This window comes from Narcine bancroftii, chromosome 6 (genome assembly GCF_036971445.1).
Source record: "Narcine bancroftii isolate sNarBan1 chromosome 6, sNarBan1.hap1, whole genome shotgun sequence".
NCBI classification, from domain to species: domain Eukaryota; kingdom Metazoa; phylum Chordata; class Chondrichthyes; order Torpediniformes; family Narcinidae; genus Narcine; species Narcine bancroftii.
This window is the reverse complement of record NC_091474.1, coordinates 193,972,766-194,116,944: the sequence shown is the minus strand read 5'-3', so window position 1 is coordinate 194,116,944 and position 144,179 is coordinate 193,972,766. Positions and strand designations below refer to the sequence as shown.

The following is a 144,179-nucleotide window of genomic DNA, read 5'->3' as shown; positions in this document are numbered from 1 at the left end:
TGCTACAGCTCAACTCATGTGTGGTGCACACCATACCTGCAACTCCTACAGCGACGTCCATGGTAGCGATCTGGCCTAGAGCAATGTCCAGGCTTGAGCCACATGAGAGAGATGTACTATGCAGCAAAATTTTATATTGTTCATTATTTTATTCTGTTCTGTGCTGGGGATCCAGCCGATGACAGAGAAATTTAAATGAGCCAACAGTAAAGTGTGCACTAATGGATGGCTGGAATCCAATCTTGATTGGCAGGTGATGCGACCTCTGAATAAGTTTCAGACAGAGGTCATGTGACTCTCTGCAATGTGTTCCTCCACAATCCACATAAAACACCTCCCTAAAGGTCCAAGAGAATACTTTGTCAGGTCGTGGGGATTTATCCACCCTCGTGCATGAAGACTGCAAGCACTTCCTCCCCTTTAATTTGTATTGCTTCCATTACTTCATTGCTCATTTTCCTTACTTCCCACAACCATTTGCCCATTTCCTGAATGAATACTGATTTTTAAAAAGAAATTAAGATCTTCCCACCTCTTTTGGCTCCATAAAAATCCAACCACTGATCTTCAAGGGGACAAATTTTGACCCTTACTATTCTTTTGGTCTTAATGTACATATAAGAACCCATAGGATTTTCCTTGACATGATCTGTCAAAGCAACCTCATGTCTTCTTTCAGCCTTCCTGATTTCTTGAGGTTTTTCCTTACATTTTTTATACGCCTCAAGTACTTCATTTGATCCATGTTGCCTATACCTGCTATACACCTCTCTCCTACGGAACCAGATCCCCATTATCCCTCAAAAAGTAAGGTTCCCTATGCCTGATAACCTTGCCTTTAATCCTCACAGGAACATACAAACCCTGTACTCTCAAAATCTTTCCTTTAAAGGTTCTCCTCGTCCCTCCCACATCCTTGCCTGAAAACAACATCCAAATCTATGCATTCTAGATCCTTTCTCATTTCTTCAAAATTGGCCTTTCTCCAATTTAGAATCTCAAACCAAGGCCTAGACCTATCCTTATCCATAATTAACTTGAAACTAATTGCATTATGAGCACTGGACCCAAAGTGTACCCCTACACATTTATGCCACCTGTCCTGACTCATTCTTTAATTGGAGACCCAGTGTTGCACTCTCTTGTTAGTACCTCTATATATTGATTTAGAAAACTTCCCTGAACACACATTTGACAAACTCCAAGGCATCCAGCCCTTTTACAGCATGGAAGCTCCAGTCAATATGTGGAAATTTAAAATATCCTATTATCACAACCTCATGTTTCCTGCAGCTGTCTGCCATTTCCCTACAGATTTGCTCCTCCAATTCTCATTGATTACTGGGCAGTCTATAATACAACCCCATGAATTTGGTCATACCTTTCCTGTTCCTCAGCTCCATCCAAAAAGCCTCAGCAGAGGAGCCCTCTGGTTTGTCCTTCCTGATGAGCAATGCCACTCTCCCTCCCTCCTCCCCCCCCCCCCCGCATCACCTTTAAAGCAATGGAAGCCTGAAACATTGAGTTGCCAGTCCTACTCCTCCTGCAACCAAGTTTCACTAATGGCCATAATGTCATAATTCCACATACCAATCTATGCTATAAGCTCATCTGTTTTTCCAACAATGCTCCTTGCATGGATGCTCCTCTGGTTCCCATCCCCCATCAAATCTAGTTTAAACCCACCAGAGCAGCACTAGCAAATCTTCCTGCAAGGATATTAGTTCCCCTCCAGTTCAGTTGCAAACCATCCATTCTGAACAGGTCCTTCTTCCCTGGAAGGGATCCCAATGATTCATAAACTTGAAGTCCTCCCTCCTGCACCTTATCTTTAACTGCAATGTTAAGCTGCATTATCCTCCTATTTCATACCTCACTTCCACATGGCACAGGTAGCAATCCCAAGTTCACAACTCTAGAGGTCCTGTCCTTCACTCTAGCACCTAACTACCTGAACAGTATTTGCAAGACCTCCTCACCCTTCCTACCCATATCATTGGTCCCTACATGGACCACAACATCTGGCTGCTCCCCCTCCCTCCTGAGAACACCATGAACTCAATCAGAGATATATCAGACCCGAGCACCAGGGAGGCAACATACCATCTGGGATTCTCAATCTCTTCCACAGAATCCCTTATCTGTCCCCCTAACTATGGAATCACCTGTCACTACAGTTTACCTCTTCTCCTCCCTAGCCACAGGACCAGACTCTGTGCCAGAGACCCAATTCCTGTGGCTTGTCCCTGGTAGGTCATCCCTCCAACTGTACCCAAAATGGTATACTTCTTATTGAGGGGTGACCTGCACTGCCTTCCTGTTCCATTTTCCTCTCCTGTCATCCATCTACTCTCCTCTTTCTAGAGGTAACAGTATTCCTATAAACTCCTGTATCACCCTCTCTGCCTCCAGAAATGATAGCAACTCCAATTCCTTAACTCAGCTTGTCAGGAGCTGCAGCTGGATACAATTCTCTCAGATGAAGTCATCAGGGATCCTGCTATCTTCTCTGATAACCCACATTCTGTGAGAGGAATATTCCCCTGCCTTGGCTGCTGTTTAGTCCCCTGTTCATGACTAAAGGGAAAAAAAAACTATACCTAAAACCTGCCCTTACCTTTTGTTCCTCAAATTGGGTGGCCCTTTCTTACATAAACTTCTACACTATTGCCTTGAGCCAAAGCCTTACCACTCTGACAATGGCCACTCCACCTCACAGTCCCTCACTTTTATAGTGATGTTGGGTCACCTGACCTCAATTGCCCAATCAACTGCTCCTCTGTCTTCAACTATTAAACTCTATTGCCCAATTGTCTTAGTTATATTCCACCTGCCTATCCTTTGCCTTCTTTTCCACTTGATCTAAATTATATTATTATCTTAGACAGCATTTTGTGTCCACTATATCACCAATTTTGCTGCATTCATACATTTCCTAAACATGCTAAATACATTATCATCTAAATTCTTAACAACAATATGGATCCAGTACCAATATTTTGGAGTGTATGTGAGTGGCAAGAGAATTCAACAGTCAATAAGTCATAACTTTTAAATATTGTTCTTTGAAACCATCCCTCCTCTTTTGATCAGTTTTCTGGGATATGGAAGTAGGTCTCAGATCATACATAATCTATAATTGAATGATTGAATGAGTTTGAAAGGCTGAATAGTCTCTTCCTATTCCTTGCATTGTCCAAAATAAAATGTTGGAAATCTGCAAAGTGACAAACTGAGTCTCAATGTGGACAAGACAAAGGAGATGATCATGTTCTTCAGGAGGACCAGGAATTACCACCCTCTACTGCACATCATCTCTCCAGTGGAGAGAAATGAGACCACCAAGTTCCTTGGAGTTCATTTAACTAGTAACCTCACTCGTCACGAAGGCACAACAGCGACTGCATTTCCTGAGAAGACTGAAGCAAGCAAGGTTATCGGCCATCATCAAGAGTAGTGTGGTTGCTGCAGAGAAATGGATCGGAGGTCAATCCAAAGGATCATGAGAGTGGCAAAAGGGATTATTGGAGTCTTCCCCACTCACCGCAACCCAAACCTAGTGAATGAGGTTGTCTAGAGAGGGTGCACAAAATTATTGCGACCCTTCCCACCCTGTGCAGAGCATCTTTCAGCTACTCCCATTGGGAAAGAGGTACATGAGTCTCAGAGCCAGCACCACCAGGCTGAGGAACAGTTTCTTTCCATGGATAGGGAGAAGGCTGAATGACCAAAGGAACTGCTCGCACTAACCATTGGAGACTCTCAGATTCATGAAACAATATTTATATATATTTTGCATCCATGAATACGCGTACGCATTATGTATGTTATGACTGGTTGTGCGTCTGCATGCCTTGCACCGAGAACCGGATCACACTGTTTCGTCGGGTTGTATCTGTGCGATGTGATGATCATAAACTTGACGAGGTCCACGTTGCAGAGAGTGGGACCGTGACTGGGAGTTCGGAGGGGGAGGAAGTTCGTCCGACCTCCCCCTGCATCTCCCGGGAGGCGGCGCTACCGCCCGCTGTTGACGGCGTTTGTCTCTGCCGAGGTCTCTGCTTGCTCGCTCTCGGCGAGTCGCGCCGTGCGCGAGCCGGCTGCGGGAGGAGGAGGAAGGATGGGCTCGCGGGTGGTGCGCGCGCTGCGCAACTTTAACCTGGAGAAAAGGGCGCACGTGGAGATCGGCCGGGAGAAACCGAGCCACGCTCCGCGCCACCCAGGCACCGACCCGCTGCTGGATCAGCAGTGGCGCAGTGAGTACGCCGGCGAGCGGGGGTGCGAACGAGGGGCTCCGTTCCACAAGACCCCGCGGACTCGCCTCCATCCCACCTGAGTGCAACCTGTCTGCTTTATTTCTTGAATGCAAATTGTGGTCATTGTGCACTCGAACGGGCAAACCCAAGCGAGTTGCAAGAGGTTAAGGTGACTTGGAGGTTATCTGGTTGCTGTGACTCTATTCAGGTTCCACATCCATTCAGACAGAAAGAAAAGCTTCCGGTGTTTTTCTGGCCTGTTCGCTTTCCAATCTCTGGCTGCAGTAGTCAATTCTGGGTGTTGCAGAAAACTCCTCTGTCTAGTTAAGATCATAATAGAAATGGAAGTTTCTGAGGATAAAGCAAGAATGGGACTTAAACCCCAGTTGCCATCAATGCACCTTCTAATATGTTTCAATATCAACCACCTCGTTGGTCAAATCATTTATTGTTTGACTACCCATCTTCATCCTTTTGTTATATCTTGTGTAAATTCTCCAGTAATTTTTAGTTTCTTCAATTATAATAAGTGTACTTTTAGCTAACACTATGTATCCTTTCCCACTGATTACATCCCCAACCTTTTGGGCTGAACTTCTAGACAGGACAACCTTGTAATAGTGAAATTCATTTCAAATTCTTTATGTAGCCCATAAGATTATGGTTCTGGGCCTACAATGCCATTATTGAAAAGTTTATTTGGTCTTTACTCTAATCCTTGAACTATTCAGGTGGTGCCCATGGCTTGCTCTACAAATTTGGAGCAAGAATCGACTGCATTTGTTTAATATTTTGACTGTGGGGTCCCAGTGTTGGCATTTCAAAAGCAGCCCTGCTGATCAATTACGATACCATCCGCAGAGAAACAAAGGGGTGGTAGTTTTCTAATTTCAAATTAATGAAACGCATCCCCAATTGAATAATTTTGTAACTAATTGAGTCATAAACATTAAACTTTTACTTTCATTCCACAGACCACCCACAAATGAATGAAGCTCACAAAAAGAATGAAGAACTTTTGTCTTTTCTGAAAGATATTTATGTTGATTCGAAAGGTTCTCCTTCAAAGGTAAATGTAAAAACATGCACAGCAGTGAACATACAACATTGGGCCGTGATTCTTTGGATTTTTGGCACCTAATAGCCTGAATAAGCTTGAGATTGTCTGATCGCGGAAGCTAAGCAGGTTCAGGACTGGTCAGTACTTGGAGGGGAGACTGCCCAGGAACACCAGGTGCTGGACAGAGTGCTGACACTCTGTCTACGGTAGACAAAAGTTAAGGAATTTCATCTATGTGACATTCTAAATGTATTACGTGACAATAATAGAACTTTACCTTGTTGATAATTCTAAAAAAAGTTCATTTTTGACAAGTTCATCTAAACTTGATAAACAGCTAATTCAAAAAGTGCCATATATTTTTAGTTAAAAGTTAGTCCTTTTTAGTTGAGGAACCAGGTTGAGGAACTCAACATGGTTATCTAACTGCACGAAAACCAACAAGGTCGGGTCAGATACAGCAATGAGCTCTCTGAACCCTTCTCCATTAACAATGGCGTGAAGCAAAGCTGCGTTCTCGCACCAACCCTCTTTTCAATCTTCTTCAGCATGATGCCGAAACAAGCCATGAAAGACCTCAACAATGAAGACGCTGTTTACATCCGGTACCGCACGGATGGCAGTCTCTTCAATCTGAGGCGCCTGCAAGCTCACACCAAGACACAAGAGCAACTTGTCCGTGAACTACTCTTTGCAGACGATGCCGCTTTAGTTGCCCATTCAGAGCCACCTCTTCAGCGCTTGATGTCCTGTTTTGCGGAAACTGCCAAAATGTTTGGCCTGGAAGTCAGCCTGAAGAAAACTGAGGTCCTCCATCAGCCAGCTCCCCACCATAACTACCAGCCCCCCCACATCTCCATCGGGCACACAAAACTCAAAACGGTCAACCAGTTTACCTATCTCGGCTGCACCATTTCATCGGATGCAAGGATCGACAACGAGATAGACAACAGACTCGCCAAGGCAAATAGCACCTTTGGAAGACTACACAAAAGAGTGGAAAAACAACCAACTGAAAAACCACAAAGATTAGCGTATACAGAGCCATTTTCATACCCACACTCCTGTTCGGCTCCAAATCATGGGTCCTCTACCGGCATCACCTACAGCTCCTAGAACGCTTCCACCAGCGTTGTCTCCACTCCATCCTCAACATTCATTGGAGCGACTTCATCTCCAACATCGAAGTACTCAAGATGGCAGAGGCCGACAGCATCGAATCCACGCTGCTGAAGATCAAACTGCGCTGGGTAGGTCACGTCTCCAGAATGGAGGACCATCGCCTTCCCAAGATCGTGTTATATGGCAAGCTCTCCACTGGCCACCAAGACAGAGGTGCACCAAAGAAGAGCTACAAGGACTGCCTAAAGAAAGCTCTTGGTGCCTGCCACATTGACCATCGCCAGTGGGCTGATATAGCCTCAAACCGTGCATCTTGGCGCCTCACAGTTCGGCGGGCAGCAACCTCCTTTGAAGAAGACCACAGAGCCCATCTCTCTGTCAAAAGACAAAGGAGGAAAAACCCAACACCCAACCCCAACCAACCAATTTTCCATTGCAACCGCTGCAACCGTGTCTGTCTGTCCCGCATCGGACTTGTCAGCCACAAACGAGCCTGCAGCTGACGTGGACATTACCCCTCCATAAATCTTCGTCCGCGAAGCCAAGCCAAAGAAAAAAGAAAGAAAAGTCCTTTTTAGTGGATAGGACGTGAGTAATGCTGTGCCTCAGTTGATCACAATATTACTTGTGAAGTACATTTCTGTGTCCCATTCTAATAACACGAGTCCACAAATCTAACCTGGTATTCCAGTCCAGAACTCGGCAAGTGCTGAGCAGTGGAATTATCCCTATTGTTTTGGCAAATATTATCCATCACTCACTGTCACTAAATACAGATCATTATTTATTGCAATCTGTGAACTTTGCTATTTGAAATTTTGCTACAATTTGTCTGTATTCCCATGGCAATTACATGTTAAGTATACTGCATTGGCCAAAAGACGTTTGTCATGTCCTGACAGGGATATTAAAATGTATGAATAAGTTGATTCTAGATCCCTCCTTCAATCTTGAGATCAAAAAATATTGAGTTGGTATGATCTGAAACTCACTGATTTTAAAAAAAGGATCAAACTGAACTGGGTAAGCATGTGAATGAAAGAGAGATATGATAATATATCAATGTAAATGATATGTGTGATAATTCTATGAAATAGTGTGGCTTTGGCAGTGCCTTTAGACCAGCCCAAGTGACAGGATGTCTCACCACAGAAACAGTGGTGAACCATCTAGGTTTATCTGAAAATCAAGTTGCTCTCGTCATAATTTTCCAAGTATTTATCCATTAGGGGAGATGAGTCAGCATATAGGAGAGACATTTAAAAATTGGCTGAAAGGTGCACCAACAATAACCTTGCACTCAATATCACCAAAACTATGGAGCTGATTGTTGACTTCAAGAAGGAAAATCCAGATGCATACAATCCATTGATCATTAGGGGTCAGAATTGGAGAGGATGAGCAAATTTAAGTTCTTGGGAGTCTCCATCTCAGGATTTTTCCTGGACCCAACACATTCATGGCATCATAATGAAAGTACGTCAGCGGTTCTACTTCCTCCGGAGTTTGCGAAGGTTTGTGATGACGTTGGAATCCCTGGCAGATGTCTACAGATGTGTGGTGGAAAGTGTGCTGACCGGCTACATCACGGTCTGGTATGGGGACACCAATACCCTCTAGTGTAAAGGCCTGCAAAAGGTAATGGGCACAGCCCAGGCAAAACCCTCCCTGCCATCGAGAACATCTACAGGGAAACCTGCCATCAGAGAGCAGCAGCAATCATCAAGGATCCACACCACACTGAACACTGCTCTTGCTTCTATCACCACAAGACTTGTACCACCAGAGTCAGGAATAGCTGCTACCCCCTCCACCATCAGACTTCTCAACAATAAATGCAATCAGGGACTCATTTAAGAACTCTGGCACTTTATTGTTTTATTTTCCTCTCTTGATTGCAGTCAGTTGTTTAAATTTCTTTTGAAAACCACTGTTTTAATTGTACCTAATTGACTCATGTGCACAGTTTCATAACTCCAAAGGAAATGGACTAATGACAATTTTTCTCAAGCAAATATTTCAGTAACTATTGGCTCTAGAGCAGTGATTCTCAACCTTCCCTTCCCACTCATATACCATCTTAAGCAATCCCTTACGAATCACAGAGCACCGATGTCATTGGGATTACTTAAAATGGTATGTGAGTGGGAAGAAAAAGGTTGAGAATCACTGAGGTACAGCAAATTGATGAAACTAATAATAGATTGCAAAGGAGAAGGAGGGCTAAAATAGCCAGGTAAATGGTAGATGAAATTTAATTTGGGTAAGTATACATTGACAGAAAAGAAGAGGAGAGATGGCATAGTCTTAACCTATCGAAGCAGAGGAAACTAGGTATATATCTGCATACATCTGAGTTTTAAATCACAAAAATCTGTAGTCACTGTCGTTGAAATAAAAACAAAATGCTGGAGAAGCTCAGCAGGTCAAACAGTGTCCTTTACATAGCAAAGATTTTTTTTTTAAAGTCAGTTACATAGTTTTATCTTTGCTACATAAAGGACACTGACCTGCCGAATTTCTCCAGCATTTTGTAATTTACTTCCGATTTCTACAACAACTCTGAAAGCTCTTCAAGGGATGCCTAGCCTGAAGAAGTTCTTCTTTGCTCTCCGAAAGGAGTTGTGTGGGATTCTCTCTCTGCTCCCCATCTGTAACCCCTGCTGCTCCCACGTATACCTTAACAAAGGGCTCAAGCCCAAAATGTCAGTTATGTATTTTTTTTCTTTGATACATAAAGGACACTGACTTGCTGAGCTTCTCCAGCATTTTGTGTTTTTAATACATCTGAGTTGGTTGGTTAAGGGTATAGAATAAATGAAGTACAGAAGCAGAGCCAAAACACTGATTAGGCCATGGCTATTCTGGTCACTATTCTTCAAGGTGGTCTTAGAAAGAGTGTGGAAAAGATTTGATGGAACAGTTCCAGGGATGAGCGATTTAACCTACAGGTTGAAGAAGTCAAGGTACTTTCACCCTGGGATGAAGAAGGGTGATAGGAGATATTACAGGAATATAAAACACATGAAGGGTTTGGATGACGTAAATAAGGGGAGGTATTTTGAAGTATTGAGAGGTTGTTACCAGGGGATGCAAAGAATGTTATGATCTTCATCTCTTCTGGGGATCATGGAAGTGAAATGATTTAGAACTTATTGTTGGGAATCGGATAGGCACTTTGATGAAAAATAATTTTCAGGTATGAGCAGGATAAAAAAAGACTGTGTAGCGGGCGTTACAACTGGCTGGTTTGCCCAACATAAAGCCAGTATAGACTGAATAATCTAACAATTCGATTACATGAATTGTTCTTGACAGAAGTATTGTTATTGAAAGTACGGTTGTCTCAGGGTTGCACAGACATTTTACTTGTGTAATTATTTTGCCTTTTCAGAACCTTCCAATTGATGAACCTTCTAAACAATTGCAAGAGCACAGACTTGCCAAATCCACTTTGAGTCATGACCCTTTTGGCATTGCACACATTCCAAAAGGGAAACTGAGCATCGTGGAAGCTCTTACAGTACTCAACAACCACAAGCTCCAGCCTGAGATATGGACTGCTGATAAAATAGCGGAAGATTACAATCTAGAACTTAAAGATGTTAAAGGATTGCTAGAATTTTTCAAACCATTTGAAATAAAACTTCTACCTTCAAAGCCAGATAAAAATGAAGTGATAAGTGCAAGATAACAATAAAGCTAATTTCAATCAATGTACTGTATTTAATTCTATAAAATAGACAAATTTTTAATTTTATTTAAGAATGACATGTTCAAGTAAAGGGAATGTTATGACCTTTGCTGTTACTTGTGAGTAAACTGGTGCAGTACTGCTAACCTGTGTATCGGGCATGAACTACAGTTTGGTGTTTCCCACTGTGGTGGATGTATCAGAACAATCTCTAATGTTATGCTTGTAAAAAATACAACCATTCAGGGTTTGGGTATTACACTTTACATTTTCTTGTACATAATTATAAATTATCAGCTTCATTACATTTTCTAATATGACCACTGCAATTTTTGGATTCAATAAACATCTCTGTAATGTGTTCCAATCCTATGTTCACTGAATCTTTGATCAAAAAATTGGATATTTCAAAATAAGACTGATGGAAAGTGTACCCTGTTTGACACTAGTAGTGTAATGTAACCTGTTTATTTCCTAAACAACTATCAAATGTCTTTACAACCTGGGCTGCACTAATATATTTCATGTTTATCCTATAATATCGGAGATCCAAAAGGATAATAGAAAATCGTAAATGGTGAGTTTCTTAATTTTATTCCCCATTGAAAGATAATTTGAATTTTTCTAGCAGTGAATTTTCAAAGTTTTTCTCTGGATTGTTCATCAATAATAATGCAGAGCTATTTTCTGGATTGAAACCCTTGTCTGAGTGAGATGTTCATGAGTTTTAAGCTCTGCTTTATAGATGTAAATAGATCTTTACTTCAGTGCAATATTGAGGGAGTGCTGCATTGTTGAAGGTACCATTTTATGGATGCATTTTACAGACATGCATTATTTAACCCTTCAGAACACAGACCAAAGCAATAATTAAATAACTAGAGATGTTGTCCTCAGTCCTGATTAAGTTTCTCATCCAAAGCCATATAGTCACTGTATTTGCAATTTATGGTGGTTGTGCATTTATTTCCATTTTAATAAATGTATCAGAAGTAACATGCTTTGCCACATCTTATGATTCTGCAGATGCTTTGGAGGACCTTTTCTGTTATGTTTAGTTGGATTGTGTCATGTACAGTAGGAATCAAAAATTTTGGACTAATGTATAATTTCTCTGCACAAGTTTACAAATGATTGGTTCTGCATTTCAATGGATGTTCTGTCAGGAGACAGAAAACATTAAAGAAACCAGTAGAGGGAGCGGTTGTACAGTACTGCACATGCCATATGCGTTGTATAGGATGACTCATGTCAAGTTTATTGTCATCTGATTATACAAGTACAAACCATGAAACAGCATTCTCTGGTCCTCTATGCAAAACATGAAGACACACAACCAGGCATAACACTGACAATGCATATGCAGGTCAAGTATTTTAGCTATACAAATAAATAAATAATTTTGGACAAATGAGAGCCTTGGATAGGATGATCCCATAATTTTCACGTAAAATTTTGGATTTGAGCAATTCCCTTTAAATAAAATGACCCCCCCCCCAAAAAAAAAACTGACATTTACTGCTGACCAGTGGATGCTGTAAAAAGCAAATCACAATGTTTTAATGATAATTTCAAAGTTTGAATTTTATTAGGATATTTTAAAATAAATCACCGTCAGCTCCTGTAACAGGCCATTTAAAGGCTGTATAGAGCCGACAGCATTCGAACTGGATGGATAGACCCCACAGAGGAGCGCTGATTGCTCGCAAATAACTAACAGTACATGTGCGGGATTGTATCGGAGCCAGCGAGAAGATAGCGATGGTGTTGCGACTTCATCGTCAAGGTAGGAATTTTAGTCTCTTTGTATAGATGAACCACTTTACAGCTGAAAATTTTAAGTTTTGTATCAATGGGATATTTGGCACACATTGCAATGTGTACTGTGGAATGATGAAGTTTAATTTTGTGTCCTATTCAGGCATTATCAAAAGTCACCACTTTCTGGCACGATTTTGGATTTAAAGTTCACAGAAAACCACATGGTAAAATCAAAGTGACAAGGTTGATCATGACTGTGGTTAAACTCTGTCATGGGACATCTTTATTTGACAAGCAAATTAAACAAAGTTCTAAAGTGCACTTTGAGTTTAAATTCTGTGCTTCCCATTGATAGTTATGTTTATGATAGATTATGTTGATATTTAATGCAAATTGAAGGAAAATGCTGCTTTGGAGCTGTTTCGTCATCAGTTACACATTCCAGTTTTTATCAAATTAAAAACTTTAAAAAAAAATTATAAAGATAGTTTTCACCTGGTCCTATGTTGAAGATAGCCACTAAAACAAAAGTAAAATAATTCAGGTACTGGAGATTAGAAGTTAAACAGAAGATATCAGTAGATCAGGCAGCATCTATGCTGAGTTAATATTTCAGTTTATTAGTTTCCCCTAACTACTAGAAAAAAAGTTGTAACATGATGTAAGGTAGTAGAAGTCCCGTCAAGATCATTTTACCATTTAATCTCTCCTTGTTATGTAATATTAACCAAAGCATTCACTTCATCATTTTTTTGCAAGTTTATCAAAAGCTTCAATTTAGTCAAATATCAACTGCCTTTTATAGATTTTTAAAAGCTAACTCAAATCTCTTAAAGTGCTTGCCAATTGATTGAAAAGCAACCCCCATACTGGCCTGCAGTTTTGAAAAATGTTCTTGACCAAATTCAAATTATGTTTCAATGGGGAATAAAATTATGAAACTCACCATTTATGATTTACTATTATCCTTTTGGATCTCCATATTATAGGATGGCAATCTCTTCAATCTGAGGCGCCTGCAAGCTCACACCAAGACACAAGAGCAATTTCCCGTGAACTACTCTTTGCAGACGATGCCGCTTTAGTTGCCCATTCACAGCCAGTTCTCCAGCGCATGACGTCCTATTTTGCGGAAACTGCCAAAATGTTTGTCCTGGAAGTCAGCCTGAAGAAAACTGAGGTCCTCCATCAGCCAGCTCCCCACCATGACTACCAGCCCCCCCACTTCTCCATCGGGCACACAGAACTCAAAACAGTCAACCAGTTTACCTACCTCGGCTGCACCATTTCATCGGATGCAAGGATCGACAAAGAGATAGACAACAGACTCGCCAAGGCAAATAGCACCTTTGGAAGACTACACAAAAGAGTCTGGAAAAACAATCACCTGAAGAAAAACACAAAGATCAGCATGTACAGAGCCGTTGTCATACCCACGCTCCTGTTCGGCTCTGAATCATGGGTCCTCTACCGGCATCACCTACGGCTTCTAGAAAACTTCCATCAGCGCTGTCTCTGCTCCATCCTCAACATTCATTGGAATGCTTCATCACCAACATCGAAGTGCTCGAGCTGGCAGAATCCGCAAGCATCGAATCCATGCTGCTGAAGACCCAACTGCACTGGGTGGGTCACGTCTCCAGAATGGAGGACCATCGCCTTCCCAAGATAGTGTTATTTGGCGAGCTCTCCACTGGCCACCGAGGAAGAGGTGCACCAAAGAAGAGGTACAAGGACTGTTTAAAGAAATCTCTTGGTGCCTGCCACATTGACCACTGCCAGTGCTTCCAACCGTGCATCTTGGTGCCTCACAGTTTGGCGGGCAGCAACCTCCTTTGAAGAAGACCGCAGAGCCCACCTCACTGACAAAAGACAAAGGAGGAAAAACCCAACACCCAACCCCAACCAACCAATTTTCCTTTGCAACCACTGCAAACGTCCCTGCCTGTCCCGCATCGGACTTGTCAGTCACCAACGAGCCTGCAGCAGACATGGACATACCCCTCCATAAATCTTCGTCCGCGAAGCCAAGCCAAAGAAAGAAAAAAGAAATTATAGGATAAACATGAAATATATTAGTGCAGCCCAGGTTTTAAAGACATTTGATAGTTGTATAGGAAATAAACAGGTTATATTCGCCATATTGTAATCTGCCACCTCCCCAATATCTCAGGCAAGTTGGAAAATGATAGCAAACTCTTCTGCTCTTTTCATCCCCACATGTCTCAATAAGCCACAATGCATGCTATCCAGACCCGGCAGGTTTCACTCAAAGCATAGCTGACCTTTCAACTATTTTCTGCACATCAATTACTTCCACTTTAACTAATCATGCAGATTTTTTTGTTGCCGACATCCACTTGGTAAAAAACCAATACAAAAAAACAAGTACTTGAGCCTTTTCCAGATCATACCATATATATATATTATACATTTATTATTTAAACTACGGATAGTTAACATTTTTTTAAATTTTTTTTATTTTTTACACCATAAACCACACTGACCAAGATACATACATTTTCCTTTTCAAATATATACAGTGTAATTTTCTCCCCCCCCTCCTCCCATCCCACCCTCCCTACCTCCCCCGCATTCATTTAAAGTACAAAATCTAAGACACATTAAACCAGTCAAACAATGTTGTCATTCAATAAAAATAAACAAGAAATTCCACTGAATCAATTCTTTTCATTTCCTTCTCCTTTCGTTAACTTAGGTGGTAGATGTCCCCGGTAGGTTTTCTCTATTGTGTTTCATGTATGGCTCCCATATTTGTTCAAATATTTCAATGTTATTTCTTAAATTATATGTTATTTTTTCTAATGGAATACATTTATTCATTTCTACATACCATTGTTGTATTCTCAAATTATCTTCCAATTTCCAGGTTGACATAATACATTTTTTTGCTACGGCTAGAGCTATCTTAACAAATCTTTTTTGTGCACCATCCAAATCAAGTCCAAATTCTTTATTTTTTATGTTACTTAGGAGGAAGATCTCTGGGTTTTTTTGGTATATTGTTTTCTGTAATTTTATTTAATATCTGGTTTAGATCTTCCCAAAATTTTTCTACTTTCTCACATGTTCAGATTGCATGAATTGTTGTTCCCATTTCTTTTTTACAACGAAAACATCTGTCAGATACTGTTGGGTCCCATTTATTTAACTTTTGAGGTGTAATGTATAGCCTGTGTATCCAGTTATATTGTATCATACGTAACCTCGTATTTATTGTATTTCTCATCGTTCCAGAGCATAACTTCTCCCATGTTTCCTTCTTTATCTTTATATTTAAATCTTGTTCCCATTTTTGTTTAGTTTTACCATTTGTTTCCTCATTCTCCTTTTCTTGCAGTTTAATATACATATTTGTTATAAATCTTTTGATTATCATTGTATCTGTAATCACATATTCAAAGTTACTTCCTTCTGGTAACCTCAGACTACTTCCTAATTTGTCCATCAAGTAGGATCTCAATTGGTAATATGCCAACACTGTATCTTGAGTTATATTATATTTATCCTTAATTTGTTCAAAGAATAATAATCTATTTCCTGAAAAACAATTTTCTATTCTTTTGATCCCTTTTTTCTCCCATTCTCTAAAGGAAAGGTTATCTATTGTAAAAGGGAGTAACTGATTTTGCGTCATTATTAGTTTTGGTAATTGGTAATTTGTTTTATTCCTTTCTACATGAATCTTCTTCCAAATATTGAGCAGATGATGTAATACTGGAGAACTCCTACTTTTTACCAATTTTTCATCCCATTTATATAATTGTTCAGGTACGTTTTCCCCTATTTTATCTAGTTCTAATCTAGTCCAAACTGGCTTTTCCCTTGTTTGATAAAAATCTGATAGGTATCTTAATTGTGCGGCTCTATAATAATTTTTAAAGTTTGGCAATTGTAAGCCTCCTTATTTATACCATTCTGTTAATTTATCTAGTGCTATCCTTGGTTTCCCCTCTTTCCATAAAAATTTCCTTATTATTTTCTTTAACTCCTTGAAGAATTTCTCTGTCAAGTGTATTGGCAATGCCTGAAATAGGTATAGTATCCTTGGGAAAATGTTCATTTTAATACAGTTTATCCTTCCTATTAGTGTTAGTGGTAAATCTTTCCAATGCTCTAAATCGCCCTGTAATTTTTTCATTAGTGGATAATAATTGAGTTTGTATAGATGGCCGAGATTTTTATTTATTTGTATACCTAGGTATCTTATTGCTTGCATTTGCCATCTCAATGGTGATTCCTTCTTAAATTTTGAGAAATCCGCATTATTCATTGGCATTGCTTCACTTTTATTTACTTTAATCTTGTAACCCGACACTTCTACATATTCCTTCAATTTCTTATGTAATTCTTTTATTGATATTTCTGGTTCTGTTAAGTATACTATAACATCGTCTGCAAATAGACTTATTTTATATTCCTTATCTTTTATTTTTATCCCTTTTATATTATTTTCTGTTCTTATCAATTCTGCTAGTGGTTCTATAACTAACGCGAACAATAAGGGTGATAGTGGGCATCCCTGCCTTGTTGATCTGCTTAAATTAAATTGCTTTGATATATATCCATTTACGGTCACTTTCGCCAATATAATGCTTTAATCCAATTAATATACTTCTCTGGTAAACTTAATTTTTGCAATACTTTGAATAAATAATTCCATTCTACTCTGTCAAAGGCCTTCTCTGCGTCTAAAGCAACTGCTACTGTTGGCGCTTTACTCCCTTCTACTGCATGAATTAAGTTAATAAATTTACAAATATTGCCTGTTGTCTGTCTTTTTTTAATAAATCCAGTTTGGTCTAGATTTACCATTTTAGGTACATAATCTGCTAATTTGTTTGCAAATAGTTTAGCTATTATCTTATAATCTGTGTTAAGTAATGATATTGGTCTATAAGACGCTGGTGTGAGTGGATCTTTCCCTTGCTTTGGTATTACTGTAATTATTGCTGTTTTACATGAATCTGGTAAGCTTTGTGTTTTGTCAATCTGGTTGATTACTTCCAGGAGGGGAGGAATTAATAAATCTTTAAATGTTTTATAGAATTCTATTGGGAATCCGTCCTCTCCTGGTGTTTTATTATTTGGTAGTTTTTTTATTATCTCTTGTATTTCTACTATTTCAAATGGTTCTGTTAATTTATTTTGTTCCTCTGTTTGTAATTTTGGGAGTTCAATTTTAGTTAAAAATTCATCTATTTTGCCTTCTTTCCCTTCGTTTTCAGTTTGGTATAATTGTTCATAGAATTTTCTAAAGTTTTCATTAATCTCCGTTGGATTATATGTGATTCGTTTGTCTTTTTACCTTGATGCCAATACCATTTTCTTAGCTTGTTCTGTCTTAAGCTGCCATGTTAGAATTTTATGCGTTTTTTTCCCCTAGTTCATAATATTTCTGTTTTGTCTTCATTATGTTCTTCTCCACCTTATATGTTTGTAGTGTTTCATATTTTATTTTTTTATCTGCCAATTCTCTTCTTTTAGTTGTATCTTCCTTCATTGCTAATTCTTTTTCGAAATTTACTATTTCCCTTTCCAACTGCTCTGTTTCCTGATTGTAGTCCTTCTTCATCTTGGTTACATAACTTATTATTTGCCCTCTAATGAACGCTTTCATTGCATCCCATAGTATAAACTTATCTTTCACTGATTCTGTATTGATTTCAAAGTACATTTTAATTTGTCTTTCAATGAATTCTCTAAAATTCTGCCTTTTAAGTAGCATGGAGTTTAATCTCCATCTATACATTCTTGGAGGGATGTCCTCTAACTCTATTGTCAATATCAAGGGTGAATGGTCCGATAATATTCTAGCTTTATATTCTGTTTTTCTTACTCTATCTTGCATACGAGCTGATAACAGAAATAGGTCTATTCTTGAGTATGTCTACCCGAATAATATGAATATTCCTTTTCCTTTGGGTGTTGTTTCCTCCATATATCCAAAAGTTGCATTTCTTGCATCGATTTAATTATAAATTTGGTTACTTTGTTCTTTCTGTTAATTTTTTTCCCAGTTTTGTCCATATTTGAATCCAAATTAAGATTGAAATCCCCTCCTATTAATATGTTCCCTTGCGTATCTGCTATCTTCAAAAAAATATCTTGCATAAACTTTTGATCTTCTTCGTTAGGTGAATATACATTGAGTAGATTCCAAAACTCCGAATATATCTTACATTTTATCATTGCATATCTCCCTGCTGGATCTATTATTTCCTCTTCTATTTTAATTGGTATATTTTTACTGATTAATATAGCTACTCCTCTTGCTTTTGAATTATACGATGCTGCTGTTACATGTCCTACCCAATCTCTCTTTAATTTCTTGTGCTCCAATTCAGTTAAATGTGTTTCTTGCACAAATGCTATATCATTTTTTTCTTTTTTCAGTAAATTTAGCAGTTTCTTCCTTTTGATTTGGTTATGTATTCCGTTAATATTTAAAGTCATATAGTTGAACGTAGCCATTTCATACTTAGTTTATCTTCCCTTTCCGTTTCTCCATCATCACCTTTCCTTCTTATCCATTTCTGTTTTCTTGTTTTGAACACTTTATAAGACAACATTTCTAAAACATCAAACATTTTTCTTATTTTCCCACTTAAAACTTCCTTAACCCCATTCTCCCCTCCCCCTCCTAAGTTGCCCTTTATCCCTTGCCGGGCAATCACATCTCCCCTCTCCATTTGGATTTGCGTATTCACTCGCAAGCATCAACTGATTTTGCAGTGACCGTAACTCCTCCCCACCCAGCCCCCCCCCCCCCCGGAAAAGATTTCAACTTTCATATATAACAAAAGTCACTCTTTTAATTCCCTCCTTATTCCCTCTATTCCCTTTCATTCCCTTATTAATTCTTATCTATACTCTATATATTTTCCTCTAAATACGGATACATTCATGTATACACACATATACATACACATCTATTTCTTTGGCTTGGCTTCGCGGACGAAGATTTATGGAGGGGGTAAAAGTCCACGTCAGCTGCAGGCTCGTTTCTGGCTGACAAGTCCGATGCGGGACAGGCAGACACGGTTGCAGCGGCTGCAGGGGAAAATTGGTTGGTTGGGGTTGGGTGTTGGGTTTTTCCTCCTTTGCCTTTTGTCAGTGAGGTGGGCTCTGCGGTCTTCTTCAAAGGAGGTTGCTGCCCGCCAAACTGAGGCGCCAAGATGCACGGTTTGAGGCGATATCAGCCCACTGGCGGTGGTCAATGTGGCAGGCACCAAGAGATTTCTTTAGGCAGTCCTTGTACCTTTTCTTTGGTGCACCTCTGTCACGGTGGCCAGTGGAGAGCTCGCCATATAACACGATCTTGGGAAGGCGATGGTCCTCCATTCTGGAGACGTGACCCACCCAGCGCAGCTGGATCTTCAGCAGCGTGGACTCGATGCTGTCGACCTCTGCCATCTCGAGTACTTCGACGTTAGGGATGAAAGCGCTCCAATGGATGTTGAGGATGAAGCGGAGACAACGCTGGTGGAAGCGTTCTAGGAGCCGTAGGTGATGCCGGTAGAGGACCCATGATTCGGAGCCAAACAGGATTGTGGGTATGACAACGGCTCTGTATACGCTTATCTTTGTGAGGTTTTTCAGTTGGTTGTTTTTCCAGACTCTTTTGTGTAGTCTTCCAAAGGCGCTATTTGCCTTGGCGAGTCTGTTGTATATCTCGTTGTCGATCCTTGCATCTGATGAAATGATGCAGCCGAGATAGGTAAACTGGTTGACCGTTTTGAGTTTTGTGTGCCCGATGGAGATGTGGGGGGGCTGGTAGTCATGGTGGGGAGCTGGCTGATGAAGGACCTCAGTTTTCTTCATGCTGACTTCCAGGCCAAACATTTTGGCAGTTTCCGCAAAGCAGGACGTCAAGCGCTGAAGAGCTGGCTCTGAATGGGCAACTAAAGCGGCATCACTTCTGCATTAACAATGGCGTGAAGCAAGGCTGTGTTCTCGCACCAACCCTCTTTTCAATCTTCTTCAGCATGATCCTGAACCAAGCCATGAAAGACCCCAACAATGAAGACGCTGTTGACATCCGGTACCGCACGGATGGCAGTCTCTTCAATCTGAGGCGCCTGCAAGCTCACACCAAGACACAAGAGAAACTTGTCCGTGAACTACTCTTTGCATACACATCTATATATACCCATATACACACATACATATAGTTCATGGTCATTTTTACTCTCATTACATGTCTTCATCTCTCTGCTTGTTTTGTAGTTGTTCTGCAAATTTTCATGCTTCCTCTGGATCCGAGAATAGTCTGTTTTGTTGCCCTGGAATAACTATTTTAAGAACCGCTGGGTACTTTAACATAAATTTATATCCTTTTTTCCTTAAGATCGTTTTTGCTGTATTGAACTCCTTCCTCTTCTTCAGGAGTTCAAAACTTGTGTCTGGATAGAAAAATATTTTTTGACCTTTGTCTTCTCTTTTTTCTTCATTGCTTTCTCCAATATATTTTCTCTTGTTGTATATCTTAAAAATTTTACTAGAATGGATCTTGGTTTTTGCTGCGGTTGTGGTTTCGGGGCTAATGTTCTATGTGCCCTTTCTATTTCCATTTCTTCCTGTAATTCTGGTCTTCCTAGGACCCTGGGGATCCAATCTTTTATAAATTCTCTCATATTCTTGCCTTCTTCATCTTCCTTAAGGCCCACTATCTTTATATTATTTCTTCTATTATAGTTTTCCATTATATCTATCTTCTGAGCTAACAGCTCATGTGCCTCTAACTTTTTTATTAGATTCTTCTAATTTCTCTTTTAAGTCCTCTTCTTCCATTTCTACGATTATTTCTCATTCTTCCACATTTTCCACTCTTTTTCCTATCTCTGATATGACCATTTCTATTTTATTCATTTTTTCTTCTGCATTCTTAATTCTTTCTTATCTCATTAAATTCTTGTAATTGCCATTCTTTCACTGATTCCATATATTCTTTAAAAAAAGATATATCCATGGTCGCCTTTCTCTTCTTCCATTTCTTTCTCCTCTTCTTCTTCCTCTGGGTTGACCATCTGTTGTTTCCTTGTTTTTTTTTACCCTCTTCTTGTTGTTATTTTCTGTGCTCTGCACCTGCTGCTGTGTTGCAGGTGTCTCTCTCAGCTGAGGAGATCGACTCCGCAGCTGTTCCCCCCTCCCGTCAGTGTGTTTTTTTTTCTTGCGCGGTTGCGCACTTTTACTCGGCTCTGCGAGCCATTTTTGTAGTCCCGAGCCCGGGACTTCCACTGACCTGAGGGAGCGGGCTTCTCTCTCCGCTGTGGGCCTCCTCGGACAGGTAAGGCCTTCACCTTCTTCTTCCGACGTTCTTTCATCTCTTCTTCCCGTTGTTTTCGACTTTTCTCTCTTTGCTGCCATTTTCTTCTCACCTTTATTTTTACTTTGTTTTAATTTTTACTCTTGTACCTTTATGTTTTATGCGGTTTTTTTTTCAACTTTTCCGGAGAGGGCTGGAATTCCCTGACCGGCCACTACTCCATCACGTGACTCCCCCAATAGTTAACATTTAATGGAATTAAAAATTATCTATCATTCAAATTTAAGTTTGGGATGGATAAATATTTGTTAACCAGATGTATAAGGAATATGGAGAGGTGCCTGCATAGCATTGTCATAAATCAAGCATTCTCTTTCAGTTATAAGGGGATGACATAAATAACAGGATTCTTAATTGTTCTTGTGTTTCTGCATTATGAGAATAGGTTGCAGGACTGAGGGAAATGAGATTGACGTGATTGTTCTGTTGGAAGCCAGTGTAGAGTGAATTGCCTCATGTTTTAATAAATAATATCTTCAATTCTTTCTTTATTATTCTCAACTGATCCCTATTATCAGCTCTCTTGCTCTGAACAACTATCTGAAAGTGCACCAGATTGTTCATGATTTTAGTGTCGTATCTAATTTTGAGTGAAGTTTCAAACATTCATGTATTGATCAAGACTTCTGATTGCTTGAAGGAAAATTATGCAAACTCTCTTTCCACAGAGAATTTTAGCTCTAAATAATATAAAGGCTATTTGAAATACAATATCTCTTAGTTAGGCAAACTACAATTAAAGCTACTGTATGGGATGACAAGGCCGTTTCCTTCTACTTCAGCAACACCACCCATTGATGCACCATTTCATCACTGCTGCTTGTGGGACTTCACTTCAAATCCTTAATTACCTCAGGGATTGAATTTTCTATCAATTCCACAATGCACAAAAGACCTTGTGCAGAATAAAGTCTGTGCCCAGTCTCACCGATGTAGGAGACTTCAATGTGAGCATCAGATGACCCTGCAGATTCACAAGTGAAATGTTGCCAAATTCATCATGAGGGAGGTGGTGTGAGCTCAAGTGGACCATCTCCTGCAGTCACGAGGATAGGTGCCAAGGGGACAGCTCCAGGGGAAAAAAATTAGCCACTCCATTCTCTCATAACTGAGGCATTCCATCCCAGGTTGGTGAGTCTTCTCTGCAGCTTCTCCAACACTATCACTTCTTTCCTGTCATAGTACTCTAACTCAGGTCTGACCAATGTTTTATACATTTGGAGCTTAATACCCTACTCTTGTGTACAATGTCCTGACTAATGAAGGTCAATAATCCCAGATGCCTTCTTAACTAGATTATCTATATATGCCACCATATTCAAGGATCTTTGAACTTGCATGCCATGGTACCTCTGTTCCTCAGTGCTCCCTGTGACCTCACATGGTGTATGACCTGGCTTCATTAGTATTTCCAAGATGATGCACCTCACATTAGGTTTAAACTCCATCTGCCATTTCACCAACACTTCAATATTACGCTGGAGCCATAGACTACCCGCCACATTGGCCACAACTTCACCAATCTTTGTTTCACCTGTGGATTTAATGATCATGCTTCCTGCGTCCAAGACTTTCGTGTGCATTACAAGCAACAAGGGTCCCAGCATCAATCCTTGTGGAACACTACTAATAGGGATCCAATAACTGAAACTGCCCTCACCTATCATCTTTTCTCCTATTGCCAAGCCAAATTTGTATCCATTTTGCCATCTTATCCTGGATCCTATGGGCCTGAAGTATTATCTACCTCTGAAAAGACATCAGCATAACTGGATGTTACTTCTGGAAATTCTGACCCATCAACACTGGAAATAACTTAATCAGCAGTCTAGGAAGGTGCTCACAAGGTAACGAGTGATAAACAATAAAACCCGATGTGCTGGTGATGCCCAAATAGTCCATTTTAATTAAAAAAATGGAATTTAGAGCAGAGGAAACTTGAGTTTTTTTTTAGTTTAGTCATACAGCATGTTAACAGGCCATTTTGGGCAATGGGTCCATGTAAACCAATTTGCACCCAATTAACTTACACTACTGGCACGTTTTGAATGGTGGGAGGAAACCCAAGCCCCTGGGGAAAACCCAGGCAGACAAGGGGAGAAAACACAGACAGTACAAGATTTGAACCCCAGTCCCAATCACTAGTCCTGTAAAGGTGTTGCACTAATCACTATGGCAACTGTGTAACAAAAATTCTTCACGTTACATAAAAGAAATAATACAGGACAATGAAAAGGCTACAGAACTTGTGCTTCAAAGAACATGGGTGGCTTCCCTCTGCTTCAGAGTTATGGAGTCAAGACAATTCAGAAACAGGCCCTTGAGCCCACTCTGTCCATGCTGATTTTCAGATTTAATGTCAGAGTACATTCATGACATCATCGAGACTTTTTCTTGCAGGTGCATAAGAATTGGTAGTGCAAAAAAAAACTACACAGTGTAAATGTAAATAACAAAGAACTAAACAGATGACCAATATAAATAAATTGCAATACAGAGAATTAAAAAACTCTATGAATAAGCAATCTTTAATGTACATTGAATTTGATTGAGGAGTCTAATGGTGAAGGGGTATCAGCTGATCCTGGTGGTGCGAGTCTTGTGGCACCTATACCTCTTCTGATGGCAGCAGCGAGAACAGAGTGAGTGCTGGGTGGTGTGGGTCTTTGATGATTGTTGCTGCTGTCTGATGGCAGTGTTACCTGTAGATGTACTCAATGTGTTGGAGGGAGGGGGGGTGGGGGGAGGGTTTTGCCTGTGATGTCCTGGTCTGTATCCACCACCTTTTAAGAGGGCTTGATGCTCAGGGGTATTGGTGTCCCCATACCAGTCTGTGATTCAGCCAGTCTTTCCACCACACAATAATAGAAATTCGCAAGGGTTTCTGGTATCATACCAAACCTCTGCAAACTCGTGCTATTATTCTGTATGGAAACTTGGTGTAAAATCTGAAGGAAAGTCCTGAAATGCAACTTTTTTTTTGGTTTGGCTGAATAGTACCTCAATGCACAGTTTATCACATGGATGCAAACACACTTCTGCTCTTTGGTCCTGTTTCTTTCTTCAGGACAATCTTGTTGGTCCGCTCAGCATTACCATGAACAAAAAAAAAGAGAATGTTGACAACAATTCTCAAGAGAGAAACAGAGTTCGAGGTCAACGTTCTTTCATTGGAATGTTATAAGACATAGAAGCAGAAATAGTCCATTCAGCCCATCTCGTCTGCCCTGCTCTGCATTCATGAGCTGATCCATTCTCCCACTCACCCCCGGCCTCTGCCCCAAAAACCTGATTCCGAGCTCATCAAGAATCTATTAATCCCTTGAATATTCCATTTTATCTTATTAGTCAGGCGATCATTTGCATTCCAATTCCCGGCACTATCCAGTTTGTGCCCCGGACTGAGATACCAATCAGAGACGCGTGTGTAAAAAAAAATGGGATAGGACGAACTCAGTGAACACGTGGAACAAAGCGCCTGTCCATCACTCAGGCTCGCGGCGGCGGGAAGGAAGGAGGACAAATCAGCATATTCCGCTCCGGAGAACGACGGTTGAATGACCGCCGCGGAGGACGACGGGGAGACGGGCACGTCGACAGATCACGTGGCATGACGCCCACGACCTTCCTTCGAGCGCCGAGGAGCTGCGGTTGCTTGGCACGTGATGGCAGCGTCCGGACGCGGGCACCGTGGAGCAAACCCGAGGAAATTGGACCAGATCGACAGTGAGAAGCCGGTGCTGCCTGTGGGGTTAGTGAAAGGGAGCATGAGGTAACTCCACCTCCTCCCCAGCTTTGCGGCAGTGCCCTGAATGCAGAAGCGCACCAGGAAGAGCTCCGCACATTAACGCCGAGCAAAGCAATCGCTGGCGAGGTGAGTGAGAGCTGTTCACATCTCAGGGAGCCGGTGTTTTTCACCAGTCCGTGAGCATTCGGTCTGCTCCTTCCAGACTGTTCTGGTTTCGCCTCACATATGCGATGAATGAAGCGTTTCCCAATAAACGGAATGTTTTAACTTTCTGCAATAAAGTCTATATATATGTATATATTGCATTCTGCAGTAAAGATTATATAAAAGTATATATAAATACTGCATTCTGCAGTAAAGTATGGATATGTATACATTTTACTGCAGAATTCCCCATCCCCCAATTGGACTTAGCCCTGTTTGAAACCCCTTTGGATTCTCAGGTTTACCTTTGCAAATGTTCGAAATGAGATCCTGTGACCTTTAGTTAATACTTGGGTTCTGTTTCACTTTCTTCATCTCATAGTTTGTTGCAGGTATTTTACTTGTCTAAAATAAGGTAATCAAAGTATGCCAACTTTATACGATTTGCCGTGTTAATATCTTTTCTTATTTGGATTGAGTAAATCAAAACGTGTTTTCAAAAACCTGCAGCTGATGTGAACGTTTGAGGCATTTGTGGAGATCAAGGTTTTTTTTTAATTTAATTTTCATATTTCAATTTCATTTGAATGCAATTAAGAGTCTCTAATCGAAAAAAATCTTTTTTGAATATATTCATAAAACGGATGTCTGAAGTATTTTTCTTGTATTGATAAAATTGGAATGATTGATTCCAAACCACCAAGTTTCAATGGACAGAGGGATATGAATAAATGTTCACTGGTTTGGAGGAGGATGTCCAAGCTCAAAATAGCCAGAGGTGAGAGCACTGGCAGTAAATGGGAAAAGAGAGCCAAAAAGTTGAGACTGTTATGGATGAGAATTCAGGACCATGGGGACGAGGGAGAATCAGAGAGTGTCTTAGATGTCCAAGTACACAGCGTGATTGTGATTGCTGTTGCAGGATTTGAAGTTCGACTGAATATATATCCATGATGGTGATGTAATCATGTCCGACAAGTCCAAGGGGTGTGGATGCATGGTAGAGTTTCTGTTGGTGTTTGAAGGATTGATTCGATTTGTAATTCTAACGTTTACAGTTGTCATAAAATCAGTCTTGGAATTATACCGACTGAACATTGAAAGGCCTGGGAAAAGTGGAGGTGGAGAAGAACAGAGAGGAGGAAATAGTTCTTCAGCCAGAGAGTGGTGAATCTGTGGAATTTATTGCCATCAATGGCTGTGTAGTCCAACCCATTTGATATATTTCAAGAAGAGCTTGATAGGTTCTTGATTTATCAGGATGCCAATGCTTATGGGGAGAAGGCAATGGAATTAGGTTTTTGTGGGGGGGGGGGGGGGAACATCAGGTATGATCTGAATAGTGGAGCAGACTCAATGGGCCGAACAGCCTAATTCTGTTCCACCATCTTGTGGTAAGAGAGAAATAGATATTTTGTAAACGTTGACTGATGGGTTGGCAAAACTACAGAAATTGATGTTTTTGATTTATTTAATCCATAGTATATTTGATGAAAATAGGAAGATGTTAATATGGATTTTGGAGAGAAATAGAAGGTAAGTACTTTGGAGGAAGAGGAGTGAATGGGGAGATTTTTATATGTAGAAAAGGTTGTGAAATAAAAAGGTTAAAATTAACTTTGGGTGTGACAGTCAAGTTGCTGTTTGAAGATTTTTGGTTAGAAATATGGTTGACAATGGAAATGGACGAATAGTTGCAGTGAAATGACTTGCTGTTCAGGAAGCAGTTAAGGTTTTGTAAGGCACTGTTGAGTCTCACGGAGTATTTGAGCAGTTTCGGGCTCCTTTCGGAAAGGATGTGCTGACATTAGGGAGGATTCAAAGGAGGTGCACGAGGATGATACTGGGAATGAAAGGGTTATCATGTGAGGAACGTTTAACAGCTCTTGGCCTGTACTCATTGGCATTTAGGAGAATGAAGGGAGATCTCATTGAAACATTTGGAAGGTTGAAAATGTAGAAAGATGTAGAAAGGTTGTTTCCCATGGTGAGAGGGGACACAATTTCAGGATTGGATGGCGTCCACTTGGAATAGAGATGCAGAGAAATTTCTTTACCCAAAGGGCAGAGAATCTGTGGAATATGTTATCACAGGATGTTGAGGAGGCCAAATTGTTGGGTGTATTTAAGGGAGAGATTGATAGATTCTTGATTAGCCAAGGCATGCTCGCACAAGAAGTGTTGTGCCTTGTATATTCTCTACTCAAATCAAAATGGATCTTCCCAGCCCCACAGTACAATGCTGTTGTGTGTTCCCACAACACTCTCCCCTCCCCGACCAAAATAAATGTTCCGCTTAAATGCAAGCAGTAAGTATACAAAACTACGTTAAGACTAAAGAATACAAATCTATAACTAATTGTGGTAAATACTACCCCACGCAACAACATAGATGTATTAAAGTGAAATGTTAAGTCATTTTACATCTTTCCTTTTTGGATCTTCTTGGAGATGAAGAATCCAGAGGGGGACTTTTCAGGAGAAGGTAATATCTCCTCATCAGCTGACTCTTGTGGCTGTGAGCTCAGCAGTTGGTCTGCATTGATCTCCTGAGCAGCCTATGACGAGGGTGCCTCCGCAGTTGGTAACAGAGTTATCTCAGGAGTGTTACCGTTGGAATGTGCCCACAATGAGGTGTCTTGGAGATCGTTTGTCTTTGGAAGAGTCACTGGATCATTCACCACTCTTAACTGGTCGATATGTCACTTCCATACTTTTTCTCCCACCACCACAAAATGTGAACATGGACAATTTTTTTTAAGAAGTAGATCTCTTATCCATGTTTCTTTATTTTCCTGGTAATCCCTTACCAGTATTTTCCCCCCAATTTCCAATAATCTATTTGACTTACTCAGATGTTGACCGTTGGATACGAAGGCCGATGCCTCGATGCACTGCGTGAGTCGAGTTCTTATATTGCACCCAAACAGCAGTTTGCTGGTGTTTGTTTTGTGGAGTGCAGCATGTTTCTATGTGACACAGAATATCTGAAATTTAGTGATTCCATGATATTTTCAGTGACTTCACCTTCATGGTTTTTTTAAAATGTCTGCACAAAGCATTCAGCTTCTCCATTTGACCTTAGGTGGTAGGGTGCTGGCAAGATGTGTCGTACATTGCTATTAAGCATCTGACACAAATTGAGGTCCATTATCAGAGACTAATTGGCAATCCACATCCTGCAAAAATATTCCGTAATCTCTCAATTGTCTGTTCCATTGTTGCAGTTTTCATACATGATATCACTGGCCATTTGGATGTGGATCGACAACAATAAGAAAATTTTAACCCATGAATGAACCAGCGAAAGCATTATGAATCTGATTCCATGGTTATGATGGCCATTTCAATGTGTTTGCTTCGGCTTGGGGTGCTTTAGGTTGCATTTTTTGGCAAATGTTACATCTCACCATCTGTTCTTCAATATTGATGTCAATTGATGGCCACCAGACATGCTAGGACTTTTATTCGAACCATCGCTGAAAGATTGGTGTGGAGCTCGGATAACGTAGCTGCTTGTCATTTCTTAGGAATGATTGTCCTTGTCCCCCACAATAAACGATCAATATCTTATTGTGTCACGTATAATAAGTCTTAAGTTTGGGAGAAATAGTGTTGACCTCAGGCCACTATTTAAGGTGAAGTATAGATACGAAGTGTCTATAGATACTTAAGTATGGATACGAAGCTACAAGTGTCACAGTGTGGCTTCTTTCCATACATCTTTGCTGTAATCGGTAAATGATTAAGTTGTTCCTGATTAATAGCTGTGGCTTCTGCTGCCAAGTTCATCATTCTTTCCCTCTGTTCAGAGATGAGCATGATAATGCATTAGCATGGCCATGTTGTAAGTCATATTTGTATGCCACAAGCTCCATTGCCCATCTCTGAATTTTTGGGGCCTAAAAATTAAGTTCAGTAGTTTGTTGTCTGTTACTAAGGTGAACTTCCTACCACATAGATATTGGTGAGATCACTTGAGACGAAAAATTATGGCAAGTCCCCTTTTTCCAGTTGTGCATAATTACATTCACAAGCCGTCAAAAAATGGGAAGCATATCCCACAGGTTGTTCTCCCTTTTGTGTGATTTGTGATAATACAACACCCTAACCTACTGGCAAAGCATCAACAATTAGGGTCACTTCTTTATCTGGATTGTACTGGATGAGAACATTATCGCTTGAGGTCAGCAGTTCCTTCAAACAATTGAAAGCTTTATTTGACTCTGCATTCCAGCACTATTTCTGATTTTTTTTTTAAACAATTTGTTAAGAGGGTTGTACAGCGTTGACATGTTGGGAGAACAACCTGTGGGATATGCTTCCCATATTTTGACGGCTTGTGAACGTAATTATGCACAATTAGAAAAAGGGGACTTGCCATAATTTTTCGATAATGGTTAACCAAACCCAAGAAGGATTGTAATTCAGCTTGACTTGATGGGCAGGATGCCCTGTAACTGGCTTTGGTGCTAGCCATATCCATTCGGACTCTTTCCCTGTTAATTGTAAATCTTAACTGCATTACTGAGGGTACCTAACTATGCATTGTCTTGGCATAGATGGACTTTCGCTTGTCGCAGTTGGGCTATGATCTTTTCCAGGTTTATTGGATGCTCTGTGTCGGTAATGATGATGTCATTGAGGTAGCAACCATCATTTGTTCCCTGCAAAAATTTGTCCAAACCAGCTGAAATATCGCTGATATTGATGATATTCCATATGGCATTCTAGTGTAAGTGAACAATCCCAAGTGAGTATTGATTGCCACATACTTTTTTGATTTGGAAACCAATTTGACTTGCAGGTACGCTTGCGATAAATCCAATTTCGTGAACTTTTTTCTACAACTCAGAGCTTGAAATAATTCCTCTGCTCTGGGAATGGGATGTTTGAGTACTTTCAGAGCTTGATTAATGGTGACATGATAGTCACCAGAAATTCAAATTTCATTGTTGGGTTTTCTGACTGGCACAATAGGAGCTGTCCAATCGCTGTACTGAAGTTTTTCAATTATTCCTTTATTTTCCAAGCTGTTAAATTCTGACTCCATTTTTCTTAATGGCAAAAGTTTCTGTTTTTGGCTTGTAGAACTTGGGTTTAGCATCAGGTTTCAATTGCAATTTGGCCTGGAGTCCTTGGATTTTTTTCCTTTTTTTTAAACTTTATTTAAGATTTTTAAACAGCTTACAATCAAACATAACAAAGAAATCAATTTATATATATATATATATATATATATATATAAACCAACCTAATTCCTTCCCAAAATGGTTGTACTTTAACACAAGACCAAACAGCATGTAAAAAAGTTGCAGGACATAATCCACATCTAAAACAAGAGTCCGAATTACTAAACCCATATTTTTTTAGTTTCTCTGGAGTCAAATATAACTGATGTAAAAAATTATAATTAACCATTCCATATCTTATATTTGTCAATTTAGTTACACTTTCATGACACATAACTTCCCAATTCTCTTGAGGGATAATATAAGTTAAATCACTTTCCCATTTATTCCTAGATTTCTCCCATTCCAGTTTATCCATACTTTCTTGTAGCAAAATTAATACATATCCGAATTGTAGCCTTTCCTTGGTATAGAGGAAATCAAAGATTCAAATTTTGTCAACTTAGGTAAGTTCATCTCTTTACCATAATTATCTTTTATCAAATCTCTGAGTTGATAGTGCACAAATAAAGAATTTACAGAAATATCAAATTTCTCCCTCAATTGATTAAAAGAAAGAAACTGTCCTTCTTCAAAACAGTCCTGAACTATCTTTATAATCTGAGAATTCCATCTCTTTAAATGATTATTGAACATTGAAAAAAAAGCTGATTTTTGATATAACGGGATTTGAATTGATAATTTACCCTTTGATCCTAAAACCTTATTTTTTTTAACCCATATCTTTAACAAGTGTTTTAATACCGGCATATTACATTCCCGCAATAAGTTCATATTCCACTTAAATATAAACTGGTGTACATCAACTTCAGAAATACAAGCCATTTCCACCTTCGCCCAACTCGGTGGTTGGTCAATATCCATCAATCTACTGACAAATTTCAACTGAGCAGCTTCATAATAATTTTGAAAATGAGGTAATTGAAGTCCAGCTAATGCATATTTCCATGTAAGTTTATGCAAAGCTACTCGTGCTAATTTTCCCTTCCATAAAAATTCCCGTACCGCCCTGTTCAAATCCTGAGAAAAGCCCTTTGAAAGTAAACATGGTATCGACTGAAATAGATATTGGATTCGAGGAAAAATATTCATTTTAATACAATTTACTCAACCAATTAACGTTAATGTAAAATCTTTCCATTTAATCAAATCCATTTTAATCCTTTTTAATAAAGGAACATAAGTTAATTTATATAAAGACTGATAATCTGCATTTACTATTATGCCTAGATATTTAATTCTATCTGACCATTTTAATTTTCTCATATATTTATGCATTCTGAATAATCTCCTTCCCCAACTGGCAATATTTCACTCTTATCACAGTTTACCTTGTATCCAGATAACTCACCAAATTTCAACTGAAAATCCATCATCCCCTGGCGACTTTCCATTTTGGCATCTCTTGTATAGCTTCTTTAATCTCAAAATCTTTAAATGGAGCTTCCAATTCCTTAACCTCCTCTTCCCCTAAAACAAGTAATTTTAATTTAGATAAATAAGATTCAATAGAACCAACGTCCTGCTTTCCTTCAGAAGTATAATTTTTGATAAAATGAATAAAACTGGTCGTTAATTTCCAGAGGTTTATAGGTAACTGTTGAATTCTTTTTATCAGCATTAATAGTTTGCGATGTCTGTTCCATTTTTAATTGCCATGCTAATACCTTATGAGCTCTCTCACCCAGTTCATAATAACGTTGCTTTGATCAGTGACTTAAACGCACATACTGGTAAGTTTGTAATGTATTATAATGTAATGTATTTCAACTTTGTTAAAGCAGCTTTTTTTTTTATCTTCTGTAACATCTTTCTGAAATTCCTTTTCCAACTCAGTAATTTGTTTCTTCAATGTTATACTTTCTGCCACATATTGTTTTTTTACTTTCGTAGTGTAACTAATAATTTGCCCACGCAAATATGCTTTCACAGTACAAAATTACTACTTACTGAATTAATATTCTCAGCCAAGAACAAAGTAATCTGCTCCTTAACAAAAGTAATAAACTCTGGTTTCCTCACTAATATTGTGTTAAACCTCCATCTATAAGACAATTGTACCACTTCTGGACTTCTTCTTCCTTCTTTGGCTTGGCTTCGTAGACGAAGATTTATGGAGGGGGTAAATGTCCACGTCAACTGCAGGCTCGTTTTTGGCTGACAAGTCTGATGCGGGACAGGCAGACACGGTTGCAGCGGTTGCAGGGGTAAATTGGTTGGTTGGGGTTGGGTGTTGGGTTTTTCCTCCTTTGCCTTTTGTCAGTGAGGTGGGCTTACACAGGAGAAAAATAACATAGAGTGATCCGATATTACCCAACTTTTATATTCAGCATTTATATTTAGTACTCTGCCTTGCAAATGTGCTGATACCAAAAAAAATCTATTCTAGAAAATGAATCATGTCTAGATGAATGAAAAGAAAAATCTTTCTCTGTAGGATTTACTATCCTCCAAATATCAACCAAATTCAAATCTTTAATCAAGAGCTCCTATTTGTATTGCCATCCTTGATTTCCTTATACTTTTCGGAGATCTATCCAATAAAGGATCCAAAACACAGTTAAAGTCTCCCCCAATCAAAATATTTTAATTGGCCTGATTTATTAGTTAAAAAAATCCTCCGATATGAACCGTTCATAGTCTACAATAGGTTCGTAAATATTTAACAAAGTCCATGATTCAGAAAAGATTTTACAATTCACCATCAGAACCCTCCCAGCATTTCCTTCAAATGATTCCAATTCAAACGGTAATTTCTTATGAATTAAAATTGCTACACCTCTTGCTTTAGAATTAGAAGAATTAATTAACACATGACGAACCCACTCTCTTCAATTTCAAATGTTCTTTTTTAGTCAAATGTTTCTTGCAAAAAAAAAGCTATATCAACTTTCATTTTTTATGTAGGCCAATACTCGTTTACGCTTAATTGGGTTATTCAAACCCTGGACATTAAAAGTTGCAAAGTTCAAATTAGACATTTATTCAATTTAATAATATACTTCACACTACTATAAAATATTGCTCCCCTTTCTAATTCCCTTAATATTCTAAACCTTCCCCTATATAAAAATTCTAAAAAGTCAAAGAAATAGAAAAAAAAATATCCCCCCCCCCCCCCCAACAAACTACTAAAAAGTAGTAACCCTAAAAATCTGGGTGTGGTAAAACCCACTAATGGCAGATGACTATTAAAGGTCTCAGTATCATCCACACCCCCCCCCCCCCCCCCGCATCATCACCCTGTACAAAAACAAAGGCGAGAAATCAGACTGCTCAAACTACAGGGGAATCACGTTGCTCTCCATTGCAGGCAAAATCTTCGCTAGGATTCTACTAAATAGAATAATACCTAGTGTCGCCGAGAATATTCTCCCAGAATCACAGTGCGGCTTTCGCGCAAACAGAGGAACCACTGACATGGTCTTTGCCCTCAGACAGCTCCAAGAAAAGTGCAGAGAAAAAAACAAAGGACTCTACATCACCTTTGTTGACCTCACCAAAGCCTTCGACACTGTGAGCAGGAAAGGGCTTTGGCAAATACTAGAGCGCATCGGATGTCCCCCAAAGTTCCTCAACATGATTATCCAACTGCACGAAAACCAACAAGGTCGGGTCAGATACAGCAATGAGCTCTCTGAACCCTTCTCCATTAACAATGGCGTGAAGCAAGGCTGTGTTCTCGCACCAACCCTCTTTTCAATCTTCTTCAGCATGATGCTGAACCAAGCCATGAAAGACCCCAACAATGAAGACGCTGTTTACATCCGGTACCGCACGGATGGCAGTCTCTTCAATCTGAGGCGCCTGCAAGCTCACACCAAGACACAAGAGAAACTTGTCCGTGAACTACTCTTTGCAGATGATGCCGCTTTAGTTGCCCATTCAGAGCCAGCTCTTCAGCGCTTGACGTCCTGCTTTGCGGAAACTGCCAAAATGTTTGGCCTGGAAGTCAGCCTGAAGAAAACTGAGGTCCTCCATCAGCCAGCTCCCCACCATGATTACCAGCCCCCCCACATCTCCATCGGGCACACAAAACTCAAAACGGTCAACCAGTTTACCTATCTCGGCTGCACCATTTCATCAGATGCAAGGATCGACAATGAGATAGACAACAGACTCGCCAAGGCAAATAGCGCCTTTGGAAGACTACACAAAAGAGTCTGGAAAAACAACCAACTGAAAAACCTCACAAAGATAAGCGTATACAGAGCTGTTGTCATACCCACACTCCTGTTCGGCTCCGAATCATGGGTCCTCTACCGGCATCACCTACGGCTCCTAGAACGCTTCCACCAGCGTTGTCTCCGCTCCATCCTCAACATTCATTGGAGCGCTTACATCCCTAACGTCGAAGTACTCGAGATGGCAGAGGTCGACAGCATCGAGTCCACGCTGCTGAAGATCCAGCTGCGCTGAATGGGTCACGTCTCCAGAATGGAGGACCATCGCCTTCCCAAGATCGTGTTATATGGCGAGCTCTCCACTGACAACGTGACAGAGGTGCACCAAAGACGAGGTACAAGGACAGTTTAAAGAAATCTCTTGGTGCCTGCCACATTGACCACCGCCAGTGGGCTGATAACGCCTCAAACCGTGCATCTTGGCGCCTCACAGTTTGGCGGGCAGCAACCTCCTTTGAAGAAGACCGCAGAGCCCACCTCACTGACAAAAGGCAAAGGAGGAAAAACCCAACACCCAACCCCAACCAACCAATTTTCCCTTGCAACCGCTGCAATCGTGTCTGCCTGTCCCGCATCGGACTTGTCAGCCACAAACGAGCCTGCAGCTGACGTGGACTTTTTACCCCCTCCATAAATCTTCGTCCGCGAAGCCAAGCCAAAGAGAGATCATCCACACCCCCCCCCCCCCCCCGCATCAGACTTTCACAAAGTACTTAATCAAATATATTAAACCCAATGATTGTTCCAGGTCCTCAATATCAAGAAGACTTTGTGTCAGTTCAACTTTTTTTCCATGTTTCTCATTCTTCCCATTGCCATTCACCCTCCTTTTAGGCGACGATGATGGCGACCTTCCACTTCCTCGCAAATCTGGCAATGAATTAGCAAAAATTAATGCATCGTGATCATTTTCAAAAAATTGAGATTGAAAGTTCCCATAAAAAAGCTTTCAATACAACCGGGTAATGAAAAGTGAATTTATAACCCTTTCGCCACAACACTTTTTTAGCTGAATTAAATTCTCGGCGCCTTCTAATAATTTCTTGACTCAGATCAGCATAGAAAAAAACTGTTATTTTGAACCATCATTGAAATCTGATTATGCCGCGCTTTCTGCACTGCAATTCATAATATCATTTCTCTGTCCTGATATTTGAAACAACGAATCAAAACTGCTTGTGATGGTTGACCTGGAAATGTTTTTTTCCTCAATGCTCTATGTGCCAGGTCTAGCTCCAAACAATCTGGAAAAAAATTAATTGCCCAGTACCTCAGGAATCCATTTCTTAAAAAACTTTACCAGATCTGAACCTTCCATATCTTCTGGAAGACCTATTTTTACATTATTTCTTCGACCTTGATTCTCTAATGAGTCAATCTTCTTCAATAATTCCTTCTTCTGATTCCCTCAATCCACAAAAGAATCCTCCACTTTTTCCATTTTTTCTCTATTACAATCCACTTGGTTCTTACATTCAAAAAAGGCTTCTTCAATTTTTAAAAAAATTATCCCTTACAGCGTCCACTGTTTTTATACTTCTACTAACATCACTTTAACTACAATCATATCTTTCTTCATAGAAGTCATCTCTTCACACATACTGTTCATTTTAGTTTTCATTTTCATAAACGCTTGATTTATCTGTGTAGACATCTGCAATGACATATTTTCCATTTGATGAGCAAGCCCTTCCAATATTGTAAACACACAATCCAGTTCCCTCACTTCCCCTTGAGGCCTATCTTCTCTGGTCCCAGCCCCCATTTCATTGTTGGGTTTTCTGACTGGCACAATAGGAGCTGTCCAATCGCTGTACTGAAGTTTTTCAGTGATTCCTTTATTTTCCAATCTGTTAAATTCTGACTCCATTTTTCTTAATCGCAAAAGTTACTGTTTTTGGCTTGTAGAACTTGGGTATAGCATCAGGTTTCAATTGCAATTTGGCCTGGAGTCCTTGGATTTTTTCCCAGGTCCCTTCCAAAAACTGTTTGATACTTCTGAAACACTTGCTCCAGCTTTGATTTTGGCTCACCTCCAGTGTGTACATTGTTCCCTGCCCCAATTTTCTTCCAATTTAGTTGGATGTGTGACAACCACTCTCTTCCAAACAAGCTGGGTCCCTTTGTGTCTCATGATGTAGAGGAGAAATCCTTTTGGTGTCTGTTCCTTGTATTTGATGTTTACTTTACATATGCCTAGCACTTTGACTTTCTCCCCATTACCATATTCAACATCATGTCGGACTGTTTCGTTTTAAGATTGGATAATATTTTTGCTTTTCAATATTTCGGCATTAAGGGCACAGCTGCCCCGTGCAGCTCCACCTGGACAGGTTCGTTGTTGATTTTAACGTGAACCAAAATTTCCCATTTCAAATAATTTCATTACGAATATATAGTACTTCCAGTTCCTGGTCCACTAGGGTCACTGCTAGGGTTTTCATAATTCTCCACAGCCTTTTTCACTTTGGACCATTGTTTTTTTGTATTTCAGTTTCTGACTTTTCTTCCTTAGGTAATCCTCTTTCTCTCTACTATCTCTTTTCCTTGGGCATTTGGATTTGATGTATTCCTCCTCATCACATAGATGACGGTTGACCCTTTTGAAATAAGTTATCAGTACTGTGGCTACTCCTCCTGCAGCGGAACATTTCCGGCAGTTTATTTTTCACACTACGTGCTGCTCCCCTTGTATAAAATCCATGTTTTGGTTGGCTATTTCAAAATTCAATGCTGTATCATATGCAGATTTCATGTCTAAATCTTTTCTGCTAAGCAATTGTTGTTGGAAATTGTGACCAATCTGTTTCTTAAAGCCTCATTGAAGACATCGCCAAAATGACATGTTTCTGATTGTCTATGCAATTCAGCCAAATATTGGCTCACAATTTTGTTTTTTGCTATAAAATTTGTAACTTACTGTGATCACTACAGGTTTTTGAGATAGGTGTCCTCTGACCATTTTTCATCAGACCAAGTGCACGGTTTTGCTGTTGCCAAGAGAGATTTAATCAGGCTGTATGTCCTGCTTCCCATCTCACTTTATCCATAATAAAAAGTTCTTCTTTGTCATGTGTGTTTGGATCATTTATTTTTAAAAACATGAATTACACTGGGATGCTGCTCAACTGAATGAGGAAACGCCATGTGTATTCTGGCAACTTCATAATATGGTTGTTGATTTGTGAACTTGGACAACAGACAAATACTGTTTCTTGCAAGGTGTGAATAGCTGCCTTTGGTGACTGGGTCATTCCTTGTGGAAGGGTTTGGCCTCCATTTGCTACCTGACATTTGTGTTTAAAACACTGAATATTCAATTTCACAGCATGTTTTGTCTCTGAGGTATGAGCTGGTGATAGGAAAGCAAATGAACAAATAGGTGGCATGGTTGGCGTAGTTGTTAGCGGAATGCCTTTATAGCACCAGCGATCAGATTTGGATCTTGTGCTGTCTGTAAGGAGTTTGTATGTTCTCCCCTTTTCTGCTTGGGTTTCCTCTTGGGGCTTCAGTTTCCTCGCACCCTTCAAAAAATGTACTGGAGTATAGTTAATGAGATGTAATTTGGGCAGCACGGACTTGTAGGACTGATTTGGTCTGCTACAGTGCTATATGTCTAATTTAAAAAAATTTTTTAAAACTCAGAAATGAAAAGAGAAACACAAAAAAAAAGCAGATGCAGAAATCTTGTAGATAATGTCCCAAAAGGTTGACTGATTATTTCTATGCCTGGATGCTGCTTAAGCCATTGAGTTCTTCCCTAGAACCATCGAACATTATAGCATAGAAATAGGCCCCTTCAGCCCTACTAGTCTGTGCCAAACCATTTTTCTGCCAAGTCTTACTGTCCTTCACCCAGTCCATAGCCCTCCATACCTCTCCCATTCTTGTCCCTGCCAAATTATTCTTAAATGTTAAAATTGAGCCTGCATTCACCACTTCAGCTGGCAGCTTGTTCCACATTCCAACCACTCTCTGTGAGAAGTTGTTCTCCTTCACGTTCCTCCTAAACTTTTCCCTTTTCACCCTTAACCACATCATCTGGTTGGTATCTCATCTGCCCTCAGTGGAAAGAGTCTCCCTATATTTACTCTGTCTATCCCCTCATAATTTTAATGACTGCTATCAAATATGTCCTAATTCTTCTACTCTTCAGGGAATAAAGTCCAAACCTGTTTAATCTTTCCTTGTACGGTAACTCAGTTCCTGAAGTCCGGGCAACATCCTGGTAAATATTCTCTGCACTTGTTCAATTTTATTGAAACCTTTGCTGTTTTTGGGTGACCAAAACTGCACATAATACTCCAAATTTGACTTCACTAATGTCTTGTAATTTCACCATAACATTCCAACTCCTGTACTCAATACTTTGATTTACGAAGGCCAATATGCTAAAAGCTCTCTTTACAACCCTCTCCACCTGTGATGCCACTTTCAGGGAATTCCCAGATCCTTCTGTTCTACTGCACTCCTCAGTGCCCTACCATTTACTGTGTATGTCCTTTCTTGGTTTGTCCTTTCAAACTGCAACTCGTCACCCATCTGCTACTTTTCAGCCCATTCTTCACTGTCCACAACACCTCCAATCTTGGTGTCATTTGTAAACTTGCTGATGGAATAGAAGAAAGAAAAGCAAAAGAGAGTCCCTTCAGAAACACTGAGTATCCATGGATTCACCTCCAGACCTATCCTTCTCCAGCATCTTAAAAAATGAAAGTTAGGGCTGAAAGTGAGCATATTTTAAATATGGGTGCCGATCTGTTACTCTCTGTGATAGAGCAAAATGTCAATGTTGGAACAGAAAATTTGAGTATGCTGTTTAGCAATTCTATCATGTCTGATCCTTGATCTCAGCACCATGTTCCTGCTCTCTATTGAAGTCTCTTGATTCCTTCTATTTAACTTTTAAAAAAAATTATATATCTTTTCTTTGGCTTGGCTTCGCGGACGAAGATTTATGGAGGGGGTAAAAAGTCCACGTCAGCTGCAGGCTCGTTTGTGGCTGACCAGTCCGATGCGGGACAGGCAGACACGATTGCAGCGGTTGCAAGGGAAAATTGGTTGGTTGGGGTTGGGTGTTGGGTTTTTCCTCCTTTGCCTTTTGTCAGTGAGGTGGGCTCTGCGGTCTTCTTCAAAGGAGGCTGCTGCCCGCCAAACTGTGAGGCGCCAAGATGCACGGTTTGAGGCGTTATCAGCCCACTGGCGGTGGTCAATGTGGCAGGCACCAAGAGATTTCTTTAGGCAGTCCTTGTACCTTTTCTTTGGTGCACCTCTGTCACGGTGGCCAGTGGAGAGCTCGCCATATAATACGATCTTGGGAAGGCGATGGTCCTCCATTCTGGAGACGTGACCCATCCAGCGCAGCTGGATCTTCAGCAGCGTGGACTCGATGCTGTCGACCTCTGCCATCTCGAGTACCTCGACGTTAGGGGTGTGAGCGCTCCAATGGATGTTGAGGATGGAGCGGAGACAACGCTGGTGGAAGCGTTCTAGGAGCCGTAGGTGGTGCCGGTAGAGGATATATAAAATATATAAAATATTTAGCAATTCTAAGATGCTTCTGCATTGCTTTTCATGGTTTAGTTTGATTTACATTTTAAAAAGTTGTAAATGCTGAAAACAGCAGGTCAGGAAGAATCTGGAAAGAGAAATTGAGCTAATGTTTCAGGTCTGTAGCCCTTCATTGGTTTTTATGGTGATGAGCGTCAGACTTGAAATATTTTTATCATTCACGGATGCTGGCTGACATGTCAATTGTGTCCAGCATTAAAAAAAAATTACATTTTCTTCTTTGAATACTGCTTTCTTAGTACTGTTTTCAATTGTGCATTAGGATGAAAATGTCACTTTGTGCTGGGGGCAATGGAGTTTGATGGTTCTAGTAAACCATTTTTTTAAAAATTGGCCAAGCATGCATTTGAAGTATTGAACTGTGTACACTTCAGCTTAAATTATTTGCTGATCTGTCACTGAAAGGAAATAGATCGTCAATGGTTCTTTGAAACAAGTTTGTAAAGCAAAAGATCCAAACGAAAGTAAAATATAGTTAAACAAATAAGTGGTAGGAAAGTGGGAAATGCTCAGGGATGTAATAAAAACACATTAAAAAAAAAAGTCAACACTAAATAGCAAAAACGTGTTTAATTGTGACTCAGTGAATGTTGCTTTTGGAATTTCTCTAGTTATGGAGTCAGCTTCAGTATACATTATTCACACGAATCTGTGATCAAGGTTTTTCAAACTCTGTAAGAATTTAGAATGTTTCATTGGATTACTTTTCATTTAATTAAACTTGACGATATAAGCCCGATTTGGTTCAACGTGCCCTCTCTCCAAATGACAAATCTACCATCCCCGTAATCAATCTGGTCTTCAGGTGTGCAGTTGAGATGTTATCCGATACTGCTGTATTTATACCTATCAGCAATTTATTGGTTATCACATGAGTGAACTGCTGCAACCCCCCACCCCACCTTCTCCATCTGGATCCTTGACTTCAACATCAGAAGATCACAGTCCTAACGAGAAGGTAACAACAGCCCCTTTTACACTTGTGTCCCACTAAATCAGCCTTTCAGTGTTCCAGGATAGGAATGGCATTTTTGTTGTTCACAGTCGACCATTCTTATCTAGGACACTGCACTCATTCACACTTGCAAGGAGCAAGTGTGGTCAGGACTGTTCTACCTTCTACTGGTAACGTATGATGCATCGAGCAATGGTGAACCTGCCCTAAATCCTAATTAATATATTATGATCTTGTATTTGAACAAAATTAATCATGCATAATTATTACATAATTAAGCTTTATGAACAGCACAGTATGAGCCTGTCAACCCCTGTTGTTGTTGTTGTGCCAACCTATATAAACTTTTATAAGGGACCATGGGAAAGTGCTAGCAACAAATAGCAATAGTGGTCACTATTTAAACAAAGTTAGTAACACTATCTTGCACACTTTATACAGCGTGGGAAAGTTGATAGTACTATCACGTACAATTTATACAGTGTGGAAAAGTTGATAACTATAATACCGTGGGGGAAAAAGTGATGGTGGACCTGCCCTCCCAATGCGCTGTGCGGTAGAGAAAGGGCTGCATGCACGGAGCATGGCATTCTGGGAAGTTGGGTCCACCATTGCTTTTTAACCACTGTTTTTATAAATTGTGCACTATAGTGCTACCAACTTACCCAAGCTGTTTAAAAATTGTCTGCTATTGCTATTTATTTCCTTTCTCTCTCTTCCCCCCTTCCCCACTGCGACTTTCCCACAGCAAAATTTATACCTTCATTTTAATCTTCCTTCAAGTTCCTGCACTCAAGCAAAAACTAGGGTCATTTCTATCCCAGAATGCAATTGCCCATTCTACACTTGACAGATTGTAATGCCAGCATCTGCAGGTGCTGGGGATTGTACTGGGGTGAAGGCAGTTCATCCCCAGCATGAGATGATGTCATCTCACACTGGCATTGAGAAGATTTTCGTTTCACACTAGACCCTTTTTAGCCCAATTGGCTGTTAATTCCTGGGGCCACTTGCAAGTATGAAAGGGGCTGAAGTTTCCTCCTCACTGACAATCCACACAGAAGCATCTCTAGGATGTGTGCTTAGCCCACTGCTCTACTTGCTCTACACTTGCTAGCCCCATTCACACTTGCAAATGGTCTCAGGAATTAACGGCTAATCGGCCTAAGAAAGATCTAGTATGAGAGGAAAATCTTCTCAAGCTGACGTGCGATGATGTCATCTAATTCCAGATATAGACTGCCTTGACCCCTTGTCCAATTCTCAGCGTCTGCAGACTCCAGCGTTGCAATCATACAAATGCAGAATGGGCAATTGCATTCTGGAATAGAAATGACCCAAGTTTTTGCGTGAGTGCAGGAACATGAAGGAAGAAAATATTAAAACAAAGGTATTAACTTTTCAGTGGGAATGTCGCAGCGGGGTAGGGAGAGAGAGAAAAAAAAATAAATAGCAGTAGTGCACAATTTATAAAGACCATGGAATAAAGCAATGGTGGACCTGACTTCCCAGAATACTGTCCGGCAGAGAAACCCCTCCATGAGTTCTCTGTCCATTCAACCATGCATTCTGGGAGAGCAGGTCTGCTATCGTTTTTCCCACAGTATTTATAAATTGTGCGTTTATATCACCTCCCAACTTTCTCAAGCTGTTTAAAAATTGTCCGCTGTTGCTATTTATTGCTCGCACTTTCCCACGGTCCCTTATAAAGGTTTATATAGGTCGGCACAACAACAGGAACTGAAGGGCTCATATTGTGCTGTATGTAGAGCTTAATTACATTATAATTGGGCATGATTAATTTTGTTAAATATAAGATTATAATACATTGGTCAGGATTTAGGGCAGGTCCACCATCACTCAATGCGTCATGATGTCACCAGTAGAAGGTAGAACAGTCCTAAACCCAGGGATGGCTCCTTGCAAGTGTGAAGCCATTCAGTGTCCCAGTTGGGAGTAGTCAAGTGTGAACATCAAAAATGGGATTCCCATCCTGGAACACTGAATGGCCGATTTAGTGGGAAAGTAAGTGTAAAAGGGGCTACAGCTTTGTGGCAAGACACAATTCAAATGCCATCTACAAATTTGCTGGTGATACTTCAGTTGTCATCAAATTCACAGATGGTAATAAGGAAGTATACAGGAGGGAGACAGAGCAGCTGGTAGAGTGGTGCCAGAACAACAACCTTACTCTTAACATTAGCAGAACCAAGAAGCTGATTGTGGACTTCAGGAAGGGGAAATCAGGAAGACACAAACCAGTCCTCCAGTGTCCACAGTGTAAATGGTTTGAAAACTTCAAGTCCCTGGATGTCAACATCTCTGATGGCCCTGGAGCCTCCATGTCTATGCAATTGTGAAGACAGCTCGTCAGCGGCTATACTTCTTGAGGAGTTTGAGGAGATTTGGTATGTCACCAAAGATTCTTGCAAATTTTGTGCATTGTGGTGAGCATTCTGACTGGTTGCATCTGAGGTATCTAGAGGTGCCAATGCACAGGACAGGAAAAGGCTACAGAGATGTGAACTCGGCTAGTGCCATCACGGGCATTAGTATCCACTCCATCAAGGACATCTACAAGATGTCTTCAGATAGCAGCCTCTCTCGTCAGGGACCCTCACCAGCCAGGCCATGCCCTCTTCAGACTTCTACCATCAGGAAGGAGATGCAGGAGCCTGAAACTGAATACACAGTGGCACAAGGGCAGCTTCTTGCCCTCTGCGATCAGATTTCTGAATAGACAATGAACCACAGAGTTACCTCACTTTTTCTTATTTTTGCACTAATTATTTATTTTTAAATGTAATTTTTTAGAAATATTTGCACTGCAAAACAACAAATTTTGTGACTTGTTCATGACTATAAATTCTGATTCTGAGAATTTTGATGGTGGAGCTCTCAGGAAGGAGACAAGCCAGATCATCAATTCCTAACCTTCTGACTCAATGTGGCTATAAGTACTTCAGCTTTGTCTTTCTGATGTGCATTCTGAGCCCCACCATACTTAAGGATTGAAGTATTCTTGGATTTGCTTCCACCATTAAAGACAAGATGATGACACAGGACTGCAGAACTTTCATCCAGGGCATTAGCTGTAAGATTGCTAAACAACAGGAGAAACCAACATCGAGCATGAATGTAGTCCTTAGTTTCAGGTTCACGCTTTGTTTTTTTTTTGGATGTGATTTTGCTCCCAGTATGCCGTTTTGTATTCATTTAATCAGGATGGATCCCTGCTTTGATAATGGCAGAGTGAATAATTAGCAGATCCACAAGTTGTATTACGATTTTTTAGGTTTCTGCTATTGCTATTGAGTTGACAAAACTACTTTTGAATCACAATTGTTGAGACATCCGAAGTGATTGAATTGTTTATCACATATATGTACTGAAATACACTTTTGTGTGTAATTCAGGCAAGACCACTCATTTTTTGGGTAGTTCAACTAGAACTACAGTATGTAGTGCAACTAGAAATCAAATATTGTAAGGTACAATATTACAAAAACGAAGAGGAGAGTATCGAGAAAGGTACAGTTAAAACAGTGCAGGGCATTATCTTTTGCAAGTACAAGATTAATTTCTTCTTTGTCTTTGGCTTGGCTTCGCGGACGACAATGTGGCAGGCACCAAGAGATTTCTTTAGGCAGTCCTTGTACCTTTTCTTTGGTGCACCTCTGTCACGGTGGCCAGTGGAGAGCTCGCCATATAACACGATCTTGGGAAGGCGATGGTCCTCCATTCTGGCGTATACAGAGCCGTTGTCATACCCACACTCCTGTTCGGCTCCGAATCATGGGTCCTCTACCGGCACCACCTGCGGCTCCTAGAACGCTTCCACCAGCGTTGTCTCCGCTCCATCCTCAACATCCATTGGAGCGCTTACATCCCTAACGTCGAAGTACTCGAGATGGCAGAGGTCGACAAGATTAATTTAAGAGTTTGATAAATGAGGAAACAAATGGTCCTTGAATTTAGAGTCTACATTTTCAAATGCCTATTTTCTGCCATAGAACATTACAGCACAGAAACAGGCTCATTCAGCCCTTCTAGTCTGTGCCGAACAATTTTTTTTTGCCTAGTCCCACTGACCTACACCCACTCCATTGCCCTCCATAGCCCTCCCATCCATGTACCTGTCCAAATTCTTCTTAAATGTTAATGAGCTAACAGCTCATTCCACACTCCCATCACTCTTTGGAAAGAGGTTCCCCTAAACTTTTCCCCTTTCACTCTTAACCTATGTCCTCTGATTTGCATCTCACTTACCCTCAATGGGAAAAGCCCATCTACATTTACTCTGTCTATCCCCCACATAGTTTAGAAGGAGTCAATGGAATGGAGGTTGGTTTGTGTGATGGCATGAGTGGAATTCATATCTCTGTGGTTTCTTATCTTGTGAAAAGTAATTCCTACACCAAGTTGTGATGCATCTGGACAGGATACTTTCCACAGTGCATCTATAAAAGTTGCTAAGATACTTTGGAGCATGACAATTTCCTCCAGGATTTTGTGAATGTTTACTGGACATAACAATTTGGTTAGATCAGTACAGATTGGTGATATTTACTCCTAAGAACTTGAAGTTCTTTACCATGCCCACCTCGGTAGATTTCCTACACACAGTGATGTGTGCTCCCCTTCATTTCCTGAAGTCAGTAACCAAATCCTTTCTTTTGTTGACATTGAGGTTGTGGTTGTTTTCTTGGCACCATGTCACCTCACTCAATCTTATATTTGTACTCCATTTCATTGCGTTCTGAGATCCAGACATTGATAGTGGTATCATTTAAAAATTTAGAGCAGTATTTGACCACCTTCATGAGTGTACAGGGTATATATGAGGGATAGAGGGCATCCTTGGTATGAAGACCGAATTTTGTCTCTGCAAGGGGTGTTGTGTGTTTGTCAATTCTACCAATACCAACATGGACAGCTGGCGTTAATTCAGGGTTGCTGGTGAAGCTGCGGTCAAGTAATTTTTTCTTACAGTACCTGCTGCATACTCAGTTTGTCAGATATGATTGCCAGGACTCACCAGCTCAGAATGTCTTGGTGCTATCAAGCCACTCCTTGTTGATGTCGCAATTTCCTAATCTGCTGCCCGCTCCTTGCAGTGCAACTTTCAAATGTGACTAGACATGAAGGATTGCTGATTGGTTAGCTTAGGGATGGCAGTGAATGGTAATTATGTGAAGGTTTGCCTGTTCGAAACCTGGAAACAAATGATGCACTCTGTCATAAGTCATCTCAAGAATAGCAGTGCATGGAATGCTCTCTTTGGTGTTTATGCTTCATTTTTCAATTTTATTTGAGGAGATTGATGAAGGAAAGGCTGTGGATGTTTCCACATGGACTTCAGTACAGCCTTTGACAAGATTCCATCGGAAGGTTCATTCATTCAGTGGCTTCATTGGCTCAACAGGAGAAGACCGAGTGTGGTAGTGGATGATTTCCTCTCAGACTAGAGACCTAAGAATAGTAGTGTGCTGGAGCCATTGTTTATCATCAATATTAATGATCGAGATGAACATGTGGTAAATTGGATCAGCTAGTTTGCAGATGATGCAAAGATAGGAGGCATTGTGGGCAGCAAGGAAGGGTTTCAAAGCTTGGAGAGGGATCTGGACCAGCTAAAAAAATGGCAGATGGAATTTAATGCAGGCAAATGTGAGGTGTTGCACTTTGGAAGGACAAACTAAGGTTGCATATTCACTGTAAATGGTAGGGCACTGAGGAGTGTGGTAGAACAGAGGGATCCAGAAACACAGATACATAATTCCTTGAAAATGGCATCACAGATAGATGGGGTTGTAAAGAGAGCTTTTGGCATATTGGCCTTCATAAATCAAAATATTGAGTCTAGGAGTTGGGATGTTATGGTAAAGTTATATAAGACATTGGTAAGGCCAAATTTGGAATATTGTGTGTACTTTTGGTAATCTCACTAGAGAAAAGATATCAATAACATAGAGTCCAGAGAAGATTTATTAAGATATTGCTGGGACCTCAGGAACTGAATTACAGGGAAAGTTAAACAAGTTAGGACTGATCCCTGGAGCGTATAAGAATGAGATTTGATAGAGGTATACAAAATTCTGAGGGGTATAGATAGAGTAAATGCAGGCAAGGTCTTCCTACTGAGAGTAGGTGAGATACAAAAGACATGGGTTAAAGGTGAAAGGTGAAAAGTTTAGGGGGAGCATGAAGGGGAGCTTCTTCACACAAAGAATATTGGGAGTGTGGAATGAGCTGCCAGCTGAGGCGGTGAATGTTGCAATTGAACACTCAAGATGCAAACCTATTTCAATGGGAAACTGGTTATGCCCTCTCTAGATTGAGAGGTTATAGCATGCACTCTCTGCAATCCTTTTGCCACTGTTCAAAAAGTGGGTTATCCCAGCATTCTTGTTCAAAGCTCACTTTTCAGTCATCACAATGAAAAATAATTAACCCATCTCTGAGGACATGTGAACGGAAAGCTGTTTCAGGATCATTCTTAATGAAATTAAATGTGCTATATAAATAAAAACTGTTTAGTGTATTTTTTGGCCATGCAGATACATTGTAAAGCAGACTACATTTCTATGTACAAATAAATTCTTAAGAAACCCTCTGTGAATATATCAAAGATAAATATTCTTATTTTCAAATATAAAGGAATCATGGAGAGAGAATGGAACTGTATTCATTTCTGTTCTTGTGCAGTGATTAATTGAGCTTGCTTCACGGTTCTTTGAAATAAGTGAACATGTATATTGGATTTCATTGTTACTGTCAGTTTTATGAACATTGTAAATCATCACAAAATGGTGAGATTGTTCATTGGTTAAATTGGGTCAAACAGGAATTTCAAAGTGAATTTCAGCTGTGAAAATGTCAATAAAACAAATCTTGGATGCAGTTCTCTTTGAATTTTTCTTTAGGAAGCCAGTTTCTGTCTCCTATATATGGAACCAGCTGCTCTTTGTGGATTTGTGCCATGTGCCTAGAGGGCCAGATACCTACAATCAAAACTTTAGGCATGTTATAAGTGCCTGGATGATTGGATAGCAGGTAGGTATTCTACTTTTAATTCCAGATGTTACTGTCGGCAAGGAAAATATTTCCATTGCTTTGTCGATATTAAAAATGAGACTCTGATGTTAAGATTGAACCCCTGACATTTATTCAAGAAAAAACAATGAAAAAAAATAAGAAAAGCATTAAACTGGGAAAAAAATTAATGCATAGAACAACACTGGAACAGGCCCTTTAGATGGTGTGTCTGTGCCAAACACAATGTCCAATTCAAACTACAACTCTGCTGGCTTGGACCTGGCAATTATCCCCCCATCCCATTTTTCTTGTGTGTATCTCGAAGTCCCTTAAATGTATAGTTGTATCTGCTTCCACTTCAACTCCAATTCCTGACAGCTCATTCCAGGCATCTTATCACTCTACATGTAAAATGCATCCCAAATTTCCCATTAAACTTCCTCTCTCTTAGCTTATTGCTCTTGTTGCTTTTGTCGTGGGGAAAAGATTCTGAATGCCTCTCGACTTTTGTCTACCTCTATCAGGTCTTCCCTAAGCCTTCTATGCTTCAGAGTAAATAAGTCAGGCTTGTCTAATCTCTCCCCATTAAATTGGACAGCATCACGTTAAACCTCTTTTGAGAACTCCACAGCACTGAGAAGGCTGCGTGCAACTCGCTGGAGGGAGACGCGCTCAACATTTCTCTCCTTCACACCACCTGATCTCCTCCCCAATTTTTTGGTGGGGCAGCAAGCAAGATGACCCTGCCTTTGGCAACCTCTCTCCCTCACTCACCATATTCTCCTCATGGTGCTGGGTAACTAGGACCAGCAGCGCCACCTCATAACCTACATTGTGATTTGGAATGCGATGGTAATCTGCGCATGCATTCCAAATTACCTTTTTAAAAAAAAAAAGGCGTTGGGTCCATCAAAGCACGTTTCCTTTACGTCACTACAAGAGGAGAACCAAAATGATGACATTTAGAAGGGGGCGGTGGTGATAGGAAGCGAACAACGTGTGCTGATTGGACAGAAGCATTTCCTTCAGAGAAGGAAAAGCAACTGCATTGACAAGTAGGCCTGACTTACCTTTATTCAAAACTGATTCTGATCATCGTAACTTCAAAATATTGCAAATCGGAACATCATAAGTCGGGGTCTATCAATACTAAACAATATAGTCTTGGTTATTTAAAATTTAGTCAATTCATTTCAATTAATGGCAAAATACTGTCAATAACCTACCATAAAATGCATCAAACATTCCCAGCTTGTGTAATGCAAACCCTAAACGCATCTTCCCCTTTTTACCGAGTAGAACCATTGTCTCAGATTCAGAATTATATAACTATATACAAAATAGAATCTCAGCAGAAACCGATTTAATGTGGCAAAAGGTTTAAAAATGTTGCTTTTAGTTTTAGAGTTCACTGTCTCCAGTATCCCAAAATAGCTGAATATGAGTTAATCATTTTAAGACTGCATGAACACTATGTAATGTGCCAAAATAAGTTTTAAAAAATTTATTTTTATAGATTACTGCATTTTGTATCTCAAGCAGCTCAATATGAGATTTCATCAGAATAAAATCTGTTAAATCCACGGTCAAGGAGTTCGAGGAAGCAAATCAGGATTTACAAATGGAAAAATACAAAGATGCTTTTTTGTTCACTTTTTTCCTGTGCTACCTTTCCCATGGGTGAATAACATTAATTTTGCCATTGTATGTCAATGTGATTGTGTCTGTTTTCTGGGTGACTCAGTTCCTAGTTTGAAATTTAGACATTGTCACATGCCTCCTACGCAATCTACTTATATAAACTAGTCCTGCACATTGCACATGTGAGGGTGAGGGGGGGTGGGGGGAAACCAAAGTATTTACCAATTGTACTAGACTGGTTTGTGAATTTTGGAACATTCAATAAAAATTTGCCTCATTTTAGCCTAACAAATTAAAAAAACAACACTTTTTTGTTTTGGAAATTCTTGCTGATCTGGTGTGTTTTTAGTTTTAAAAACAAAATATTGTACTCAATAGTAAATGTATACAAAACATTTTATCCCCAAAATTACAAAGTTTCCAAAAAATTAGATGAGTCATAGCCATTTTACTTGAGCATAGTCACCAGAATATTTGCGAATGAAGGAGAAAGAGAGTAAGGAGTATAGACCTGGGTGAAAGAGCCATGGCAGTGAGACAGAGTAAGAGAAGGGCACAGGGTCAGAAGAAGGAACTACCAGTGAGTAAGGGAAAGAAGACTGGAAGTGAAAATGGGAAAAGGCCAGAGAGAACAGTGCCAGGGAGGGGAGAGAATGCGATTGTTGAAAATTGAGGAACTGGGAGAACAGAATGGTGCAGGGATAGCAATGGTGAGTGGGATGGAGGAAGAAACATAGGGTGAAGGGAGCAGTAGGACAAGTTGGACATGAGAATCTTGAAGACTGAGTTGTGGGGAAGTAAAGTTGTGAGGGATATGGATGTGGTGAGCAGGGTTGTGAGAGTGAGGAAGAGGGAAATAGATGAAAAAGGGGTAAGGGCAGATGGTAGGAAATTATGGATAGAACAAAAATGAAGGCATAAAAAATATTGAGGTGCTGGTGGGTGTGGGGTGTCATCCTGAGATTATACCATGGGAATTCCTTTAGGTGGTTGGTTAATTTTCTTCCTCTGTACCAAGAATAACAGCTCCTCAATTCAATATAATTTATTTCATTCATCTATGGATGCAGAATAGTAAATCTTTTCTGTATCATTGCTGAAGTTAATGCATATTTTCCAAAATGTGGAACTCCGATTTGGACACAGTACTCCAATTCACTACACAAAAGTACTGGATAAACCCAGTTATTCATGTAGCATCCATAGAAAGTAAAAATTATACTTTTTGTGGCTAAACCATTGTTTTGTCCCAACTGAAGAATTTCACCACAGAATAAGATTGAATACAAAGCAGTTATCTGCTCTGATCATTTAGCAGTGTGGTGGGGAAATGCATTGTGTCATATTGTTCTGTAAGATTAGAGAAGGTTGGATTTTATCTCATTATATCCAGGCCAATGTGAAGTTTGTAGATTTTCACGTCTCCAATTTTTTTTTTGAAAGTTGAGAACCTTCACGTCTTTCCCCACAACTGTGATCTGATCCCTTGGTGTTTGGAAACTTGTAAATTATATTTCTTGAAACCCTCCACAGCTGAGAACATCTGCACCAAAGTCCAAAAGCAGCATTTTTCTCCCAGTGATTCTAACACCCACTGTAATATTTCCCGAATATCACAAATCACAATATTCCTGGGGCATTATTGAATTTCAGTCAGGCTGTCACCAGCTTCCACTAGTAGCCATGGTCCATTTCCAGCAAAACTCTCCCATTTCTTAATCTCTCTGTCTCCATCTCAGGAGACAAAAAACCTGCATCTTTTATAAACTGACTAACTCCCACAGTTACCTTGACTACACTTCTTCCCACCCTGTCTCCTGTAAGGATTCTATTCCTTTCTCATAATTCCTCTTTCTCTGCCACATCTGCTCCCAGGAGGAGGCTTTCCATTTCCAGGACATTCAAGATGCCCTCTTTGTTCAGAAAATGTGGCTTCCCTTCTTTTGCCATCAGCTTAGCAGACACATCTTCCTCTTCTCTTCCCAATCTACTCTCCGAGAGATTGGCTCCTCTGGGACTCCCTTGACCACTCATCCCTTCCTACTAATCGCCCACTCAGTACCTATACGTGACCACTAGAAGTGGTACACTTGTGCCCACACAATGTCCCTCAGCACTATTCAGTCCCCCAAACAGACCTTCCAAGTGAAGCAGCACTTCACTTGTGAATCTGAAGGTGTCATTTACTGACTCCAGTGCTCCTGATATGGCCTCCTCTACTTCAGATGCACACTGGGAGATCCATTTTCTTGCTACACTCTGCTGCAACAACAGAAACCTTCCAGTGGCCAACCATTTTAATTCCACAGCCCATTACCACACTGTGTCCATGGCCTCATGTTCTGCCAAATCAGAACCACCTGCAAATTGGAGGGACAACACCTTTTATTCCATCTTGGCAGTCTCCAACCAGGCAGCATCAACATCGACTTCTCTAATTGCTGTTAACCGCTCCCTCGGATTCTCTCTTCCCCTACCCCTTTCTCTCCTTTCCTTTAGTTCCTCACCCCCTTCTATCAAAGAACTACCCTTCTTAGCTCTCTGCCCTCCCCCTGTTACTTCTCAGCTTGTTTCTCTTCTACTCTCCCATCTATTACCTGTATTCCTGTGCTCATCACCCTTCTTCCTCCCTCCACTATTGTATTTAGGTGCTTGTCTGTTTTTCCAAATTTATGATGAGGGGCTCACACCTAAAAAGTTGACTACCTTTTGCTTCCTTTAGATGCTGTGTCTTCTTCTGAGTTTCTCCAGCACTTTTATGTGTTGCACTTGACCCCAGCATTTGCATATTTTCTTGATTAACTGTTCTTGCCAATCATAGCCCCTTTACCCCACCACCCTTTACCTGTCTCTGTTTTTGCCAATCACCTTCATTCCATGTAACCTTGGTTCTTCACTATCTACCATTTAGAATAAGAAACTTCATTTCTCTTTATACCATCATTTCCACCTCTTATCAGATTCCACCACTGTCGGCCTTTGTTTTCTAATCACCCATTCCTCCCTGAATGACTCATGTTCCTCAGCTTGACCCCTTCGTTTTTCTTGCCTCTCTCTCCATTTGACATCTGCCAATCTGCTTCACCAGTCCCACCTGTGCTCCAGTCCTCCTACTTACTTAGCTTCTCATCTCTGTGTTCAAATCTTGATGAAAGGCTCTAGAATGAAACATCAGCCATGCTTTTTCTTCCACTAATGCTGCTCAACTTGCTGAGTTCCTCCAGCAGATAGTGTTTCGCACTAGTTGGAACAAATTCTTTGTTTCTCTTTATTCATTATTATTGGAACCCCTTCCAATTTTCTCTGTTCCAAGTAGAATAATCCCAGCTTTTCTATTCCCTCCACATACGCATCTTCATCCATGGAGTCAGGATTGCAAATGTCTTGGGTACCTGTGTCAAAGCCTTTGTATATTTCTTAGAGTGTGGAATTTCAAACTGGTAACGGTAGTCCAGTTGTGTCAAGCCAGTATATTTTATAAGTCATTACTTCTTTGCACCTGTACTCTATGCCTTTATTAATAAATCCCAAGATTCTCTTTTTATTTCAACAACTTTCTCAACCTTCCTATGCTCACAAAAATTTTTGTGTGTAAATTAAAATTTTCAGATTCTGTTTGTATTACCTCTTCATTCTTCTTGAACATTACTCTTAACATTTCTCAGCATTAAACTTCACCTTCATAAGTTCACATCTGCCATCTATCTGCCCATTCCACCAGTGTGTGTACGTCTTCTTCAAATCTGTTCCTCTTCTCACAATTCACTCTGGTCCATGTTATGACTGTTTTTGGTCAGCCTTTTGCATTAGCTTTCAATGTCAAGGAGTTTGATCAGAATTTATTGTCATGAACGTGTGTCACCAGATTTTTTTTGCGGCAGCGTTACAGCTGCAAGATTGCTATAAATCACATTTTAAATAAATAAATTAGTGCAAAAGAAGAGAAAGTGAGGTTCTGTCTGTGGTTCATTGTCCATTCACAAATCTGATGGTAGAGGGAAAGAAGCTGATTTTGAACTGTTGGATGTTTTCAGGCTCCTGTACCTCCTTCCTGATGGTAGCAGTGTGATGATGGGTGATGAGGGTCATTGAGGATAGAGGATATTTTCTTGAGACACTGCCTCTTGTTGATGTCCTTAATGAAATGAAGACTAATGGCCATGATGGTACTTGATTTATATCCTGCTATCTAATTTGTGTTTCACAATCACTCTTTATTCTGTACTGGCTATGCTTGTGTGTGAATCTCATTCAATCCAACCGTACCACCACTGATGACATTATACTACCTTGTGTATTTAAGCAAGTAAAATTATTATTCAGAAAAATAACTTTCAATACCTTTGTTATGTTCAAAACAAAATCTCACTTTTCTGATCTGCAACTTGCTTGCATTACTTTTCAAGCTTTTCTTGCTGCCTTGCTAATAACATGTGATGCATCAAAATTATTCCCAATGTGTTACCGGCCTCTTTTAGGTGAACCTTTGCTCCCTTGTACCAACCCAGTTCAAATTAAAACAAGTTCCAATTGTTATTATTTGGCATTCATGCTCATCTTGTTGGTCAGTGGAGTTGCTGATTCATCATATCTTACTCACTTACTGGTCCCAAATCAAATGTAAGTTCATTTGGCAAGTGAATTTAAGTTGGAGATCTTGATTAACTTAAAATGCAAAGTTTGAGAGACTGTTTATCCAATATAAGAATTACACTTCCCATGTTCCACAGAGCGAATATGTAATAAGATGTGACAGGTTGAACTTAGTCTAAAAAATGTCATAAATCAGCAAACAGGGGAAATTTAAGAAGGGAATTCCAAGGCTTAGACCTTTGGCAGCTGAAGGCATGTGACCAATGATAGAAGATTTGATTCCAGATGCTGGAGGCCATGATAGATGGAGCCCAATGAAATCTCAAGAGGTTTGTAGAAATAAGGGATGTTATTGTGTAGGTTAGTTACCATCAGCTCTTGCCATTTCCATCTTAAAAATGAAAAATGTTGTGGAACTTCATAATTTCAAGAAAGTGCTTCTGTATTGATTTTCAGAAGGTGCTCGATTGATTTATTTTTAAAAGGGAAACTTTGCAAATATCAAAATGACCACGAGCTTAGAAAATGGATTGTGTGGTACTCTTTTAGTGTTATATGATTGTAAAGATGCTTAGAATATGACAACAGTTGTTTGTAGATAATTTTAGTTATTACAGGAAGATGTCTGCACATCTGATATGAGTCTCTTTTAGATGCCTGAAATTGTATAACCATATAACAATTACAGCACGGAAACAGGCCAATTTGGCCCTTCTAGTCTGCACTGATCCAAATACCCTCTTTTGATCCCACTTACCAGCACTCTGCCCATATCCCTCCATCCCCCTCCCATCCATATACTTATCCAACTCTTTCTTAAATAACAAAATTGACCCTGCCTCCACCACCTTTCCTGGAAGCCCATTCCACACAGTAACCACAGAGAGTGGTTCCCCCTCATGTTACTCTTAAACCTTTGCCCATCAACTCTCAACCCATGACCTCTTGTATCCATCTCTCCTACTTTCAATGGGAAAAGCCTTTCCACATCAACTCTATCTATCCCTCTCATTATCTTAAGCACCTCTATCAAATCCCCTCTCAGCCTTCTACGTTCCAAGGAATAAAGACCTAATTTGCTCAATCTTTCCTAAAAGCCTTTCCACATCAACTCTATCTATCCCTCTCATTATCTTAAGCACCTCTATCAAATCCCCTCTCAGCCTTCTACGTTCCAAGGAATAAAGACCTAATTTGCTCAATCTTTCCTAAAAGCCTTTCCACTTCAACTCTATCTATCCCTCTCATTATCTTAAGTACCTCTATCAAATCCCCTCTCAGCCTTCTACGTTCCAAGGAATAAAGACCTAATTTGCTCAATCTTTCCTTGTATTCCAGATGCTGAAACCCAGGCAACATTTTCGTAAATCTTCTCTGCACTCTATCTATCTTGTTAATATTCTTCCTATAAATCGGTGACCAGAACTGCACACAGTACTCCAAATTTGGCCTCACCAATGCCTTGTACAGTTTCATCATTACTTCCCAACTCCTATATTCCATGCACTGATTTATATAGGCCTTCTTCACCACCCTATCCACATACGCTCCTACCTTCAGGAAACAATGCACCGTTATTCCTAGATCTTTCTACTCCACTGCATTCTTCAATGCCCTCCCATTTACCACATATGTCTTGCTTTGATTATTCTTTCCAAAATGAAGCACCTCACACTTTATCAGCATTAAACTCCATCTGCCATCTTTCTGCCCACTCCTCTAATCAGTTTAAATCCCTCTGCAATCTTTGAAAACCCTCTTCATCATCCACAATTCCCCCTATTTTAGTATCATCTGCATATTTACTAATCCAATTTACTGCCCCATCCTCCAGATCATTAATATATATGACAAACACCAACGGTCCCAATCCCAAACCCTGAGGTATGCTGCTTGTCACCGGCCTCCATCCTGACAAGCAATTATCTACTACTACTCTCTGGCACCTTCCTTCCAGCCACTGTTGAATCCATTTGATTATCTCCAAATTAATACCCATGTACTTAGCCTTCCTAACTAATCTCCCAAGTGGAACCTTATCAAAGGCCTTATTGAAGTTCATATAGACAACATCCACTGCTCTACCCTCATCAAAATTCCTAGTCACATCTTCAAAAAATTCAACAAGATTGGTCAAACACGCCTTTCCACGCACAAATCTGTGTTGAGTGTCCCTGATCAGACCCCGTCCCTCCATATTCTTGTATATACTATCTCTAAGAACGCTTTCCATCAATTTACCTTCCACAGACGTCAAACTTACAGGCCGATATTGCTAGGCTTGCTCCTTGAACCATTTTTAAACAAAGAAACCACATGCGCAACACGCCAATGCTCCAGCACAATACGCGCCTCTAATGACATTTGAAAAATCACTACCAGAGCCTCCGCTATTTCCTCACTAATTTCTCAGGGTCCTGGGGAAAATCCTGTCAGGACCTGGAAATTTATCCACATTTATATGTTTCAAAACCCCCAGTACTACCTCTTTCTTAAATGCTATAGTCTCCATATATACCACTTTTGCTTTCTCTACCCTGCACAATTCAATATCCTTCTCCTCAGTAAATACTGAGGAAAATAAATTGGTCAAGACCTCCCTCATCTCTTTTGGCTCCACACACATTTGTCCTTTCTGATTCTCTATTGGACCAATTTTATCTCTCACTTTCCTTTTGCTATTTACATATTTGTAGAAAATATTTCGATTTATTTTCACCTTGCTTGCTATAGCCACCTCATAGTTTCTTTTAGTTTTTCTAATTTCTTTCTTAAGATTCTTTTTACATTCAATATAATACCCAAACATCTTTTTACCCTGTTTCTTATATTTATTGTAGAACTCCCTCTTTTTTCGAACTAAGTTTCCAATATCCCTTGAGAACCATGGCTCTCTCAAACCTTTAACCTGACCTTTCAACCTAACAGGTTTATAAAGATATTGTATTCTTAAAACTTCTCCTTTAAAAGACCCTCCATTTCTCTATTACATCCTTCCCAGAAAACGCCCCTTGTAATTCACCCCTTGTAAATCCTTTCGCATCTCTTCAAAGCTAGCTTTTCCCCACTCAAAAACCTCAATTCTGGGCCCAGACCTATCCTTTTCCATAATTACCTTGAAGCTAATGGCACTATGATCACTGGACCCGAAGTGCTCCCCCACACATACCTCTGTCACCTGATCCATCTCATTCCCCAACAGTAAATCCAACACAGCTCCCTCTCTAGTTGGTACCTCCACGTATTGATGTAAAAAGCTATCCTGCACACATTTTACAAACTCCAACCCATCCAGCCCTTTCACGGAATGGGTTTCCCAATCAATATTCGGAAATTAAAAAACCCCCATGCTCACTACCCTCTGCGTATTACAAATATCTGCTATCTCCCTACTAATTTGTTCCTCTAATTCGCGTTCCCCATTCGGTGGTAACTTCCCCTTTCCCATTCCTCAATTCCACCCAAATAGCCTCCTTGGACGAGTCTTTTATTCTATCGCACCTAAGCACTGCTGTAATATTTTCTCTAAGTAGTGCAACCCCATCCCCTCTTGCCCCACCCCCCCCCCCCCCCCTCCGGTTCTATCACACCTAAAGCATCTAAATCCAGGAATATTTAGCTGCCAGTCACATCCCTCATCCCTCCTGTAACCATGTTTCACTAATCACCACCACGTCATACTTCCAAGTGTCAGTCCATACCTTCAGCTCATCCACCTTCCTTACAATGCTCCTAGCATTAAAATATATGTATTTTAGAGATTTCCCACTTTTTAGTTCCTTTATGCCCCTATCTTTACCAACACCTCTTTTCTGATCTTTTGCAATTGACCTCTGTCCATCTTCGTATAAAGCATCCCCCTTTTCTATCACCTGCCTTTCCCCCCCTCAAGCACTGTCAACAAGCTTTCTTTGATTGCACTCTAACCTTCTCCTTGCTTTTCTCCTTCATTTGCTTCCCTGCCCCCCAGCCATTCTAGTTTAAAGTCTCCTGAGTAACCCTAGCAAATGTCCTCTCCAGAATCCCCATGCTCACTACCTGGGGTTCAAATGCAACCCGTCCTTTTTGTACAGGTCACACCTACCTCAATAAACTAGTCTGTTCACTGAGCTCAACCCGTCTGGAGCAGAGTAGCCGCTGCTACATCACCACATTTAGAACTCCAGTCACCATCTTGTAAGGAAAAGAGCACTGAGCGAAAAGATGTTGTTTGCTGATGCTGCTTAGTGGCCAAATGCTCTTCAAATGTGATGCAAATTACAGGGAATTTAATTTGTATTAAACTCTCCACTTCGGTTATCTTTAACAATAGGGCATCTGTTCTCTTGCTCTGGTTGCCAGGTGATATTGATTATACTTTGAAAGAGGAAACAAATATTGCAGCAAAACGAAGATAGCATAGTTTGGATTTTGAAGTATGGATTTGGAATAATTTTTGCTCTGGACCCTGCATTTTTGTCATTGATATCAGATAGTGAAGTATCAAACTACTCTGCAGTTGACTTGTGGATAATGAATAATCAGTTCTTTCTTTATTATACCAGAAGGTGACTGTTAAACTCTCTTAATGCCGATAAATAGATTGATTTAAGTCTCCCTTTAAACCAAGGCTTTTTTTCCTAATTAATTAACCAACTATTTGTCATTTAAAATATATATGTAAATATCACTTTCTGATTCTTTCCTTGACGTGTTAGTAAATGTTTTGATCTGAAACTTTTTTCAGAAAGGGGTTGTAAGTTCATATTTTTGAGAATACTGGAACTTTTCCATACAGAAACAAGCATTTTTGCATCAGTTTTTGAAACAGGAGTTTAAGTTTAATGAAATGAAAATATGTATATTGCATTTACAACACAGTATCTATCAGTCCAGTCAGCTCAGCAGGTGTTCATTCTTTTTGATAATTTGATTCTGATTGATAATTTCTTCCAATAGATGCTGCCTGACCCATTGAGTCTTTCCTGTACTACTTTGATCACTCATGCTGCTCATCTTATTAAATTTAGGAATCATGTTACCTGATCTCCAATCTTCTTGCACCGATCCATTTTTATTTGTATGCTGTTTATATTTTTTTCAAAATATCTTAGGAACTGTGCATTGCTTATTCCTCTATATAGTTGTTACAAAGTGATGTAGCATCGTCTAAAAAAAGTTGTCCAATTTACACGATGAAGATGACTGAAATTTTAAGTTGTACTTGCTGACAGCTCATCACACAGTTATAGAAAAAAAAAATGCTGTTGTTTTTCTGCTGCAATTGTATTGCTAACTATTTTGTGGCAAACAAATTCTGTCAATATGCCTAAGTTGAAGGGACAGCAATAAAACTGCTAGGACTTTGAAACACTGTCGCACACTTGCGTGGTCCTAGGAATTAACGTCCATTTGGCCTAAAAAAGGTCTAGTGTGGAATTAAAATCATCTCAATGCCAGCGTGAGATGACATCATCTCACGCCATGGATAGACTGCCATAAAATCCTAATGCAATCTCTGGTGTCTGTAGACGCCGACGTTGCTATTGTTGCAAGATCAAGTCAGCAACCACAAAGAAGGCATATCACACAGTGGTAAAGATGAACAATTACTTTATTAACAAAAATTCACCTTCAAACTTTAATTCAAAAATCCCCCCTTTTATAACAATGCCCACTGGTTACTATGCAAATTCCTATAACAGTGTAAAACTAATGAATTCCCCAGCTTAAATATAACATATGTAATTAAAGTCTTAGTTATATTTCCAACCAGCCCACAGAAAAACTTAGACACAAAACATACAAGACTCACAAAACTTCAATCTCAACTGAAGCAAAGATCATAAACAAAATTCAGTTTGTTCAATAAACTGAAGCCAAAAAATCTTTGAGAGAGAGAGAGAGAGAGAGCACAAAATTCGAAGTTGTCTTGTGTTTTTTGCAGAGAGAGGAACCACTGGCTTGGTCCGGATCCTTCTGGCTGCCTTCAGAATGTTCATCCTTTTTGAAATCCCAACATTCTAAACTGTCCTCCAGACCATGACTCATGCTCCGGCCCTCCTTCTGCTCTACAGCACCCCCAGTGGTGGTTTATCATCGAAGTCCAGAAATTTTTAGATAATTTTCTGCACATGCTCAGTCTGTCTCCCACTCTCTCAACAGTCCACCTTCACCTTGGCTCTCTAAGGCAAACTGTCACTTTTTAACATAAAATCACACAACACAGAACTCTGTAACACTATCAAGCAAGTGTAGAACAGGCAATTGCTTTCTTGTATAGAATTGATCCACGTTTTTGCAGGAATGTGAAGGAAGTAAAGATTAAAATGAAGGTATAAACTTTGCCGTGGGAAAGTTGCAGTGGGGAAGAGAGAGGAAATAAATAGCAATAGCGACAATTTTTAAACAGTGTGGGAAGTTGTTAGTGCACAATTTATAAAGATCTTAAGGAAAAAGCAATGGCAGACCTGACTTAACAGAATGCTGTGTGGCAGAGAAACCCCTCCATTAATGCTCTGTGCTTGCAGCCATGCATACAGCCCTTTCTCTGTTGCATGGAACTCTGGGAGGGCAGGTCTGCCATCGCTTTTTTCCCCCGCAGTATTTATAAATTGTCCGCTATAGCGCCTCCAACTTTCCCACACTATAAATTGTGCACGATAACGCAACCAACTTTCCCATACTGTTTAAAAATTGTCCGCTATTGCTATTTTTTGGTAGCACTTTCCACAGTCCCTTACAAAGGTTTATATAGGTTGGCACAACAATGGGCTGAAGGGCTTATATTGTGCTGTACATAAAGCTTAATTATGTTATAATTGGGCATGATTAATTTTGTTCCAATTTAAGATAATACATTGATCAGGATTTAGGACAAGTCCACCATCGCTAGATGCATTATGACATCACTAGATGCGTTATGATGTCACCGGTAGAAGGTAGAACAGTCCTAACCCTGGGGATGGCTCCTTGCAAGTGCACTGTCCCAGTTAAGAGAGGTCAAGTGTGAACAGCAAAAACACTATTCCTATCCCGGGACATTGCACGACCGATTTAGTGGGACGCAAGTGTAAAAGAGGCTATTGACTACTTTTAAAGGCTAGCAAAAATATGTTGCTGCTCTCCTCAAGAGTACTATCTAAATGTACTACCTCTTCTTGAAAACCAGAATTATTGGCTGATCCTCTCCAAACAGCATATTGTGTTTATGGAACATTCGAATCCTTTACATTTTAAATAAAGAATGGAACAGTAACCAAGTATTTAATATTTGAAATTCCATTATCTGCTGCAAAGGTAAAATATACAAGGTTTAACAATTGGCAGTTCTTAATTAACTGTTGCTCACTTATGAGTTCACACTTTTCAAAAGTTGTTAAGATGTCATGAAGTTTCTATTTTGCTAGTGCAAATGTCAATATCTAACGTCAGAATACCTTTTTTTTAGATGATCCATCTCACATTAAATGACACTGTAATTTATAACTATATATCCAGATCAGTGCATTTAATTCTTGGAAGTAGATTCATGAATAATTACTTGGGAATTATGCAATAAACTCATGCAAACCTTTAGTTGTGATCTACATTCATTAAATTATACAACCACGTATCAATGTATAAATTTATATGCTCATTTATAAATTTAATCATTGACAAATTTAGTCTAGTTTACAGAGCTGCACTGTGGGCTGTATATGTGAGGTGATTTGAGGAAAACAATTTTTCATTAAAAAAAAAACATTTGCTGGAAGTGTTCAGCAAGTCAGGCAGCACCAAGGAAAGAAAGATTTTTCATTTTAAGGGTGGATAAATCCCCAGGGCCTGACAAGATATTCCCTTGGACCTTGAGGGAGGCTAGACGAGAAGTATTTAAAATGTCCTTAGCCACAGGTGTGGTGCCAGAGGGTAGCTTGTGTTGTTCAGTTGTTTTTTTTTTTAATTTCCAAAATATACCCTAGAAATTATAGGCCAGTGAATTTGGCATCAATAGTGGGTAAATTATTGGATGGTGTTTGAAGAGATCCGATATACACTTATTTGGATAGCCTGAAACTGATTTGGGATAGTCACCAAGGCTTTGTGTATGGTATGGTAGGTTATGTTTAACCAAGGAGGCTACCAGGAAAGTTGATGAAGGAAAGGCTGTGGATGTTGTCTACATGGACTTTAGTAGGCCTTTGACAAGGTCCTATAAGGGAGGTTAGTGAGGAAGGTTTAGATACTAGGTATTCATGGTGAAGTAGTGAACTGAATTCAACAGTGGCTGGATGAGAGAAGCCAAGAGTTGTGATGAATGATTGCTTCTCAGACTGGAGGCCTGTGACTAGTGATGTGCCTCAGGGATCAGTGCTGGGACATTTGTTGCTTGTCATCTATTTTAATGATCTGGATAATAATGTGGTAAATTGGATCAATAAGTTTGCAGATGACACTAAGATTGGAGGTGTTGTGGATGGTGAAGAAGGTTTTCAAAGCTTATAGAAATATCTAGAAAAATGGACTGAAAAATAGCAGACAACTGTGAGAGGTTGCATTTTGGAAGGACGAATTAAGAAGTGATGTACACAATGAATGGTAAGGCACTGAGGAATGCGATAGAACAGAGGGGCCTGGAAACACAGATCGATAATTCCCTGAAATTGGCATCACAGGTAGGGTTGTAAAGAGTGCTTTTGTCATTTTGGCCTTCATAAATCAAAATATTGAGTATAGGAACTGGGATGTTATGGTAAAATTATATGAGACATTGTTGAGGCCAAATTTGGTATATTTTGTGCAGTTTTGGTCACTGAACTACAGGAAAGGTATCAATAAGAGTGCAGAGAAGATTCACTCGGATGTTGCCTGGACTTCAGGAACTGAGTTACAGGGAAAGGTTAAACGGGTAAGGACTTTATTCCCTGGAGCGTAGAAGAATAAATGGAGATTTGATAGGGGTCTTTAAAATTATAAGGCAAATAGAATTAATGTAGATAGGCTTTTTCCACTGAAGTTAGGTGAGGTGCAAACCAGAGGTCATGGGTTAAGAGTGAAAGGGGAAAAGTTTAGGGGAACATGAGAGAAACATCACACAGAGAGTGGTGGGAGTGGAACGAGCTGCCAGTTGAGATGGTGAATGTAGACTCAATTTTAATATTTAAGAACAATTTGGAATTTGGACAGATACATGGATGGGAAAGATTTGGATGGCTATGGACTGGGAGCAGGTTAATGGAATAAGGCAAAAAAAAATGGTTCAGCACAAACTAGAATGGCAAAGACCCAAGACTGGGTTTTTAGAGAGAAAGATTTGTGTGACAGAAGGTCACTTGTTAACCCTAAAGTGGGCTTTGGAGGTGTGAACCTAGTGTAGTGACTAGGATGTCACTGGGTGAAAATACCTATATGAAGAAATCAAAGGTGGTAGCCACATTCGAAACTCAGGAAAGTTGTAAGTCTACAGTGATCACGGCCATCTGTCTCCACATCCAACTAAAAGACCAGAGTGCAAACAAACTAAGAATCCCAAGCCGGGACACCAGACTCTGTGACATGTTCCTTTTTGACTGACTGATTTGATGTGACTGACTTGAAGTTTTGTTTTGGGAGTTTTATTTTAGGACTTTTGAACTTGGACTGTAATGGTCTGAGCCCCTGCCCCCCCCCCCCCCCCATGTACACCTTATGAATATCTGTTACTAATATCTGTTACCATAAAGGATGTATGGCAGAAAGTGTGCTGACCGGCTACATCATGGTCTGTTGTGTGGGTCCCCAATATCCATGAGTGTAAAGCCCTGCAAAAGGTAGTGGGACACAGACTAGGGCATCACAGGCAAAGTTTCCCTAACAACAAGATCATTAATTTTACCTGTCTCATTGCAAAGGACCAGTTCCAAGATAGCATGTTCCCTTGTAGATTTGATAGCATGCTGTTCAAGAAAGCTATTTTGTGAAGATTCAAGAATGCATTCGAGGAAGTCCTAAAGGCTGCCTCAACCAACTTGATTCCTCCAATCTACTAAATCGTACCCCTTTATACTAGTCACTGATCTTGATCATACTGCGAGCATTCACACAAAGTGCCATTGCACTCATTATCCTTTTCACAATCAAGTCATCTTTGTGTCTTTTACATTTAACATTTTGGTTCTGCACTTTGACTTTTCTCTTTTCCAATTGTTGCTTTAGTCTCTGTATCTTCTGCAACAGCACTAACAAACAGACGTGGACATACCCCTCCATAAATCTTCATCCGCGAAGCCAAGCCAAAGAAGAAGAACTAACAAACAGTGTCCGATGGACATTGATGCCATTCCTGCCCAGGTGTTGACCGTCTGGTTTGTACTGGATACTACCTCCCCTAAAATGGTTCAAATGCTCCAGAAATGTGAAACCCTCCCTCCTACACCATTGCTCAAGCCGCATATTCATTCCTACTCAGGTTAGCACATGGCACGGGCATTAATCTTGAGATTACTTGTTTTGAGGTTATCTCTTATCTCCCTAAATTCAGGGTTGCAGATCTTCATCCTGCTTTTTTCTGCATTGTTGGTGCTTCCATGCACTACAATATCTACCTGTGAACCCTCCTGAATCAAAGTCCTCAGCAGCTGCTCCAAGACATCCCTGGCCCTTGCACGTGCAAGGCAATACACTAACCAGGGGTCCCTTCGTTTTAAATTTAGACATACACCTCGGTAACAGGCCATTCAGCCCAGAGTTCGTGACATCTAATTTATACCTAATTAACTTACACCCCCGGTACGTTTCAATCCGTGGCAGGAAACCAGAGCCCCTGGGGAAAACCCATGCAGACATGGGGAGAATGTACAAACTCCTTACATAAACAGTGTGGGATTTGAACCCTGGTTCTGATAGCTGCTGCTGTAAAGGCATTGTGTTAACTGCTATGCCAACCATGCTGCCCTATTTGTGGGCACAGAATCACCTTTCTATTCCCTTTACAATGAACCCCTACCACCATAGCTCTGCCACTCTTTTCCAGTTTTGCAGAACATGAATTTGGCTACTGCTACTTTCCCCTGGTGAACAATCTCCTCCAGCAATGTTCAAAGCAGTATATCTGCTTTGGAAGGAGAGTACTGCAGACATCTTGGATTGAAGGGCCTGTTTTTGGACTGCTCTGCTCTCTGGAATCTATTTCTGTACATAGTACTCCAGTGTCCCTACTGCAAACTTGAGTTACTTGGAGAGAATGGATAGGCTGGGACTGTTTTCTTTGAGCTGCAAAGGCTGAGGGATTGCATTAGACTAGAGGTATTCAAGATGATTGTTGCAGTATCTTTTTCACTTCAAAATGTGCATTCTTTTATATACACTCATTTTATTTTGAAGGCATGCTTGCTGTCATAGCAGATAAATGTTGTAAAACAATTTTAGTTTACCAAATGCTAAAAATATGAAACAGTATAGCACAGTAACATGCCTTCAGACCATGATGTTCCAAGTTAAACTAAAACTTACTTTTTTATTCCCTGTGTTTTCATGTGTCTATTGAAAGCCTCTTAAAATACTACTGTTGTATCTCTTCCACCATTACTCCTCGCAACCCATTCTGGGCACAAATTATTCTCTGTAAAAATAAAACTTGGCCCACATGTGTTTAAAGTGAGGAGTGGAGTTTTGAGGTCATATCATCAAAGATGTATTTTTTTTCTGGGAGGCTAAGATTCTGCCTAACCTATCAATCAATACCTCATAATTTTATAAACTTCTGTCCGATCACCCCTCAGCTTCTGATGCTGCAGAGAAAACCCTTTTTTTTTTAACCTCTTCTCATGGCTTGTATCCTCTGATCCATGCAGCATTCTGATAAATCTCTTTCCAAGGTACCCTTTCCAAATCCTCTGCATTGTTTCTGTAAAGGGGCAAACAAAAATTACTCACAAAACCAAATCCAGCCAAACCAAAGTTTTATATAATTGCAACATACCTTCCTTACTTTTGTACTCAATGCCCCTCCCAATTAAGACAAGCATACTGTTACGTCACAGACCAGCAGCCATAGAGATTCACCAAGGCAATGTTATATTAGTCTTTTAAAACACTATTTTTATTGATAACTACTAACAATATAACACATTAGTCAAATCAACCTGTGAGTGTACTTGAGTGTGTTTGTGTGAGATATCAAACTATTATAGCTTAGGCACAATTCTGGAAAATCATTTTAAACTGATGCACAGAAGTAATCACAAAGGAGGTGGGAGAGACTGAGTCTTTGTACTTCCGAAAACTCACAAATCCTTGTCAAGTTTCTTCCAGAGAAAAGATCCTTTTGTACTAACAGTTGTCACAACTCCCCTTTTCCTTGCGTAGGGGAAGTGAACCAAGTGACTTCCATGATGCGTCCAAAACCCAGGTATGGATCAATCAAAGTGACTTTTCCTTTGATTACAGTGAGGTTTAATTATTTCCCTGACAGGGAGAATCGGCCGAATTGTCTATTTCACAGAGTCACTCCACCTCCATGTTCCATGAGATGGCTGGTGGTCACTAATATCCTGTTTCTTCATTGTTTCACCCACATGACTCTCACCACCTGTTTTCTTGGAAAAAGCAACATATGTTCCTTCTCCTCTCCAAAATAGCAAAGTTGGGTCCAGTCTATACTAGTTGTTGCCACTCAGTCTGTCTACAGCTGTGGCTGGTTGCAGCCAGTACTAGCCCTTAAAGTGATACTCACACTAAATGAAATGGGAGCTCGCAGTAACTCCATTTGCCTTTTTTACCACCCTATCAATTTGTGTGCCATTTTTCATGACCTATGGACCTGTACCTTCAGATGCTTCTGCACATCAATGCTTTTAAGTCCTGCCATTAACTGTATACATTTCCCTTACCTTTGACCTTCCAAAACGCAAATCTCACGCTTGTCCAGATTAAACTCCAGCTACCATTTCTCTGGCCATAACTGTACATGATCAATATCCTGCATTTGTTGATAGCCCTCTGCACTGTCCACAGCTTCACCAATCTTTGAGTCATCTGCCTGTCAACCCATCCACCAAATTTTCAACCATTATTTATATACATATTATCGCAAACAACATTGCAAGGGGAACACCATTGATCATGGGCCTTCAGCCAGAATAACACCAATGTTGTTTTACCAGGATTTCTGGCATGCATATTTGATTTTAATGAAATCTTTCAGATTCAGTCACAAAATAGTATGCATGACGAAAAAAAATTACCTTCTCTCCTTATTGTTCAAGCTTGGTTTTGTTTTCATCCTTTGATATGTTGACAAGGTGCAAACTTTCCAGTCTTTCATAATAGCATGAATGTGAGTTACCAACTGAGAAAGCTTCACTTTGATGAAAGTAGACCCCTTCTGTTCACTTACTGTATCCTAGAGTACAGCTGATGCTGGGCAATATGTTCAATGCAAGCATCAAAACTGAACCCTCATGTATTTCAAAAGTACTTTGGTATTTTCAGCAACACATTTTACATTTTTAAGAGAAGATTTTTTTATTTTTATTTCCAGATTTCTTAAGTTTAATAGTTCAGTCAACCTCACAGTAGAGAACAGAAGAGACTGCAACATGCTGCATTGAACTGAATATTGTCGAGAACTTGACGGGTTTTTACCTGGAAACACTGGGTACATTTTGAAAATATTTTTGAAATAAGCTGTGAATAATATCTAACTCTAGTATCAAAAGTTAGAAAAAATGTGTTGCACAATTCAAAATTTCCCTATTTGATTTATGCTTCCATCTCTATAATTTCAGAAGTCCATGTGTCTAGTTCTGAACTTGTGTTTGGCAGAGTATTGTGTTTGGGAAGATGTCCAGCATCATCACAGTGTATCTTTCCAAAAAAAGAAGGGTCACCCTAAGTTGTTTAAAAAAAGGTTTTGTCATTATTTACACATTTTAGTTAGTTTGCTGCCTGTAAACAATCTGCATAAGAATGAATTGTTACCATTAAAGGGCACTATTACTTTATACTCTCCCTTTCAAGATGGTGAAAGAACAATTTAGATATCTTGATATAATGATAGCTAAGAACATTAAAAACCTCTTTAAAGAAGATTTTGCAGCTTTATTTAATCAAACTAACATAATATCCTGATGGTCACCACTTTCTCTGACTATGATCAGTTGTATTAATTCAGTCAAAATGAATATCTTACCAAACTTTTTATTTTTATTTCAGTTTTTATCTATATTTATTCCTAAATTATTTTTTGATACTTTGGAAACATTTATTATGTCATTTCTTCAAGGGAAGAAAGCTTGATTAAATAAAATTTATCTTCAGAATACAAGGAATGACAGAAGTTTGTCATTACCCAATTTTAGATTCTTTTATTGAGCAATAAATATAATGTTATTGTTGTTACAATTTGATAAAATAGACAACCTCCCTAACTGGGTTGAAATCTTTTTAAAATACTTCTATCTGGACAGTTTTAGGCTCATCATTACCTTTTTCTATTCCAAAATTAACAAAGAATTTAATATTGAAACAGAGACTAAGAATTTGAGTTCAATTCAGGAAATTTTGGGGATTTTTGTTCACTGGTCTGATTCTGTTTAATCATCTTTTCCAGCCCTCCATTTTAGATGCAGGTTATGAAGAGTGGAATCAGCTGGGGATTAAAAGCTTTTAAGATCTTTTTATTCAACAAAATTTTGCATCTTTACAATTGATGACGGAATTTAATTTGCCATGTAGACATTTTTTAGATATTACCAAATAAGGCATTTTATTCGATCTAAACCTAGAATTTTCACGTCTTCCTGATCTGAATTTTAAAAACAAACTTTTGAACAACACTTTGTGCATAAAGGTATAATAACCACTTTATATTATAAAATATTGAATATAAAGACAGGTTCCTTAATTAAGAACAAAACTGAAGAGGAGAATGATCTAATTCACAATCTTCGCCCTTATCAATAATCCTTTTCTGTGAGCTAGGCACAGTTTGATTCAATTTAGAGTAAACTTTTCTCAAGTTAAACTTTCTCGAATTTATCCTAATATCAATCTATTCTGTGATAAATGTAAAATTTTTGAAGCATTTTGATGCACATGTTTTGGTCATGTCCCAAATTAGGAAAATTTTGGACAGATATTTTTAAAACCTTTTTGGATATCTTCAGGGTCAATCTTGAACCCTGTCCATTTATAGCAATATTTGATTTCTCCAAGGATGAGAATATAAATTTAACATCAAATCCAAGACATGTTTTAGTATTTTCTAAATTGCTGGTCAGAAGAAAAATCCCGCTAAAATGGAAAGATGATTTTCCACCTAATCACTTGTAATGGTTACTTCCATGTCATTTTTGAGCCCAGAGAAAATTAGACATAATGTCAGGAAAATAAAGATCATGTTTGATAAGATTGGGTCAATTTATATGTATATGTGCGGTAGATTGGTATGCTTCAGTTGCTGCTCGATTCCAAGGTTGCTAATATTATTTATTCAACCTTGTTTAATAGAATGGGTTAGAGAAACTTTTTTTCATTTATTGTTTTTTTTTCTTTTTTTTTGAGCAATAAGCACTTATGGGTTTAATTATGATTTCATTTACTATCATTAATGTACAATATGATAATTAATATCAATATATATTGTATTTGATTCTTTAGGAACCTATTATGTATATGTTCTCGATTAAATAAAAAATATTTTAAGAGAAAGAAAAAGTTCAAATTTTCAGCCAATTCCTCATAAAGTTCCACCTACTCTGGCTCAGGTTAAGATGAGCAGGAAAATCTTTAATTCTCTTTCCAGCCAACTTTTATGTCACTTCTGGTCCGGCTGACTGGAAACCAGAAGTGATGTCATGACACCCACCCCCACCCTCCCCCCCCCCCCCCCACCCCGGACACGTTATTCGGTTTGCAGGCTTTGTGCCTGAGGTGGAGGGGGGGTCCAGCGCCATCTTTCAAAGAACATTTACTTTAACAAATTTAAATTTTTCATTTAATTTTTTTTCAGTTATTATCTATTACAACTTTATAATTTTTTTGCTAATTGCTTGAATTCTGGATAATAGTATTTAATTTATCATATTAAACTCTGCATGCCTCAGAATTACTGGTCTCAACTTCAAGCTGCTAGTTCAGTACCTTTATAACTATGCAACCAAAATCTGTTTGTCTCAGTGGCTGATATTTGTTGCCACAAACTTTGCCATCCCAGCTCTTGATGCTTCAGTATCGTTGCTTGGCACTAAGTTTACCATATGAGTGTTTAAAGTGACCACATTGAGGAGAGGAGATTTGGAGTGGAGGTGAGGCTTCTTAATGAAGGAAAAGGAATGCATAAAAATAAACAATGTGTTGGTAGCTTCCATTTATAGATCTTGCAAAATAGCAAGTGCATGTACCTCTCTAAAGTCGAGCTCGGTGCTCAGTTGTTGTTCTACTGCAGGATAAAATCAAACTACTTAAAAATTGCACATAAAGGTTCCATATAATATGCTTATCTAATGACTACTTGGCAAATTATTTTTGAAATTCCTAATTTGCTGGAATTCTCAAATAATTGGTGCGTGCCAGTAGTAATATGCTGCATGTGATATTTAGTGGTTGAAAAGACTGTTCCAGTGAAAGGAGGTGAATAAATTCTGATCAGAAAGGAAACATTTTGAAGTACACTTGCATGTTTAATACACAAGCTACTGTCTTGCTGTAAGCTCTTCCATTTGAACATCAAGCCTCTATGAATAGAGATGCTGGAAATAATTAGCAGGATTTCTCTAGATCTTCCTTTCTCCCTGGTGAAGGGTCTCAGACCCTAAACATTAACTCAGTTTCTTTTTTCCACAGATGCTCTCTGACCTGCTGAATGTTTCAAGCGTTTTCTGTGTTATGATCGATGAAAAGAATTCTTTGCTTATCTACTTGGGGGCCATATCTGCTGAACCACACAACTGAGAGCACCTCTGTGTTGACTGAAAGTGAAATTAACTAGGTGAGTGGAAGGCCCCAAAACCCACTCTCGTGGGTTAAAGCCACTCCCACCCACCCTCTCTCCACCAGATTCAGTAATCTGAATGATGCAAAGAAGCAGGAGAAAGTGCTCTGCACTGGAGTGCATCCAGACCAAGATAACACGAGATACTGGTGAGGGAAATAAGTACAAGGTTGAATCATTCATCAACCATCATTTTGTTGAAGTGAGAGTAAACTTGTCAGTAATTAGCTGGATTGGACATGTTCTGTTTTTTTTAATGGACAGTTGACAATTTTCCAGTGAGTCATATAAATTAATCAGTACTTAAGCTTAATCTGGAATATGTTTTCATCTGAAATGTGAAATCAAATTAACTTAAGTTGGCTGTGACAGTGTGAACCTCAGGAAGTTCACATTCAAGTTTATTGTCACATCTATCAAGATGCAGTCAACGGGGTTATTTTGCAAGTAGACCAGTTAGACATCTCGTACATAGTATGAGGGGCTGTTGAGGGAGCTGGAGCAGGGCGGAATCTTGGACTGAGCGGTTGGCACTGAAAAGAGATTGGAAGTGTTCTGACCATCGGTTGAGGATGGAGATCTTGTCGCTGAGGAGGACTTTGCCGTCTGAGCTGCGTAGCGGGCTTTGGACTTGGGGTGAGGGGCCGTACACAGCCTTTAGAGCCTCGTAGAAACCCCTGAAGTCGCCAATGTCCGCGCTGAGCTGGGTTCGTTTGGCGAGGCTAGTCCACCACTCATTTTGGATCTCCTGGAGTTTGCGCTGAAGATGGCTGCATGCGCGACGGAAGGCTTGTTTCTTCTCTGGACAGGACGGCTTTGTAAGGTGAGCCTGGTGGGCAGCTCGCTTCTTTGCCAGCAGCTCCTGGATTTCCTGGCTGTTTTCGTCAAACCAGTCCTTGTTTTTCCTGGAGGAGAAGCCCAGTACCTCTTCAGTGGATTGCAGTATGGTAGTCTTCAACTGATCCCAGAGGGTTTCAGGGGACGGGTCCGTGAGGCGGGTTGCATCGTCGAGCTTTGCTTTGAGGTTTGCCTGGAAGTTTCCTCTCGCTTCCTCTGACTGCAGGTTTCCAACATTGAACCTCTTTCTGGGGGCTTTATTGTTCCTGGGCTTTGGCTTGAAGTGAAGGTTGAGCTTGCAGTGAACTAGCCGGTGGTCAGTGTGGCATTCCGCGCTAGGCATGACCCTGGTGTGGAGCACATCTCGTTTGTCACTTTCTCGCACCAGGATGTAGTCCAGGAGGTGCCAGTGTTTGGATCAGGGATGCATCCAGGTGGTCTTAAGGCTGTCCCTCTGCTGAAAAAGGGTGTTTGTAATGACAAGCCGCTGTTCTGCGCAGAGCTCCAACAGGAGGCGCCCATTGTCGTTGCACTTGCTGACGCCATGCTTGCCCAGGATTCCTGGCCAGGTTTCTGAGTCTTTGCCGACACGAGCGTTGAAGTCGCCCAGGATGACAACCTTGTCTGCTGTAGGGGTGCGTTGGTTGAGGTTGCGCAGGTCGGTGTAGAACTTGTCCTTTTCTGCTGGTTCCGCCTGGAGGGTTGGAGCATAGACACTGATGAGGGTGATGTGACGCTTGTTTTGAAGGGGGAGTCGCATGGACATGATTCGGTCCGAGAGGCCTGTCGGAAGGTTTTCGAGTTTGGAGGCAATGAAGCTCTTGACCATGAAGCCTACACCAGATAGGCGTCGTTCATCCGAAGGCTTGCCAGACCAGTAGAGTGTGTATCCCGCACCGCGTTCTTGGAGGCTTACTACATCTGCCAGGCGGACTTCACTGAGAGCGACTATGTCGATGTCAAGTCTGAGGAGTTCATGTGCAATGAGGGCAGACCGACGTTCAGGTCGGTGGCTTTCAGCCTTGTCTAGCATGGTTCTGATGTTCCAGCATGCTAGCTTGAGTTTGTGAACATCTTTTGAGGGGGAGGACGTGGAGGGGGAGGTCGTGGAGGGGGAGGACGTGGAGGGGGAGGACGTGGAGGGGGAGGACGTGGAGGGGGAGGACGTGGAGGGGGAGGACGTGGAGGGGGAGGACGTGGAGGGGGAGGACGTGGAGGGGGAGGACGTGGAGGGGGAGGACGTGGAGGGGGAGGACGTGGAGGGGGAGGACGTGGAGGGGGAGGACGTGGAGGGGGAGGACGTGGAGGGGGAGGACGTGGAGGGGGAGGACGTGGAGGGGGAGGACGTGGAGGGGGAGGACGTGGAGGGGGAGGACGTGGAGGGGGAGGACGTGGAGGGGGAGGACGTGGAGGGGGAGGACGTGGAGGGGGAGGACGTGGAGGACGTGGAGGGGGTGGAGGGGGTGGAGGGGGAGGACGTGGAGGGGGAGGACGTGGAGGGGGAGGACGTGGAGGGGGAGGACGTGGAGGGGGAGGACGTGGAGGGGGAGGACGTGGAGGGGGAGGACGTGGAGGGGGAGGACGTGGAGGGGGAGGACGTGGAGGGGGAGGACGTGGAGGGGAGGACGTGGAGGGGAGGACGTGGAGGGGGAGGACGTGGAGGGGGAGGACGTGGAGGGGGAGGACGTGGAGGGGGAGGACGTGGAGGGGGAGGACGTGGAGGGGGAGGACGTGGAGGGGGAGGACGTGGAGGGGGAGGACGTGGAGGGGGAGGACGTGGAGGGGGAGGACGTGGAGGGGGAGGACGTGGAGGGGGAGGACGTGGAGGGGGAGGACGTGGAGGGGGAGGACGTGGAGGGGGAGGACGTGGAGGGGGAGGACGTGGAGGGGGAGGACGTGGAGGGGGAGGACGTGGAGGGGGAGGACGTGGAGGGGGAGGACGTGGAGGGGGAGGACGTGGAGGGGGAGGACGTGGAGGGGGAGGACGTGGAGGGGGAGGACGTGGAGGGGGAGGACGTGGAGGGGGAGGACGTGGAGGGGGAGGACGTGGAGGGGGAGGACGTGGAGGGGGAGGACGTGGAGGGGGAGGACGTGGAGGGGGAGGACGTGGAGGGGGAGGACGTGGAGGGGGAGGACGTGGAGGGGGAGGACGTGGAGGGGGAGGACGTGGAGGGGGAGGACGTGGAGGGGGAGGACGTGGAGGGGGAGGACGTGGAGGGGGAGGACGTGGAGGGGGAGGACGTGGAGGGGGAGGACGTGGAGGGGGAGGACGTGGAGGGGGAGGACGTGGAGGGGGAGGACGTGGAGGGGGAGGACGTGGAGGGGGAGGACGTGGAGGGGGAGGACGTGGAGGGGGAGGACGTGGAGGGGGAGGACGTGGAGGGGGAGGACGTGGAGGGGGAGGACGTGGAGGGGGAGGACGTGGAGGGGGAGGACGTGGAGGGGGAGGACGTGGAGGGGGAGGACGTGGAGGGGGAGGACGTGGAGGGGGAGGACGTGGAGGGGGAGGACGTGGAGGGGGAGGACGTGGAGGGGGAGGACGTGGAGGGGGAGGACGTGGAGGGGGAGGACGTGGAGGGGGAGGACGTGGAGGGGGAGGACGTGGAGGGGGAGGACGTGGAGGGGGAGGACGTGGAGGGGGAGGACGTGGAGGGGGAGGACGTGGAGGGGGAGGACGTGGAGGGGGAGGACGTGGAGGGGGAGGACGTGGAGGGGGAGGACGTGGAGGGGGAGGACGTGGAGGGGGAGGACGTGGAGGGGGAGGACGTGGAGGGGGAGGACGTGGAGGGGGAGGACGTGGAGGGGGAGGACGTGGAGGGGGAGGACGTGGAGGGGGAGGACGTGGAGGGGGAGGACGTGGAGGGGGAGGACGTGGAGGGGGAGGACGTGGAGGGGGAGGACGTGGAGGGGGAGGACGTGGAGGGGGAGGACGTGGAGGGGGAGGACGTGGAGGGGGAGGACGTGGAGGGGGAGGACGTGGAGGGGGAGGACGTGGAGGGGGAGGACGTGGAGGGGGAGGACGTGGAGGGGGAGGACGTGGAGGGGGAGGACGTGGAGGGGGAGGACGTGGAGGGGGAGGACGTGGAGGGGGAGGACGTGGAGGGGGAGGACGTGGAGGGGGAGGACGTGGAGGGGGAGGACGTGGAGGGGGAGGACGTGGAGGGGGAGGACGTGGAGGGGGAGGACGTGGAGGGGGAGGACGTGGAGGGGGAGGACGTGGAGGGGGAGGACGTGGACCTGTCCTCGGGCCTGCGCAAAGGAGCTTTTAGGTGGAGTGCAGTGCGCTCTAAGGCTAGAGCTGGATGAGGTTCCCACCCTGGATGAGACATATAAGGCAATCGAACAACTGAAAAGTGGCAAAGCAGCAGGTATGGATGGAATCCCCCCAGAAGTCTGGAAGGCTGGCGGCAAAACTCTGCATGCCAAACTGCATGAGTTTTTCAAGCTTTGTTGGGACCAAGGTAAACTGCCTCAGGATCTTCGTGATGCCACCATCATCACCCTGTACAAAAACAAAGGCGAGAAATCAGACTGCTCAAACTACAGGGGAATCACGTTGCTCTCCATTGCAGGCAAAATCTTCGCTAGGATTCTACTAAATAGAATAATACCTAGTGTCGCCGAGAATATTCTCCCAGAATCACAGTGCGGCTTTCGCGCAAACAGAGGAACTACTGACATGGTCTTTGCCCTCAGACAGCTCCAAGAAAAGTGCAGAGAACAAAACAAAGGACTCTACATCACCTTTGTTGACCTCACCAAAGCCTTCGACACCGTGAGCAGGAAAGGGCTTTGGCAAATACTAGAGCGCATCGGATGTCCCCCAAAGTTCCTCAACATGATTATCCAACTGCACGAAAACCAACAAGGTCGGGTCAGATACAGCAATGAGCTCTCTGAACCCTTCTCCATTAACAATGGCGTGAAGCAAGGCTGTGTTCTCGCACCAACCCTCTTTTCAATCTTCTTCAGCATGATGCTGAACCAAGCCATGAAAGACCCCAACAATGAAGACGCTGTTTACATCCGGTACCGCACGGTTGGCAGTCTCTTCAATCTGAGGCGCCTGCAAGCTCACACCAAGACACAAGAGAAACTTGTCCGTGAACTACTCTTTGCAGACGATGCCGCTTTAGTTGCCCGTTCAGAGCCAGCTCTTCAGCGCTTGACGTCCTGCTTTGCGGAAACTGCCAAAATGTTTGGCCTGGAAGTCAGCCTGAAGAAAACTGAGGTCCTCCATCAGCCAGCTCCCCACCATGATTACCAGCCCCCCCCACATCTCCATCGGGCACACAAAACTCAAAACGGTCAACCAGTTTACCTATCTTGGCTGCACCATTTCATCAGATGCAAGGATCGACAATGAGATAGACAACAGACTCGCCAAGGCAAATAGCGCCTTTGGAAGACTACACAAAAGAGTCTGGAAAAACAACCAACTGAAAAACCTCACAAAGATAAGCGTATACAGAGCCGTTGTCATACCCACACTCCTGTTCGGCTCCGAATCATGGGTCCTCTACCGGCACCACCTACGGCTCCTAGAACGCTTCCACCAGCGTTGTCTCCGCTCCATCCTCAACATCCATTGGAGCGCTTACATCCCTAACGTCGAAGTACTCGAGATGGCAGAGGTCGACAGCATCGAGTCCACGCTGCTGAAGATCCAGCTGCGCTGGATGGGTCACGTCTCCAGAATGGAGGACCATCGCCTTCCCAAAATCGTGTTATATGGCGAGCTCTCCACTGGCCACCGTGACAGAGGTGCACCAAAGAAAAGGTACAAGGACTGCCTAAAGAAATCTCTTGGTGCCTGCCACATTGACCACCGCCAGTGGGCTGATATCGCCTCAAACCGTGCATCTTGGCGCCTCACAGTTTGGCGGGCAGCAACCTCCTTTGAAGAAGACCGCAGAGCCCACCTCACTGACAAAAGGCAAAGGAGGAAAAACCCAACACCCAACCCCAACCAACCAATTTTCCCCTGCAACCGCTGCAATTGTGTCTGCCTGTCCCGCATCGGATTTGTCAGCCACAAACGAGCCTGCAGCTGACGTGGACTTTTTACCCCCTCCATAAATCTTCGTCCGCGAAGCCAAGCCAAAGAAGACATAGTATGACAAGTTAGATGTAGTACAGAAGTGCAGTTATAGAGAGAGGTTAGTTGGTACTTAGCAAAGGTAGCATCATTTTACCTTTTTGATGATCGTTCAAGACGTCAAACAGGTCGCGAGTGAATCTTCTTCCTGACAGGAGGAGGTGAAAAAAGTCTGGCTAGAATGGGATAAATCTTTTAAAATGTTGGCTGCTTTTCCAAGCAGCAGGAATTAAAGGTGGAGTTGCTGGGGTGGGGTGATGGTTTGCATGATGATCTGATTGGTTTCACAACCCTCTGCAGTTTCTTGTAGTTTAAGGCTGAGTACTTCTTGTACCATCCATGATAGGATGCTTTCAGTGGTGCACCTGTAGAAGTTGTTAAAGGATGCAAGTGAGATATTTATTTTTAATTTGGAGATGCATCATAGTAACAGGCCCTTCCAGACCATGAGGCCGCACAACCAGGACACACTCATGGACCAATTAACCTATGATCCTGTACATTTTTGAAACATGGGAGAAAACCGGAGCACCTGGAGGAAACCCACAGGAGAGACGTAAACACCTTGCAGACAGTGGCAGATTCAGACTCAGGTTGACAGTGTTGTAATAGTGTTGCATTAATCATGCAGTCGAAATTTCCTTAGGCATCTGAGGACGCACAGATGCTGGTGTGATTTCTTGGTCATTTCATCGATGAGAGTGGGTCAAGGCACATCACTGGAGACATTAGAACCTAAAGCTGGCTTCTGCCTCTACCTCAGTACAGTTGATGCAGATCAGAGAGTGAGCTCCTCTCATGCAAGTCATTAACCTGGGTCTTGCTGACATTTGAGGAGAGGATGTTGTTCTGGCATCAAGATATTAGTCCCTCCACCTCCCTTCTAAAATCCAACTTGTTTTTAGAAATCCTGCCTGCAGCTGCGATGTCATTTGCAGTCTGACGCAGACTGGGGAGCGGAGACACAGCACCGCTCCGCAGGGTCCTTCTCCCCGGTCCTGATGCCGACAGCTCCATACAGGTTTTCAGCGGCCCATGTAGAGGAGCCAACAGTATTTTGTTTTAATCCTACAAACATGGGGGTCGGTAGCCAAGATGTCATCAGCTGTGCTGGGCAAAGTACCACAAGAGGTTGCAGACTCCAGGTAGCAGGGGATCAGAAACTAGGAGAACACCCCCACCCCTGCCCCATTGAGATGGTGACCAAGGCAGTGGACCAGAGAGGGGCTCTGCAGCTGAAGGATCCGCAGAGGCTGCGGACTTCTGGAGACTTGCTCATGGGAACCAGGTATCAGAACTGGGATTTGAGAGGGTGCTGAGGACAAGAAAGGGCTCCTGTAGGACCTCTGTCACTGAAGGCTTCCTGACTGTTTCAGAGGTTCAGATCTGGGTCTCAGGTTGCCAATGGTTTGAATAAGAGTCTGTGTAGTTACAGAGGCTGCAGAAACATTGAAGGCAAATCCGTGGGCACTTAGTATCTGAAGGGACTCAGTATTTGAGGTATATCATGTGCATTACATTTTTTGTATTATTACATAGCAATAAAAGGAATTGTGAATCTTGAATTTATTGATTGACTTGGAGTGGTGTTTGAGTATGCAATCATCTGTGTGCAAGGTGTGACTGAGTACCCAGTCTTGTGGGGGGCCTGAAGTTGAGGATGCTCACAAAAGAGGTTCTATCACTAATACTTATCAATGTCACTTGCAGGTAGAAAATTGCGGATCTACTTGCAAAGAGGGGTCTTGAGGACAAGGTCCTGCAACTGTGGATGAGTTTGTTTGGTATTATTGTGTTGAAGGCTGGGTTGTAGTTGATAAATAGGAGTCTGACCAGGTTTCAGGGATGAGTGTAGGGTCAGGAAGATGTCATCTCATATGAACTTGCTGCGGAGTGGATTGAAGGTGATTGATAGGCTGGAGTTAACATGTGCCATGATCAACCTCACAAAATATTTCATGATGGTGGATGTCAGAGGTACCAGCCGGCAGTTATTCAATAGCAATGCACTGCACTAAAATTCTTATTGCTGCAGCCAAATAGGCTCTTTGTGGGTGGAGGGGGAAACTAACAATAGTTTACATGATTAGATTAAAACATGACAATAAATGCAAACAATCGATTAATAGATATGTTCATAGTTATCTGTTGGGGGGGGAGAAAAATGACTTTGTAATAATAAAAACACTCAGCAGGTCAAACACTATTCTTTATATAGCAAAGTTAAAGGTACATAACTAATGTTTCGGGCTTGAGCCCTTCATCGAGGTATAAGCAAAATATAGGCAGGTGCCAGAACAAAGAGGTTGGGGGGAGCAGCAGGGAGAGGAGCGCAGTCCCACAGGCAAGAGGTAATAGGTGGGTAAGGGAGGGAGGGCACACCAGCATATAGTGGGAGGGAAGATGGCTCTCTGAATGGAGAGGGAAGGGGATCAGAGCTGGAGGAAAGGAGACAGTATATAGCGACTTCATTCTAATAAAATATAGTCACTTGGAGGCTAAGTTAGGTGTTTGTCTGCAACACATTTCTTGAATAAATCAGTAACAAAGCCCAGATGAATTTTCTCAAACAATCTTTATTAAACAAACACAAAAGGGCTAACGTCTGTAAATGCCCATTAATCATAACGTAACTTTCTGTTCTAACATCTCTTACGAACTAACAACCCTTTTAAATTTTGTTTGGGACTAAAGGGACTTTGTTAGCACTAACACAGGAACAGTAATGGAAAATTCACCAGGCAATGGTAAATTCAAAATGATAGTTTTTACTTACACTATTAACAACCTATTTTAAATTTAACCCCGCTGTGCACAATCTTAAATTCTCAGTTCAGAAAGAATAGGCCTCTACTCACAACTCTGCTTTTCACACAAAGAATCTGCCCTCTTCTCAAAGAGACAGCAAATGTGGCTATTTTATTCCACGATGAATTCAGAAACCCAGACAAGGGCTAAACAAAGTAGCCATACAAATTAGACCCAGTAGAAATCAGTCCTCTTTTCCAAAGAGACAGTGAAATAGACTTCTTTATTTCAAAAATGACTGATTCTGTAGTCCCCTTTTCCCAGGAGTAACACACACAATAGCACCAGTTGTGGTTACTGTAACTCAACCCTGTCTTTCACAAGGTTTCAACCCCTGTGTGTCGTCAGGTTTTGACTTTTGTACTCGCCAAACTGAACTGATCTCTTTGTCTCTCATTTCAATAATATATTTCTCCCATTTCTAGTATCCCATGGTATATGATATTATTTCTGTCTTTGAAGCTCGTAAGGTCTTTTGACAAAAATGTGCTAAAAGCATTCAAGTCTACCTATGTCTCTGAGAAGTCTGCTTTCCTCAAAATTAAAATGGCTGTGCATTTATACAGGGGCTTCTGAAATAACATCTATTGTTTCCAATATCTGAAGAACCATCATAAATCTTTTTCATCTTTTTGACTTTAACTTCAATCAGCATCCAGTTTTGTCTCAAATTGGCTTCTGTCTCAAAGAACCATTTGTGTTTAAAATGCTAATGTGTTGTCTTTATGCCCTTGTAACCACCTACAAGTAATTACTAAGAATACAGATACAACATTTTAACCTAACAATTTACTAAGACATTTTTATATATGAGAAATATAGTTTAATAATAAATTAAAGATTAACATAAATCTGTTACACATCCCTATAGCATTTTATGTAACAGTCCATGTAACATAACATGCAGCGTGACGTGTAACTTAATGTAGTATAGCGATCGACAGAAATTATCACTGCCTAACTCACCCTCCTCTGATCACCAATTGACAACGCAAGCTGGGGAACCTATATTTAATGCGTGCTAAACCCCCTGTGCATGCTTATTAAAGGAAACACTGGCCCTTGCTCAAGTGCGCATGCGCTGACTCAATCCATGGTGCATGTGCACTGGTGGGCACGCCAGCCCCAGCTGAAGCCGCTGGGGCTGAGCCAACTGTGCATGCGCCACCATGTTCCTTTGGCTCCCTAAACTGTTCCAGCCTTGGCACATGTGGCCAGTGGGAAAAGGCATACCCACAGATCTGGGGCACCACCGATGCCCACTGCCACAACAGGTAAGAATCGAGCCTTTGGCTCAATCACAGGGATAAGGAAGAGAGGGAGAACAGAGAGTGGGTTATCAGAAACCAGAGCAGCCAATGTTAATGCTATCTGCTTGGAGAGTGTCCAGGTGGAATATTATGTGTTGCTCCTCCAATTTACAAATGACCTTGGTTTGGCAGTGCATGAGTCCAGGGACAGACATGTCAGCACAGTTGTGGGGCACAAAATTGAAATGGTTGGCTTCTGGAAGATCTCAGTCATTGATGTGGACAGAGTGAAGGTGCTCAGCGAAGCAATCTCTCAATTTGCATCCAGTTTCTCCGATGTAGCGAAGGCACAACGGGAGCACCAGATGCAGTTGACGACTCCCGCAGAATCATGTGAAGTGTTGGTTCACTTGGAAAGACATTTTGGGGCCCCGAATGGTGGTGAAGGGAGGAAATGTGGGCAGAAGTGTGGTACTTCCGATTACCATAGGGGAAGGTGTGGCACTTCCTGCGGCAATTAGAGGGAAGTGATGAGTGGGTGAGGGAGTCATGGAGGGGAAGATGTGTCTGGTGGTGGGGTCATATTGTAGGTAATGGAAATTGCAGAGGATAATATGTTGGATGCGGAGACTGGTGGGGTGGTAGGGGAGGACAAGGTGAATCCTGCTTTTGTTGCATCTCGGGACAAACGGGGCAGGGCAGATGAGCAGGAGATGGAGGAGATGCAGGTAAGAGCTGAGTTGATGGTAGAAAAGGGGAAGCCACATTTTTTTGGAGCAGGAGGACATCTCAGATGAACTGGGCTGGAAGATCACATCTTGGGAGCAAATACGAAGGACACTAAGGAAATGAGGAATTCCTGACTTTGCAATAGTGTAGGCAGTCCTTTTGTGATGCCAGAGTTCTAACACCACAAGGACCAAGGGGAGGTTTAAGAACCTGATAATTCTTGGAAAAAGAAACTGTTCTTAAAGCAAAAGGTGTTGGTCTTCAGGCTTTTGTACCTTCTACTCAAACATAGCAATGAGAAGAGGTTGTGACCAGGGTGATGGGGGTCCTTTATGATGTTGGCTGTCTTTGTGAGGCAGTCCCTCACTTTGATGCTTTTAGTGGATGGGAGATCAGAACCCTTGATGAATCTGGCTATGTTTGCTACCTTCTGCAGTATTCTGTGTTGCTGGACATTCAAATTCCCAAACCAGGTTGTGATGTTTACATTCCACAGTGCACTTATAAAAGTTTGATGGAGCATTAATCATTTTGGCCTGTCATGACATTCTTCTTCAGTATCAGGATAAAAATGGCCACCTTGAAGCACGTAGGTATTTCAGCCTGCTGAACAGAGAGATTTAAGATGTCTGAATACTCCTGCCAACTGGTATGTGCAGGCATGGAGCAAAGGTAGATTGTCCACTTAAGCCTAAACGTGTTCCAAATCCAATGAGTTTCTTCAGCTGTGTTGTTTTTGAGGCTGGGAATGTTCTTGTGTCCTCTTCCTTCCATCAGATTTTTAAATATCCATCATTATTCTTACTTTGGAGTGGGAGGGGGAATGGGGAGAAAAATATAAAGGTTTTTTCTGTGTCATTGGCTATGGATATTTGATTAATGTTTGCATCATTACAGGAAAAAAATGAATAAAACAATTAAATACATTTTTTTTAAAACTTCATGAATGAATGTGCCAAGCTTTGACCTGAACTATTGATTGTAGGATTACTGCTTGTGTTTATTACTGCAGAATTTATTGAATACATTACATTTAACTTGCACAACTGCTGTGGAAGTATTTGACTATGTCTCCAAAATCTTGGTCTAGGCTCCTTATATTTAGAAATTAAGTTTTCTCAAATTCAGTCTCACTGGACTCTATAATACAATTAATTGACAAATAGGTTCTGTTTTCCTAAAGAATTAAAATTGTGAAATATGATCAAGAATCACTGTCCAAATTGTTGGCATCCTGCTTGAAGAACAGAATTTAGCTGCTTGTGTTATTTGCAATATTTAGCAGAGGATTTGAGGTTTTCATTCTTAATTAAATTGACAGTCTCTTTTGGAACATTTCCAGCCTTGTCTGGAGTTTTTAGGCTGGTGTTTTAATGCTCCTTAATTGTACACTTTTATAATCATTAAGTTAACTGAGTGGAAAAACCAGAGTTCTATACCATTCACCTCTCGACGACTTGCCAGTGCTGATGGGGAAATTAAATGTGAAGAAAATTAAATAAGTCAGTGATTCTAAAAGAAATAAAACCAAAGCCAGTGATGACAACCATGAAATCACTAATCATGAAACTTCCAAGTTCACTAATGTCCTTCAGGGAAGGAAATTCACCAGCCTTCTCCAGTATGACATGTAAATGAATCCAGACCCACCAATTTGGTTTGTTCTGACCTGCCACCTCAGTTCAAAACATTTAGAAATAGACCATAAATGCAAATAATGCCCCATTTTCATAAAGGTAGCCATTGAGGAAATATGGGCTTTACAAATGTATATTGTAGGTAGTTACTGCTTAATATCTTGGTTCATAACTTTTTATTCAAGATGGCTAAGAATCTTGTTTATAGTCATTTATATTTTTAAAGGATGAATGGGAAATGTTCAATATTGGTTTAAAATTAAGCATTTGGTATTTTAGTTCTGAAATATTTTGTGTCATCAAGGTGCAAAACACAACTACAGTACATGGATGTTCAGTTCAAAGGGCTTAGTTGCTACCATCTGATGAATGACTTTCACAAGTTTGATTTTTTTTCCCCCCACAAAAATGATGTGTTGATTTGGAAGCATCTTCCTGTGAGACAGTGTGCTGGATGAGGATCTCAGGTGCAGTTTGTTTACCAATTCCTAATCCTGAGCGTGGTTTTTAAAGGTTGTTTATACAATACTAATTAGTTGAAAATAGCTTGTTAAATAAATGAGCCATTTAGCAACATTATTTAAGCAATACAACCTGAGTCATTCATGTTGTTATCATAAACTTCATTTAGTAAGCTGTCATTGTATAATGTTTTTTTATTATCCTTTTTAAATTAAGTCTTTGGTAAACAGTAGTAGGATCATTTTATTGGAGGGAGGGGTGGAATTTTCTCATTGAAACCGAAGCATTTTTTAATCTAAAAAAATTTAGATTTTTAAAATCCAAAAATTATAGAATTGTTTCAGCACTGAACATTAATTAGCACATTAATTTCATGTCAGCTCCTTGCAGAAATGTATAATCAGCTTCATCCTCCTGTAACCTTGTTAATTAGTTCCCTTCATAAGTCTATCCTGTTATCGTTTGAAAGTCCGAATTGACTGCATTCTCCCCACCCTCAATTTTACTCTCATTTCTTGAGCTCACTTTTCATTTTAAATCTTTATTCCTTTGCTTGTCAAATCACCTGCTTTTGGGAACAGCTTCTCCACATTTGCTTTATTTGAACCCTATGGGATCAAATAGCCTTCTATCAAAGCTCCTCTCAAACTTTCTTTATGCTTTAAGGAGAAGAATACCACACTGTTCACTAATCTGGTCATTGAAATTCTTCATTCCTTAAATGATTTGAGTAAATTAAGATGTTCCTCTTTTGTAATCAACCTGAAGGCAACAGAAACCATTGATTTGTTCCTCATGTTTGAAAAAAAGAAAGTTTTTAGTGCCATATTTTAAGTAGAATAACTTAGTTTGCAGGCCCAACTGTTAATGTATCCAGTAAGTTGGAAAAGCATGTAGCATTCTAGGTTATTCTGCGTATTTCACCTTTCTTTAAATCCTTGATGAAAACCCCTGGGTTCACTCAACTTTTCTGGAAACATAAAACAATTGCATATCTATTGCAGAGGTCAGAGGAGGTGGTCAGTCTTTTCTCGCTGCTACCTTCAGGCAGAAGGTACAAAAGCCTGAAGCCTGTCACCTTGAGGTTCAAGAACAGATTTTATTCAACTGTTATCAGGCTCTTCAACCTCCCTTTGGGCCATTGATACATTTTTCTCCTCCTCCACTTTGAATTGTCAGGTAATACCAGGACACCAGATGATCTATTTTTTGTTCTGACTGGAACTATGTATATTTATTAACATGTCCTTCTATATTATTGATTTTTCTGTCTCTGCATATTGTGGTAATTTAATGTAAACTTCTGTTCTTGGTGCAAGTTGTGTAGTTGTTTGGCTACAGCAATAAAAGATGTTGGTGCATCATGTGAATGTGACAATAAATCCCATTATGTATTTGGTTAATATGTTTTGTTCATTAAAATACAGATCAATAGATATCTGGGCATTTATAGGAATTGGGGTCTCTGGGGATCATTCACTAAAATGAACTGATGTAGAGGACCATCTTTTGAATGAGATATTGAATTTGACTATTCAACATGGAGGAGGAGGAAATGGATCAGTGTCCCAAATAATATTGTTTTCTGAACTAAGCTTACCACAAGATCACAAATAAAAGGAACTGGAGCAGGCCATTTGGCCTATCAAGCCTGTTCTGTAAAACCTCCCTGAGCTAAACTGTTCTCACATCTAGTTCCAAGTTCCGCCTTTGTCCCCATATCCCATGATACCCTGACTAATTAGATACCTATCAATTTCCCCTTTAAATTCCCCCAATGATCCTGACTCCACAGCTGCATCTGGCAACGAATTCCACTACTTTGGCTAAAGAAATTTCTCCTTATTTCTGTTATACATTAGTACTTTTTAATTCTAAGATTGTGCCCTCTTGTCCTGGTTTCACCCAACAGGGGAAACATCTTATTTACATCTACTCTGTCCAATCTACAATCCATTCATTATTCAAAATATTTCAGAGATCCCCTCTCATTCTTCTATATTCTAATGAATAGAGTCCAAGAGCCGCTAAGCATTCCTTATTTGTTGGCCTTCTCTTTCCTGGAATCATTCTGGTAAACCTCCTCTGTACCCTCTTCAACCTTGCTATGTTCTTTCTAAGATATGGGGCCCAAAACTGCACACAGTACTCCAAATGAGGTTTCACCAGTGCCTCATGGAGTCTCATCAACATCTTTATTCTTATACACAATCCCCTTTGAAACGAATGCCAACATAGCATTTGCCTTCTTTACCACCATTCCAACCTGGCAGTCAACTTTCAGGTTATCCTGCACGAGGACCCCCAAGTCCCTTTGTACTTCAGAGGTATGAATTTTCTCCCCATCCAAATAATAATCGGACTGTTTATTTCCTCTACCAAAATGCACAACCGTGCATTTCTCAACATTATTTCTCATCTGCCATTCGCCCATTCTCCATAGTTGTCTGTCTCTCTGCAAGCTTTTGATTTCTTCTACACTTCATACTCTACCACCTATCTTGGTGTCATCTGTAATCCACAATCTAAATCATCAATTTTCTTTCTTTGGCTTGGCTTCGCGGACGAAGATTTATGGAGGGGGTAAAAGTCCACGTCAGCTGCAGGCTCGTTTGTGGCTGACAAGTCCGATGCGGGACAGGCAGACACGGTTGCAGCGGTTGCAGGGGAAAATTGGTTGGTTGAGGTTGGGTGTTGGGTTTTTCCTCCTTTGCCTTTGGTCAGTGAGGTGGGCTCTGCGGTCTTCTTCAAAGGAGGTTGCTGCCCGCCAAACTGTGAGGCGCCAAGATACACGGTTTGAGGCGATATCAGCCCACTGGCGGTGGTCAATGTGGCAGGCACCAAGAGATTTCTTTAGGCAGTCCTTGTACCTTTTCTTTGGTGCACCTCTGTCACGGTGGCCAGTGGAGAGCTCGCCATATAACACGATCTTGGGAAGGCGATGGTCCTCCATTCTGGAGACGTGACCCACCCAGCGCAGCTGGATCTTCAGCAGCGTGGACTCGATGCTGTCGACCTCTGCCATCTCGAGTACTTCGACGTTAGGGATGAAAGCGCTCCAATGGATGTTGAGGATGGAGCGGAGACAACGCTGGTGGAAGCGTTCTAGGAGCCGTAGGTGATGCCGGTAGAGGACCCATGATTCGGAGCCGAACAGGAGTGTGGGTATGAAAATGTCTCTGTATACGCTAATCTTTGTGAGGTTTTTCAGTTGGTTGTTTTTCCAGACTCTTTTGTGTAGTCTTGCAAAGGCGCTATTTGCCTTGGCGAGTCTGTTGTCTATCTCATTGTCGATCCTTGCATCTGATGAAATGGTGCAGCCGAGATAGGTAAACTGGTTGACCGTTTTGAGTTTTGTGTGCCCGATGGAGATGTGGGGGGGCTGGTAGTCATGGTGGGGAGCTGGCTGATGGAGGACCTCAGTTTTCTTCAGGCTGACTTCCAGGCCAAACATTTTGGCAGTTTCCGCAAAGCAGGACGTCAAGCGCTGAAGAGCTGGCTCTGAATGGGCAACTAAAGCGGCATCGTCTGCAAAGAGTAGTTCACGGACAAGTTTCTCTTGTGTCTTGGTGTGAGCTTGCAGGCGCCTCAGATTGAAGAGACTGCCATCCGTGCGGTACCGGATGTCAACAGCGTCTTCATTGTTGGGTTCTTTCATGAAAATCATCAATATACATTGTTGAAAAGAAGTGGCCCCAACACTGACCCTTATGGAACACCAGTATTAAAAGGCAACCAACTAAAATGGGATCCCTTTATTCTCACCCTTTGCTTCCTGCCTATCAGCCTATGCTCTACCTAGTCTAATATCTTTCCTATAATTCTATGTGCTCTCATCTTATTAAGCAGCCTCTTATGCAGCATCTTATTGAAGGCCTTTTTAAAAAAATCTAAATACACTACATTCACAGCCTCTCTCTTGTCCACCCTACTTGAGATTTCTTCAAAAAATTGCATTAGATTCATCAGGCAGGATCTTGAACCCAAGCTGGCTTGGACCTATCATGCCATGCACCTCAAAGTATTCTATAACCTCTTCCTTGAGGATCAATTCCAATATCTTCCAACTACAGAAGTCAGACTAATAGGCCTATAATTTCATTTTTTCTTAAACAGCAGAACTACATTTCCAACCTTCTAATCCTCGGGAGCCATGCCTGAGTCTATTGATTTCTGGAAAATCAATTCCAATGCCTCTACAATCTCCAAGGCCACCTCCTTCAGAACGAGTGGGTGGGTGCACTTCATCCATTCTTGGAGACTTATCTAATTTTAGACCATTCACCTTCCTAAGTTGACTGTATTTAATTCTATTCCTGGAGACCTTTGAATATCAGGTATATTGTTACTGTCCTCCACAGTGAAGACTGGCACAAAATATCCATTTAATTCCTCTGCCATCACTTTGTTACCCATTATAATTTCTGCAGCTTCATTTTCAATCAGCCCTATATCTACCCTTGTCTCTCTTTTACTTTTTATGTATTTGAAGTAACTCTTAGTATTCTTTTGTATGTTATTTGCCAATTTCCTTTCATAATTCATCTTTTTTTCCTGATGACTTTCTTTGTCTCTGTAAGTTTTTAAAATTTTCCAAGTCCTCTGCTTTTCCAGTAATTTTTGCTACCTTATATGCTCTCCCTTTTGCTTTTGTTTTAGCTTTAACCTCTCTTGTTAGCCACATCTGCGTTATTTTACCATTTATAATTTTCCTTGGAATATACCTATTCTGTGCTTTATTTTTCTTGTAGAAATATCAACCAATTCTAATCTGCCATTCCCTCCCCCCCATCCCACAATGTAGCTTTCTTTTTCCAATCAACTTGGGTCAGATCCCCTCTCATACCACTGTAATTCCCTTTGATCCATTGAAAAATTGATCACCTGATATCATTTTTTCCCTTTCAAATTGGAAGATGAACTCTATTATGTTATGATCACTACTTCCTGAGGGCTTCAAAACCTTTAAATCCCTAATCACCTCAGGTTCATTACACGTCACCCAATCCAAAACTGGTGATCCTCTGGTGGGCTGATCGACTAACTGTTCCAAAAAGCCATCCTTTAGGCATTCTATAATCCTGAGATCCTGTACTTTCCTGACATTCCCAATCCCCTTTCATATTAAAATCTCCCATAATTATCTTGACATTCTCCTTCTGACATGCTTTTTCTATTTCCAGCTGCAGTTCACAGTCCACTTCCCGGCTGGTGTTTGTGGGCCTGTATATTACAGCTAGTAAATTCTTTTTACCTTTGCCATTTCTTATTTCAACCCATAAAGATTCCACAATTTCTGTCCCCATGTCCCTTCTTTCAAGTGATTTAATAGCATTGTTTACCATCAAGGCCAGGCCACCCCCTCTACCTACCTGCCTATCTTTCCTATACAAGGTGTAACCCTGTACATTCAGTTCCCAATCAGATTTCTCATTCAGCCATGTTTCGGTGATGGCCACAATGTCATACCTTACCATCTGAATCTGCACAACTAGGTCATCTACCTTATTCCTAATACTCTGCATACAAGCACAATTACCCTTCGACCAGTATCTGATTTCTCTGTAGTTCCATTGTTCACCAAATTATCTGGTCTTTTCCTTTGTCTTTTTTTGTCTTGTTTGCTGCCTATCAATTTGGACTTATTTCCAATTTTAACTTTGCCTACCATTACACCTTGATTTCTTTCTACCTTAATCTCAGCACTAAGATTCAGATTCCCAACCCTGTCAGATGAAATAGAGCAGAATTAATTAACTAATTTATTCAAATTGTGAGACCCTCTTGTGACAAACTGAATATCATGTTTCATGTTTGACTCATTCATTGTAAAGCACTGAGAATAACCAAATCTAATAAGGTGCTAAGTAAGTGCAATATGAGTGCAGGTAAGAATTAAGGAGGTGGAAAGAAAAATGGTCATAAATTATTCATGGTTATACTTTTCGAATAAGGCTGCATGTTTAGTCTTAATGCAACAGATTTTTTTTCAGAAAACTAAAGGCTTTTTCAGGTGCATTCTCAGCTAAGAATGCGCCTGAAGAAGCCGAAGCGTCCCTTTAAATTGCAGTTCAGGTGGCAGCATTGGCCACCTGAAAGGACAGCTGTGGCGTGATGCGCATCTGAGCGCAATCCGGCTCCTGTCCCTTGGGGTGTCAATTCAGGATTGCTGGCTGTCAACTGGGACAGCCAGCGCAGGCTATCAGCGCAGGGACATCCCGCGCCAGGCGCACCCACACTGATCCCACTGCCCCACTCTTTCCCCACTCATAAATTCAGTCCCGACACTGTCAGGCGGCCGGCACAGGCTGTCAGCATGGGGACATCCCGCATGGGACGTTCCCACAATGATACCGCTGTCCCGCTCTCTCCCCACTCACGGGGCTGGAGCGGCTGGCAGGGGAGGAGGCTGGAGCACCGGCAGGGGAGAGCAGGGTCTGGAGCTCTGGCAGGGGAGAACGGGGGCTGGAGCGGCCGGAAAGTCAGTAATGGTGCTTGAGTTGGGTACCGACCGGCATTGTTTTGGCCAGCCCCCGTTCTCCCCCGCCGGCCGCTCCAGCCCCCGTTCTCCCCCGCCGGCCGCTCCAGCCCCCGCTCTCCCCCGCCGGCCGCTCCAGCCCCCGCTCTCCCCCGCCGGCCGCTCCAGCCCCCGCTCTCCCCCGCCGGCCGCTCCAGCCCCCGCTCTCCCCCGCCGGCCGCTCCAGCCCCCGCTCTCCCCCGCCGGCCGCTCCAGCCCCCGCTCTCCCCCGCCGGCCGCTCCAGCCCCCGCTCTCCCCCGCCGGCCGCTCCAGCCCCCGCTCTCCCCCGCCGGCCGCTCCAGCCCCCGCTCTCCCCCGCCGGCCGCTCCAGCCCCCGCTCTCCCCCGCCGGCCGCTCCAGCCCCCGCTCTCCCCCGCCGGCCGCTCCAGCCCCCGCTCTCCCCCGCCGGCCGCTCCAGCCCCCGCTCTCCCCCGCCGGCCGCTCCAGCCCCCGCTCTCCCCCGCCGGCCGCTCCAGCCCCCGCTCTCCCCCGCCGGCCGCTCCAGCCCCCGCTCTCCCCCGCCGGCCGCTCCAGCCCCCGCTCTCCCCCGCCGGCCGCTCCAGCCCCCGCTCTCGCTCCAGCCCCCGCTCTCCCCCGCCGGCCGCTCCAGCCCCCGCTCTCCCCCGCCGGCCGCTCCAGCCCCCGCTCTCCCCCGCCGGCCACTCCAGCCCCGCAGTTCCCGCGCTGACAGCCCAGGCAGCTGCTCCTGTCCCGATGTCCTGCGCCAGGGGAAGGGGCAGCTGGGAGAGGAGCTGTCAGGTGCTCGCTAGCTGACTCATCCCAAATGCAGCCACTTTTAGGTGGCAGCATTCAGACAGCTGGGGAGGCTCTCGGAGGAGGGTTACAAAGTTCACCTTGCAAGTGCCTCCTGCACATTCACGTGGCCTCCCAACAGCCACATATTGCCAAAATATGCAGCTTTACAAGCGGGGCAATTGGCCACCTGAAAGTGCCTTATGCAACAGTTAAGGAATGGTGCAAACGTGCTTTAGCAACTTAATGCTACATTCCTTTGAGATCTTTTTTCTGTATAGCCAGTTTTATTCATCGTTTGTTTTAAATTTATAATTAAATTTCTCTTTTAGAATTTTCTTCATGTACACTAAAACCCCTGTAATCCAGAATTCAAGCACAGTCAGCCTCAAGCAACCAACAAAAAAAAACCCCCAGAAAATAAATGTAAAAATTATGAAAATTTTAAATTGATGCATCTCTCCATTAATTCGCTAATCACACAACGTCAAGCAACCAGAAAATTAATTTATCTGGAATCGCCAATCCTCATAGGTGCCAGATACCAGGGTTTTTTTAATTGTATGTTAATTTTCATCTTGTCTAAATCATCATTTTCATGTTCCCTATACTTTAGATTGTTTTTGCTGAACCCTTTGCTTTTTTTCAGGCACAACAGTGGTTGCTTCCTTATAAGCATTACAACTAAGTGAGATGCAAAGATCATTGGGAGATGGATGACGAAGGTAAGAATAAAATTGATACGGCATTGGTAATGCTGAAAATCAAATTACTGTTTATTTTCAGAAAATAATTGTAAATATGATTTTTTTAAAATCAGTTGACATTTGTTTCTAAAACAGAATTTTAATTACTTAAATTTCAGACAAATTTTAAAAAAACTGCAGGGTATCCAGAAAAAACTTTACTTTTGTATTCAGTCATTTGAATTTTGACTTAATTTATCAATTCAGTAACTTGAATTCAAAAGTATCAAATTCAGACATGAAGAAAAATGTACTCAGTGTATAATGCTTGAAGGGATGGGCTGGGTATGTTATGAAAGTTAGTGGGCCTTAAGGAAGATGAAGAAGGCAAAAATATGAAAGAATTTATAAAAGAATGGATCCCCAGAGTCCTAGGAATGCCAGAATTACAGGAAGGAATGGAAATAGAAAGGGCACACAGAACATTAGCCCCTAAACCACAGTCACAACAAAAACCAAGATCCATTCTAGTAAAATAGAAAGAGCTGGAGTGTGCAAGCCTGGATCTCTCTAAGAGAGGAGCTGAGATGCCATATTGCAGTTGTACATAACATTGTTTACACTACACTTGGAATATTGTGTACAATTCTGATTGCTGCAATATAGGGTCACAGTGATGACATGCAAACTCCACCCAGACAGCACTGGAGGTCAAGAATGAATAAAGGCTGCTGAAGCTGTGCGGCAGCAGTTCTAATAGCTGTGCGATTGTGCCACACTCAGAAGATATAAAAGATCTGAAGACACAGAGCAAAGTTGCTCTCAGCCATGAAAAGGGAAGTCTGAAAGACTGTTTAAAAAGTAATGAGATTAACTTAAGTCATTTTTGGATCATATTTTGTGGTAAGTGAAATATGTGCTTAATAAAGATTACATTTAATATAGTGAAGAGCAGATTATCTGAGCTGCTGTAGAGGATTGATCAATGCTCTGTGGTACAAAACCATTTGTGAAATAATGGGAGACTAATGAGTAAGGAAAAAAATAGATTTTTAAATGATCACTTATTCTGTCACTACTTAACACAAAATAGACCATTATATTGTATATTTTTTAAAGATTCCATTTCTATTTGACGTTTAAAATCTCAATTTTCAGCTGCGAGCAGCAAGATCATTTACATCTCTGCTATTCCAACTGTTGAACACAATTTCATTACAATCTATCTTGTTTGTTGGGTATTGTTAACACTAATGAATTATAGTGAGTTTTGTCTCTCACCTTGTTTTTTCTTGATGCATGATATTTGCAAAGTGAGATCTATAAGCAGTGGTTGATCAATTTTTTTTGATCCATTATTGATAGCATTCTGTGGTAAGATGTATGCTGTACTATTTTGGATCTGCCAGCTTAAAGTTGACACTGATTGACATATAGCCAATTTGAGCCATTCAGTATAGAGGATGATGTTCCCTCACTGAAGAGTAGAACCTGTCTGTTCATCATTTTTAACGTGGGGTAGCCATTCCACACCAGCTGCCACATGCTCATGACAAAACAATGTATTTGCATGAAAACCCAAGATATTTGGAGCCCAGACTCTGCTGCACCAATGTAAACGAGTATGTGTGCACACTCGTTCACCTATGTGAGTGCACAGGCGCATATGCATAGACATGCTATGGCCACCCATTCACCATGAACATGGATAGACAAACTTGTCGACACTCTCTTCCTGAGTTTCCAGAATACTTAACCCTTTTTTCTAACTGCTTCATCCTCGGCTCCCTCACTCTGTGTTTATTTAGCCTATTTTCCTTCCTCTTAATTCACATGCATCCACTTTGTCACACTGCTCTCAAATGCCCAGCTGTTAGCTCTGTCTAAGTTAGATGCTCACCACCACTACAAGCATTTAGATATGCTGCAGATATGGTCTCACCAATGACGTGTCTAATAAAATCTTTGTGTATTGTACCCATTATATAATTCTGTTAGCTTTTCCAATTATTTGCTGTCCTCCATATCAGCCTTTTTGCAAATAGGATGCTAGGACACCCAGATCAAGGGTTGATTTTGAGATAAATTCTTCATGGTTTAGAAGTGAACAACAATTTGTACTTGGACCCTAATCAGAGTGGAAAAGGGGAATTCACAATAAATGCGTGAAATCAGCCAAATATAAGTATGTACTTCTGGCCGACCTGCCAGAAATTTTTACTCATTGTTTGGGATCTGAATATCTAAACATGTTACTGGGAGCTGCAATTTCTCTCACTCCACACCAGATAATACTATAAACTAGTCACTAAGAGACAAGTTGTTTGTGAAGAGACAATTAACAGCATTTTGCCAGTACTGTATTTATTATGAGTTATTGGTCACTTTAATATACTGGTCCACAAACACTTAGTGATCTTTGTTTTGGTCTTTGAACTATTTTGAAATTTGACTCTGATAGCTTTCTATAGAAACATATCACTTCACTATGTATCAGTGATGTAAAATTGAGTATCCAACATGGGCAAAATTTTTGACCATCTCTTGTCGGTAGACAATTTTTCTTGAATGCAGTCTTCAATTTTCTACCCTTTATTCCCAATTCTAAGAAAATGAATCAAAATATGTTAAATGTGGTTAATGTTTCTGTTTATTTCTAGCATTTCAAATTCTTTTGTCAATTCTGTGTATTGATATTTCTGCATAACTGACTTCCATCGAGCAAAACTCGCTACAGCAGGTTGCAAGTATTTTGTTGACCCATAATATTTCTGTTATCTTTATTTGCAAAGATGTGGTGTCATTATTCCTACTGTGGTATCGGATGGCAGTTCTGACAAAATAAAAGATATATTTTGGTTCAAGGTTTTTATGATCTGCTTTGAATTTAACCATACTTGGAAGTGTGAGTTTGCCAGGAGTGTTGTAAGAAAGAATGAAACAGTAATATTTTTCACAAAGTCAATGCACGATTTTTTTTTCCCACAGATTGTGAAACTGTGGGATGCCGTAATAATTCAGTCAACACCTGAGGGTAACCACGTTGCTTCTCGAAGAATCGACTATTTCAGCCAGCATGTAAACATCGCTATTAGTATTTGATCTGATGATCCAGCTGGATCTTCGTACTGTTTAGTCAGTGATTAATTGATGGGAGAATCATGGTTTATTCTCCACTTTTGACTGCACATGCAGGATCATCAAATAGCACGATTATCACTTATGAACATGCCTTTTTCAACTCAACTGTGCATCCTGTAATTCACAGTGAGATGGAAGTTTCTGTTACTGAAGGATCAACCACTTACAAAGCATCAGAAGGGAACACGGTGGAAAATAGCACAGCCATCCCTTCTCAGTCAACCTACGTGGGAATAGGCCTTCCTCTGCAGGTCTTCCTTTCTGCAGTTATGGTGGTAATAGCTTTAATTTCTTTCTTTGGGAACCTTATTGTCTGTCTCATGGTCTATCAGAAGGCAGCTATGCGATCAGCCATCAATATCCTCCTAGCAAGTTTAGCCTTTGCAGACATGATGCTTGCAATAATAAATATGCCTTTTGCCCTGATCACCATGAATACCGCTAACTGGATGTTTGGAGATATCTTTTGCAGAGTGTCTGCCATGTTCTTCTGGCTTTTTGTAATAGAGGGAGTAGTTATTTTGCTTATAATTAGTATTGATCGATTTCTCATTATTGTTCAACGTCAAGATAAACTGAACCCCTATCGTGCCAAGCTGCTTATTGCCATCTCTTGGGGAATGGCATTTTGTATGGCTTTCCCTCTTGCAGTTGGTAGTCCAGATCTGCCAGTACCAGCTCGAGCTCCGCAGTGTGTTTTTGGGTACTCCACGGACCCCGGCTATCGGGTATATGTTCTGTTAATGATAATTATGTTTTTTTTCATCCCATTCATGCTGATGCTATACTCTTTTCTGGGTATCCTCAATACAGTTCGGCACAATGCCATTCGGATTCATAGTCACTCAGATGGCATTTGTCTGGGCCAAGCAAGTAAGCTTGGGCTCATGAGCCTGCAGAAACCATGCCAGCTGAGCATTGACATGAGCTTCAAAACTCGTGCCTTCACCACCATCCTAATTCTTTTTATTGTTTTCACTTTCTGTTCAGCACCATTCACCACATACAGCCTTGTTTCTACTTTCAATAAAAGCTTTTACCATAAAGTTAACTTCTTTGAAATAAGCACATGGTTTCTTTGGTTAAGCTACCTCAAATCTGCACTTAACCCATTAATTTACTATTGGAGGATTAAGAAATTCCGGGATGCTTGCTTGGAGCTGATGCCAAAAACCTTTAAGTTCTTGCCTCAGCTGCCTGGACGCACCAGAAGACGTGTTCGTCCAAGTGCCATTTACGTTTGTGGTGAACATCGATCTGTTGTTTGATATGCAATACCAGGTTATTTTTTAAGTCTTAAACAAAAAATAGGCACTGCCAAGCACAATATTGGCCAATTGTTTTATGTAGAATATTTTTCCCCAGGATCTTTCCTACCCAAATTATACATTTTTAATTGTTCTATGTTATTTAAATTGTGAATCAATGTTTTTACAGTGTAAATTTTAAAAATGTTGCCTGTGCAATTTGTATATTTTTGGATACTCTGCCAATGTCAAACAGAATGTGCTTAAAGCTTGTGAATTGTTGTCTACTAGTTTGGTGCTGCTGAAGTGATGGAAATGTGCAATTTGGTGTTTGACCACTCAATGAAATTGACCTTTTATTGATAATAGGAATGAAGCACAATTGTCCTCTCAGGCAATCCTTAAGAAACAGTAGGAACTAAATGCCAATTGCTTTGTTATTTATGTTGGTTGGTGAATGGTTCTTGGGGAAATCTTGGGAGGTATTAAACTTTTTTTTAGTTCATTACTGTGCAGTACAGAAATGATGTTTGATTGTAAAGGTGGTTGATGGAAAATTATTTTCATGCTTCAATTGTAACACTAAAGAGATTTTTATTTTTGTTTGTACTGGGAGCCTTGCAGTTTGAGTAATCCTGTTGCTGATATATGATGCATGCAGGATACAAAGAGTGGTATACTCAGGGAATAATGAATTTATTATTTTGAATTAGTCGGTGCTTGATTCTGATGTGGGTTAACTTTCCTTAATCATGTGGTGGCTCTTTACACTGTTGCAGTAACCATTAATAATTCTCATGAATATAGTCACTTGAAAACTTAAAAAGAAAATTATAGTTTAAAATATACTCCATATCCAATTATATAAACATATGGATTATTGTTGCTAACAAATAGAGTACTAGACAGATTTTAATTTAGCTGTTGATTTGCCAGATTATGCCTAAAGCACCATGCTTTTAAATAACTATGCTATGTTTCCTATCTCAAATCACTCTGGGAAGCAGGAAATGATTGTCCTTAGATTCAATGTGAAGACATAATTTTAGTTACCTTATTTGTACATCTGAAGTGCTGAACAGAATCAAGTTTTTGTGATATATTTTAATTTTATTTATTGCATTACTGTGATGTCTTGTTTGTTTACTTTTATATTTATTTACGTAACTTAGTGCCCATGTGTATGTATAGTAAGGTCTGTTTTAAATTTGTGTTGCTCAGTAAGCATTGATCAGATCCCTTCTCAAAACAGATATGTTGCTATCCCCTTTTTCCAGTTTTTGGTAGTCTCTGTCCTGCACTGTCAGTGGATATAAAGCTGGCAATGGAATACACACATTTTAATAAAACAAGAATATCATTAGTTGGAAAGTCATCCACCACATTTGACATCAAACAATTTCAAAAAGGTCCAAGATTTATTGCCTAGGTTAAAACATTACAAAGTTATTAGCTGTAGAGCTGCAATAATTACAAAAAAAAAAGAAAAAAAATAATTTACCACATAAAAGTACTGAACCTATTACCATCAAATTGAGGGTAGACATTAAAACAAATCCTCAAAATATCAAGACAGGTATAGCCTGTTTTACAAAACTAGAATGTTCCCATGAAAATTTTCAAAAACCAAAATGGCATAAAGTGAAGACTTATTCACTACTATTGAAGGCTATTTTCATAAAAACAAAAACCCATTCAAATCCTTTCGCTAAAGCGAACGCGGGTTTCGTTGTAAAAGCAAATTTTTGAAAAGCAAGTATTCATAAAACAGGGTATACCTGTTACCCCCAAATGTATGGTCTTTAAAACTAGGAAGGAAAGTCCCTAAATGGTAAGAATCAGGAATTAGAATTTATTGTCATGAACATATCGCAAAATTTGTTGTTTTGCGGAAGCATTCACAGTGCAAACACAGTATTGCTCTGTTACATTTCAAAAATAGGAGAAAGTGAGGTAGTGACTGTGGTTCATTGTCCATTCAAAAATATGATGGCAGAGTGGAAAAAGCTGTATTTGTGCTGCTGTGTGCTTGTCTTCAGGCTCCATATAAACCTTATAACAATTACAGCATTGAAACAAGCCAGTTCGGCCCTTCTAGTCCATGCTGAACACCTAGTCCCAATGACCTGCACCCACCCCATAACCTTCCATACCTCTCTTGTCCATATACTTATCCAACTTTTCCTTAAATATTAAAATCGAGCTCGAATCTATCACTTTGTGCGGAAGTTCATTCCACACTCCCACCACCATCGGAGTGAAGAAATTTCCCCCTCCTGTTTCCCCTATACTTTTCCCCCTTCAATTTCCATCCATGTCCTCTTGTTTGAATCTCCCCTACTCTCAATGGAAAAAACCTTTCCACATCTACCCTATCTGTCCCCCTCATAATTTTAAATACTTCTGTCAAATCACTCCTCAATCTTCTACACTCTAGGGAGTAAAGACGTAATCTTTTAACCTTTTTCTGTAGGTCAAACCCTGAAACCCAGGCAACATTCTTGTAAATCTCTGCATTCTCTGTTGATATCCTTCCTACAATTCGGCGACCAAAACTGCACACAATATTCCAAATTTGGCCTTACCAATGCCTTATACAACTTCAACATGGCATCCCAACTCTTGTACTCAGTACTCTGATTTATGAAGGCCAACAATTTGTTGATTATTCCTACCAAAATGTAGCACCTCACACTTATCAGTATTAAACTCCATCTGCATCTTTTGGCCTACTCTTCTAACTGGCTTATATCCCACTGCAAGCTTTGGAAACCTTCCTTGCTGTCCACATCACCACCAATCTTAGTACCATCTGCATACTTATTAATCCAATTTACCACCCTATCATCCAAATCATTAATATATATGACAAACAGCAATGAACCCAATACTGATCCTTGAGGATTCCACTAGCTACTGGACTCCCAAGTTGACAAACAATCTTCCACCACTACCCTCTGGCATCTTCCATCCAACCATTGTTGAATCCATTTCACTACCTCAAAATTAATACCTAATTGAACCTTCCTAATTAACCTCTTACACATAACTTTGTCAAAAGCCTTACTAAAGTCCATATAGACAATATCCATAGCCTTCCCTTCGTCAACCTTCTTTGTAACCTCCTCAAAAAATTCAGTAAGATTTGGTAAACATAATATACCACACATAAAACCATGTTGACTACTCCTAATCCAAATAATTGTAAATTCCATCCCTAAGAACACTCTCCATTAATTCACCTACCACCAACATCAGAATCACAGGATTAAAATTACCCAGTTTACTTTTAGAGCCTATTTTAAACAGTGGAATACGAGTTGCCCTCTAATCTTCCGGCACCTCCCCTGTGGCTAATTACATTTTAAATATTTCTATCAGAGCCCCAGCTATTTCTACACTAATGTCCCTCAAGGTCCTAGGGAATATCTTGTCAGGTCCCAGAGATTTATCCACCTATATTCTCTTTAAAATAGACAGAATTACCTTTTCATAATCTGTATATTTTCCATGATCGTGGGAAATTTTTAGATGACATTTGAATTGTGTCTAGCCATACAGGCATGGGTATGGAGTGAGTGGAGCAGTAGACTAAGCATTCTTAAAGTGCACCTGTGTTGATTGTCATTGAGGAGGAAACTTTTCCAATTTGTACTGACTGGTCTTTCAATTGGGAAGTCAAGGATCCAGTTGCAGAAGTGGGTGCAGAGGCCCATGTTTTGGAGCTTGTTGACCAGCATTGAGGGAATGATAGTGTTGAAGGCTGAGCTGGATATATGTGTTGCTGTTGTCAAGTTGATCCAGAGCTGAGTGGAGAGCCAGTGATATTGCATCTGTTGTGGAGCGATTGTGACAGTAGGCGAATTGCCGTGAGACCACATCTTTTATTAGTTATGTGTTCATTCTGGTAATGATGAATTCATTGCCATTTACATTATACAATGTAAGTGTGCACCAAAATTCTTATTTGGGCAGCTGATCAGATACTTCATGAGGGGAAAAAAAATCATTGTATAGATAATGAATACCTCACATAGGCACTTAATAAATATTCACAGTTGCCACAGTGCAAGAGAAAAAATGTGGAGACATTCCTTTTATGGTGTCAGAGCAGTCCATGATTAGTGCACAAGGGAGGTTCAAGAGCCATTTGAGAAAAGCTATTGTTGAACCTGAAGGTAGCAGCGAAAAGAGATTATGACTAGGGTGATTGGGGTCCTTTATAATTTGGCTGGTGGCTTGAGACAGCACCTCACAGAAATGGATGGGAGGTTGGACCCAAAATGGACCTTTCAATGCAGCCTTCTGCATTCCTGGGCACCTAAATCCCCTTACTAGTCTGTGATTCAACCAGTCAATATATTTTTCCACAGTGCACCAATAGAATATTAAAAGACATGTCAAATATCCTCTGAATTCTTAGATTGATTAAGCATTGATGTGCTGCCTTCATTGTTGCCTGGCACCAGGAGATGTCTCTTCCCCCCCCCCCCCCACCCCCAAGACCCACGTTCCAGCATCATTGCTGACTTCTTTACCAGATCCCACCCCAACCTTCTTACCCTCTCCCCAACTCCCCTCTGTTCCCCAACCCTCCACCTTCCATCCTTAACCCATATCAACCTCCATCTCCCCACCCTAGACCCTCCCTCTTCTGACCTCTCCAGCTCTCCTCCCTGAAATCCTCCACCTTACTCTAATCTGTGCCTCTTTACTATCCCCTTCAACCTTCTCTTGGAGATGAAACGATCTGTCCTCAGTAGAGGCCTAACCTTCATTCCCCTTCATCCACACCTCAATGAGTTCTGTGCTCACCACCATACCAAACTCTTCCATTATCTTGGTCTCTGTGCCTACTTCAACCAGGATTCTCCACCCCCCCCCCCCCCCCCCCCCACCCATTACAGAACCTTTCTCCTATCTTAATCCTTCTTGGACATCTCACTCTGACCTCTGCCCATTATGGATCTTTATATTTTCAACTGCTGTTGAGACATCATCCATCTCAACTACCACACCCCTCTCTTATTCTAATCTCACCCCCTTTGGAACACAATCCCCTCTTCTCTTTGGCCAATCCCTACCTAACAATCAAACCCATAGATAAGGATGATGCTATTGTGGTCTATGACTTTGACCTCTATCTTACCAAGGCCAAGTGAGTGCACAGACATTTTTTACTTACCCTTTGAACAGGACCATATCAAAATTATCATGTCATTGTCTCACTCACCATCTTTGATCTCATCACTTCTGGTCATTTCCCCCTCATGGCCTCCAGCTTCATTGCTTCCCAACCCTACACTACATGGTTCTATCTCCAACCCAAGATCTACAAACCCAATGGTCCTAGGAGACTCATTGCTTCCACATGCTGCTGTCCCACAGATCTGATATCATTTTTACCTCCACTGTATTTTGTCCCCCTTGGTCCAGCCCTTTCATACTTATATCCATGATAACTCAAATGTCCTCCATTACTTCTACAGCTTGCAGTTCCCTGAACTCAATCACCTCATTTTCACCATGGATGTTCAATCATTAAACACTTCCATTCCTATACAGAAGGTCTCAATCTCTTTTTTTCAACAGACACCACCACCAGCCTCCTCTGCCTGGCAGAACTCGTTCTTGCTCTCAGTGTGCACTGATTGGGGAAGTGCGTCCTGGCCTCCTCCACTCCCTGGCACAGCAGGGACAAATTCCTCCTGTCACTACCTACTACCCCACCAACCTCTGCATCCAACATGTTATCCTCTTATAGCAGTGGCTTTCATCCTTTTTCTTTCCACCCACATACCACTTGAAGCAATCCCTTACTAATCACAGAACACCTATGGCTTCGGGAATATTAAAAGTGGTATTTGAGTGGGAAAAAAAATGTTGAGAACCACTGCTCTACAATTTCCATTGCCTACAACTTGATCCCACCACTAGAAGCATCTTCCCTCTCTACCTTCCATAGTAACCACTCCCTTCCCACTGTTCACTTCCTCAGCACCTACTCCTGTGACTGCAGAAAATGCTACATTTGTGTCCACACCACCTCTGTCACCACCATTTAGGGCCTCCAAAGGTCCTAAGTGAAGCATCACTTCTGAATCTGCAGAGATCATCTACTATATCTGGTACTCCTTTTGTGGCATCCTCTGCATTGGAGAGGTTTGTAGCTGACTTAGAGATCATTTTATTTCTGTCTGCTGCAATTGTAGAGACCTCCTCATGGCCACTCATTTTCTGCACCCCATTCCCACATGAACGTGTCTGTCCATGGCATCACCCATTGCCCACCTGAGCCCTCCCCCACAAATAGGAAGAACACCTAATATTCCATCTGAGCACTCCAAACAAATACCATTGACATCCAGTTTCTGTTGGCCCCTCCCCCTCCCCTGAATCTCTCTTTACCACCCAGGCCATGTCTTCACTGTGGGGGAAAAAGTTACAGGAGCCTAAAGATGAGCACTGAGCAGCACAAGCTCAGCTTCTTGCCCACTGCCATCAGATTTCTGAATGATCAATGAACCAAAGACACTGCCTTACTTTGACTTTTCATGCAGTATTTTTATTTATTGTTGCAAGATGGTTTATATGCTGCGGCCAAACTAATTTTGTGACTTGTTCATGACATTAAATTCTGATTCTGACCTGCCCCTCCGTCGCCTTTTCTCTATTTCACGTCCCCTTCCCTCTCCATTCAGAGAGCAATCCACTTCCCCCCTCACTTTTCAACTTTTTTTTCTCTTCTGCCCTCCCATGACCTCTTGCCTGTTGGCCTGTGCTCTTCCACCTGTCCCTTCTTCTCCCCCCTCCTCCCCGCACCTTTATATTCTGCTCATACCTTGTCAAAGGGCACGGGGCCCAAAATTTATTCATATCCCTTTGCTTCCTATGGACACTACATAACCTGCTGAGTTTCTCCAGCACTTTTGTGTATTGCACTCAATTATAGTATCTGCAGACTTTAGTGTTTAACTCTTGATGGCAAGGTTATTGTTCTAGCAGTACCCAACCAAGTTCTTGTTGATCTCCTATTCCTGACTCATAATTTTCTGTTATTCAGCCAACAATGATCATCAGTGCATTTATAGATTGTGTTGGAGAAACATTTCACTCCACGTTCATGAATGTCCTGACAATAAACCATGAGACTAACTGTGCAGTCTTGGGGTGCCACTGGGTTGAAGGTCAACGTGGAGGAAAAGGTGTTGATTCGAATTGATTGGGATCTGCTGATGAGGAAGTTGAGGACCCAGTTGCAGAGGGTGAAACAGTCCCATATCTGTTAGTTGGTCATGAGTTTGAACCCCAGAAATTAATTGCCATCATCTGGAATCGCGTCCCTCTTGCACTAGTAATAAATCTTAAGAAACTCACTGGGTGCACTCTACACTATTCCTGCTAACCCCCCCCACCGATGCAAATATTTTGATTAACAATTAAACTATGAACCTATCCTTGCTAGAAATTTGTCAGGAATCCAATACTTGTCAGCACCAATCTTCATCAAAAAACATCCATCCTGGTTGAGAGTCCTCATCAGATTAATGTTTGAGCACTTTGTTATGTCTCCTGATCCTGGGATTTTTTTTTAAAGAGGCTAATATTGTTTAAGAGATGTATCCCAGTATTTCATAGACCAACCAGCAGCACCATCCTGCCTTGTCAATGTCTGGTCTGACTAGGGCTTGATTACTTTTTATGGGATGAGTATTTGATTGTTAAAGCAAGATATCAATAAATAATGAAGATAGAACTCTTTGTTTAAAAGGAGTAAAATCCTTTGCCCATTCTGTCAACCTGATTTTATTTTAAAATGCTTTACTCCCTCATGCGGCAGCATGTTCCAGGTCTCAACTTCCCTCCATTTTCAATTATTCCAATCAAGCCCTCTCCAGCTGACATCTAAGTCATCATCAATATCACCAAGCCTCCTGAAATATTTCAAAATTCAATTATTCAAAAGCTATGGCTTTACAATTTATACCATCACTATCCAGGTAGAAACCACACACCTAACCTATCTAATGAATGGAACAAAATGTCTGTGATTATTGAATAAAATTGGAGAAAGTGAATCACCTTGTTCTTACTCCTCTTATTAGCATTGGACCAACTTTCCTTTATCACTTTCAATCTTAGTTAAAATATAAGTAGGTGATGAGGTTAATAAAATGTCTATCTACAGCCATGGAACAAAAATCCACAGTCAAATACCTTGGTTATATCAAGTCTTTTTTTATTCTTCAATGACCTGATAATAAATGTTTTAAATTATGATATCTTGATTGAAACAGGATCAGTTTTGGAAATTTTTTTGTTTTGTCATTCAGGGTCACTGCATCAACTCAGCAAATCACAGCAACACCCTGAATCATGCAGTTTTACAGCATTGAAAGAGGCCTTTCTACCCAGCATATCCATGCCAACCAAACTGGTCCTCTATGCCTGTATTCACTTTGTCTCCCTCTAAACATTTTCGATTCATGCACTTATCTAAATGTCTTTTGAACATTACAAGGGAAAGAATAGGTCCCCTTAAGGGTGGGAGTCTATGTGCAGAGCAAAAACCAATATTTTGTGAATGTGTTTACTGTGCAATAGGATAAGGAAGAGAAGGAGGTAATTAAAGATAGTCTGGGGCAGAAATGAAGAGATTGTATCAAGGTGAATGAACCTTCAGGTCCAGATTAGGTGCATCCTAGAACATTGTGGGAAGGCAGAAAGACAATTATTGGGATTGATGACAAATTTTTAATTCATCGCTAAGGACAAGAGGAGTTCAGAAGGATGGCAAATGTGCCATTATTTAAAAAGAGCTGTAAGATTAATCCTGCTAACTACAGATTGCTAATTTGACATCAGTGTAGGGAAACTGCTGGAGAGGATTCTGAGAGGTAGAATCTATCAACATTTGGATAGCCAAGGGAAAATTAAGGAGTCCCAGCCTAGATTTATGTGTGCGAAATAGTGTCCCAGGAACTTGATAGAATATTTTGAGAAGGTGACAGTGGATAAACAAGGATAGGGCATTTGATGTTATTGATATGGATTTTAGTGAAGCATTTGATAAGGTTCCACATGATAGGTTAGTATGGAGGGTGAGACCATATAGAAAAGGCCAGTTAGCCAATTGGATAAAAAATTGTCTTGAGTGATAGACATAGGAAGTAATCTTAGAGGGCAGTTTTTCAGACTGTAGGTCTGTGACCGTGGAATGCCTTAGGATTTGGTACTAAGACCTTGCTTTTTGGTAATATTGGAAAAATAATTTGGTCAAAGATGTTTGTGGCAAGGTGAGTTAGTAAATACATGCTACGGTCGACATTAAAGAAGGTTACCTGGGTTTACAATAGGATCTAGAGCAGATGGAGAGCTGAGAAAAGAAATGGCAGAAGTGAGTGGTATATCAAATCACGACAGGGCTAACTCTGTTAACAGCAGTTCCCTAAAGAGTGAGATGGAGCAGAGGGTTGCAGCTACATAGCTCTTTAAAAGTGGCACCAGAGACAGAAAATGAAGAAAGCCTTTAGGATGCTTGCTTTCATTAGTCGAGGCAATAGATAGAAGTGCTGTGAAGTTAAGCAAGATGTTTGTGAGGCTATACAGAATATTCTGTGCAGTTTTGGTCACCGAGCTAGATAAATATCAGATCTAGGTATTTAACTGGAATTCTGTCTCTCAGAATTCATGAATAAATACAAGTGAGTGTCATCATCTTTGGTGTCAACTTGGCAGCAATATCTCTTCCTTGTGTGTCTCTACCTTGTCTTCGTGTATTCTTAGCCAGAACTAACCAATATCTGTTTCCAGTTCTAATCAGCTCTATCTCCTGTGACCAGGGAGTCAGAAACCAATTGGACACTCCTTCAACAATACAAATGCTTAATGTTCTTTAATTCTTTGAGTTAGAATTGTGCCATTCTTACTATTGTTGTGTTTCTGGAGCACTTTGTTTTGCCCAGTGAGTTTAAGCTGACGAGTCAACAGTCTCACTCATCTGACATTAAATGAGCTTAAATAAATAATAAATAAATAAAAAATAAGAAATTAAATAAAAAAAACGTGTGCCTGACCATGCTCTTCGCTCACAAATCTTAATGAAGAAAATGTACCAACTACAGTGGTAATTTGTATAAACTATAGTAATGAGGTTGTTCCATATTAAAATAGATTTTCTTTGAGAACGCAATACATGTGACTTTTGTCACTCCTTGATTTTATTGTGTACATGTTAATTGCAGGTTTTTTAACAATTTAATTTAAAAATAGGTAACATGATGAAAAAATCCTATTTTGGATGCAAGAACAATTTGGTCACAACATCCAAGTTACTTTACATGCAGGGGCTATATTGTGCACTTTAAAGCTTTCTTTGGAAGTACAACTATTTTATGTTTTTATTGCAGGTTTATGAGGGAGTGACAGTTTCAAATGTTCTGTATCATTTGCAATTTATTTTTTCCATTCATAAATGTTATAGCCCAAATATAAATAATCTGGTCACAATGGAACTCATAAAAACAACAAAATGTTATTGTAATTGTTCATTTGCAGTTGAATGTGCAAAAAAAACTTTTTACTGCAGAATTGTTTTGAAAAGATATATTTTGATGTGTGGGCACTTCAGTTTTCAGAATTATCTCTAGTTTGTTTATTGAGATAATTTCCAGCTTTTATTGTGAATAATGCTGAAAAATGCAGGTCTGGCAATTTATTCTTTGAACTGAAATATATTGTATCAGCGCTGCTCGACTCTTGTAGTTTACTTGAATAATTCATTCAGAAGTTACGAACAAAGCAACTAAACTGCATGTGATGTCATCATTTTTGATGAATTGTTTGTTTCTGCAATTTTAAATAAAAAGTGGTATTCTGCATGTTTTGTCTCTTTTTTGAATTGGTCTTAAAACGCATAGAGAGACACAGAGAGACTGGAACTTTCCATCCAGTTAGTTTGTTTGTAAAGTGTTTGAAGGTTGTCTTGGCTTTGTTACTCCACTAGAAATGTCTCATTCTGTGAATTGATTGTTGATCATTCTGTATATTGATGATTGATTCCTGCCATTGTCATGTTATTTTTAACCTTGCAGTTACCCTTCCTGGTGTGAAGATTCTCTTGTTTACTGTTCTTTTTCAATTTGTTGATCTGGGCATGTGTCTTGTGCCTCTTTTCTGAAATGTATTTTGAGTTTAAAAAGTAGGCCCTTTTATGCAGTAAAACAAAAGCGACTGTAAAGATGAAGATTCTCCACCTACACAGCACTGACCCTACCCGCGAGCGGCTCAAAGACGCAGACTCTGAACCTTGCAGGGTAGTCCCAGCGACGGAGTAGAGCTCTCCACCTCGCTTCATAAATGTACTGCCTTTGCAAGCAGCTGGCTAGGGGTGGGCTGATGACTTGCAATGAGGACATCAGTCTGCGACCAGGACCCAGTTGAACATGTGCCCACTGCAATCGTGTTTCGTTGGAACTGCTACATACCAATTGAATACTGCATATATTTCCCAATATCCTCCACCCAGTTTAGAGGCCAATAGCCATCTGATATCACCAACCTTCCATGCTCACATTCACATCTGAACATAATGTTCAAGACTTGCCAAGTGAAAAAAATAACGTGCAAGGCAAAATTGATGAATTAAATATTGAACCTGGATAAACCAAATTAAGGAGGCGGACAGAGGAGGTGCAAGGGGGAAGAATGGGGATACAGGCAATGAGACGAGGAGGCAGAGGTTGAATGGGGCAGGTGCTGGGGAAAGTAGAATCAAGTAGAAAGAACCAGGACATGAACTGGCATATTGTATCAAATTTGTTGAGCACTATATGCTGTCCACACACATTCTTCAACCTTCCCTCTTTTTCCCTCTCTCCCTGTTCTTAGTACCCTCTCTCTCTTTCCTCTCCCATTCCCATATCTCTCTTTCCCACATCCCTCTCCCTTTTCTCCCTTCCTCTCCCATTCCCAACCCCTCCCACTCCCTCTTTCTCTCTATCCCATCCTCCATCTTTGCCCCACTTTCCATTTGCTGTGCACCCTGTTCTCTGGTTGAGAGAAAAGGATGGAAAAAGTGAGCCTGAGACAATGGGAAAGGAAAGACCAGTGTGGAGAATGCAGACAAATGAAGGAGCACAGCAAGAGCCAAAGAAGGAAGCACAAAGATGGAGAAATGAGAACAAATCAGGACGGGAGATATGAAATGGAAAGAAGGAGTTAGGTAGGGACTTTCTCTGCCTTTCTTACTATCTCCCTCTGTCTATGTGCATTTCTTCTTTGCCCACCTCTCTCTGTTCCAAGCCTTTATCTCTCTGGCTTTGAGAAGCACACTGTACAATAACAAAAAGAAAACAGGCAATAAAGGGCTGCATGTGTGAGCAGCTGGCTATTGGGGTCTGCTGGCTGCCTTAGGTCTCCTGTTTCATGCATTGGCTTCTGGCACATATGTAGTCTTTAGCCATCTGGAATGTGTCAACTGCATCCCGTGGAAATGCTGTTGACAGTGGCATTTCACAGGTGAACGTACGGGGTTAATTCCTGCACTGGTCCCAGTGGGAGAAGTCGCGTGTGTGGACAGGAAACAAGAATATCAGGAAACTGCTGCCATCCCAGCTCATGGAATATTTTACACATTGTGGTCCCTGGACCACGCCAGCCTCTATCCATGGCAACATGGCAATTTAAAAAGATCATTAATCAACTCTTCAAACTTTAGTTAGTAAGAAAGGATGATCTTGGGCAAAAAGATATCACAGATACTTCCCTGGTTCATGGGCAGACTGTGATGGAACGCATCAATGATAAAACTCCAATTGCAGTCTCATTCGGTGTCAGATACAGCAATGATATCTAATACTGGAGTCTCTGGGACCTGAGTGTCTGGCAACATGGGCAGAAGAATGATCAATGGCCACCTTTGTTACCCATAATTCCCCCACACAGATGGAACTGCTTTTTGTTTCCCAGAGCCGTTCTAGCTGCGTGGGAGATTATGGGTAACGAAGATGGCCATTGCTCAGTGCATATGTAAGACCTCATGGGATGGGCAGTGCTACTGCACCACTCGCCCCATTTCCAGATGCTACAGAGGACGCTATGAAGTGCCGCTCTTCATAAAAGTGGTGCAGGACCAGCCTTTTAGGGCTGTTCCATAAAAAGGTACATTCAAAATTTTCTCCGTGGATCGAGCCGGCCTCAAAATGGAGGCCCGGCATAAAAAACTCCTAGTGTATCTCCCACAACTCAGCAAATAAAACCAGACAGGCCTGAATTTTGTGGTCAGCAATGAAGTGGCACTACTTACTGCAGCAATATCAGTGACATTGACTTTCTGATACCAGATGCTAATTGATTTCATTGTCAGTTCAAAGAAATTACTGGTGCCCAACAATAATGATATCATTAAACAGGTTGGAAAATCCATCACTATGTGAACTCAAAGCAGAATGCTGCAGATATTGAATGGAAATCTGAAATAATCAAATGGAATTTCCTGTTGGGTGGAAAAACTAACATTTTTTTTTCTCTCAATTTGACCATCTCAATAACTGCAGTGAGTAATTCAGCAAATGTAGGGAAGTGAAAAGTTAAACAGGAAAGTCTGCAGACACTGTGTTTGTAGTGCAATACACAAAAGTGGTGGAGAAACCCATCAGGTCACACTGTGTCCATCGGAAGCAGAGGTATATAACCAACATTTTGGGCCTGAGCCCTTCATCGAGGACTTGTAAGGTATTGTTTTTTGCTAATAATTTATCAAGTGCAAAGTATGATTGGAACATTACATAAAACCAAAATAGAATTTTTTTTTAATCCAACATATTTGAAGTATTTAACAAAGAGGACAATACACTGTGGCCAGAGATTCATTGATTCATTGAACAATAGTTTTAGATCAATGCATAATGGGGGGGGAAAAAACAAATTGGCACTATTACAACCTTACATTTCATTTAGTGACTGTCATTTTAAGGATTAGTGCAAGCTGCAACCATTCACAATTTGTGAGACAGAATGGCACTGTTAAGTATTGACTATAAATAAAGTGATGCTCTGGAAGATGTAAAGAACAGTGGCTGTTTATTCAGGAAAAACAGATGGTGAGAGAGAGTCATGTGATTGGGTCACTTAAAGAAACAGGTTTCCGTTTTGATCAGCCAGCCATCTGATAAACACAGAGTGGAATGACTCTGTGAAATGGACATGTCTGCTGATTCTCCTTGTCGGGAATAATTGAACCACTGTGACCATTGTAATGGTCATTTTGATTGACCCATATCTGGGTAAAGGAAGCAAAATTGCTTCATTGGATTGGGATGGTCATTTCTTCTGATTCATTCCTGGGTTTTGAAAACTCTGTGGAAGTCGCATGTTACATTTCCCCTACGCAAGGAAGAGGAAAGTTGTTACCACCATTTATATCAAAGGACATTTCTCTGGAAGCAGTAAATCATGAAAATCTGTAGCCACCGTGGTTGAAGTAATTACACAAATTGCTGAGCTTCTTTGGCATTTTATATAAGGATCTGTGAGTTTTCAGCCATCTGATCACTCATTCTTTCTCACCTCCTTTGTGATAACTTCTGGCATCAATGTAAATGTCGGAATTTCAAAACAGGATTTCTAAGACTGCACTTTGGAATGACTTTCCAGAATTAAGTTCCTTCAGTTCTGTCGGTGAAGGTTGTCAGCAACTGTGGATTTCCAGTTTTAATTGTGAATGTACATGTAGGCAGGCACTCATGATTACATTGTGAGAATCTAACAAAAAAATGCCAATGGATTTGAAGTTTAATCCTTCAAACCTGCGTTGACGTTGATGACAACAGTCCCATTGTGGTTAACCATATGGCACACCAAATCTGTTGAAGCCTTTTGCCACTTGAATAGCTATTTTCAACAATGGTCCTGCATTTGCCAATTATTTTATTCCTCTGTGTGCTGCTGTCTACCTGTCCAGATTAAATTTAATGCATCACTGCATTATTTACATGTTGAAACACACCTTTTTATATTTCTAAAAGCTGTCTTTGCAGATTCATGGCTTTCTAAGTTCAGTAATAACATAGCCAAATACTGCACAATATTTTATGTAAATTCTAGTACATTTTCATTAAACAATCCATGGCTGTAACTTTCCGTTGAAAGGTTCGATTGTGATAGAGTATATGTTTTTGGGAGATAAATTGGGAAACGTTTGTTAAACACTTTAAAATAGATCTTATTTAAAATACTGCTAGACATATCGGGGCCTCAGGGCTTTGGCAAGAGCTTTGAAGAGTGCTGAAGAGACTTCACTAATGGATTGTTGTCTATGAAAAATCTTGTTCTATCCACAGGTTGTCTGGAAAGAATGTGTTGTTCTAGGAGGGTCATATGGTTTTGCAATCAGAGAGAGCCAAACAGGCTTTTCTTTCTGTGAGACAGAGAAACACAGAAATCACTTGTACAGTGTTACAGCCAGCAGACAGCAGCTGGGGCTAGTACAGAACAAGCTGGCAAGCTTATGGAAAGCCCATTTGTAAGGCGGCCTGGTCAAATCCCTTGTGGTTCATCCAATGTTTCTCTTGGAATAAGAGAAACAAGAAGGAACTCTGAGGTGACCTGAAAGAAAGAGGTTATCATCTGGAGATATGGGTCCACTGGGCTCATAACACTATATTATTTAAACATTAGTCTAATCTACATTGTATAAACCGAACATTATTTGTGAAGCTTTTATGAATAAAGCCTTTATAATGGCTGTTTTTAATTTTTTTATGTCCTCTACGGTGGCTGTTGATGAGTTGTTAGAAAAACCGAGATTTGACAAATGTCTGCATTAAATGGGTACTTTTTGTTTGCAGGGAGGCCAGGGCATTGAAGGGTCTGAGACAAAGGCTTGAACTTTGATGATATACTGAGAATGTAGGATGGGGCATAATTCCAATGCCATCTACAATTATGCCGATGACACCATAGTTCTCAGCAGAATCACAAACGGCAATGAGGAAGCGTATAGGAGGGAGAAAGATCAGTTCATTGAATGGTGTAATGACAACAACCTTGCTCAACGTCAGCATAACAAAGGACATGATTGTGGACTTCAGAAAAAAGTCGGGGAACACGACTCAGTCCTCAATGAGGGCTCAGTAGTAGAGAGGGTCAAGAACTTCAAATTCCTGGGTGTCAACATCTGAGAGAATTTGTCCTGGAGCCTCCATGCGGCTATACTTTGTGAGGTGTCTGAGGAGGTTTAGTCAGTTACCCAAGACTTTCACAAACATCTGCAGTGCACTGGACTTCACTCCATCAAGGACATCTACATGAGGTAGTGTCTTAAAAAAGCAGCATCTATCCTCAAACACTCCCACCACCCAGGCCATGCCCTCTTCACTCTGCAACCATTGAGGTGGGGGGGGGGGGGGAGGAGATACAGGAGCCTAAAGATGAGCACTCAATGACACAAGGGCAGCTTATTCCCCACTGCCATCAGATTCCTGAATAATCAATGAATCAAAGACACTGCCTTTCATTTTGTGCACTGTTGTTATAATTTTACTTATATCAATGTCATAAGATATGCATATGTTTGCTCTCTGATGCTGCCGTTTAAAAAAAACCAAATTTTGATTTGTTCATGACAATAAATTCTCATTCTGATAAGGGGGACAAGGAAACATATTTAGAAGATCTGAAGGGTGACTTTCATCTGTCTGCTGTAGGTGGGCAGAGATCTTGAAGGGAGATAGGAATGGACCAGCAAGCCTGTGATTTCAATTTCTTCATAATTTGGCTTCTGATATTCAGGTGATTTTCAGGAAATTTGATAATGTGAATTTGTAAACCTTCATATGCCAGATTTTGAAAATGATAATATCAGTATCCCTCTTTATACTGCAAAGCCATAGTATTTCCATAGATATGACCCATCTTAGGAAGGCAGCTTGTTTGTTCACACAGAACCAAAAAAAAGCCGGCTCATTGCTCCACCGCTAATAGTACCTATCTAGGTGAATCAAAGACGGGTAAGTCTAGACTCCCCAATCCAATTTCAATTCTTTTACATGGCGCTCAAAAGGCGGATAAGACCTGGCTTTAAAGCTCGTATAAAAGGGGCTATTGACACACGTTAAGCAGAACTGGAGACCTGGAATTGAGTGAAAGTTGAAATAGTACCTGAACCAAGACAAATTTGCTTGAGTGTGCACAAATGTCCAGAGGAACCCATGTAGTCCACAAAACTCTATTGTTTGCAGATGCATAGTCAAATGTTTAAACAGCTCCATGATAAATCTTGATATGAAATATATGAATTAAGACTTTGTGTCGAGTGTGAGAGTGGAGTATGTGATTTTTAAAAAAATTTTATTCTTTTATTTTTATTGTCTGGTGGCTCATAAGACCTGCCACTGTTATTCGTTCAGAGGATGTGGGTGTTGCTGGGAAGGCTAGAAGTTAGAGTAAAACTCCAGTAATCCCACTCTAGATTGTTTGGAAATCCAGATAATTCAAGCATTAGTCCAGAGTACAAACTGATGTTCTATAGTTCAAGCAAAAGAAGAGCAGGAAACAAAATGATTATATATTTCCAGCTCATTCTCTTTCAATATTTTTATTATTATAAATGTTACATAGGTACATGAGAATAAAATAGAATATTAATAAATCTTATAGAATAATACAGATGGTATTGTAACCTTTATTACATTAAAAAGTAGGAAAAAACCATTAAACTATTATTCTACTTATCTAACCCCACCATACAGAGGCAATTGGCTTAACATGGACAGACCACTACTGATAATAATAAAGAAATAAAGTAATCAATGAGGTCATAAACCAGAAAATAGTTAATCTTACAAATTTTGAATATAATTGAGAAAAGAAACCCGCAAAGAAACAAAATTAAGATTCATTTCAGTAGTGGAGCGTCTAATTTTTCCCAAGGTCTGACAAGTCATCACATCAGACTATAATTGAGTGTGAGTGGGAGGGACAGCATCTTTTCATCTCATCTATGACCTTTCTAGATATAAGGTTGGGGTGAGGGCTACTATGAAACCTGTTGGCCCACTATTTCCAAAGAGAGCGCGAAAAGGATTTGGAGTCAAATTAACGTTAAGAACCAAAGACAAAGTATGAAATACCCCTTCCAAAATATTGGAAAAAGGACATAACCAGAACATATGATGCAATGTTACTTCTTCAGTTCATCATCGTCGTCATCACGGCCCATCCCTTCACGAGCAAAGATGAACACGGTACCTTGTAGCTCTTCTGCCCTCACAGAACTTTTTGTAGTTGTTGACATGTTGTGATGTGTCACTGCAAATAGCAGAATGCCATGCAGTGCAATTTTTTGCGAGGCCCTCCCAGTCAGTATGGTTGACATGGAATGAGTGGAGATCGCACTTGATTACATCTTTGTAGCAAAGATGTAGGTGGCCAACAGGGCGAGGAGCATCTGGAAGCCCACCATAGAGGACATATTTGGGCAATCAGCCGTCCTCCATACGGGCAATGTGGCCAGCCCACTGCAGGTGGCGAATGTGGATGATTGAGTAGAGGTCCGTACTTCCAGTCTTCTCCAGGACATGGACATTTGTGACTGTCGCATCATGAGTAGCCTAGGATGGATCTGAGGCAGGAGAAATGGAATGCGTTAAGGTGGTGTCCTTCAGTTATACATTTGTTTAGTCAAGTCACCTTTATCTGTTGTTCATACCATGCATTACACAGTAAAGAAGAGATAGCATTTCTACAGGACCATGAAACAGATTTACATAAATAAAAGTTAAAATATTAAGATGTATCCACATATGTTCTGGAAATTCAGGAGCCTGATGGCTTGGGGGGAAAACTTGCCCAATCTGGACGTAAGGGCCTGAGTGCTACGGTACCTCCTACCAAATGGCAGAAGGAGAAAAGTTTACATGAGTGGTGCGTGAAGTCCTTCACAATGTTTATTGCTTTCCACTTGCGTCACATGTTGTAGATGTCTCGCATGGTAGGAAGAGAGCCCCCAGTGATCTTTTCTGCAGATTTCATTATCCTCTGCAGGGTCTTATGGTCTGAAGAGGTACACCTTCCAAATCAGGCCATGATGCAATTGCTCAGAATGCTCTCAATATGTCCTCTGTAGAACGTAGTGGGGGTGGAGGGTGAGAGATGAACTTTCCCCAGCCTTTGCAGGAAATAGAGGTGCTGTTGAACTTTCTTGGCTATGGAGTTGGTTTTAAGGGACCAGGTGAGATTCTCTGCTCAGGGCACACCAAGGAACTTAATACTCTTGATGGCCTCAATGGTAGAGCCGTCAATGGTTAGCAGAAAGTGATCCCCCTACCACCCCCCCCGCTCCCCCCACAGCGGGCACTCATAAAGTCAAAAATCATCTCTTACTAACATTCAAATACAGGTTGTTGGCTCTGTGACTGCACCTCATCTCTGTCTACTGACTCATCATTCTTATTTATAAGGCCCACCATAGTCGTGTCGTCAGCAAATGATGATGTAGTTTGAGCTGTGTTTAGCTGCACTGTCATGGGTCAACAGAGTGAACAGCAGTGGACTAAGCACACAGTCCTGGGGGATTCCTGTGCTCAGTGTGATGGTCTTGGAAGTGCTGTTTCCAAACCAGACAGCCTAAGATCCCCCCGACAGGAAGTCAAGAATCTAATTGCAGAGAGAGATGTTTAGGACCCAGCAGGCTCAACTTCCCTATCAGGTACTGAGGTATGATTGTGTTGAATGCCGAGCTGAAGTCGATAAACAGCATTCAAATATATGTGTCCTTATTTTCTAGGCGGGTGAGCGCTAGATGGAGGGCAGTTGGATTTATATGTGAACTGCATGGGGGTCCAGTGATGGGGGCAGCAGGTGCTCGATGTGCCCCATGATGAGCCTCTCAAAGCACTTCACATTTAGAAGAGGGATTAGAATATAATTTAGCCAATTGAACTGTGGAATAGTGGGCCGGGTGTACTACCTCAAACACTCAAAATGAGTGTCTAGCACAAAGTGAAGTTGAATGCGCTCGCTTCAAAATAGAATTCCACGTAGTTTCAGAAATTAGCTCTTGAAAATCTTGTTCCCATAATTTTTAAAAATTCTATCTAGGGAACTATCTCTCGAATTTTATAATTTTATAATTAGGTTGAAAATGATAAATCATTCTCATTAAGAGGTTCCAGGTCTTCACTGAGCTTCAAAATTAAAGAATTCAAAAAGCTCCTAACTTGTAAATAATGAAAAAAATTATATCTAGGTATTGTAAATTTGGTGGATAATTGTTCAAATGAGACAAGATTTTGGTCAGTAAAAATATATAAAAAAGATTGGATACCTAAATTTGACCAATATTGGAAACTGATATCTTGAACCAAAAGAAAGGAATTACCTAAAATAGGACTAATTAATAAAAATGTATGGTACCCAAAATGTTTCCTAAATTGAAACCAGATTCTCAACATAGGTCTAACAACAAAATTTTCAGTTAGTTTGGAGGCCAGAAAAGGTAACGGTGCTCCAAGTATCGAAAGAAGAGAATTTTTTTTGGTAGATTTAATTTCTAAATTAATTCATCTTGAAGCACCTAAATTTTTCTTTCGATGAATACAAAAATTATTATATTGTAGCGTGTTGTGACTGAGCGCAGCACCGAGACTGAAGCAGCAGGCTATGTGCTCAGGTATCACAACTATCTGATTTAATTTGCATCTTGCACGCAGCCTTTAAGCACGACTCCATTCCGGCCCTTACACACAGGTGCTCGTATCATGATGACACAAGCATGCATGCACCCTTCCAGTCTGGACTGGAAGAGATCATCCCATGACGCCATTTTTGCTGCGGCTGTCCTGCCGCCCATGCGTAACAATCAGGGCCATTTCGCTGCTGCAGTTATGTATGTTGCAAAGCAACAACCCCCTCCCCCCCAGAACCGGCACCAAAGGTCTTGCGATGCATTGCGGGTTAGGTGTGTTGCTTCGGCAGCCATCCTCTGTGTACTGGTGATGTGACCTATACTGGCTGGGAAAAGTCAAAGTGGGCCAATTTCCATCGGTCTGTTGTGAAAAGCTCCTCTTTGCCTCTAATGTCAAGAGCGAATATGGATGTGTTCCTGTGCAGGACTTTGTACGTCCCTCATAAGGCTGCTGTAAGGGAGTCCTGTGCAGGCCTCTGTGCATGAACACATAGTCACAAGAGGCCAAGTCTGGGCAGTAGTTGTAGGGTGGCTGACCACGCTGTGATGGCGGGGGTAGTTCAAGTGAACCCAGCTTGTGCTACAACTTCTCAAGGAGGGCTGCAGTATCAGTGTCCTGCTTGATTGAAGGTGGGAGGAACTGGCCAGGGACTGAAATGGTCTCACCATAGACCAGTTCAGCGGAGGAGGCACCAAAGTCATCCTTGGGCGCCGTGCATATCTCCAGTAGCACCCAGGGTGGATCGTCCACCCAGTTGGGCCTTTCAAGGCGTGCCATCAGCACTGCCTTGAGGTGGTGATGGAACCTCTCGTCTAGGCCATTTGCTTGTGGGTGGTAGGTAATGATATGATGAAGCTGGGTACCCAGGAGTTTTGAGAGTTTCGTCCATAGGGCAGAGGTGAATTGGGCAATTTGGTCTGTCATAATGTCTGCTGGTGCACCAGGCAGAGAGGAAAACACTTGTGGATGTCTCTGTAGTCTCCAGCCAACGAGTGTACTTGTCAACCAATGTGAGCAGGTAGCACGATCCTGACAATGTTGATGTGTACTTGCTGAAAACTATGGAAGGATTGTTGAAGTCTTATAACTGGTGTGCCGCTGGACCTTGACCGTCTGGCAGTCTGTACAGGTCTTTGCCCATTCTGTAACCTGCTTATGCAGGCCATGCCAAATAAATTTCACTGACACCAGTTCCACATTGTGCAGATTGAGGGGTGCAACAACCCATGGATTATATCAAAAACCATTCTCCATTGAGCAGGGATGAGAGGGCGGAGCTGGCCAGTGGAAACATCGCAGAAGAACGTTGTGCTGTCGGCATCCAGTGGGTGGTCCTGGACCTGCAAGCTCGTGATTGCCATTCTGAAGCTGTGTGTCTCTGGGTCATCCATCTGTGTACATGCCGGATCATGGTGGTCTATGCCCTGTGACAGAGCATTGGTTGCTAGTCTGGAGAGTGCATCTGCAACCATGTTGTGCTTTCCCAACAAATATCGGATAGCAGTGGTGAATTCAGTAGGATAAATGTCTCTGTTGTTGTTGAGGACTTCGAGAAGGCGAAAGTTAGGGGCTTGTGATCGGAGTAGACAATGGGCAGATGCCCTTCCAGGAAGTAATAAGTGGGGGATGGCCATATAGAGGGAGAGCAACTCCCTGTCAAATGTGTTGTACTTCAACTCGGCCGGCTGCAGGTGTCTACTGAAGAAGGTGAGAGGCTGCCATTAGTCATTTACAAACTGCTTCAGGACTGTGCCCATGGCGGTGTTGGAAGCATCTACTGTGAGGGCCATCGGTACATCCATATGTGGGTGTACCAGCATCATCGTGTTGGCCAAGGCCTCCTTAGTCTGCTCGAATGCGCTGTGAACCTCTTCTGTCCACCTTGATGAACCCGAGATTAATGTGAAAAGTTGGCACATGATCTTGGCAGCTGCAGGATGAATCTGTTGTAGAAATTCGCCATGCCCATGAATTCCTGAAGGCCCTTCAGTGCTGTCGGTCTGGTGAACTGCCGGATGGCATCAACTTTGTCTGGCAAAGGGGTCGCTCCTGCTGGGGTAATTCTGAGGCCCAGAAAGTTTATCTCGTGAGGCCGAACTGGCATTTCTCCAAGTTGTTGGTGAGGCCGAACTGTGTGAGGCAAGTGAAAAGCTGTTGGTGATGCTTCATGTGCTCCTCAGGTGAGCTGCTGGCTACCAGGATATTGTCGAGGTAGATGAAGAGGAAAGGCAAGTCTCTTCTGACCACATCCATGAGGTGCTGAAAAGTCTGCGTTGTTTTTTTTAAAATCAAATGACAAGCGTAGGAACTTGAAAAGGTGAAAGGGGTGATGATCGTAGTCTTCTGGACGTCATCTGAGTGCACGAGGATCTAATGGTATCTCCGGACAGATCAGGTCAACCTTTGAGAAGAGTTTTGCCCCCTGGAGATTTGCTGCGAGATCCTGGATATGGGGGAAATTGGGTAGCGAACCAGTGCCATTGAGAGCTCTGTAATGACCACAGGGCCTCCAGCTGCCATTGGACTTGGGCACCGTGGACGAGTGAGGCCCATGGGCTATTGGACTGATGAATGATGCCCAGCTCCTCCATGAGCCTAATCTCTGCCTTTGCGAGAGTGAGTTTATCTGGGGCCAGGCAGCAGGCATGTGAATGCAATGGTGGACCAGTGGTAGCAATGTGGAGTTGGATGCCATTTTTGGGCATGGCTGCCATGAACTCTAGATGCAGAATGGAGTGATAATCCGCCAGGAGGTGGCTTGACTGGCCGTGCTTGGTCTCCACAGAAGCAAGCTGGATGGATGGTTTGTTGGACTTGATGGGCATCGTTGGGAACGATGTGGAAAGTCTCTGCATGGACTAGGCATCTGCCCTGGAGGTTGACTAGCAGAGAGTGTGACCGGAGGAAATCTATGCCGAGCAGGGGTTAGTCCACCAAAGCAAGCATGAAGGACCATTGAAATGTGTGTTGCCAAAACATACAGGAATCCACCTTTTGCTGAAGGTCCGAATGGCAGTGTTGTTGGTGGCTCGAAGTGCTGGGCCCTGGGGTTTTGTGCATGTTTCAAGTGGCATAGGGGATATGATACTTACGTCTACCCCCGTGTCCATGAGGAACCTGCGGCCTGAAATTCTCTCCCAAACATGGAGAAGGCTATTTTGTCTGCCAGCTGCTGCAGCCACTAATGGCAGCTGGTCATGTCGTTTCCCAGGAACAAAAATGGCTGGCGGCACCTATGTGCAGACGCACTCCAACGTTGGTGTTAGAAACACCATTTGGGATAGGACCATTCTGCCTTCTGGCAGGGCCTGCTCATGTGGTGGACTGGATTTGGCCGTTGTCCTCGGTGGTGGCTGCGAGACACGGTTGACACACGTTTTGAGCGGTTGAGGATATCCAGGCGTGTCACAACCTTGCTCGGATCGCTGAAATCCGTGTCGGCCAACAGGAGTCTGATGTCCTCGGGCATCTGCTCAAGGAACACCTGCTCAAACATGAGGCAGGGCTTGTTTTCTTCTGCCAGTGTGAGCATTTCTTCCATGAGTGCTGAGGGGGACCTGTCACCTAAACCATCCAAGTCAATGAGCCTGGCTGCTGACTTGAGTTGTGAGAGGCCATATGTGCTAACGAGGAGATTTTTCAGAGCCATGTATTTACCTTCCTCTGGTGGCGTCTGAATGAGGTCGTCTACTCGTGAGGCGGTTTCCTGGTTGAGCAAGCTGATGACATAGAAATATCTTGTTGAATCAAAGATTGTCTGTTTGATCTGGAACTCGGCCTCCGCTTGGCTGAACCAAGTGTGGGGCCTGTTCGTCCAGAAAGTTGGCAGCTTTAATGCAACAGCGCCTACAGCTACTTGTTCCATTGTGTTGAGTCTTCAAGATGTGGAGACTCACTGCGGTCACCAAAGTAGCATGTTGTGAGTGAGCGCAACACAGTGACTGAATCAGCAGGCTGTGTGCTCAGGTATCACAACTAACTGATTTAATTTGAATCTCGCGCGCAGCCTTCAGCATGACTCCATTCTGCCCCTTACACACCGGTGCTTGCATCATGATGACACAAGCGTGTACATACCCTTCCAGACTGTACCGGAAGAGACGGTCCCGTGACGCCATCCTTGCCGTGGCTGCCCTGCCACCCGCGCGTAATAAGGGTCCAGTTCACCGCTGCAATTATGTGCATCACCACAATATCTAATATTAGCTTTAATATTATTTTCCAGCTCATTCTAAGCATGTCAAGTTCACTAAAAATAGGAATTTTGAAATATAGCCTACTCTGTAAATCACAAAAGTAACCAAAAAGTAAAATTGCTGGAGCTTTACAAAAAAAAAGCCAAGCAGTCAAAGTTAAAAAAAACCTTTTGTGGTATTTTCTGTTCTTGAAAATCTTGACATTTTCCTGAGGAGTATCTTGAGCTGTTTTCTATTTAGGATCAAACATCTTCATGAACAAGCTTAGATACTTGAACATGAGAAAGCCATTAGACAGCAAAGAGCACAAGCTGTTTATCAAAGTCTCCCAAGACAAAACAGTGAGGTTGTCTCACCATCTCAATTAATCCTGAAAATATATTTTCAAGCAAGTTGTCATTCAGCAAACCACTGGAGACAAAGATGAGTAAACAATTATGACAGATACTTCTCGTATCTTTCCAATCAATTTTCAGACAATATATTTGCTGAGCATGAATACCTTGGAGAGATTTGCTGACAAATAATGAGATTTGTTGCAGTTATGGATCTGTAATTTGGCAATATTGAATTCTAGTTTTATTATAAGTACCAAAGTAATTTAGTCCAGTGTATTTCAAGCAGTATTACAAAGAGTTAGGTGGCTGGTAGTCATGGTGGTGTGCTGGGTAGGTCACGTCTCCAGAATGGAGGACCATCGCCTTCCCAAGATCATGATATATGGCGAGCTCTCCACTGGCCACCGAGACAGAGGTGCACCAAAGAAGAGGTACAAGGACTGTTTAAAGAAATCTCTTGGTGCCTGCCACATTGACCACCGCCAGTGGGCTGATATTGCCTCAAACCGTGCATCTTGGCGCCTCACAGTTCGGCGGGCAGCAACCTCCTTTGAAGAAGACCACAGAGCCCACCTCACTGACAAAAGACAAAGGAGGAAAAACCCAACACCCAACCCCAACCAACCAATTTTCCCTTGCAACCGCTGCTACCGTGTCTGCCTGTCCCACATCGGACTTGTCAGCCACAAATGAGCCTGCAGCTGATGTAGACATTACCCCTCCATAAATATTTGTCCGCGAAGCCAAGCCAAAGAAAAGAAAACAAAGAGTTATCATGCCTGTGTCCATCAGTAGCAGTTCAGAGTGCAACAAATAATTGTTATCTATTAAAACAAGTTAATCTGGTAGTTGGTATTAATTTGTAAGATGGAGGCTACTGCTTTATTTTTACACCGAATTGTCAAATTAAGACATTAATAGCATTATTGGTGAACTTAAGATTTTTTCTATTTTTTTGAATATCAGAAAAAGCATATGTGAGATTTAGGAACCTGGAATTGAACAGGGACTTAAGGATTATAAATAAAACATGAAAGAACTTAACATAAGTCCCATCACTGATCTTTGTGGACCACCATTGATCATAGACAACACTCCTCCACCATTACCCTCTGTCTTCTACAGCCAAGTCAATTTGAGGACATAAAATAGTACAGCACAGTATCAGCCCTCTGCAGTTTCTCTGTCCCTATTTGTAATTGATCAATATCCTGCAGTATCCTCTGCCATATACACTGTCCACCAATCTTTGGGGTTTACTGCAGTCACAGGCCCCCAAACCAAATAATACCTTTCCACTACTTCCCTCTGACTTCTAATTCTCCATCCAAAACCATCAATTCACTGTGAATCCCAGACATCTGTACCTTCTGGATCAGTCCAACATGAGGGACCTTGTCAAATGTTATACTAACATCCACATAGGCAACATCCACTGCTTGCTTTCCTCGTAACAACTACCTTCATCTTCTCCTCAAAAAACTATCATGCTTGTCAAGCATGGACACATTTTGATTGCTGGGTTGCCTCACTGTTGTGGACACAGGATCCTGTTGCAGAATGGTGGTGTCCTGACCACTGCAAAGATATTAGATATTAGTCTCTTTAATTCAGTGTCAATGTTCACCCAGCAGCCAGCTTTTGGAGGAAGTGGAATCAAATTTCAAGCTTCAACTTGAAAGTGATATCATGTAGTCAGGCACCCAGCACAGTGGGCAAGAATGCAATCATTGGAAAGTTTTATGCTTGCTATTCCTGGAGGCTTCTGACCATAGAGTTTAAATGTTTTCAGTTTTCTTTCAACTGTTATCATCACCCACTTGCCTTAACCAAAAATGGATGGGAAACCTCGACTATACCACTTCACATCCTTCCCCCTGTACTGATTCTATTCCTTTCTTGCAAATCCTCTGTCTCCAGGACCAGGTCTTCCATTCCAGAACATCTGAGATGTCCTCCTTCAAAAAACGTGACTTCCCCTCTACTGCCATCTACTCAGCCCTTACCTGCATCTCCTCCATTACCCGCATATCTGCTTTGATCCCCTCCACCCTGGGACGGATCCTCATCTACTACCCCTCCAGCCTATGCATCTAACATATTATCCTCCACAATTTTCACCACCTAAAACATGATCCCACCACTAGTCACATTTTCTCTCCCAACTCCCTCTGTGATTCCCTTGTCTATTCATCCCTTTCCACTATTCGCTCCACAGGAAATGCTACACTTGTGCCTACATCTCCTCCCTTACCACTTGGGTCTCCAAACAATCCTTCCAAATGAAGCAACACTTCACTTGTGAATCAGCAGAGGTCATTTACTGCATCCGATGCTCCTGTGGTGACCTCCTGTACATTGGAGAGATTGGACACAGACTGGGATATTGCTTTGTCCAGCATCTTTGCTCTGTCTGCTGCAATAATGGGGATCTCCCAGTAGCAACCTCTTTCAATTCCCTGCCCAATCTGTTGCCGACATGTCCGTCCATGGTCTGTGAGACAGAGACCACCCACAAATTGCAGGAACATCACCTCGTATTCCGTCTGGGCACTGTCCAACCAAATGGCATTAATGTCAAGCTCCAGTTGCCTTTAGGCCCCTCTCCTGTATCTCTCTTTCTCTCTGTCTCCTTTCCTCCAGCTCCCCTCTCCCATCCCATCAGCTTTATTTTCTGCCCTTCTCCCCCATATCCACCTGTGACCTTTTGGCCTCTACTCCTCCTGTCCATTATTCTCTCTTCTCATCCCCCACCTTTTTATTCAGGTGTCTGCCTGCTTTTTCCAAATACCTTGATGAAGACCTCAGGTCCAAAACCTTGGTTATATCCTTTTGCTTCCTATGGACTGTCATGTGACCTGCTGAGTTTTTCTAGCACTTATGTGTTTTGCATGAGAAACCTTGAGCTGTTTATATATCTCCCGCTCAAGTCTGAAGATGGTATGACATTTAAAATTTTACAGTAATCGATGTCATGAGAGTCAATGGAAGCCTAGTTTTTCTCTTGCTCTGTGGTAACAATGGGCAGGCGATAGGTTTCAGTGTGGATGTCCATGTTTAAATGTAGAAATCTCTCACGTGGGTTCTTGCTGAAAAATGAGAGATGCTGGAATCTGGAGCAAAAACAAACAGCTGGAGGAACTCACTGGGTTGAGCCAAAATGTTGATTACCCCTTTTGCCTCCACAGGTGCAGCTTAACCTGCTGTTGAGCTCCTCCAGCAGTTTGTTATTTGTTTCTTCCTGAAGTTTGGGTGAAATAATTGCTCTTCTTCCAAGAGGCCTTTATTTGTTCTTATAGTCCAACAACTTTCTGATCACTGTGCCCTCTGCTTATTCTTTCAACCATGCTTTATTCCATGGATAATGCACCACATCTGGGAGCAATTGATTTGTGCAGAAGCCTTCAAGTATGAAAAGGCACATTTGCAAGTTGTCTCTATGCATAGCACCTATAATTGTACCAGCAAATAGCAAACAAATAAATAAATAAGTTTTCATTTTAAGTAATTGAGGCCTTTAACTATCAGGGAACCCTCCCCTGTTCTATTAAGAACATCTACAGGGAAAGCTGCCGTCGGTTAGCAGGAGTAATCATCAAGGATCCACATAATCCAGCTCACACTCTGTTCTCGCTACTACCATCAGGAAAGATGCACCACAAGAATCACAGTGTTATTTACTGATTGACCTAAGTGTTTTCTTGCTTAAGAATGTCCAGTGAGTGGTGTGTGTAACATATATGGCATAATTTCAGATTTATTGTCAGAGTACATACACTACATCATATAACACCCTGAGATTTTTTTTTCTGCAGGCAATGAAGAATTGCCACTTATTGGTAGTGCAAAAAATAATGTACACCGTATACATGTAAACAAATAAAGAACTGTAAACCAATGATTAATATAAACAAACAATGCAATGCAGAGAGAATTTTTTTAAAAATCAATAAATTGCACAAGAAAGAGTCTTTAAGTGAGTCCCTGATGGAGTTTGTTGTTGAGGAGACTGATGGTGGAAGGGTAGCAGCTGTTCCAGAACCTGGTGGTGCGAGACTTGTGGCACCTGTACCTCTTTCCTGATGGTAGTAGCGAGAACAGAGCGTGAGCTGAATGGTGTGGATCCTTGATGATTGCTGCTGCTCTCCGATGACAGCGTTCCCTGTAGATGTTCTCAGTAGTGGGGAGGGTTTTGCCTATGATATCCTGGGCTGTGTCCACTACCTTTTGGAGGGCTTTACGCCTAGAGATATTGATGTCCCCATACCAGACTGTGATGCAGCCAGTCAGCATTCTTTCCACCACACACCTGTAAAATTTTTCCAGTCTCTTACCAAACCTCCGTAAACTCCTGAGGAATTTGAGGTGCTGATGTGCTTTCTTCATAATGCCATGTAATGTACAATTACATGCCTGCAGTCTAAAAACCATAAATATGAAATTGCTCTGGGCATTTCCACATACATTTAAGTTCATGCATCTTGACATTTTCATTGAGTCAGTTGCATGGCTAATTATGTCTCAAGCTAAAAACAATGTGCTTTCTCCTTTATGGGTGTAAATTGAAACACCCCTGAGCATCTTTCAACCTTTATTTAAAATGGTACTTCGAGAAGTGCATCGTGCTACTGTGTGCTTCTGTCTATTTAAAAGGACACTGTGGATGTTGAGAAATCTAACTGGGGAGATTCAGAATTCTCTGCAGGCTTGTCAAAGTATTCTGTCAGTCACAGAATGTGTGTTACAAGCTTGGAGAACGCTTTGAGATATTCAGTGGCTGCCTTTAGTGAGACGCATCTGGCAGATTTCCATCAACAGCTCCAGGGAAGGTATGCAAGGACACAAGCAATGCCTATCATTGCCGCATCAGAATCAAAGTTCAATTAGTCAATCACAATGTCAGTGTCATCTCTCAGGAAAAATCTCCCACCTTAGTGCCCAGGTTAGTTTCAAATGGGGAGGGCACTTCCTTCACATCCCTGACACCAAGGTTCTGTTCGAGGGAACCACTCATCTGTCTCACTTCAGTGAAGTGGAAGTATTCAGAATAACATTAAGGATCATGAGTTCATACATTGGGAGCACACACAGACCCTGTGCAAGTGGTGGAAGACGAGTATCACCTCAGGCTAAGGACCCTGAGTACCCTTTTCAGATTTCTAGTGTAGCAGGCTTAACATCTGCATAGAGTAGAGTAGGAGAGGGTGAAAATATTGGGGTTAATACATAATCAGAATGGCCTTGAATAACATTTTTGTGTGTGTGTGTGTGTGTGTGTGGACCTGAGGATATGTCAGACTAAAGAAAAGTGACTTCAAAACTGAAGGAATTTGAGATCCTGGAAATTTGAAATAAAATTCTCAGAATATGCTGGGAATGTGGTGTGTGAGCGCAGCGAAAAGACTGAAACAGGCTGTGAGCTTGCTTAGCACCACTGATTTACTTTGAAGTTGGCACTGCAGCCTTCAAGGCTGTCCCTGGCCCCGCCCCTCTCATCCTGGAACTTGCGTCACACTGATGTAAGCGCGCACGCGCTCTTCCGGTCTGGACTGGAAGAGAAGGTCCCATGACAACATCTTTGCCGCGGCTGCTGTGCTGACCGTGCATGACAAGCGGGGCCGGTTCGCCGCTACAACTTTGTGTGTCACCACAGAAACGCTCATCAGATCAGCTGTAGAAAAACAAACAGAGTTAATGCTGCAACTGTTTTCACAAATGCTTCCTGGCCCTCTGAGTGCTTCAGGCTTATCCTGATTTTAAAACAATATTTTTATTAGTTGAAAATCACAGTCTCCAGATAAGGAGCTGCCCATTCAGGACTAAGATTAGATGAAATGTCTTTGCTCAGAGGATGGTGAATCTTTGCAATTCTCTCCCCACGAGGAAGGAGCAGTCACTGAGTATATTCAACTCTAGATCTGCAGATATTTAATGTAATCAATCATATGAATTTCCTGCAGGAAAATGGGACTCAGCTAAAAGAGTAGCCATGATCTTATTGAATGGTGGGACAGGCATGAGGGTGGCATGGCCCTATTCCTCCTCTTTCTTACATTTTTATGCAAGTTGTTAGCTAGATTGGATTTCTTCAATAGTTTGCTGATTGGATCTACCTGGGAAAATTTCCTTATTTCTGGGAAGTACCAGTGATGGTGCTGCTTGTCAAGAAGCTGGAGCACAAGTCTTCAGTACTGAAACCAGGATGTAGTCTGGTTCGTGGCCCTTGCTGCAACACGTATGGTACTCTCTGCTGTTTAATATGGTCACGTGCAATGAATTGAGTTGACTAAAGTTAGACTTTGAAGTAGAGTGGGGATCCTGGTCAAGAATGATCATCCATTCAATCACTCTGAGTAAAAATTCATTTAAAGTATAGCCACTGCTGGAATGAAGAGAAATGCTGTAGATCAGTGTCTCCATCACAACAAGGAGGTGATTATATGGCATCCTAGTTCAAAGATGTATCCTGAGAAATATACGAGGACCCAGAACCCAAGCCATGTTTCTTTTGGATGCTGCTGAGTTTCCCCAGCACATTTGTGTATTGCACCAGCCATGTTTCATTTCTTTGAAAAGATTCAATCAAATGATTTACATCCATTAGGCTTTCAAGAGGGAAGCCAATGTAGGACTCTCTCTTTCAGCACTACACAGGCTGTGTCATCCTTTATTCCATGCTCAGACTTCCTGAGTGAGACTATAACTTGTCATAGATGCCAGCTAATGACGATGACTTGGTCATCAGTGGATATTCATCAGTAAGTTTTGTTCATGACACCAGATACTGCTTAATATTGAAACCTAGATTTCAAGCAGACTTTTTTGGCTATGGCATCCCTAGGAATCTGCTCAAAAATTATGGTCCCCCTTCTCTGTGAAGCTGTCAAGTGTTTTTTAATTTCTTCTTTACTTCTCTCCAACCGACTGCATAGAAAGCATTCAAAATATTTATGTTATGTGAGGTGAAAAGATAACAAGGCTTTACTTAAAAGTGGTGTGGTCCCAAGAGCCCCCACTGAGAATGGCTGATGTCATGCACAGCCAGTTTAATTTAATGAAATTTGAAATAAAACATATCTTGTTCCAAAGGAGATAACTATAAATATGATATAACATGCAACCGTTTTTGAGATGTAAAAACATGAAATAATTGAGTGGGTCCTGAAAATATATATTAACACACTTATTGGAGCAAAATGGCCAAGAAAAAGGTCATGCTGATTGAGTACCAAACTGGTCTTTTAGTAATGCTGCCATCTTCACTGCACGGAGATTGCACCCCTTGGGGAAGATCAGATCCTGCTCCACAACCGAGTACATACAATGTTACAGCACAGTACAGGCCACAATGGAAACCTAATCCACAACAATTTTTCCCTATCTCATATCCATAATTTATCTTCCTTACATCCATGTACCTGTCTAAGAGTCTTTTGAATGTCCCTATTGTACCAGTCTCCACTGTTACCCCCAGCAATGCATTCCAGGCACGCAGCACTCTCTGAGTAAAAGACTTGCCTCTGACATCTTCCCTAAACTTTCTTCCACTCACTTTAAACTGGTGCCCTCTGTTATTCGGTATTGTCACCTCAGGAGAAAGGCGCTGGCTGACCACCCGAACTAAGCCTCTCATAATCTTGTATTCCTTTATTAAGTCACATCTTATCCTTTGTCGCTCCAAAGAGAAAAGCCCTAGCTCTGTCAACCTTGACATATTCTCCAATCCAGACAGCATTCTGTTAAATCTTCTCTGGTGTGAATGTTCATGATGGGACATGGTTAATGTTAATCACCAGAGCTGATTACCAATCTCTTCTAGATTTGGATTGAAGCAGCAAGAGATGCTAAACGTGCAATTGTCTGAAGCAAACCTCAGATAGCTTGTGGCAAAATGCACTGAAACTGCGCTTGTTTCAAGATGTAACTTTGCACCTTAAATTTTCCAAAACCGTGGTCCAAAGGTCACCCAATTAATGTACACATACTTTTCACACTGTTCCCACATTGTGATGCTTCACCGAGATCAAAGCCAATTTACAGCTCTTGCAGGAGCGTGGTTTGCCACACCTCAGCAATTATCAACAGTGGTCATGATGGTAATTGATAAGATCAAGAAGAAACATTTGGCACTTTGAGTGCCTGGGTCCTTTGCCTCAAGGACTTAACATTACCAACACCAAAATTTGTGAGGTGATTGGTGGCCTCATAGCAGTACTAGTATATGGAAATGCTACACTGTGTGTCCCAGTTCAGAAGAATGAATGGCTTGCTGTCTTCTAGCAAGTCTCAATGTTGCTGGTGGTTCTAGCCAGTTATTTTGGCCAGCAGAAGGATAATCCACCAGAGCTGATTACCAACCTCTTCTAGATTTGGATTGAAGCAGCAAGAGATGCTAAACGTGCAATTGTCTGAAGCAAACCTCAGATAGCTTGTGGCAAAATGCACTGAAACTGCGCTTGTTTCAAGGTGGCTGTAATGGAAATACTTTACTGCCATTTTCAACTTCTTCAATTGTGTTGCCAAGAAAACCTGAAAAGGAATGCAATGGTCGGTATTCACAGGGGCACACTGAGGCAAACCTTGACTGCTGGTAGAAGCTGACAAGCTGTGAAACATGGACTTAAGTCGGCCTGAAACTTGTAGGTGTGGAAGTATATATTGGGGGACACAATGGAAGGTTTGTTCAACCATTGTAAAGAGAGCATGGCTTAAGTCCATGCTGCCACTGAACACTGAGGGGCTGGAACATAAGTAATAACTGCAAAGCTATCATTGATGGAATATTTGGAAATCAAAAATTGATGCAATTTTGATATTGTCAGGAAATATAATAAAAAGCTTGTACAGTAAATATATATAATAGAATTGCTCGTTTAATGATTTCAGTGAATTTTTAGGGAAAAAATGCTTTGAGGCAGGTTCATCTCAGGCAGGCCCTCTCCAAATACCCCCCCCTCCCCCACCCCCACCATGTCCCTCAAAATTACCTCCCAAATATTTTCAAGGTCTGAATTACCAAAAATACTGGGAGTTTCAGTGGGTGTTATTTGTTACAAAAATATACTTCAAGAATCTCTGAAAACATAATGCTATCAAATACCTTCTTACATCTTTCAATACTTCAAAGGCAGTAATGTTTCATAAAATAAATTGGTCTTGAATTTGATTTTTTCTGTAAATGGACTCAAAGGATTGATTTTGCAGAACTGATTGCAAAGAAGATGGTTACACCTAATAACCATTCTTCAAGGAATTCATTACTACATTGTAAGACTAATCAGCTGTGATTTCTTGTTTGATGCTTACGCTTAGTCCAAACTAAACTCAGCATTGCTTAGCAACATCACAGCTTAAATCAGATGCAATGAAAGCTAACAAAATGATGTGATTTGTTTTCTTTTAATAATGCAGTTTTAGCCCCTAACTGTTCAGAGTGGATAGACAGGTACAGCAAAGTTGGATGGGCTGCAGGGGTGAGAGGGATGCAGTTGTAAAATGAATAGTTTTTAGTTGAATGTTTAGAATTAAAGAGGGAATGGGAAGAGAAGAAGTGGAGCTCAGGAAACATTAATCTCTCTGACATGGAGGACTGCAGAAATGTTTGGGAATACCAGTTTAGATTTTATTCTTACATAGAAACATAGAAAATAGGTGCAGGAGTAGGCCATTTGGCCCTTGAAGTCTACAGCACCATTCAATGTGATTATGGCTGATCAGTACCTGGTTCCTGCCTTCTCCCCATTCCTCCTGATCCCCTTAGCCAAAAGGGCCATATCTAACCTACTCTTAAATATTAACAAGGAACCAGCCTGAACTACTTCCTGTGGCAAAAAATTCCACAGATCCACCACTCCCTGAGAGAAGAAATTTTTCCTCATCTCAGTCCTAAAAGATTTCCCCATAATCCTTAAACTGTGATCCCGGTTCTATTTTTTCCAAGCATTGGAAACAACCTTCCTGCGTCTAGTCTGTCTAAATCCTTAAGACTTTTATATGTTTCTATAGTATCCCCCTTCAATCTTCTAAATTCCAGAGAATACAAGCCTAGTCTATCCAACCTTTCTTCATATGCAAGTCCTTCCATCCCTTATATCAGTCTAGTGAACCTTCTCTGCACCCCCTCCATGCCAAGGATGTCCTTCCTCAGATAAAGAGACCAAAACTGCATGCAGTACTCCAGGTGTGGTCTCACCAAGGCCCTGTACAGCTGCAGCAGGATCTCTGTACTCCTGTACTCAAATCCACCTTATTTTATATTTCAATATCGTAGTTCAGGAACTGATGAGATGAATATTTTTTAGCAAGACACAAAGCAGAAAATATATTGTGTCCATTATTCATTAATAAGAACTTTTTGCTCATTTTTCCATGCTTTCTTGGAAATGCATAGGTATGTACCTGGTGGTTGCATACCTGGCACGCCTTTCATTAGAGAATCTTTTTAAAAAATGATTATTATTTATACCTTTAATTATTTTTGTTGCAGTGCCTTCATACCTGTGTTTCCTGAGATCTTTCTAAAATTATGCATATTTTCAGTCCAATATTGTGTGACTGAAATAGCACCAATAATGGGTGGCACGGTTAATGTAGCGGTTAGTGCAATGTTATTACAGTGCCAGTGACCCGGGTTGAGCCGGCCACTGTCTGCAGGGAGTTTGTACATTCTCCCCGTGTCTATATGGGCTTTCTCCAAGTACTCCGGTTTCTTCCCACTTCCCCCAAAACGTATGGTGTTGCAGGTTACTTTTTAACATTGGGTTTAACGTTGGCTTTATAGATCAATACAAACTATTGTTTCTTATGCTTATTAAGAAATTCTTGACTTAGTTTCATCTTTTTTTGTGTGCTTACATGGATTCAAATGATTTATGTGCTTTATTTTCTTATATGTTAAACAATAAAATATTTTTAAAATAAAGGAAAAGAAAGAAAAGAAAGAATTTCTTCCACCACCTCCTGCACTCACTTGGGACACATTCAGTTCAAGGTGCTGCACAGGATTCATTTTTCAAAATCCAGACTGTCAGCTTTTTATCCTGAACTAAAGGACAAATGCAGTAACTGTAATAGTTCCACTTGCCACCCTAAATCACATGTTTTATCAGTATCCAAAAATACAAGGTTTCTGGAGCAGAGTCTTTAGCACACTATCCAAATATTTAAAGTCAATTTGTAACCCTGCCCATTGACTGCAAGATTTCGAATCTCCAACAACTCCCTAAATTCCCTGCAGAAAGATGAGATAACATTTACATCCCTATTAACCAAGCAACTAATTTTTTTACACTGAAAGTCTGATAGGGATTCTGCTGTTACACTATGGATTAAGGATATCAGTTTTTTTATGAAATTGGAGAAAATAAAATACACCTTAAGAGGGTTTATTGGAAAATGTCTCCAAAAATGGCCACCCTTTTTTTCTCAGAATTACTAGTGCTTACAGATTAAAGGACTAATGGTGAGACGGTTGTACCAGTACAGTTGGTATCATACAGATAATACTGTCAGCAAAGATGCCAAGGTGGTTAGGGGGTGAGGGGTCTGGATATGTATCTGAAGGTGCATGCGAATGTTTGTGTATATGTGGTGGTTTTTCTGTTTAAAAAAAATGAAAATAGGAGAACAATGTACATCTGAAGAATGTGTACAAAGTTGTTTTTGATGCTCAATAAATACGTTTTGAAAAAAAAGAAAATCAAAGTCTGTGGTGTTCATTAGAATCTGGGAAAAGGCCTTTCAAAAATTTTATATTTTTACTGAGTGAAATCAAAAGCACTTTTGTGTCATAATTATATAGAACCATATGAGTACACCATCTTGAATTTGTTTCAGGTACTGGTGGTTAAGCATCTCTCTCAGCATTGCTGAGTGTGCTTTATAACTGATGAAATTGATAGAGATCTTATAAACAGATGGACATCAAATTTTCTTTGCTGTTTGGTTGATGAGCTAAACCTTCCAAATACAATAGAATGTTTTTTTTTGCAGATATCTTGATAATATAAAGAGTTCCAACACTTGATGCATTGGTCCTTGATATTTATTCTGAATTCCAATAAGATGCATTCTGAAAATAACCACTTTTATGTGTGAGTTGAGGGAAATGTTATTTTCAATTTTAGCAGAATGGAAAGGCTGCAATTTAGTCCTTGTAAAGAAATACCCAATCAAAATGACTTTTTTCTTTGTTCATTTGCAAGCTTTTGTTGGATTCTAGTTATTAATAGATTGGAAAGCAGGCTAAATGATTATAAAACAAAACCATTCTTTTATTTATGGAAGAGATTCACTCCATTTTCTCAGTGTCCTTAACATTGTTAGAGGTAAAAACAGATCAGATATAATGGCTGCAGAGACTGCATAGCTGACAGGAATGAAAATAAATCAAAACCATCTTTTTTGTACACTGTCACATGGGTTTTGAAATTTCACCAATGATATTGTTTTAATGCTGATCGATTAGACTTAAAAGGTGGCTGATATGTTCAATCTGATCACATCAAAGCAACATAAAAGAATATATTGGTATAATCCATACAACAGAGACCAAAATCTATTTAGTAGGCACTTTTACACAGTCACTGAGAAGTAGAAAATTTCCACAAATTTTCTGCTCCACTGGCAGTGTAAAATATCCTGATGGAATTTATTTGCTAAATTCCATCCCAGAATTTTTTTCCACCAAGACCCCTATATTTTTTTATAGAGCGGCTGCAGTGTAAATTGACCGCAGGACTCCATAAGTAGCCGGGCTAATGAGTACGACGTTCACTCTCCAACAAACTCCGCAAAACAGGAAAGCAGTATAAAAGTGCTTGGGGAAAGTGCTGGAGAAACCTCTCTGGAGATAAGTATGCAAATTGTTTACACAATTTTTCTTTTATTTTTGAGTAAAAATCATAAATGAGATGCATGAAGATGTTTCATGACAGGAGGGTAGTAAATACCATCCTGCTATGGACAACACATCCTCCCAAGAAATGTTGTTCAAAGATGGGACTGCAATTTTAGTGGGCAGTAATCCAAATTCACCATTTCCACTACAGTTCGCACCTGATTCACATCATCAATCCAACCACATAAATTGAATAAAGGCCAGGGCCAAATCAACATTCAAAACCACATTGCTTCAAAACCAGGCAGCAAATATTAATTCATCTGTATCTTAATGTATCTTAATCAGCCGACTGGGTGGTTGGTTCACAAGCAACATTGACATTACAAGTGAAATACAAAAGTCTTCAGACACTGTGGTTGAAGTTAAAAAAAATGCTGGAGAAAGGCAACAGATCAGTGTACATTATGTAGCAAAGATAAAGATACAGAACTGACGTTTTGGGGTTGAGCACTTCATCAAGGTATGGAAAAATGTCAGCAGGTATCCAAGCAAAAAGATAAGGGTGGGAAGGGATGGGGGGAGGAGCTTGTTTTAAAATGAGGTATATATTGCCAGATTTCATTCAGATGAATGTATTTGGTGAAGAATTCACTCTTCAAACACCACTCAGCTAAACAGCCTTGAGCCACTTTTGTTTGATCTTTCTACCTCTTCAAATTTTGTGGAAATGGGAACAAATGTACACAAAGTATAAAATTATAATGCAAATGATCTAGAGCAGTGGTTTTCAAACTATCCCCTTAAACTCACATTCCACTTTAAGCATTCCCTATGCCATTGGTGCTCTGTGATTAGTAAGGGATTGCTTAAAGTGGTATGTGAGTGGGAATGGAAGGTTGAGAATCACAACTCCAGACCCAATTGTTACTGAAATATTTTGCTTGAGAAAAATTGTCATTGGTCCAAGGGAGTTATGAAACCATGCACATAATGAGTCAATTAGGGACAATTAATACAGTGATTTTCAAAATTTATTTCCCACTCATATCACCTTAAATGATCCCTTACAGAGCTCTTATGGAATAGGGATTGCATAAAGTGGAATGTGAGTTTAGGGGGGCAGTTTGAAAACCACTGGTCCAAATAAATTGAAGCTTAATCTCTCCACATAATTCATACCCTACATACAGATTACAGAGGATGAGGTGCTTGCCATCTTGAGGTAAAGAAGAGTGGATAAATCCCAAGGATCTAGCAAGATATTCTCTCAGACTTAGAGGGAGGCTCATGCAAAATTTGTAAGGGTTCTAGCTGAGGTACTTAGAATGTCCCTAGCCCCAGATGAGGTGCTGTAAGATGCTAATATTCTATTTATGAAAGCCTTGAAGAACAATCTAGGAAATTATAGACCTGTGAACCTGACATCAATAATGGGTAAGTTGTTTTGAATGTATCCTAACAGACAGGATATTCAAGTATTTGGATAGCCAAGGAATGATTAAGGATAGTCAGTGTGGTTTGTGGGTGATAGGACATGTTTAACCAATTTTACAGAGTTTTTCAAGGTGGTTACCAGGAATGTTGATGAAGGAAAGGCTATGGGTGTTGTTTCCATAGACTTTAGTGAGGCCTTTGATGAGGCAGGGAGATTGGTCAAGAAAGTTCAATCACTTGGCGTCCAGGGTGAGGTAATAAATTGGATTCCACTTCAGCTTTGTGGGCGAAACCAGAAAGTGGCATTAGGGGAATTACCTCCCAGAGACCTGTGACTAATGGTGTGCCTCGGTGATTGGTGCTGGGTTAGGGTTATGAGATGCGGTTGTAAGAGAGAAGATCCCATAAAGAACATAAAAAAATAGTTGTCATCTAAATCAATGAACTGGATAAAGTGGCAAATTGGATCAACATATTTGCAAATGACACAAAGTTTGGGGGTGTAGGAAGCGAGGAAGGCTCTCAATGCTTGTAGCGGGATCTGGACTAGGTTGTAAAATGGCAGATGGAATGGAATGTGGATAAGTGCAAGGTGTTTAATTTTGAGAGGATGAACCAGGGTAGAACATACACGGTAGGAGTGAAATACAAAAGTCTGCATATGCTTTGATTGCAATTAAAGCACAAAAATGCTGGAGGAACTCAGCAGGTTATGCAGGATCCACAGTAGGTTAAGATCTATAATTAATGTTTCAGGCCTGAGCCCTTCTTTAACATATCCTTTTTTTTCAATAGGAGTTAGAACCGGACAGTGTGAGGTTGGGAAGCAATAAAGTTGGAGGCTGTGGCACGAGATGACCGGAAGAGATGAGTGCAGAGATAATGTGTGAGATAGGGGTTTGATGAGTTTTGGTTGTGTTCCTGTTGAAGGAGTAAGTAAGGTGAGGTATCTGAAGGTTTCTGTCTCCTTTCGGCCAGATAGAGGTCAGTGTGCCAGACCACAAAAGCACCAACCTTATCTGCGGGTTTGATAGTGTGGTTGGGATTGGTGTGGAGAGAGGGAGGAAAGCAAGATGTTCCGCAACGGTGAGATTAGAATGTGAGGGAGTAGTGAAGTTGAGATGCTTGATGTCTCAATAGCAATTTGAATTATAAAGGACCAGAATGAGCAGAAGGATGGAATGAGGTGTCCAGGAAGAGGAAGCAGGTTTAAGGTAGGAGAAGGTGTCTGTAGTGAGGTTGAAGAAGTAAGCACAGAGATGGAGCCGAAGGAAGAAGAGTTTGGTATCTTGTAGGTGTGAAACTCATTGAGATGTGGGTTGAGGGACACGAAGGTGAGCCCTCTATGGAGGACAGAACTTTCCATCTCCTAGAGGGGAAAGGATAGAGGGGATGGTAAACACCAAGGAGGGGTTGAAGTGGGGTCAATGGTGTGGAGGGTGTTAGGGGGAGAAGAATGGGGTGGATGAGGAGATTAAGTGTTGGAGGGAGCCAAGGGAAGAAGGAAAGGGTTGGGGAAGTCAGAAAGGGGGAGCAGGAGGGAGCCAAATACAGTGTTTGTATGAGAGCTCAGTCTGTCTTCTAGGCCGCCTTGGCCAGTGTGAAAGTTCGCATCAAAGGCTTGGTGCTGTAGGGTGCCAGGGCTGAGGAGGAGATCCACATCAGAGGCTGGTCTTATAGGTTTCCGAGCCTGAGGTGAAGACATGTGTCAGACATCACAGAGACTGCGGTTTCTAGGCAGGTGAGCTTTTGATCCTTGATGGACACCAGGTGAGTGTAGAACTGATGATTGAAGGTGTGGATCCAAAGGAGGATGAAGTAGAGGAGAGGTCTTTGGCAGGTAATGGTGAGTGAGGTTTGGATCTGTGGTAGCGAGAGAGTGAGGAGCAGATGGAGGCAAGGATGGGGCATATGGCGAGAGAAGTGAAGAGAGCATTGTGCAAATACCTGAAATCATGGTGGGGGCCAAACTGGGAGGTCTGGAACTTGACCAGAAATCCACAGGACACAAGACAGTCATGAAGGACATGTGGCTGTGAAGCGAATCTAGGTGATTACATGGTCATAGAGTGTGAGAGCAGCAGGAAATGGAGAGGTGGAGTGGTGAGAGATGCTTCTTCGAAGAGAGGAGGAGATTTTCAGGATAGGCATCCCTCAAAGAGATTTCACAGTGGAACACATGAATAGAGTGACACACAAAAGTCTGCAGACACTGTGATTTTAAAAACACAGAAATACTAAAGGAATTCAATGGGTCTCGTTCGTCCATAGGGGGAAAAGATATATAATTAACGTTTTGTGCCTGAGCACTTAATCCTCTGAACCCTCTCCAACATCAGCACATCCTTTCTTAAATGAGGAGCCCAAAACTGCTCACCAGTGCCTTATAAAGCCTCAACATCTCATCCCTGCTTTTGTACTCTATCCCTCTTGAAATGAATATCTGCATTGCATTTGCTTTCTTCACCTTTCGTGCAACGAGAAAGCCCAAATGTAAAGGCAGAGATTCTCCTCACTCCGTCGAGAGACTTACCTTCTTGAGTGTGCCGTGACTGGCTCCAAAGCACTGGCTGCGATCCCTCTCACCGCCTCACATGAATGCATAGCCTCTGCATCTCCCCACTCTCTCCCACCCACTCACCCCTCTCCCTCCATGACCCCCTCAAGGCAGGGGCGACTGGCGGGAGCCATCAGATCAGAGAGGGCCATCAAGGCAGGGATAGCTGGTGGGGAATATCAGGTCAGCTGGCCAGTGGGACCCATCAGGCAGCGAGGGCCGTCAAGGCAGGGGCGGCTATAGGGAGCCGTCAGGGGGCAGCTGGTGCAGGCTGTTCCAGCCCCGCCAGCCGCTCCAGCACCTCACTGGGTCGCTTTGGCTTTTGCTCTCTGCGTCTCAAATGTGGCAGAGCAATGGCTGTTTTCCCTACCCATAATCCCCCACACAGCTGGAACTGTTCTGGGAAGCACAGTGGTTCGTGGGGGATTATGGGTAGGGAATATGGCCAGTGTTCTGCCACGTATTTATGTTCGACTGCTCCATGAAAGGTAATTTTTAATGTTTTCTCTTCTTGCTTGTAGCCAGCATCCAAGTCGAGACTTGGCATGAAAGGGCCTACTGACTCAACCTGCAAGTTTCCCTTCAGGCTACCCTGCTCCCATGTTCCTGTGCATCTGGGTATTTTCAATATTTTCTCCATTTAGAAATTTATTTTCCCATTTATATTTTTCTACCAAAGTGCATGACCATACGCTTTCCAATATTGTACTTCATTTGTCATTTCTTTGTCCATCCTAATCTTAGTCTTCTGCAGCTTCCCTGTTCCCTGCTCCTCTAGCTACCTTCATATTATATGCAAACTTGGCCACAAAGCCATCCATTCCATAATGGGAGTAGAGATACATTATTCCTTGAAAGGAGTGCCACAGGTAGATAGAGTTATAAAGAAAGCCTTCTTAAATTGGTTATTTTTTAAATTTGGTGTATTTTGTGTAGTTTTAATGAAAAAGTGCAGAGAAAATTTACAAAGATGTCGGAGGTACTTGAAGTCATAGGGAAAGGTTGAACAATTTTAAACTTTATTCCATGGAGCGTCAGAAAATGAGGGGAGATTAGATAGAGGGATATAAAATTATGAGGGGTATCAATAGGCTAAATGCAAGCAGGCTTTTTCCACTGAGGTTGGGTGAGTCAAGAACTAGAGAACGTGGGTTAATGGTGAAAGATGAAATGTTTCAGGGGAACAACAAAGGTAAATAGTGGTACGAGCTGCCAATGGAGGTGGTGGATGGAAGTTCAGTTTTGACATTTAAGAGAAGATGAGATAGGTACACTAATTGGAGAGCAATTGTCCAGGTGCAGGTCGATGGGGCTAGATGCAATAAATAGTTTATCGCAGCCTAGATGGACTGAAGAACCTGTTTCTGTGCTGTAGTTCTATGTCCCACTATTGTTTCCTAAGTTGCCATCTGCTAGGATTTGGGCTAATTATTACACATTAAATGCACTTGTTCACCTTTTTGGAATTGGGCCTAACGAGTAATTAATAGGTCTCAGGTCATGACTCTGCCCTTGTTATTAGGTGGAGATTCAGGAAGAGGAGGAAATGGTAAGGAAATTTCAAACAAAGAAAGTTAGTTTCTACTGAGAGTTTGTAGTATTGCTTTTATATATCAATTGCTAATCAATAAAGTAAGAGTATTTCATTTTTAAAAGATACCTCTTTATTTTTAACCAAATGATAGACAGCAAATACACTTTGTTAGGAGTTGATAAAACTGGGATTTTGTGGACTGATTTAAATGACCTTTGATTAATTGATGCTTACCCATTGCTATTGAAATTTTTTTTGTGTGGAAGAATTGTACCAGGTGAATGATACGAGTAGTTCTTTTAAAGTCACATTAATTGTTTGGATAAGTGGTCAGTGTTTTATTTCTATCTGCCATCATCATGTCAGATCTGCTCATGTACCTTGTGGTTTATACAAATTTTTGGAGCATTTGAGAATTTCAAGAGGAAATCTCAGAGTGTATGTGTGTAGAAGGCATTCAGAATGAAAATATTTCACATTTAACTGTCTATTTGACTGGGCTACCCTTACAACTTGATCACACAGTAACACTGGCTTTTTGTTTTATTCATCCATTTTGCCAGCTTCTATTCAACTTCTCTTTTCTAGTTCTGAATGAGTCATTCCTCTGAAATGTAAACCATGCTAATTAGCTGAATGTTTCCAGCATTTAATGCTTTTGTAACAGATTTCTAGCATTTCCATTGCTTTTACTGGGAAGACTTTTGGATTTCATTCCTTGATAGCTGCTCAAGCTTGGGGTGGGTATTCAGCTCATTCACCAAAGCATACAGGAGAGTGGTCCTTCTCTCAGCCTCCTCAAGATTGTGGTGATGGGATGCTCGAGATATTCCTGACTACTAGAGGGAGACTGAGATGAATGCTGCATCTTGGCTTAGGAACAAAAAATGGCTGCAGTACAAGGTTGTGAGTTGTTATAAAATATTTTTCATATAAAACATCCCAAGTTTCTATATTACTTAAAAGAAACATCACATAGTACCATGAGTATCAGTCAGTATCAGCAGGAAACATGGAAAGTGTGAATGATCCTGATGCTATGAATTAGACAGGAATGTCAACCATGAGTGGTGGTAATTCAAACAGTGATTCAAGCCTTTGGACTCGATAGCAAACTGGATGCATCGAAGATTGCACTGCTACTCACTGTGGCGGAACCTCAAAAACTAGAGTAATGGTTTTCAACTTTTTTCTTTCCGCTCACATTACCACTTTAAATATCCCCTATGCCTGAGGTGCTCTGTGATTAGTACGTGGGTGATAAAAAAAGTTTGAAAACCACTGTATTAATTGTCCCTAATTGTCTCGTTTCATAACTCCAAAGGAAATGGGCCAATAATTTTTCTCAAGGAAAATACTTCAGCAACAATTTGATATAGAGCAGTGATTCTCAACTTTCCCTTCCCACTCACATATCACCTTAAGCAATCCCTTACTAATAACAGAGCACTGACGAAATAGGGATTACTTAAAGTGATATGTGAGTGGAAAGAAAAAGGTTGAGAAACACTGTTCTAGAGGTTTTCAAAACATTTATTTTTGCCGAGGCAGATGACCAGGGCAAGTTCAACGACGTTATTGAGATGTTTCATAACACTGCTCACCAAAGTAAAATGAAACTTTCAAGAGGCATGTGGTTTGTGCGTGCACGCAGCTGCAGGCAGAGAGCTTCAATACTTTCTTAACGGACTTGAAACTAAAAGCAAGAACTTGCAATTTTGGATCGCTGCAAGATTCAATGATCTGTGATCAAATTGTGTTCGAAATTATTGATAAAGTGAGAGAGAGGTTACTACAAGAGACAGATATGCCACACCAGTGAATTAGCTCTGCAGCATGCAAAAAAAATTCAGCGAGAGTGCAAAAGCCAGTGAAAATAAAGATATTCCCTAGTCACAGTGTCTGGATGCACAAATAAACAAAAACCAAGACATAGGGAACAACAAAAACATGGAGAGACATTCAACTGTCAACAACGTGACACTTGACGTACACCAAAACAATGCCCAGCCTATGGAAAAGTCTGTAATACAGTGGTTCTCAACCTTTTTCTTTCCACTCACATACCACTTTAAGTAATCCCTATGCCAACATTCTGTGATTAGTAAGGTGGTATGCAAGTGGGAAGGGAAGGTTGAGAATCACTGCTCTAGACCCAATTGTTACTGAAATATTTTGCTTGAGAAAAATTGTCATTGGCCCATTTCCTTTGGAGTGATGAAACCGTGCCCATAACGAGTCAATTAGGTACGATTAAAACAGTGGTTTTCAAACTTTTCTCTATCCACTCACATACCACCTTAAGCAATCCCTTACTCATCACAGGGCACCTCTAGCATAGGGAATACTTAAAGTGGTATGTGAGTGGAAAGAAAAAGGTTGAGAATCATTGCTGTAATAAGTGCAAAGGGCAGAATCTCTTTCCAAATGGAAACTAATCAGAAGTGAAAGTGTGCACACTATAGAAGAAACTGCCCTCAGTGATACATTCTCTGCAGGCATGGTGGTGCAGGAAGATTTCAAAACAACAGACACTGAACAGCCAAGCATGAACAGTGTTGAGCAGGACAAGTGGATGGTGCATTGCATGCAAATAGAGCAGATATTCCTTTCAAGCTGGATAAGGGCAAAGGCCAGTTTGATCTGTGAGTATGACATGAGGGCAATGAAGATAAAGCCACATATCCATCCAAATTCTGTTCAGCTCAAAGCCTTCAATGGTCAGCATATTGACCTGAAAGGTACATGTAGACTAAAGGTGAAAGTTAAAGGTAAAGAACACCACCTCATGTTAGCAGTAGTCCCAGATGGGCATGAATCACTGCTTGGGGACAAAGCATGGGAAAACTTGAGTCTAGTGAAGAGGGTGTATCACATTAAAATACCATGGTCAGAAGCCTAAATAACCTTGCATCACTACCCTCTCTCTTCCATGGGCCAGCCAATTTTATATCGAAACCTTCAACTCGCCATGACTTCCATGCATTTGCACCTTCTGAAATAAATTTGATTGAAATGTATAAGATCTTAATAAAGTAGATGTAGAAATCATGTTTTTTTCTTGTTGAAGAATATATAACTGGGCATCATTGTTTAAGAAATGCATAGGGGGATCTGGGCCAGCAAGTGTATTAAAGCCTATCATTTCCTCAGCTTGTCTCTGTGGTTCCTGAAAAAAAAAGAAAAAAAAGAAAAATAAATAAAATTAAAAAAAAAGAAATGCATAGATTGCCTGTTTAAGACACAGATTGAACATTTTTCTTGGAAAGTAATGTGCTTTTGTCCTTTCTTCCTCAAAGGAGAGAGAAAGCAGTTTTTGAATATTTTTAAAGCATAAGCACGTAGATACCCAATCGGCAGAAGATGCAAGGTTGCCACAATAAACAGGAAAGTGAAATTGTTGGTGCATGGAGTGAAAATTTCCTTTGCTTTTATCCTTTCACTGTACTAAACAGAGCAAAAAAAACATTGTCTGAAATTGGAACACAATGTACTCATGACTAACGATTAGTGTATGACTGTGACAGTGGTGAATAGAACTGTGGTGACCAATGCAAATTTCCTCAACCGTTAATATTTCTTTAATGTTACTTACCTCTCTGAGGTGTCTGTTATCGAAGTAGGCAAGTTGAGGATCGCTGTATCAGAAATAATCTTTTGGAGCTGATCAATGCTTTAAATCTCTCTTAAAACACCAAAAGAAAATAATTTCCAATAACACATGAGAAAAATAAATATTTGCTTGTGTGCCAAGGCATATTCATGTAATAAGGGACAACCTTTTGTTATGAATGTTCTCCAAGATATGTATAACAAAATTGCACGGTTTCCTTGGTGATACACAATCAAATCATTGAGAAGTGTAGCAAATAAATATGAAAATGACAGTATTCTGGGTTTTTTTTTAACCCACTCTCATTCGATCAATATGATTAATATTTGTGATATTATAATGTTTGCTTTGGCCTGCTGCCTTTATAAGGCAGATTCCTAACAGAGTCCAGTTAATCAGTTTTTAAATTTATTGGCTTCTCCTGCTTGTTTTGCTGTAGTTGGGGTTCCTAACTGTGAGCCTCATTGTTTGCACAGAAAAGAAACAGCCATTTTTGCTTTATAACTGGCCCATTTAAAAGTCTGAAAATAGCAAAAAAGAAATTGACTGGAGGTTCATGTTTCATGCTCTTA

General features: G+C 41.3%; 2 protein-coding genes across 5 annotated transcripts; both read left to right on the top strand.

The window, feature by feature from the left end:
- Nucleotides 1-4,038: 4,038 nt before the first annotated feature.
- On the top strand, nucleotides 4,039-10,493 carry ndufaf4 (NADH:ubiquinone oxidoreductase complex assembly factor 4). The gene is made up of 3 exons (XM_069888305.1): nucleotides 4,039-4,256; nucleotides 5,231-5,325; nucleotides 9,833-10,493. The coding sequence occupies exons 1-3, from the start codon at nucleotides 4,121-4,123 to the stop codon at nucleotides 10,130-10,132; spliced, it is 531 nt and encodes a 176-aa protein (XP_069744406.1). The 5' UTR covers nucleotides 4,039-4,120; the 3' UTR covers nucleotides 10,133-10,493.
- A 14,257-nt stretch (nucleotides 10,494-24,750) lies between these two features.
- Nucleotides 24,751-97,477, top strand: gpr63 (G protein-coupled receptor 63). Of its 4 annotated transcripts, XM_069888302.1 has the most exons (7): nucleotides 24,751-25,116; nucleotides 47,963-48,092; nucleotides 66,615-66,657; nucleotides 67,789-67,905; nucleotides 71,094-71,238; nucleotides 91,983-92,058; nucleotides 95,008-97,477. In XM_069888302.1, the coding sequence occupies exon 7, from the start codon at nucleotides 95,181-95,183 to the stop codon at nucleotides 96,426-96,428; it is 1,248 nt and encodes a 415-aa protein (XP_069744403.1). In that variant the 5' UTR covers nucleotides 24,751-25,116; nucleotides 47,963-48,092; nucleotides 66,615-66,657; nucleotides 67,789-67,905; nucleotides 71,094-71,238; nucleotides 91,983-92,058; nucleotides 95,008-95,180; the 3' UTR covers nucleotides 96,429-97,477. The 4 variants fall into 4 exon arrangements, with proteins under 4 accessions (XP_069744403.1, XP_069744404.1, XP_069744402.1 ...); XM_069888303.1 differs by lacking the exons at nucleotides 24,751-25,116; nucleotides 47,963-48,092; nucleotides 66,615-66,657; nucleotides 67,789-67,905; nucleotides 71,094-71,238 and adding an exon at nucleotides 82,350-82,436; XM_069888301.1 differs by lacking the exons at nucleotides 24,751-25,116; nucleotides 47,963-48,092; nucleotides 66,615-66,657; nucleotides 67,789-67,905; nucleotides 71,094-71,238 and adding an exon at nucleotides 82,356-82,552.
- The last annotated feature ends 46,702 nt before the right edge of the window (nucleotides 97,478-144,179 follow it).

What these genes read in the sequence shown, in the direction of transcription:
- ndufaf4 (XM_069888305.1), top strand. Translation starts at nt 4,121, where the DNA reads ATGGGCTCGCGGGTGGTGCGCGCGCTGCGCAACTTTAACCTGGAGAAA. An exon ending in GCTGGATCAGCAGTGGCGCA is followed by an intron (nt 4,257 to 5,230) that starts GTGAGTACGCCG and finishes TTCATTCCACAG; the next exon opens with ACCACCCACAAATGAATGAA. An exon ending in CGAAAGGTTCTCCTTCAAAG is followed by an intron (nt 5,326 to 9,832) that starts GTAAATGTAAAA and finishes TTGCCTTTTCAG; the next exon opens with AACCTTCCAATTGATGAACC.
- gpr63 (XM_069888302.1), top strand. Translation starts at nt 95,181, where the DNA reads ATGGTTTATTCTCCACTTTTGACTGCACATGCAGGATCATCAAATAGC.